General features: G+C 46.8%; 1 protein-coding gene and 1 pseudogene across 2 annotated transcripts; one reads left to right on the forward strand and one right to left on the reverse strand.

Annotated features, from left to right (window-relative positions):
• The first annotated feature begins 728 nt into the window (after nucleotides 1–728).
• PDIA5 (protein disulfide isomerase family A member 5) lies at nucleotides 729–94,229 on the forward strand. Of its 2 annotated transcripts, none has more exons than XM_042955602.1 (17): nucleotides 729–897; nucleotides 22,527–22,653; nucleotides 25,543–25,630; nucleotides 35,755–35,838; nucleotides 36,089–36,134; nucleotides 40,148–40,240; nucleotides 44,376–44,436; nucleotides 51,228–51,295; nucleotides 58,195–58,286; nucleotides 58,380–58,451; nucleotides 64,862–64,998; nucleotides 77,506–77,576; nucleotides 78,123–78,283; nucleotides 82,394–82,524; nucleotides 87,130–87,200; nucleotides 93,494–93,628; nucleotides 94,001–94,229. In XM_042955602.1, exons 1-17 carry the CDS (start codon nucleotides 847–849, stop codon nucleotides 94,079–94,081), a joined length of 1,569 nt encoding a protein of 522 aa, XP_042811536.1. In that variant the 5' UTR covers nucleotides 729–846; the 3' UTR covers nucleotides 94,082–94,229. The 2 variants fall into 2 exon arrangements, with proteins under 2 accessions (XP_042811536.1, XP_042811537.1); XM_042955603.1 differs by lacking the exon at nucleotides 729–897 and adding an exon at nucleotides 3,756–3,856.
• Nucleotides 81,629–81,690, reverse strand: LOC122199019 (annotated as a pseudogene).
• Nucleotides 94,230–116,844: the final 22,615 nt, after the last annotated feature.

Below are 116,844 nucleotides of genomic sequence, written 5' to 3' on the forward strand. Positions count from 1 at the left end.
GCGCTAGGACCATTTGTATACAAACATGTTTCAGTACTTATTTTCAACTCTTTTAGGTATATGCTAGAAGTGGAATTGCTAGATTGTATGGTAATCCATATTTAACTTTTTTTTTTTAAGTTTATTTATTTTGGGAAAGAGAGAGAGTGCAGGAGGGGCAGAGAGAGAGGGAGACAGAGAATCCCAAGCAGGATCTATGCTGTCAGCATAGAGCCCAATGTGGGGCTCTATTCCACAAACCTTGAGATCATGACCTGAGCGGGAAACAAGAGTCAGTTGTAACTGTTTCCCATTAGCTAAATAAAGTTTTTCTGAATGAACAAAAGACGAGGTAAGTGGGAGCCTGGGAGGAAGGGAATGAGGGCTTTTCCTACCCTTCACAAACAGTGCTGGACTCTGCCTTTTGCAAACCGTGGTCTGGGTCAAATTACTTGAATTCTCTGGTTGCCTCTCCATCCTCAAAGTAGGGAAAAGAAAACTTACCTCTGTAAGCTGAATGAGATCTTGATCTGAAACTCCAGGCACAGAGTAAGCCCCGCAAATTAACTGCCTTCCCTTACTGGCTGACCTCGCCGTTTAGCACTCCACTCATGCGCCTCTGTGCCTCTGGGGCCAAGTCCACGCCGGGAGGCCCCCAGCCCAGCCTTGCCGCAAACTACGACTCCCAGCAAGCACCTCTTCCAGGCCGCCTCTTTCAGCCTCGTGCGCATGCTTTGGCAGACGTGGCACCGGGAACTCGGAGGCGGGGAGCGGCTGGGAAGTGGCCGTGGCTGTTGGACCCGGCGGAGGCGCGGGCGCGGGAGCCTGAGTGGAGAACGGAGCCAGCCGTAGGCAGCGGCGGCGGGGATGGCGCGGATCGGGCCGGCATGGCTGCTGCTGCTGCTGCTGGCAGTCTGGGTGAGGCTGTGGCGCTGGGGTCCGGGAGGGGGCGGCACGTGCGCCCCACGCTGGGGTCCGCGCTCCCTGCTCCCGGCCCTCGCGGGACGTGCGTGGAGCTGCCTCCAAACCCCGGGGTGGGGGCATGCGTGCCGGGCAGGCGTGGACCCGGTGGCCGCCGGGGAGGCAGTGGGGCAGTCCCCGTGCCCTCCCCGCGGAGCCCTCCCAAGGGCGCAGGGTCCGAGGGAGCCACGCAGTGGGCTTGCGCCGCGGGCACAACTTTGCGGGGGTGCAAGTCGGGGGGGCAGCCGGCGGCTAGGGCGGGACACAGGCGGGATGGAGGGTGCGCCGCGCCCATACTCTGGGCCCTGCACCTGTGTGAGTGCGGGGTGGGTAAAGGGTGTTTTATATCTGTACTGCTGGAAACCTTGCTTTAGGGCCACCTTGTTCTTGGTTTCCACCCTGAGCAGCAGAGAAAGTGCCAGTCTCCACCTGGTACTCTGCCTGCAGGCAGGGCTGGGGTGGGGTCCGCGGAGGAGTTCTTGCTTCTACACCCAAGTGCCCTGGCCCGAACCTCAGCCACTTTCTAGTTTGTGACACTTGCGACTTAGTCTCCTCATCCATGAAGTGGGGACGGTAACCCCCCCCCCCCCCAAAGCCGTCGGGTGGGGGTCGGATGGAGGAAGTTCTGTGAACTGCAAAATCATACAGGAGTGGAGTAGGGGTGAGCCAGCGTGCTGGGAGTGGTGGGCTCACTGAGAGGAGTTTGCTACAATTGAAAGGGGCAGGGGCGGGCAGGGGTGGCTCCAGGAAATCCCTAGAAGAGGCCAAAAAGTATGTATTTGTCCACAGTGCCCAGGGCTCTCCAGGTTTGGCTTTGGTGTTACTGTGGGTGTGTGATGGGATAATGTGGCCTCTTTCCACATCACTCCATAACTTCTGGTCGGTCTCCCTTCTTTTAGGACGATCTTGGCTCCTTTTTTCCCCATGAAGTTCCCAGAAACTTTCTGCTGTGGATACCCTCTCCAACCCAGATTTTTCGTTTTTTTTTTTTCTTTTGGGTGTGACAAGAATGCTGGGCAACAGGAGGAGAAACTGGAATGTGGATTTAGTTGCTTTAAACAATTTCATCTTTTGATATCCTGCCTTTGGGGCATCACCAAGGAGGAGTGGCCCTGTATTTTCTGGTTGTCTGGAAGTCGGTGGGAAAGGCTGCTTCCTGTTCCCTAGATCTGACCGTTCTCCCTCTGGGATAGAACTAGTCTGGAATGGGACAGTGTCCCTTTACCTGTGTCTACCTGTGGATGATCTGTTTGCATTCTGTTTTCTGGAGCCAGCTGGCTTGGGCAGGTCTCTGGGCCAGGAGATACCGCAGGACTGTGCAGAGGGGGCCAGCTCCAGCGGGAGCCCCTATCAGGTCTTTGCATTAGGGCTGTTTTAGGGGGTCCTGCTTTCCTCTATTCTTTTTTCGTCTCCCTTCTATAAAAATAGAGGGCTTGGGAATCTGACTGGAAACAAGTTTCTTTCGGCAGTCATTTATTTATCAACGATGTTGTTTGGCGCTGGATTGGATTTTGGATGGAGAGCAAAGCACAGATTATCCCTGACCTCTGGTGCCGCCCTGGCTTGGGCAACGGAGTCAGTCCTGTGAGCAAATAAAGACAGGGCAGTGAGCACTAATACCCGAGGTGCTGGCAGCCTCCTCATTAATTTGGTGGGAAGGTCAGAGGTCAGCCGTGGCTTTTCTGAGGCAGTGGGTTGTGCAGTCTGGAGGAATTGGGGGTGGGGGGAATCAGTGAGGCAGTTAAGGTCTGCTGGTGCTCTCCACCTCCAGGTGTGGAAGGATGGGTAGGTTTGCTGAGAGCACTAGAACCTGGGAGTCTGCAGCATGAAATTGACCTTCTCCTTTCCCCATGCCCTAGCTTGATTCAGCAGGTGTCAATGGTGCAGGGCCAGTGCTGAGTGGCTGGTGGACACCAGGGTGGGCCTCTGTAAATTTAAACTCTATGTATGTCCAATATGGGCTCCCAAGGTCCTAGGAGTGTATTGGGTTTCCTCGTTTGCTCAATATTTACTGAGAGCTGATATGTGCAGAGCACTGGACTGTGACCCAAGGGACATGAAGCAGTATAAAGGGATCTATAGAGATTCACGGACAGCGATATATACCTACCACATTTTTTACAATAGTAAAAATATAGAAATGGCTTAAATGCTCAACAATAACAGCATAGTTAAATGATTTTGGGTCCTGTCCATGCCATAGAAAGTGATGTTTATAAAGAATATTTATATTTACTAGAATGCTACGTTGACTATCAAAATATTTTATATGCTTATGAAGAATATCTAGGGACATGGAAAAGTGCTTCATAATTAGGGGTAAAGCAAGGTACAGAACGAATCCCAGGGTGGCTGAAGATAGCTTCATATGTGATTGAGGAATTAGCAGTGCATCAGAATGTTAACAGCGATTGTTCTAGAAGGCACAGCTCTGGGTGACTTTTGTTTATTTCTTTGTTTATGCTTTTTTCTATTTCCCCTATATGGGATGTGTATTTGTTTTTTGATCAGAAAAGTTAATTAAGGAAAAAGCCTCCTTTGGGGCCTCTCAGCCTTCCAGAAGAATACTGGGATGAAGAGTCACAGTCAGCACTTGGGACAGGTTGGTTCTAGCCCTTCCCTCCTGGCTAGGTATCTCTGCTCTCGGTCTGGGGAGGCTGTGCTGTCCTGGCCCCACCCCTGCAGCTGACTGCCCCTTCCTGCTGTCCTTCTCAGCTCCTCCCTGCGGTGGCCCCTCCCCCAGGCCATCCATGCTGATTGTGATGTAGTTGACATCCAGTCCTCGGAATGGAGACATGTCGGAGCTGGAGGGGACGTGAAGTCATCCGGCTCAAGTGGTTCCAGCATCAGGCCAAGGATTGGAACTGGGCTGTGACAATTTTCACTGGTCCATAGACACACTGGAAAAGTAATAATGGTGAATGGTTTTTCCACGAATCCAGATACTTTCAGTTTAAAAACTTGTCCGTTTTTCTGACATGATGTCCATATTGGAGGGAAGGGGCGGTTTTCGGTGTCCTTTAGAAAAAATTAAGTAGTGATAGTATATCGATTTTTTTTAGAAAGTCTTTTCTAGATAAAATTTATTTTAAAATGTATAATATACATTATATATTTTAAACATGTTATATATTTTTAAATGTTTTAAAAATATATAAAATACATTTTGAAAAATATATTTTGCCAATCCCTGAGATTCAGAGGTCTGAGAACTCCTGATATAACTCAGCTCTTTGATTTTAGAGAAGTGGGGCTTTGAGAGGGAAGGGTCTCAAGGCTGCTGAGTTTGTAAAGACAGAGCTGGGATTGGTGCCAGTCTCCTGAATTATAGATCAGATTTCTTCCTGCTCCATCTCTGCCATCCCAGCCCCCCATCTTCCACCTGCTTCCTTCCTCCCAAGCCACTGCTAGGGCCTCCGCCCTTGACGGTGGCTTGATGCTGGCTTGATGCTCAGAACCTGGTGGGACAGTGGGCGGAGGTGCAGGAAGCAGGAGATGTTTGTCCCTGGTCTCTCCTGCAGAGCTTTTAATGTATACATATTTAGGTTCTACACCATTATATATTTAATAGGCTTTTGTGGGCTGGCCTGGGGACCTAATTGCCATTTATAATGCTGTTTGGAACCTGGAGTGCACTTTTCCCACAGAAACAAACACATTATAGAGGAAATTTTAAAACAGAACTGGCACATCAATGGGAGGAATAGCCGAGCTCCGTGTGGGTGGCAAATGCTGAGTGCTGTGCGTTTGGGCAAGGGTCAGGCCGAGGGCCCCCAGTCACTAGAGAAGGGTCCTAGCTCACGCCTCACGAGGGCCGACTCCAGGCTCTGTGACAATGGGGATCTTCCCTTTTCTGCCTGTTGTGTTCCCAGCACCTAGCCCAGGACCTGGCATGCAGTCCTCCCCAGTCCATGGTTGGCCGGAGGAACTAGTTTTGCAGGCAAAGAAAGGAAACCATCTGGGGTAGAAGTACAGACAATGAGGAGTTATGGGCCGGTCTGGATGGAAGGAGAGATTTGAGTCTCGGGAGGGGGAAATCACATTGGAAAAGTGGATTGTGATGAATGTTAAATGCCTGACAAAGCTTTTGGGACTTGGTTCTGTAGGTGATGGAGAGACGTGATGAAAGCTGCCCTTTTAATAATAATATCAGTCAGTCCACACTGTGGGGTTGGAATGGAAGAGACTGGATTAATTTTCCCAAAACAACACTTTCTTCCTCTCTCTTCTCTTGTATCTATAAGATAAAGTCAAAGTGTGATGTAATGGGTAGAACATGGGTTTTTAGCCAGCTGGGCACTGAAGAGCTGTGTGACCTTGGGCCCTGCCTCAGTTTTCTTGTTTGTCAGTGGTGGTAATAATATCCATTTGCAGAGTTGAAAGCATCAGAAATAATACAGGAAGCACCCAGCACAGTGCTTGGCATATGGGGGCGGGGGGGGGGGCACAATAAATAGGAGCCAGGGCAGTTATCTCAAGTTGGGAAGGAGAGGTGCTGGGGAAGCCGGTTAGGAGGCCAGAGAGGGTGTGAGCAGAGACTGCAGGCTGTGAGTTGGGGGGCTGTGCTGCTGGGATTCTCCCCCATCACAGTTCATCTGAGCTGGGCTCTTGACTCGCTCTTTGCCACTCCCCAGTGGGCCCTTGCAGAGCCTCTGAGGAAGTAGAGGGGGCTGCAGAGGGTCTAAAGATTTATGTTTCTCTCTCCTTTCTTCTGAAAGTGGATACTCTTTTGAGAATGATGATACCAACCACACCGCCTCCCTGATGGGTTTGCTTCAGCTTTGCGGTTTTGCTCAGTGGGGCTCTTGTGTCTCAACTGGTGGTGGTGGCTAAGTGACAGTGAGTCAGAGAGTGATGCATGGGGTGTAAGGAACCTAAGTGCTCATGTTACCAAGACTTCCACGGTTTCTTTGGCCCCACACTCCCATTCCTCCTTCCTTTTTTTTAACATCTAGCATCTTAGATCCCAGTGGGAGAGGGGAGGAGCAGGGATGCCCATCCATTGCTAGGCTGCCTGGCCCATCCTGCAGTACTGGCTGGAGCCTCTGGCTACCCAGGTGATCTGTCGATGAGAATTATAAAACACTTGGCATATCTATAGAGGGCTTTGGAGTTTGCAAAGCATTCCCACATATTTCATTTTGGTGAAACCACTTCTAAATAATTAGCTTTGCAATCATGTGGTGGGGGGTTAAATACTCAGATGGACTGTGGGGCTAGAATAGCCTTTGGTGTCTTTTTATTCTCCAAGGGCATCCTGAGCCCCCAGTTTGATGTGTACTCTGTTCCCAGATGGCCTGATGGTGAGGCTGTGCCTGGCTTTATTGCAGCTGGCTGGGATTGGAGTAGAATGTCCATCTTCTGACCCCCCAGAGAATCCTACTATTCCCCCAACCCTTTGGCATGAGCAGATGTCATTAACTCATGAGCAGATGCTTTAATCCTTGCTTTGGAAGGTATTAACAGAGATCTAGGTTGAGAGCCCTACGCTGGGGCTGAAACAACAGAGGTGGTCTAGTATCTGAGCTGAGAAGTGGGGTTGGCTGGAAAGTTCTGTTGTTGGGCCAAGCAGGGCAGGCTTGTGAAGAATAAGTGGGTTTACTTTTGTCAAAGGGTCTGACTTTGCTAGGTCCTGGGCAGAGTATGGTACCTGCTCCTTATTTCCAAGGAATGTAGACCAGCATCTGCATGCTACCCATGTCCCAGATGTTCATTCATCCCATAGGTCTTTTTTATGTATTTAGTTTTAATTTTAATTGTTTTACTTTAGAGAGAGAGTGCGAGTGGGGGAGAGGGGTAGAGGGAGAGAGAGGGAGAATCTTAAGCAGGCTCCATACTCAGCAGGGAGCCCGATGCAGGGCTCAATCCCATGGCTCTGGGATCATGACCTGAGCCAAAATCAAGAGTCAGATGCTCAACCAACTGAGCCATCCAGGTGCCCTATTTTTTCTTTTTTCTTTAAACAGATACTTCTTGACAGTCTTTTATGAGTCAGACATACCATGATAAGGCATTAGGGACATAATGATAAATAAGATGGCCACCATCCCTTCCTCCTGTTGCTTAGTGGGAGAGCCACTAACTTATTACTTAATTCAGGTGGTAAAGTGCTGGAAAGAGGAAATACAAGGTGATAAGAGAATGTGTAACATGGGTCCCTAACCTAATGCAGCAAGTCAGGAAAGGCTTTTCAGAGGACTTTCTTAGAATCATGTTTTTAAGTGTATAAAACAGTGCATAGTACAGCAAAGGAAACCAATGATACTGAAATATAGTTCCCAAATTCTATAACAAATATGTGATAAAATATTTGTATTTATTAATGTTTCATTTAGGAAGATCTAATGGCAGGTTTGATATTTTCGGTAATATTTAGTGACGAGCATCAACAGTGTTTCAGGATATCTACGCCTATTGTAATATGAAAAGTGTGGTTTCTGGGGGTAAGGGCTAAAAAATATATGATTTCTGTTGGTGGCAAAGTCACAGACACTGCTAGTGCTACTATAATTTGTTGCCTACACTCATGATAAAAGTAAGGCTAAATTTCAGTTAGAGGTTAGTGAAAATAAAGATACTATTTTTCCTCACTCTAGTTCATAGGCCCCAGTGTGAAGAAGAATTATCCAGGGGCGCCGGGGTGGCTCAGTCGATTAAGTGTCTGACTTTTGATTTCGGTTCAGGTCATGATCTTGCAGTTCATGAGGTGGAGCCCTATGCCAGGCTCCTCTGTGCTGACAGCCTGGAGCCTGCTTGGGATTCTCTCCCAATCTCCCCTCCCCCCCACCGCCAACGTGTGCTCTTTCTCACTCTCTCTCAAAATAAATAAGTAAATATTTAAAAAAGAGTTATCCAAAACCATGGAAATAAAAGATGATTTAGTGTCTCTTTAATGTCATATTAGAGCATTGTCTAAGAGGGACACCTAAGGGCCATCCAGTACTCTAGGGAATATAACTGTATTATTCTTTAGGACCCATATTTTATTTATTTATTTATTTATTTAACATTTATTTATTTTTGAGACAGAGAGAGACAGAGCATGAACGGGGGAGGGGCAGAGAGAGAGAGGGAGACACAGAATCGGAAGCAGGCTCCAGGCTCTGAGCCATCAGCCCAGAGCCCGACGCGGGGCTCGAACTCACGGACCTCGAGATCGTGACCTGGGCTGAAGTTGGACGCTTAACCGACTGAGCCACCCAGACGCCTCTAGGACCCATATTTTAAAGGTAGATAAGATGCAAATGATTTCTGTTTGGTAGAGAAGAGAGACCCAGAGGTGATTGCCCTGCAGGACTTTAACCAGTTTGATACCTAATTTAGCAGTCTTACAACAGGATTCTTTTTTTTTTTTTTTTTTTGGTGAACCATATGCATATTAGTTTCTTATAACTTTTTTTTTTTTTGAGATCTTCTTTAAACCTTTTTTCCCTTATATCCTTTTTTGATGTGACTATTTTTAGTGGGTCACTTATTAAGAGGTCAGTAACCCTGGGGCATCTGAGTGGCTCAGTCGGTTGAGTGTCATGATCTCATGGTTCATGAGTTCAAGTCCTGTATAAAGCTCTGTGCTGACAGCATACAGCCTGCTTGGGATTCTGTCTCTCTTCCTCTCTCTCTGTCCCTCTCCTGCTCTCTCTTTCTCTCTCTCAAAATAAACTTAAAACCGAGTTCAGTAACCCTTCGAAATATGCTATTTGTATGAGATTTAGGTTCTTAACATTTGAGAATTCTATGTGACCCCAGTTTAGGAACCAGAGTGAGCAGGATGTGAGGATGTGGCTCTGAAGAGAGAGATCTGGGCTGGACATGTTAATTTAGGGGTGCTGCTCAGGAGGTGGGTGAGATCCCCATGGAGAATGGAGAGAAGGAAGAGAAGGTAGAACAAGTGAGCCCTGAGGAACTTCAGCGTTTGGAGGTTAGGGGACGAGGGATTACAAAGAAGATAGAGTTCAAGAGGTTGAGGCAAAGGAGAACTGGAGGTATCTGTAACGTTATCCATGTTGGAGTCGTTGCGAGTCCTCAGAGAGCCTCTCTATCTGAGAGGGGAGTGGTGTGGGGTCCAAAGATGGGTCAGTGATAGAGGTTTTTCCTACCAGGCTGTGGATCCAAATCACCTTAAGGGTCTATGTATACAGTTGGATTCCTGGCCTCCCCAGATCTGTGAGATGCTATTCTTTAAGGATAAGGCCCAGGAATCTATTTCTAAAAAGCCTAGACTTAGAGCTGGTGTGCGTGCAAACCAGGCAGATTTACAAGTAAACAACATTAATTTTGTGTGGTGGATAGTATTTTGCCAGCCAGGGCTGCTGCTCTGGGCTGGGTGGTGTGGCCCAGGTTCTGCCCAGGTCATGATCCATGTACACCGGGCACAGTGTGAGGTGGCACTTGGCTTGAACACACACTGCTTTGCTTTTCCCTGAAGGCATGTGGAGAACTGCAGGCAAGCAGGGAGCAGGGGAAAGATGGGTCAGACTGTCACTGTGGCTTTTTCCAGTTGGTTGTGCTTAATGGCTGCGTTGGAAGGGGAGGCAGATTTGCCGGCCTCTCTGGTCTTGTATTGGGTGGAGCTCTAGTGAGTGGAGAGGGCTTGAGGGGCACCAGTGGGGAGCGTTCACCTTGACTCACTGTGCTCAGAAGGTCTGGGCTGAGTCCTGGGCTTCACCTGAGGGGCGTTTGTTCACTTCTGTGAGCCTCAGTGGTCGTATCTCTAAAGTGGGGATAGCACCACCTCCCACACAGATTGTGACATTTTTTCAGATATTTTTGCTGCAACTCCTGCAAGGACAACTGTACGTTTTACATTATAGCCAAGTATATGTAACAGATATAAATGTTTTGCTGAATACTTAGTCTTGTTATTTATGATACATACTGATGTTTTCTATTTGATGTCACTTAAAAAATGTTGGTGGTAATCCACTGAATTGATTTGTGACTCAGCTCTTGGATTGAGTCCTGAAGGGTGGAAAACACTGGTTTAAACCCTCAGCTTTAGAGGATTGAGCGAGATAATGTGTGTAAAAGCACGGATGTACACCATGGGTCATGAGCACTTGAATTGTTATTTTCTTATCAATTAACTGAGCTTTGAGCCAGAGTTCGATTTCTGGAGTGGGAATTTACCTGCTCTTCCCCCTTCTCTGCTGCCTAATTCACTGTTCCCTCTACCAGCTCTTGTTAGCAGGCCTGGCACACCAGGCTGGCAGTGACCCAAAGCCCTCTTGGCGTTAGGAGAGGTTTTTCAAAACATTAAAAGCTTTAGGGACTTAAGTCCTGGTTAAATGCACTGCAGTTGCAATTTCAGGATAAGAAAACCTGTGTTTATAAGCTCTTGGATCAGTTGTCCTGCCCCTGAATTGTCCCTTGTTGACAGCCACATGTTGCGGGGGAAGAGAGGGGAGGAAAACTGTACTGTGTAGACCACATGTAAGGTATGGTTTTTAAAGGAAGCAACATATAAGAAATGCAGCTAGCTTTGTATTTGGAAGAACAAACAATGAGATGTGGGTGGCTCCAGGAATCTGTGGTCTTTGTGCTCCAACTGGGGCACCAGCGATGGGGGTCTGAGTCACAGCTCTCTCACCTTCTTGCTGTGTGATGTTGAGCAGGTTTCTTGGCTCTCCTTAGTTTCAGTTTCCTCACCTATAAAATAGATGTACTGCAAGTACCTACTGAAGTCTCTTGCCAAGAGAATTAAATTAGACAGGCATGTGAGCTGCTCAGCTGCTCCTGATCACACAGTAAGCACTCTGTACATGGAGCTATTATCATTATTATGGGCTAATCCCTAGGCCTTGAATTTTGGAATTCTCTCTTGGGTTCTATTCCTTGCCAAGTGCTTTCCCATCTCTCTCTCTTAAAAAGCACATTTAGCTCCTCGCTGCAGCTACTCAGGGGTCCATATCTCAGCCAGGCCCTGTCTGTCTGTCTTACACCCACATACCCACACACCCCATTCAGGGACTCATGGTGCTTGCCTTTATTTCGGAGGCTGTAGGGTAGACATTTGCATGTTGGGAAGTACCAGTGGTGAAATTCCCAAACTTGGTTTGAGGTTAGGTCTTCATTCCTGGTGAAGAGTGCTATTTAGCCATGGTGGTTGGTGACAGATGCTTAAAATTTGCCTTTCTTAAGGGATGTAAATTACCCATATTTAAAAATTAATGTTCTTTTGTATTTCTCTTTCTCTGTCTCTCATCAAAGACATTCTGGGTATGTGTTGCATTGCACAGTGCTTTGAAGATTTCGTATAATAGTTCCTATAAAAAACTACGCGGTGCCAGGTGAGCAGAGGAGCAGACAGGTAGCTGGAAGTGAAGAATGGCAGATGAGCTCTCCTCTTACACGGGAAAGTACCAGTGAGCGCCGGCCGGCCGGCCGGCCGGCCGAGGGTTTCAGGCCTGTGGAAGAGGTGGGGGCAGTATTTGGTTGTTTTCTGGGCATCTTTTTTTTTTTCCCCCCTGTCTTTTTTTAGGTAAAAAAAAAATTTTTTTTTCTAACTAATTTCAGACTTACAGAGGAGTTGCAAGAAGAATACAAAGGATTCCCATCTGCTCTTTACCCAGATTCCACACATATTAACATTTTATCACATTTGTTTTATCACATTCTCCCTCACCGTTTATAAAGTTCACAGACGTGATGCACCTTTGCCCCCTAAATATTTCCTAAAAGGCAAGGATATTCCCTTACGTAACCACAGGACAATGATCAAAATCAGAAATGTAGCATTTGGCTCAGAACCTAGTTCAGAATGGCACGCTGAATTATCATCATCTCTTTAGTCACCTTTAATCCGGACCGGTTTCCCAGGCTTTGTCTTTTGTGACCTTGATAATTTTGAAGAATGTCCTTCAACTGGGTTTTTGATGATGTTTCTGTTCAGTGCGTTATATCCAGAGGCATATGGTGCTAATTTTACCCATTACTGGTGGTGCTAATGCTGGCCCCTTAGTTAAGGAGGTCTCTGCCAGGCTTCTCTGCTGTGAAGTTATATTTGCTTGTGGGGTGATACTTAGAGATTGTTAATTATTTCCTTGATGGTGGCCAAGTGGTGATAATTTTTTTTTTTCTTTAAAGATTTAAATTGGACATGCCTATTATGGTGACTGAGAAAAACAAAGGGGAAGAATGAAATCTATCTAAGGATGAAGTTTTACTTTGGTGCACTTTTTTCTTCCAGTCTTTTTCTGAGCAAAATTTTGTGTGTAGTTATAATCATGCCATGTACATTTGAACTCCATTTTTTGAAACTTAACACTAAAGCAAATATTTCTTCATTGCACAGTCTTCGAAAACATCATCTAAATGGCTGTATTATTCTGTTGAATGGTTTCCTCTAAATGACCATTCCTCTGCTCTTGAATATTTAGGTTGTTTACAATTTTTGACTCTTACGAGTAGGACCGTGTGAGTCATCTGTCAGAACCCCTGCTAATTTCCTCAGGACAGATTCCCAAAAGTGGAATTACCAAGTCAAGAAGCATAAATACTTTTTTTGAGCTACTTGGTGAATTGTGCCAAATAACTTTGAAACGAATTGTACTTTTGCCAGCACTTTGTGACATTTGGGCACCATATTTTAAGAGATTCGTTAATGATGTTTCTCAATTTATTTTTAACTGTGACCCACCAGTCAAGATTTGTGTTGAGACTAATTTCCTCTATTTTGAATTATGAAAGCATCGATATTTATTTCCCCAAATAAATTCTAGTAATATAGCACATTATTCTTTTTAAGCTCTAACACTCTGCTGCCAGCTATTGGGATAGCTCTGAGAATCATGAACATGTCTGTGTCTAAGGTAGATCATTCAGGATGGTGAGGGATTTGAGGGCACATGTGAGGAGCTAGGGTATTTCACCTCTAGGATCCGAAGAAGGAATGTGTTTGCTCTTTTCAGAGTGCAATAGGCTGATAGGCATGGGAGAGGGAGGAATTTGAGCTTTCTGATGATAAGCTATCTAAGATGAAATGGTAGGGTGGAGGACATGGACTTGTAAATATTTCGTTCTCTCAGCCCTGTGGGCCCACTGTGTGGCGCAGCCTCAGGAATTTTGAGTCCTTGGCTCTGGAGGGCTACCTGGAGGCCTGAGATGGCATGTGAGGAATGCTGTGTTGGGGAAACCAGCCAGCCCAGCTCAAGCCTGTGAACTGCAAGGCCTTCTGGTCTCCTGCAGTGGTCCTCTTAGTCATAAAGGGCCTAGGTTGCAGGGAAACTGGAGAGCTACTAGCTGACTTTCCTTTCATTTGTGGGTAGTTGTCACCAAGTGACCAAGACACCTGACGGGAACAGGCATGGTGAAACTTGGGTAATTTAGGAGGAACACAGTGAACCAAATCTTTGATAGTCCCTCTGTCTCCTTCCTTACAACAATTTATCTGAAGTATAATACGTGATTTAGTGCCTTAGACTCTTTGAAATATCCCAACTGGAGCAAATGTTAATATTTCTTTCCAATTTAGGCTTTTGTTCCAGTAGGGACTCAATATCCATTTGTATGCCTGCCAGAAAACCCAGAATAAGTACCTTACAGAGGTCATGTAATTCACTCATGTTGAAGCCTAGGAAGGGGTGTTCTAGGGCCAGTACATACTCCTGTGGGTCAGGGACCCAGGTACCTTTTATCTTACTACTACACCTCTGTAACAAGTCCTTTCTCCTCATTGTCTCAAGGTGGCTGCTTGAGTTCTAGCCATCTTGTCTAAATTCCATCTGGCAGGAGGAGGAGGAGACTAAGAAGACCCAAATGTCTCTTAGGAACAGTTCCAAACACTTCTGCTTATATTTGAGGGGCCAGAGTTTAGTTGCACAGCCAGCCATACTTGCTGCAAGGGACACAGAGGAGTGACTTTTAATGTGGGTGGCCACAGATCCAGAGAAACTCAGCAGTTTTTGTCACAAGGTATAATTTACCTTACAGTACTTCTCTGGTAGTGATCATGAGGATAGATTTATCAAAATGTCACAATTGGCAGGGACTTTGGAAATTATTTTAAGTCCCTTCATTTTACAGAGACTTAGAAAAGAGAGACTTGCCCAAGGTCACACGACCAAAAGGTAAAGCCAGTGCAAAACTTGGGTTTCTGGCTCTTTCCACCAAACCTCCAGCTCTAAATTCTCAGTCAGCTCGAATTCTCTGACCTTGGGTTCAGGTCATCTGTTTTTAACATTTTTCCTGGATCCCTTTACCACCAGCTTCTTTAGAGTCTAGACTTTTAGATTCTGACATTTGAAAACTATTTTAAGCAAAATGTGGGTTACACTAAATTAAAACCGGTTTCTTCACAGCTCCCAACATAGGAAGGGTATCTTTTTTCAGGTGACAGAGCAAAAAAGGTCAAGTTCCACCTCCACCCCTTTTCCTAAATGCTAAAATTTCTGTCTTCAAATCACCCTCCTTTAGCAAGCTGCTTTTACATAATTGAATACCCCTGGCTTCATGATCCACATTGAATAGTGAATCGGTAATGACAGCCAGCCTCCCCGGCTACAGAGAACATGAGGGTGCTGGCACGCACCCCAGAGATCTGGAACTTTTTCCAACAGAGGGTATAGTGTGGCAAGGAGTGTTCTCCCTATTATTTTCCAAGATTGTACCACTCTTTATCTCCTTAGTCTGGTGGGGATGGTGGGTGAGGTTAAGTGAAGAGAGAGCAGTTTAAGTGTGCTGTGTGTTAGAGAGGGAGAGAGTGAGCTGGAAAGGGGCTCAGACTCCTGTACACAACTTCTGATGAACAGCACATCTGGGCTCATTGATCCAGGGCCCTGACAACAGGATACTGCAGAGGGTAATAAATCCCTTCTTGCCATGGGATTTTGGAAGTTTGGGGCTTTTCCTGGCTGCTCTGAAGGGAAGGAGGTGCTCTTTTTCTGCTTGGGTCCAGGGAGCTTGTGGGGTTGAGAATAATAGACCACCTCTGGGCAGGAGCTGGGAGACCTGAGCTCTAGTCCTTGCTCTGCTGCTTACCTATCGTGTGACTTGGTAAGCAATTTAACCTCTCTGAGCCTCAGTTTCCTCATCTGTGAGATGAGGCCAGCACCCACTTGTTAGGTTTTGTGAGGAGCAAACGGGCACAGAATCTGGAAGGAGCATTCTACATGTACCACGTGGCCTCTTGGTCTGGGTTGCCATGCAGATGGGTGATTATTGCAGGTTTCAGGTTATATCCTGAATGTTGTGTACGTGCATGCTCCTTCCTGCCTGGACGTGCTGTTTTGCCTGATTGTAGCCAGGGCCCTGGAGAGGAAGAGGTGGTTCCCATTTCACTGTTGTTCTTGCTCTGTGATTTGTCTCACTAATAGTACTAATAAGATAATTATGATTATTATGTACTTCTGTGTGCCAAGCATTATGTTAGGTTCTCTATGTGCTTTTTCCCCCTTCATTTAATCCTCAGCCATGCCCCCAAAGGAGGTATCAGTATTATCCTTTCCACTTTACAGGTGGGGAAATGATGCTCTGAGAGGTCATGTTGCTCTAAATGACGGTGCCCGGGTTTGACCCCAGGTCTGTTTGGCTCCCGAAGCAGTGCTCTCTCTGTGCTGTCTGAGGGGTGGGGATCCCTCAAAGGGAGAAGATGAGAGTGGGCCTGTAGGCTGGCCCTGATATGGGCAGGAGAGCACTCAGGGCGTCTGGAAGATGAGAAGGCTCGTGCCTCCAGCTGTGGTGGAGGTGGAGTGAGGGCTTCTGCGCCCAGCAGCCGGGGTGCTGCTGGGCCCTGAAGGGGACCCGTGCTCTGAGTGGGGGTGGAGGCTGCTGTTACTGTGATGGAGGGGCATGGTGTTCTAAGAGCGGGTATATACTTTGACAGGGGACGCTGGTGTGTGGGGCTCCAGGATTCCCCAGCAGCAGGAACAGAGGCAGCTGGCCTTCCCAGCAGTGTTCTGCCCTGCACTGGGGGAACGTTTTATGGGTCTGAGCCCAGGCCCTAGTGTAAATACTGTTAAAGCTGAGGGTTGGTGAGCAGAACGATCCGAAACCAGTGACTTAGAATGTAAAGAGCTGCCATACCCGGGAACAGTTCTATGGCTGGCTGGGAAGGTGGCTGGCTGCTGAAGCACTTCTCAGACGCTGCCCTCTCCCCCCTGAGGGCTTGACAAAGCAGAGAGTTTGTGCATCATTAATGTTGTTATTATTGTTGTTATCAGGGTTTGTGGGTTGTGACTTATGAAGTCTGCAGGAAGGCTCTTGGCAAGGCGATTCAAGGCTCACTGGAGCTGCATCTTCAGGAAAGGAAGGAGCGTGCACACTGCAAAGGTTAAAATAGACGGAAGCGGAGGAGAAAGGAGAATGTTAAGTGGCTGGAGGAGAGACCTCTTGGGGAGGGAGGCAAGGGCAGTCCTCCTGACTGCTCCGTGGTTGTGAGCTGAGGTGATGGTCCGTCTGAGGCCAGGCACCCAGGGGCCTTTCATCTCCCCCCCCCCCCCCCCCCAAAGATACTAAGCATGGCATCTTAGCTCTTAGTAACCAAGTCTTCTGGTTCTCTCGGATCTGGGTATCCTGACTCTTTTTCCTCTCTTGCCCCCAAATCTCCAAATCCTGCCTCTCTAGGCCAGTTCTTTTCTCCTGTGCCCACACTTGTCCACAGTGGAGACAGCCCATCCTTCTCCTGACCCACTGGACTACCTGCCTGGCTTCCCCTCGTCACCCCGGCTCCCACACTGGGGTGTGCTTTCCCTTCTCAGCAGCCTGACTTCCGGCTGCCTTCCCCCCGCCTTTCTGCTGTTAAGGTTTGCTTGTTATGTCCCTGGGGACTTTGCCACGGTCTTTGCCTGCAGATTGATCACCCCCTTTCCTGTGTGTCTCTTCCCTGGTCTGTGTTGACGCGGCACTTCCACTTTATCCTTCCTGATCTTCCTCCTGGTCCTTCCTCCTCTCCTCAACTGAGGATTTCCCTTGTCATCTCCCTCTGAACCTGACCCTGGAGCCTTCACCGGCCTCAGGGCTCGCTCTCTAGCCTGAAGAAAGCCTGTGTGTCCACATGTCCATGCCTGAGCATATTATCTATCACCTCCCTCAACAGAAGACCAGAGCCTCTTCTGCCACTGCTCCCGTCTTCCATCTTGGCTGTTGTTCCACACTCCTAGCCCAGATCCTTGGAGTCACTTTAGCCTCTTCTCTGTACCCTCCTTGCTTACATAGGAATAGTCACTGAGTTCTGTTGTTTTCCCCCGAGGCTCTTGTATAGACCCGTTTCTCTCCTCTTGGGCAGCCACCTCGTTGGTTCCACCTTCCACCTCCAGCCTCCCTGATGGCTTCCCAGTCTAAGGTCATGGCCAGATGAGGCTCTTGAGCCAGGCTTTCTTGAGGTGGGGCATGGTCCTACCCACTCTCTCCCAGACCCTCACTGTGCTGTGGTTTGTCTGCTTTGGGTGGCCCCTTCCATGTCTCCCAAGAGCTATTATGCCTTCACTTTATAACATCTTCCTAGTGTGTGATCTCTGTAGAGGTCAGGAGTGTGGTAACCAGTGTGATTTGTCAGGTTTATGTTGCTGGGCAGATATTTCCTGGGGGCTTTCAAGGGGCCAGGCACTCTGCTGGGCCCAGCCCTCCGGAGCTCTTAGTCTAGGGGCAGAATAGGGATTGGAGGAGGTGGAGAGGAGACACCTCCATAGAGAGTTCTAAAGTAGGCTGGCTATGGGCAGTGGCCAGTTTAAGTCCTAGCATCCTACTGGGTTATAGTGTTCAAGCAAAGTCAGTTTGCTCAGTGTATTTCTTATTGAGCTTAAGTTCCCTGCTGTGTGAGAGTGAACGTTAGGTCAGAGCCTTTGGTAGCTGGCTGGAAAGTGGTTTTACTTTGAGGGTGGCTATTGGTTAGATGATCTGAGGGGTTCACTGGGTTTGTTTAGAAAGGAAGCTGTGGGTATGCCATAAGACTTGACTCTTGAGGCTTCTGCTGTACACACTTTGCTGTCACTGTGGCCCAGCAGCATGCCACTGTGCTGCCTGGGCAAGTGGGCACTGGACCCATCCTCCCTCCTTTCCCCTTTCCTTCTCACCAGTTCCAGAAGTGTAGGTGCCTGCCAGTCTCAGGAGTGCTGGTCTACAGGTCAAAGTGCTGAGGCACTGGGCAAGGATAGTTGTTTTTCCTGACTGATAATATTATCTGGGGATTAAACACAGAGCAGCATCAATGTGTTTTTCCAACAGATTGTTTTCTTTTTTTCCTTTAATCATGTGCATTGAGCTATGGACTTTTTAGTCTGAAGTCCATTAGCTCCCTGGGAGCAGTAGAGTAACATGTAATAACATAATGGAATGACCTTTTTGGCGAGCTCTCAAGATGGGCTATGCAAGGGCAATGGGTCCTTAGGCATTATACACAGCTCTGGGAGGGCAGAATGAGGGTGAAATAATTCCTCAACTCTTCCTCCTGGATAGTTTTACCCTAGGGGGAAGGAACCTTTGAATGCCAATGGCAGATTATATTTAGAAACACTAGAATATGGCCACATTTCTATCTTCTATTCTGCTGAGATGGAAATTTGTATTATATATTATGGTAACTGATACTGTTGAAGTGCTTTATGATTTATAAAGGATGTTCAGTAAGTTACCCCATTTCATCCTCACAGCAGTCCCACTAGGGAGGTATCATTATCTCCCTGTCAGATGCAAGGCACTAAGCTGTAGAAGTTTGAGTGATTTTGGCTAGGCATCTTAGGTACTAAGTGGTAGAGCTCAGAGGCAGCTGAAGACTTCTGGCTGCAAAGAGGCAGTGGATTGGCAGGGTAGAGAGACTAGGTTCAGGTTCTGGTCCTGTTACTCATTAACTATGTAACTTTGGTCAGATTATTTAACTGATCAATATAATTAAGCATATCAGATAATCTACAATTGTCTCATTCATCCATAACCTTTTGTCTTTGCTCCATTATGGGCTCATTGCTTTATAGACTACAGGATATTTGTCCTGGACTCCTCTTCACTGTCAACATGGTAATTTTCCTTGCCTCTGTCTGTGGGATCCTTTGTTTCCTAGGTTCCATGTTTTTTCTCATTTTTTATTCACTTGTTGTTTTGGTAGAGCATGAGTTCCAGTACCTTCCTGAGAAAGGGTGTATTGGTGGTAAGTTTTTCACATCTCAGCTCTGAAGTGTAAGTAAGTCTGTACTCACTGTTGACAGTTTGGCTGGGTATAAAATTCCAGTTGGAGATCATGTTGCATGAGAGTCATGAAGGCAAGGCTTCATTATTCTGTGGTGTGCTAATGAGCAGTCTTATGCCAATTCTGACTCCTAATCTTTTGTATATGGTGGGATTTTTTTTTTTCTTTGAAATTTTCAGAATCTCCTCTTTGTCAGCAGTTTTCTGAAAGTTTTCAGTGATGTACTTTGGTGAGAGTTTGTTTTTTTTGTTTCGTTTTGTTTTTTTTTAACTCGTGCAGGGCTCTCTCGACTGGAAACTTATATTCTTCAATTCTGGGATATTTTCTTGAATGATTTTTTTTTTTTTTTATAATTTCTTTTCCTCTGTTTACTTCTTTTCCTGGAGTTACAGTAAAACCTTGGTTTGTGAACATAATTTGTTCCAGAAACATGCTTGTAATCCAGAGCACTTGTATATTAAAGCAAATTTCCCTGTAAGAAATAATGGAGGGGCACCTGGGTGGCTCAGTTGGTTAAGTCTCGGACTTCAGCTCAGGTCATGATCTCACAGTTGGTGGGTTTGAGCCCTGCGGCAGGCTCTGTGCTCACAGCTCAGAGCCTGGAGCCTGCTTCGGATTTTATGTCTCCCTCTCTCTCTCTGCCCCTCCCCCACTCAAGCTCTGTCTCTCTGTGTCTCTCAAAAATAAATAAACATTAAAATTTTAAAAAAAAGAGGGGCTTCTAGGTGGCTCAGTCAGTTAAACATCCGACTTCAGCTCAGGTCATGATCTTACGGCTTGTGGGTTCAGGCCCCGCGTTGGGCTCTGTGCTGACAGCTCAGAACCTGGAGCCTGCTTCAGGGCAGGGAGGGAGGAGAGCCCTCCCTCTCTCTCTGCCCCTCCCCCTTGTGCTTTGTCTCTCTCTCTCTCTCTCTCTCTCTCAAAAATAAAATAAACATTAATTTTTTTTAATGTTTATTTAATTTTTGAGAGAGACAGAGACAGAATGCGAGTGGGTTAGGGGCAGAGAGAGAGGGAGACACAGAATCTGAAGCAGGCTCCAGGCTCTGAGCTGTCAGCACAGAGCCCGATGTGGGGCTCGAACTCGCTAGCCGTGAGATCATGACCTGAGCTGAAGTCGGATGCTCAACCGACTGAGCCACCCAGGCTCACACACCCCCAAAAAATTTTTTTAATTAAAAAAAGAAATAATGGAAACTCACATGATTCATTCCGCAACCCAAAAATATTCATATAAAAATTATTATGATACTGTAATATAATACAAAATAATAAAGAAAATACAAAATATAAAGAAAAATAAACAACCTGCAGTTAAACTTTTAAAGCCTTCGTTACTGGTGTGAGGGAGATGAAAGAAGAGGGTTATTGTGTAGGATGACTTTCACTATCACTAATGGAATCACTGCTATCTGTTGGCTCCATGGAATCTTTTTTTGCATGGGGGCCATTGTATACACTCACATAGATGTTGGCTATAGTACAGTTTTAATAAACTCATGTCATATACTATATTTAATGTAACTGGCAGTAAGGCAACAGAGGAAAGGGATCTATATCTGTAGGCAGCCTGACCCAGAATGAAGCAAAGTATTCATTAGCTTACTCTTGTATGGAAAAGCAAAAGACTGTCCATAGGTGCTTTGAAGTGACAAAAAATACACTAGTTCCAGTTGTGGGTACCTTCCAGTGTTCTGAAAAATCACTGATTTCTGTCAAATGCCACAGCCTGAGGCCAAGCATCTGAGCGTGGGAGCTGGTCACCCATAATCCTAAAGCGAGAGAGAGAGAGAGAGAGAGAGAGAGAGAGAAACCATTAGCTCAGTTGTGATCATGTGATGTTTGGCATCATGTACTACTCATATTGCAAGACATTGCTCATTTATCAAGTTAAAATTTATTAGAAATATTTGCTAGCCTTGCGGAGCACTTGCAGAACAAGTACTCACAATCCAAGGTTTTACTGTAGTTTAATTTGGTATTTGCACTTAATGGATCCATCTTATTTTTCTTATCTTTTCTTCTATTTTTTATCTTTTATTTTTGTGTTTTATTTTCTAGGAGTTTTTTTTTTAATTCTACTTTCAACTCTTTTGAAATTTTTTATTTCTGTGAGAGTTTTTTTGTAAGAGTTTTTCCTGATTCTCTTTGACTATTCCTTTCTCATAGCATTCAATTCTTGTTTTATGGATGCAGTATTTTGTTTCTCTGAGAATAATAATTATAGTTTTGCTGTTTTCTTCTGTTGTTTTTCTTTTCTTCTAAGTATCATCTTTCTTTTAGTTTGTTTTCATCTCTATCTTTTGTGTTAAGGGCTTTCCTCAAATATCTGGTGAACTTGAGTTATCTGTATTGAATAGCAAGGCACTGGCATGGGCGTTGGAGACTCTGTGAGTGTGAGGAGGAGGTGAAGGGCATTTGTTTACTGAGAGGGCCTCACAGTGGGTATTTCAGTGGGAAGTTAGTTGTTTCATTGGAGGATCTCCAAATCACCATCTTTAGGTTATTTTTCTTGTGCTTCTCAGTTTCCTTAGAGAAACATTCTCTAATGTCCTGCCTAGGGGAATAAGACTGACAACATTCTGGAAAAGGGAAGGGAGATGTGGGGGGAGTTGGGGCTTGAGGATCAGTGATCTCAAGGTTCCGTGTATAGACTTTCCCTTAAATCCCCTCGATTTCTCTCAGGGCCATACTTCTACTCCCTGCCTGGTATCTCCCAGGAGAGCTTTTCTTAGTCTCTCCATATAGTAGCCCCGTGTTTTCTGACAGCTAGGCAAGGAGCCAGCTATGTAGGCTGGGTGAGGGGATCTGCTGTATGACTGTTCCTTATTTGGACTTTTAACACACCTCCTCCCCCAGCCTCTGCTTCTGGCCACCCCTCCTTGTGCCTGCAGAGGTGCCTGGTGCCTCCAGTGCTCAGAGTTCTCAGGGTTCTCTGGGAAGAATTGGCTCGTTTCTTGTTGGCTGGCCTCCTGAGATCATTGGCTGAGTGGGAAAAGCTGAAAACCTTCCATTCCCATCCTGAATATGAGAAGTGATGTTACTTCTCTGTGGATTTGTGCATCCGTGCTTCTAGGTGGGTGGCATTTTCACGTTGCTCTGGTGTGTGGTGTTGGAGTACCGTGCGGAGTACAGATGTCCACCTCCCAGACAGGTCTTGATTGAGTGGGTGGCAAGTGTGTCCATGTAGCATTCTTGTGTAGTATGCAGCCCCTACAGCTTGACAAACGTGCCTGAAGATGAGGGGGGAGTTGGAGACTGGGAATGGTCTGGGAAGTGTCTTGGGGGAGAGGTGTTGGTAATTTGGAAAAGGGATGATGTGGAAAGGTTGATGTAGTGTCCTGAGAAGGGTCGGTGTGCCCTTATCCTTCTGAAGTAAAATGTGTTCTAGGCAGCACTTCTGCGGGCACCCATTCTTCCTTGGGCTCAGCGGGAAGCTGGGGCTCATGGTCCTTGGCTCCTTGATCCCCAGGTCGTCCTGCCAACGTGGCTGTCCTGCACAAAGGTCTCCTCACTCATCGAGAGAATTTCTGACCCCAAGGACTTGAAAAAACTTCTCAGGACCCGGAATAATGTGCTGGTGCTTTACTCCAAATCTGGTGAGTGCCCAACCTGGCCTTGGGGGTCATCCATCAGCGATGGGATGGTTTGGGTTCGGGGCACCAGTGGGAGGCAGAGACCTCAGGACCAGGAGCCACTCAGGGAGGGTCCGAGGGTCATCGGGCTTGTCCACTTTCCCCAGGAGATGAGGCAGAAGCACAGAGGGGTGTTAGTTCTGTTTCTTTTGCATCCTGAGAGGTTGTTTCAGTTCCCTATAATCAGTCTTTCTTGGGAAGAGCCTCTGGAGTCCTCACTACCTCAGGAGGGAGAGGATGTGTGTGAAGGGAGACGGAGGATGGTGGTCAGTGGGGTGGATGTTCTGGCTTCCTGGACAGGCACGGACTGGCCATCACAGGACATGCTTTGCCAGAGCTGTTGATTAGCTGGCTGGGTCGGCCTGTCACCAGCTGAATTGGTCCCAGGCTTGGGAGCACGCACCCAGGTTCGCAGCCCTGGCCCTGCCTGGCCCCCATCTGTCCTGCTTTGGGGTCAGAACATGAGACTGAGTTTGCAGTGGGCTCCAACAGAGCAGTTTCAGTGGAGGGTGGGACTGTGGCTTGCTTGCCTCTTCTGACCTTGAGGCTGGCAAGGGCATAGTGGATGGAGAGAGGTTTGCTCAGCTCTTGGCTGCGACTTTGAACATCTGACTGTTGATGTTGTTCCAGCAGAGTTAAGTGTTTTCACTGCTCCTAAGGATGCCAAGTTTTCTGTGCCCTGGAGAAGCAACAGCCAGTGGCTGGGCCAGTTCCTGGGCACAGTTCTCCCTGGCAGCTCATCCTTGACACTCATTGGCACTAGGGGCTGATGGATGTTTTGGACGTGTGTCTCTCCTGAACCCTGCATCCTCTAAGCACCCTGGCACATGCTACTTCTTGCCCTTTTGAGGGCCTGGCACACACTTCCTGAGGTTGTTGTTGGGAGCCCAGAATGTGTCTAGTATCTCTGTTGTCAGGAGTAGGGGGGAAATTGAGGCAAGGGAGGAGCAGAATTGCTCCTGAGGCCTGGGGCATAGGGCCCTGAGTAAGCATGGCTCATCCCCTTGGATGCTCTTGGAGCTGGGCAGTTGCCAGTGCAGGACCATGCTCAGTTCCTTCTCTGGGTAGGTCCCGTCACATAAGCTCATCATCTGACAAGGACTGCAAGGACCTTCTGCGACGTGCTCCTGTTTGCTCCTTTGCCTCCTTGAGGGAGACGGTGCAGGTTGTCAGATAATGTCCAGTGTACAAGTGAGGAAGTTGAAGCGGAGGGAGAATAGCCAACTCATCTGAGGTCTAGCAGCCGGTAGATGGTGGAGCTGTTCTCTGTGCTTCCTCTGCTGGAGGGTCGGAAGAAATAATATTAATCCTGCTGGGACGGAAGGGCTCTGAGATCACTAAATGGTTATGGTAAGTTAGAGAGTGGGAATGTGGGGTCTCTTGATAGGGGCTTGTGGGGCAGGAGGCAGGGCGTGGACCTCACTTCTTTTCTCTTCTGCCCTCAGCCAACCCTTGTTGGCACTGGGGCTTCTGGTGCTTCCTGCTTACTAGGCCCCTCTCTGCCTCCTACTGCTGGGGTAGCAGGACCCAGGTGACTACCTTCCTGCCTCCTTGCCCAGGCCTGCTGCGACACATGTGACCCTCAGTGGGTTTTTGGAGCAGTGCAATAACTGGATTTTCTCCACTTCCACTCTCTCAAGCAGTGTATCCCTTTCCCCTGCCTCACCAAGCCCAGGCTGAGCCCAGAGGAGTGGTGGGGCCATGGCCTTTCCTGCCTCTGCCACACTCCCTCCTCCACCTGTCCTTGTGGGGGTTCTTGGGAGTGCCTCCCTCGGGTGGCTCCCTGTGCGTCTCTAGAAAGATGCTTTTTGTTCACTTGTGTGAAAGGCTCAGCATGCTTTGTATTCACAAACAGCTACCATTATCCACACTAGAAAAGGGGATCCGTGGAGGTGAATAATTCAGACATCAGTTTTGCTCGGCTTTGGAATGTATCTTAGGGTTTTTGGTGAGGGAGGCAGCAGACCTGCTCTTGCTACCAGTGTCTGTGTGGCGGGCCCTTCAAGTGAGCTCACAGATGTGATGGGGGAAGGGACACACTGGCCATAGCCACTCTGCGGCAGACCCTTGCAAGTTGTCAATGTTGAAATCCTGGCCACAGAGGCTTCATCCCCAAGTACCTGCCCTCCTACAGTAGTTCCCATGCTTCGCCCAGGTACCTGGACAAATGAAAAACTTCCTCTCTTGTGTTCACCCTACCTTGCCTCAAGGTATAGTCCATGTTTTTATAGCTAACCCCTGAGGTACTGCCAGGGCTGGCCCTTCTGTCGCTTCTGGGGAAATGGGCTGTGAAATGTGACTTGGGTACACTTGACATTGGTCCATCTGGGACCAGTGTCCCATATAAACCTCATTTAGCCACCAGGTTGCTGAGCCCCTGCCAAGATGAAGATGTGATGCACAAGTAAAGGAAGTATCTGGTCCCTGTTCTTGTCAGCTCACGGTTTGAGCTCCAGGGCAGATGAGTGTGGAATCGGCAACCTTGTTCCTTATATTAGTTATAGAACTGTAATTGTTTGGTTATAGAATTTTCACAGTTTGTCCCAGAAAAGTAATGAGTCAGAGTGGAGGATCTGGCTGTGAGATCCTTGGGAGAGTGAGGCATGAGATATGGCGTAACAGAGGTGTGAGTTGGGGTCTCGGTGTCTGTGGGGAGGAGTCCAGAGCCTGGCAGGAGCAGGGGTTTCTGAGAAGAGTTCTCCCCGAACTACTGATCACAGGGTCAGTGTTTTAGTGGCGCTCAGGATCTCACCTCAAGGATGACTCCCCATTCTTCCTTGCCCCTAAAGGAAGATGGCAGGGGTGACCCTCATGCACTTGGGCACAGATGTTTAATTTTTAATTTTTTTACAGAGGCTGCAGCGGAAAGTCATCTCAGGTTATTGTCCACTGTGGCCCAGGCAGTGAAAGGACAAGGCACCATCTGCTGGGTAGACTGTGGGTATGTCCTGGGGACATGGGGCGTGGTGGCTGGAGGGCTGGGCGTCCTTGGGGGATCTGGAGGGTGGGGTAGGGAGTTGTCCCTGATTAACTCTTTGGGAGAGAGACTGTGATAGGAGAAATTGCTGCAGAAAAGCTTCCCTAACCCTACTTGAGGGTCACCTGTGGACTGGAGAAGGGGCAGTTCTGGCTCTCCCACTTGTTCTTTCCAGCCCCAGCACTCTTCCTCCCTTTTTACTCTGTTGTCCTGTGTGCCTTGACTTTTCTCTTCCCAGCAGGTGAGAGAGGGGGCCTTGATGGCCAGAGAGACAAGGTTCTTTTCAGAGGCACCCAGTAGGCTTGCTCGTGAGGGGGGTCTGCAGCAAGAATCATGGGCTTCATCTCCAGCCCAGGGCATTAATAGAGGTCTCCACTGCCCTCGGTGCAAAGGTGGTGGAATCAGCCACCTTGCCTTCCGAGGTGGCTCCATTAGATGTGTCAGTCCTGGACAGGTGGCTTTGTCCTTCTAGCGCTCTCTTCTGACCTTTGTCTCCCTGCCTGCCACTGCCTGTCCTAGTGCTGGTGCTCCCAGCTCCTTCTCCTTCTCTTTCTCCTCCTTCCTGACCTCCCTCCTCCCAGAGACTTTCTTGTCTGTGTTAAGGCAGCGGGATCAAACACCAGCCCACAGGAGGGAGTCTGTAGGAAGGGGGGCTACCTCTTAGTATGGGGAACGGGGCTCTTGATGGAATTCCTCTGATTCTTCCTAGTGTGGGAGTTTGAGTCCAGGGTGTACTCAGCTTCCCTTTCTTTTCAATCATTAGGAATAATTTCCACATCTCTCTGTGGTCAGTGCATTGTGCATGCAATGCACACACACCCACACCCCCTCTTGTTATATAATTAGCTCCCAATTTGGCCTAGATTGGCATAAATGCATAAAAGGCACTTAGATAGTGAAGGAACTTAGGAGGAGAGGTAACTAAGAGCAGGTTTGTCCTTTGCATGTTTGAACACCTATTGTATGCAAAGGTCTATGTTGCACTTGACCGGGATACCAGCGTTATACGCCTTTGTGACTTCGGACAGGAAGAGTTTCCGGAGTCACTGTGTCCAGCCACTTCTCACCTGGACTTAGGGTTTATCGGGAGTATGAGCCTGGGAAGAGGAGGGGAAAGGAGAATATTGCACTCTTGCAAGTATGGGAAAGAGGTGGGTCTCTGCTGGGAAAAGGGCTTTTTAACCTTCACTTTTATTGTGGCTGTTCTTGCCTGAGCTACAGCCTGGCTACCACATTTAACCCTGCGGGTGAAATGAGCTTTAGGGCTGTACTGCAGTATAGCCTTCTTCCTCTTCAATCTGAGTTCTAAATTTCTGGTTTTTTGGGGGCGCTTGGGTGGCTCAGTCCGTTGAGCATCTGACGTCAGCTCAGGTCATGATCTCGCAGTTTGTGAGTTCAAGCCCCGTGCTGGGCTCTGTGCTGACAGCTCAGAGCCTGGAGCCTGCTTTGGATTTTGTGTCTGTTCCTCTCTCTGCCCCTCCCCTGCTCATGCTCTGTCTCTATCTCTCAAAAATAAATAAACATTAAAAAAATTTTTTTTAAATAAAAATAAATTTCTGGGTTTTTAAAAATTTGTTTTTTAAAGTTTATTTTTATTTAGAGAGAGAGAGTGTGTGAGAGAGAATCTCAAGCAGACCCTGTGCTGTCAGCACAGAGCCCCATGTGGGGCTTGATCTCACAAACCATGAGCCAAAACCAAGAGTTGGACACTGCCTGAGCCCACCAGGTGCCCCTAAACAGCTGTTTTGTGAATGAACTTCTGGCACACAACTGATTTATAAGTTGATGGCCTCAAGTTTGTCTTGCCCATGATTGAGGAGAATTGAAGGAGATTTATATTTTGACAAAGCACTGAATGAGACCAGGAGAAGGAGTCTTAGCTGAGTGGTGTTTGCTGTAGGGGTGTATGTGCGTGGGTTCATGCTCCTGTCTGGCCTCACACCTCCTGATTTATTCAGACATCAATTTACTGGAAGAGACTGCTCCCCAGACATTTGATAAGATCTTGGCCATTGGTTAATTCTAGTGCATAGTTGGTCTAAAAGTGTTCTTGTCTTGTAGGTATGTCTCAGTCTCCCACATTTTACCAAGAGTGTGCTACGTGACTGGTACATAGCCTTTGTCAGTATTAGAGGGGACAGGACAATTTGGAATCTCCATATCTGAGGATGACACCGGTTCTGCCACGCTAGCCTTATCACAGGAAGTTCTTAGGCTTGCAGGTGGCAGAAATGGGCAGAAGAGCTTTGATTTAGTTGCTGCATTCCCCTGCAACATTCCCAAGCATTTACTATGTGCCTTGAGGTACACAGATGGACAGTAGTGCCCTCAGGAGCTCAGTGTGCAAGGAGGAAGCAGACATCGAACCAGGTGATTATAATCCATGTGAGAAGTGCACTGAGTGGAGGCTATATATGAGAGGGGTTTCGCTTTATTCTGCCTGTAAAATTCTGCCTGAGAAAGCTTCACAGAGTAGGTGGAGTTCCAGTTGATGCAAAGACCTTTGAGTACCAGGACTTTAAAGTGCCCTGGCTTTCCCTGCAGGCAGCTCCATGTGGTATGGGCCCCGAGGACTGCCTGGGCCATTTGCTGATGGGTGTAGAGGTGGCAGTCCTGCTCTGCTCCATGCAGAGGCAGGACTAAATGGGGCCAGGGTTAATGTGTGAAGACAGACTAAGAACATTAGAATTCAGGACTCGTTTGGAGACATGATGTCTGGAGTCAATAAAAGTGCCAATGGGAGAAATAATCCTATGACTTTTGATGTGCTAAAATGGAAATCTAGGGAGGCATCTTAGAGCCTAAAGAGGTAACCTTAAGACAAAAGGATAGATTGTTCTGTGTAGTTGCCACTCAATTCATTCCTCTAAGAAGTATAAACTGAAATGTTAAATAGCTTTTAAAATAGTTTAGATAAGTAGATGGATTATGGAGCTCTAATGGATTGTGTTAGAAGAGGGAGGTATCTGGGTCCAAATTTGAAATCATAGGTAGGGTGTACTGAAATCTTCCCAGGGCAGCCCAAGGGACAAAACTTGGGGCTCTAGTCCACAGAGGCCACGGGTGGGGGTGGGGGGGTGGGTGGCAGTTCTCACGGATCACCATTACATAAGGAGTTCCCCAAGGGTGATGGGTCTGCCCTCCTGCTTGGCCACACCTGCTCCTGGCCTTCAGAACGTGTCCCGTAAACCATTAGGGGAGCCTACCACATTAACCCCGTGGCCCAGTGATGAAAGCTCTCACCGTGTCCTAAGTGCATTCAGTCTGTGTTTATGAGTCTGAGTGAGACGCTCCAGGGATGGGCAGAAGCGCTCTCGAGAACGCTTACTCTTGCTGTCTGCAGTGGAGTGAGCATGTGGAACGGAGCCAATGTCTGCTCGCTTTTTATCCTAGCGGCTACTAAATAGCAGGTGGTCAGCCAGAGTGTGCCTCCCCTCATGTAGGGGAGGCTCAGTCAGTTAAGCATCAGACTTCGGCTCAGGTCATGATCTCATGGTTCATGGGTTCAAGTCCCGCATCAGGCTCTGCACTGCCTGGGATTCTCTCTCTCTCCCTCTCTCTGCCCCTCCTCTGCCTCTCAAAATAAATAAAACTTAAAAAAAAAAAAAAAAAGGACAGGTGAAGGGAACAGGGGACATTCTAGGGCAAGAGAAAATAGTGCTCTGGTGTGAAGTGTCTTTGAAGATGTGCCTAATAAGGGCAGAGGCCTGGGTTGAAGGTTCTGTTCTGCTACTTACTAGCCCTATGACCTTGGACAGGTCTGTTTACTCATCTGTAAAATGGGACAATAGTGCATATTCTGCCTTCTTTCCAGGTCCCAGTAAATGAGCTTTTTCTAGAATATAAATGTGAGATCCCATTTTACTGTTATTTTTCATCTGGGCAGGATTGTTTCAGAGCATTCCCAGAAGTTGAGGGGGAGAAGTGGTGCATGCATTGTTCAATGGCTCTTTCTTGGGTGAGGATCGCTTGGTTGTTGAGAGAATGCCCCTGAACAAAGTCCTGGGCATCACAGTCAGCCCCAGTGTTCAGGATGATTTGCTGTAACCCTTAAGAAGTCTGGAGTGCATTGGGACTTACAGGACTGCGGGTCCTGGGGCTTGGTTTTAAGTCCAGACTCTGGCAGCTAATAGCTGTGGGATCTTTGGCAAGTCGCTGCCCCCTCTGGGCTTCAGTTTATACTTGCGTGAACCATGGAGTTGAATCTTCCAGTTTGCTCTCATCCCTAAATAGCCTGGTTCAGAAAATCCTGGAAGCTGCTAGGCTTTGTGTGTAGTGTGTATGTACCTAAGTGTCCTCCAGTCTTTTGGGGGGTCTTTCTGTGTCTCCCCCCATTCTGGGCATCTGCTTCTTAGGTCTCTCCTGTTTTTTCCTTAGAGCCTCTGTCCTCTCTCCTGCTTTGTTCCCTCTTCTTTGCTGGTTTCTGTCGCCTCTTCCCACCTCTGGGTCCCTGCCTCCCCCATTTGTTTGGTCTTTTTCCTCTGCTCTTCTTTATATGGGTATTTCTTTTCCGCTTATTCTCAATTTCCTGGCTCTCCACTCCCTACCCTTGCCTGTATGGCTGAAGGCACCCCCCACCCCCACCCCCACCTATGCTGGTTTTCTCCCAGGTCCCAGGCCTGGTAGCCTGTGGCTGTGAGGTGTCTGTAGGGTGTCTGGATTCTATCCAGGGGTTTGTTAGCTGTCCCTTCCCCTCCCTCCACCTCCTGGCTCAGACCTCAGCAGCCACGCTCGGGTTGGCTGGTGGTGGTTGTCCAGCTGTTAAGCGGGTTGTGTGCTAGGGAGTTGGTATTCCCCTCGTGCCCTGCAGCCTGGCATTGGGCTCGGCCTTGGCACGGAGTGCTGCTGTCAGGGCAGCTGAGCCGGAGCCAGCCGGGAGCTGTGCCTGGTATGCTAATTCCTGGGGCCGATTCTCACTGGGCTGAGGCTGCATATCGGGAGCTCACTGCTTTCTTTTCCTGAAGGTTTAAGGTCATTACCTATAGCCACATTTTCCTTCTTCTCCCTTCTCTTTCTCCCATCTGCTTTAGTTTCCCCAGAGCAGTGCTGGCTTCCAGATCAAGACTTGGGGCCTTCCAGGGCAGGCATAACATATTTTGAAGTCTTATGTTTTCTTCTAAAAATTATTTGAATTTAGCATTTGCTTCTTCATGTGTAAGCATGTTTAACATCACTTACCAGGAGATAAAGTAGACTCCCAGGAGAAGTGCTGTGTTTATGTTGTGGCTTCAGATGCTTCCTGACACATTGCCCTTTGCTCATCCGGGTGCCATGTCCCTACTGAGGAGCACAGCCTGAGAATCTCCGGGCTGGGGGCACAGGAGGAGGAGGAAAGGGCATGCCCCTCTTTCTTATTCCCATCCCTTTTATTAGTTGTGCTGTGTAAGTCTTCCTTCATTCTGTGCCTTCTGGAGGGAAGGACCAGAGGGAACAGCCAAACCTGGGAGGATCCCTGTTTTTCCAAGTCCTCATTAGAGGATGTTACGTGACCACCAAGGCCGGTCCAGGTCTAAGGCCTAGCTGTGCCGGGCTGTTCTGTCTCCTGCCTTGTGCTCTCCAGCTGTGTTCATTCAGGTTGTCCTGAGTATGTGGCACCTACCAGTCACTCTGACAGTATTTCTTGCTTACTTGCTCCTAGTCCTCCCATTTTTTTTATGTCTCCAGAGTGAGGCCCTTCCTACACTTTCTGTCCTGCCCACCCTTGGGGATTCCACCTGCTCAGAATCCCACCATATTAGACCCAGCACATGGGAGAAAGAGATTTCTGCTGCTTTGATGGGGCAAAGGGATCCAGAAAGGCTGGGTTAGCCAAAGGGGCACACCATGGCCAAGACAATGTGGTCTGCTTTCTGCCCTGCAGCAGGAGGCTGCCCACAGCTTGTGTGGATAGAAGGATGCCAGCTAGCTGAGTGAGGAGCTGGTTGGGGGTGCTGGAGAGAATGCTGGAGGTTCAGCTCCTTCTGAGTCACCATCTTCTATCCTGGTTCTGGCTCCTAGTTCATCCATCAGGATATAGGCAGCCCGCTTTATGTTTTACTAATACAGGGCCCTGTAGACGAATTGAAAGCTCCATTTACCTTGTGTGGATAACTCTTGCATTTTTCAGCTCAGGAAACCAAGGGCCCCGCCAGAGGTCACAGGCTGGCTGATGGCAGAGTCAGATCTAGAAGCTGTCAGTCATGCCAGCTGGCAGCTGGGTCTTCCTCCAGGGAGAATCTGGTACCTAGGCTGCAACTTGTGAAAGTCACAGCTCCCTTCCCTGAGCCTCCAGCACCTCGTTTCTTCTCTTCCTTCCTGCTCTCGCCCCCAACCTTTCATCCCTGGGTCTGACTCCCTGGAGTGGGGGTTGCCAGCCTCTTGGATGACCATGACTGCACATGAAGAGCTAGTAAACACAGTACCATGCACCTGCAGCAGCCACCCCACAACAAATATAAATGAAAACATGCATGTGCATTTGTCTCCTTGGCCTGGGGGTGGGGAGGGAAGTGGGTACAGGTCTCTTTAATCTTTCTTCCACATTCTGTGTAGAGGAGGGCCAAGGGGGGTGGGGTGGGATAGGATGTAGCAGGTGCAGATGAGTAAACAGGCAGGGGAGGGCAGGGTTCCAGCCTACCTAGTAGATGGAGTGGCTGGTTCTTGCAGGACAGTCTGGTTGTGCAGGTGGGGGCCTTTGCACGACAGCCCAGTCTCTGTGATCCATGGTGGTTTTTTCCTTCCCTTTGCATTCCAACAAAGCCTCTCATTTCCCTGATCACTGTCTTTGTCTCCCTGCCTTTTTCCCCCTACAGCCTCAGTCACTGGCTGGGGAAAGGAGGTAGAGAGGGAGGTAACCAGTAACTCAATTAATTGTGATTAATCTATCAACCCAGATCCTTTTAAGGTCCTGAGTTTGGGTAATTTCTCTTCCCTTTTTAAACTCTTAAGACTTTTATTGTCTGTACAGAACAATTAGCACACGTGTGCATGCATGTTCGTGCACACACATTGCACACTCACACACACTTTCATACTCTGAGAAACAGGAGGAGGGGGAACCAATCTGAGAAAATACTATCAGAGAAAATACTATCTGAGAAAACCTGGCAGGATTCCTGGAGCTCAGTAGACAGAGCCCAGAGAGCCAGAAGTGCAGGGCCTCATCCTGACAGTGAAAAGACAGCATCATTCATTCATTCACTCCTTCGCTCAGGCTATTTAGAGAGTGTCTGCTAGGTGCCAGCTGCTGTTGTAACCCTGGGGAATCAGCTATGAATAAAACAAAGCCCTCACCTTCATGGAGCAAACATTTATGATGGGGGTGACAGTGGACACGGTCAGATGTGGAGCTGTGCTCTGTGGAGAGAAAGACCGCGGGGAAGGGAGTGTGGGAATGTGGGAGGTGCTTGGCTGAGGCTCTGAGATCTGTGACAGAGGTGCTCAAATAGGCCAGGAAGCGACCTCCCCAGTGACCCCCCTGAGAACTGTGCATGTTGTGCGCATTTCTGTGTGTGTGTGTGTGTGTGTGTGTGTGTGTGTGTGTGTCTGTCTGTAGGGAGCAGGGGAGAAGAGAGAATCCTGGGGGGAGTGTCATAACCCAAAGAGGGAAGTGGGTTGCACCACGTCTGCAACAAGGAATCCTGTGGCAGGGACAGCTGTGACTCACTTAACTGGAGTGGGGGGGCCACAGGCCGAAGGCAGGGCCGGACCCGCAGCCAGGGGTCCACTCTGAGGAACAGGCGGGAGAACCTCTGTGCCCCCCCTCCCCAGCTCCACTCAGCCTTGTTGGTTCCCCTAAGCCTGGTCTGAGCTCCCCGGGGACCCTACTGCTGCAGCAGCAAGACTTTTCCTTGGCGTGGGTTCTGGCAGAGCAGGCAGGGATTGGGGTTAGAATGATTCTGAGCCCTGTCCCTCCTCTCTCTACTTTATGAAAGTCACGGGAAGAGGCTGCCAGCCAGGCTTGAGGGAAGAGAGCCAGCGTGGGGTGGTGCTTCTCCCCTCCGGTTGGCTGCCTTGCAAAGTCTGAGCGGCCACCTCAGGTGTAGCAGAGTGGGCAGGCCCTTTGGGTGCCCCTGCTGGATGCCAGGATGGGGCTGAGGGAGGCCTGAGGTGCTTGAGATTGTTGTTGCAGTTGGGTGAATGGCAGGTTGTCACCCAGAAACAGTTGAGATCGGCAGAACAAAGCTGGACAAGGCAAGTGCCAAGCGAACGGTTGTAAACATCCCAAGTGGAGTCCTCTCCTGGGGAATTAACTCAGGCAGGGAAAGGGCACCTTAGATGCAGCTGTTTGCAAACAAATCTACCACCTGTAATAGAAGGGCTTCACCACAGAGCCCCTGTGGGCAGGGCAAACCCAAACTGTAATAGCCCTTGTCACTTGGAGGCGTGTATGGCATCTCCACGGGGCTTTAGGGGACGAGTTTCTAGCAACTGGATTCCGTGGGCTGCCCTTCCAGGAGCTTTCTGATGTATACCCTCAGCCCATCTGGATCTCCTCCCCATCTCTGCTTATCCACCTTCTCTCTGGATTCCCTGTCTCTAAATGCCCCTGCCACCTTGGGGGAGCAGCCACTGTATTGTCATTAGCCTTTCCTTTTGGAATTTATCATGCATTTCTTTTGAGTCCCCAGTGTTAGCCAGGTCAGTGGCTGTGGTGTTGACTACCACAGGCAAGACTAAATAGGGAGGGAAAAGCCTGGGCCTGGGTTGGGGTGGGGGCAGGAGGGTGGCCCCCTCTCTGACCTACACACATCTCTCTAGTAAGACATGCTTCTTGAATCGCAAAGTGTGTTCTACACTTAAAATGAGGTCCCACAATTTTGCTTGTCCATTGATGAATGTTGCTTTTAGAATTGAGCTGAATGGTTGAATTAGCTCTCTGTATTGGGGCTGGTGCACAGCTGTGTGAAGCTGATGGCTGTAGAAGGTAGTGAGGTATGTAAACAGGTGAGAGATGAAGGGACTTCCCTCAGGTGGCTGTCATAACTGGCAGAACAAAGTTTCTCATGCAGTGTGGTCAGTGGGAACCAGTGGACTTGGGTAGCCAAGATACCCTCACTAAGTCCATGTGGCTCTGGAGAGAGGGCCCTGCATGGGTGGGGTAGCTTTGGCTGGCCATTGGGCAGACTTGGCTGAATATGGTGAGGTTATGGGGAAAGCTATGAGACAGATGGGGTCTCTGAGGGGCTGGTGGGAGTCATAGGGGAGGCCAAACTTTGGAAAGATGAGGGAAAGGAGGAAGAGCCAGAAGAGGACAGTGGTGTGCATCAGGATCACCTGGAAGGCTCCTTAAGACATAGTTGCTCAAGTACCCGCAGAGTTTTGATTCAGCAGATTTGGGATGGGGCCGAGAATTTGCATTTCTAACAGGTTCCTGGGTGGTGCTGATGCCGCTGGTCCAAGGACCTGTGAGGTCTGTTGATCTTACAGGAAGGAAACCTGAGATGAGATCGGGCATGAGCACTCTGTAAATGCTGAGTGGCACCAGACAGACGTTTCTTATCAGAAGAAGTGTGAGAGTGTGATATTGCAGGAGCTGCACCTCACTGAAGCGTTCTCCTCTCTCCCTGTGGCTTCTGTCAGTACCTGCTCAGATTTCGTAACTTCTTCAGCCTTGTAGGACATTCTCCTCTTATCCTGGTCAGATGGTATATAGTAGGTGGGATATGGTACACATTTGAGCTTAAAAACAAAAACTTGCTTGGGCCTTAGGCAGAGAGTCTGAAGTAATGGTCTGGGAAGGGCCAGGTTAATCTGTATTCTTTTAAATTTCCCAGGTGGTGCTGATGAGCAGCCAGGACTGGGAGCCACAGATCTATACTGTAGTTGGTTTTTCTTCTTAGAATGGGCTGTACTCCTGGGGACTTGCTTTGTCCAGAGCTGTCCATGTTGACCCTCTGCTTATCTCTGTCTTTCTTGATCAGCCCATATCCTTTTGGTTACTCTGCTTCCTCCAGTTCTCTGAGAGCCCACCTATAGTCAGGGCCTTCCCTGCTATTGAGAATTTCAAGGTACCAGGCTTTTTTTAGGCCACGAGCAGATTTTACTCTGTCAACACCTTTGTGAGGACCTCAGGTAACAAATGGTTTTGGACATTTGTGTCTTTTCAGTGATGCTGAGAGTAGAAAATTGTGCAAGAAGATGAAAGTTGACCTGAGCCCAAAGGACAAAAAGGTTGAATTATTCCATTACCAGTAAGTACACGTGGGCATTTCCAATTTCCAAGTAAGTGCTAGAAAGCTTTCATTGGTATTCCCAGTGAACGGTTTTGAGTTAGGTTAATTTTATTTCAGTGTTTTTCTTCTGTGTTTATAGTTCTTTTTTTAAAAAAAAATCTTGAACTGTGTTCAATAGCTGAATGTTATTAAGATGCTGCAGGAAACCAAAGGTATGTATCTTCATAACCATTCTTAAAGTTAACACCTTTTTCTCCTCATTCGACAGGGATGGTGCATTTCATACTGAATATAACCGAGCTGTGACATTTAAGGTAAATTTACCTCCCTCATTCTCAGCAGAGGTAGAGTCTGAACAGATGCCAAAAGCCTGGCAGGTTTTCTCTGAGAGAAGGAAGGACAGATTGCACAGATAGCTCTTTCAAATGACCTGAGGGATTCTTATCTCTAGAGCACATGTCAGCAGAATATCTGGAAAAGTTTGTAACTGTTAGCACAATGGGGATGGCCAGCCTTGTAGATAAGTGTGTGAATCTATGAGCAGAGGCATGTGGGTGAGACGTGTGACGTTACGCCTCTCTCCTCCAGAGGCCTGGGTTTCCTTTTGCTGTGACTTGAAGCCCTCCTTCATCTCCATGGTAGTGTCCATACTGGCTATCCAGAGTCTGGGGGGCACTTAGCACAGGGTGCAGGACACGGGCAGGTTGACACCTGTTGGCTGATGCACTTCATTTCAGATGACACGCCGATGTCACTGAGTCATTCCCCTGCTACAAGTCCGATTTAGCAGTGGATGGAAAAGCATCAGTGAAAATAGGTGTGGAAGGTCTTTGACCCGCCGCCCTGAGTCCTTCGAATGCCTTTGGATTCTCCTCCTTCAGCTACCCATTCTCTTCCTCAGACAAGTCTTCTCCTATCTCTGGTCCAGGCGGCATGCCTCTGCCCTGTCTGGGGCCATGTATTTCTTCTGTTCTCAACATAGACTGAACTTATTTTTTCAGACTCTCCTGCTTTGCGCTCCTCTCTCTGTCTCTCTTTCTCCATCTCCTTCCATTCTTTCCTGTTCATCCATCCGCGCAGCTGTCAGTGCCCCACTCCTCTGCCGCTCTTCCTTGGCTCCCTGGTCATTTCTTGCTTATCTACCAGCACTCGTTCTTTTTTAAGTTGCTACAGCTTTACCTTATACAGATTCAGCCTGATTACTCATCTTAACACCCACTTAGACACTTAGAGAAAATTCTACCACCTAGAGTTGCTTAACCTCTTATTCTGTGTTAAGATGTCAGCCGAAGCCCTCAGAGAGAACACGCACTCCCCAGGAGCAACGCGTAGCCGGGCAGGGCAGGGGAAGTGCTATGCAGTGATGGAAGGGGGTGCCGGGGGCTTTTTGTTTTGTCTTTGGAGGCTGTGTTCAGTTTACATTTAGCGGCTCCCTCTGAGCAGTCTGTCCTAGGATCATGGAGCAGGAAATAGCAGCTGCTCAGAACTGTAGTAACTAGGAAGGAGCAAGGAGCCCAAGTGGTCTGAGCTTGCCTAGGTCGGGGAGGCTGAGTCCTGGCCTCTGTCCACCCCTTACAAAGACCAGGTGTGTGGCATTTGCTCACTCGTCATCCTTCCTAGGATTTCTGCATCAATAAGTTGGAGAAGCGGGCTGAGCATTGGACAGGGTCAGAATTCTTTAGTGGAAAGAGGGCATCCTTAGTTCAAGGGTTCCCCAAAGCCCACAGGGTCATCAGGGACTGGGGTAGGGTCCCTGGAGTTCTCAGGGCAAGGGTAAGCAGCATATTGTTTCCCATAACTGCCTGATGGCTTCTGCTCGTCATTGAGCAGGAGCAGCTGAGACCAGTGCCCTCCTTGGTCACAGGTTGGTTTTCTTCTCAAGTTTCCTCCTGGGCCTCCATCTCCAGAGAGACAGAGGAGTCCCTGCCAGGGTTAGGTGCCCAGTTGCAGGTTCATGCTCTGGCTGTTGTTGCTGTCATCCTGTGTGGTTCTGGGGGAGCCCAGTCACAGGCACCACGCTGTGGCCCCTAAAGAAGCCAGAGACCAGACAAGTGAGGGTAAAGAGCAGGAAGCTCAAAGAGGGGAACTTCCTGTATAAGTGGCCTTTTGCTGGTCAGCAGTCTGTCCTGCAAAATCCTTATTATGTGTCAGTGGTGAGGACTGGAGATGCCTGGAAGCCAGGATTCATATGACCCTCTGATGACCTTCTCCCAAGACCATGTAGCTATGAGTGTGGTTTCCCAGACGTGAAGATGTCCTGAAAACCAAGGTGTGGGTGTGGGGCCATTTCCCTGGCATTCAGAGCACCCAGGACAGGATGGCTGAGGGAGTGGGGTGTTCCCCATGCGGCTCCCTGCAGATTTTTCCACCCAAGATCTCATCGGTTACAGTGCTTTGGAGAGAACCTATGGATGGAATCACTCAACTTCAGTTAAACAAGAATAATCTCCACCTGAAAAGCAAAAGATTGCTAGTATGATTATTTCAGTTCTTACGTTAGAAGAGGTGGCTCCTTTCCTCTTTGCATCCACTTTTGTCTTTTCTCCTTGATGCTGAGGCAGGGGTGGGAGTCGGGGAATGGGAGACGGTGCTAACCCTTTAACTCTGCTTGTGCTGGTGTGTGGACAGGAGGCCCCTGAGAGCAGTAGTTCCTAACCGATTTTGGGTTCCTTGTCCCACTGAGAATCGACTGAAAGGCATGGATCTTCTCCCTAGAAACAGTGTGTTTGCATGAAGTAAATGTAAAATGTTGTCGTGTGAGTAAATGTAAATGTCAAGTAAAGTAACATAAAGAGTAATGCTTTCATGTGAGGCTGGGGTTTCACAGATCCCTGAAGGCTGCCTGTGTACCCTAGATTGAGAACCCCTGCACCAGGTATTTTCTGAAACAGGTGGGCAGCTGTAAGCATCTTTCTCACATGGCCCAGGTGGGCAGGTGCCTGTGCAGCTCTGGGTGAATATGGGTTTCAGGAGGCCCTGCCAGTTCCATTCTGGCTTATACTGTCACAGGGAAGCTTTGACAGAGACAGAGGAGGCAGACCTGCCTTTGCCACGTGGAAATGGCCCTCTCTTCTTGCCAGAAGGCGTTTCACAGCCCCATTTGGAACAGCAAGGGAGCATTACCTGAATGAAATTCTACGAAATCTTAGCTGTCTCCCATTTTTCCATAGTAGCTCTTCCAAAATAATAAGCTCACGGAGGTCCTGTGTGCATGACCAGTGGATGGCTGAATGTACAGCCTCCCTAAGAATGTGTTTCCTTTTCTCACCTCAGCCCTCCTCCCTCCCACCACACTTGTGGACACATTCAGGTTGTCATCTGCTCTTTGGGACTTGATCGAAGTGGACAGAAGTGACAAAATCTTGCATCAAATTGGGGATGCTGAAGGCTCTGTCTTTTGGCATGGAAGCCAGCAACTCCCCTCCAGGGTTGAAGGGGTGGAGGTTGGCTGGTTTCTGGTACTCGTTCCTGGCTCTCATAGACTTTGAGCACCATTTCCCAGAGTGGCTGTCTGAGGAAGGCTGCTTCTGTCCTGGACCAGTGAAGTGTGGCAGGGATAGAGGGCAGTAGAGGGACAGCGGCCTCCACATGGGAAGATTGTGTCTTTCCCAGAGGGAATGAGATTTGAGTCAGTTGTCCACATGACAAAGGCTAGGTAAGTACTTTATCCTGAAGGTCCTTGTCAGATCTTCATCCTGGGCATGTAGAGGGAGGGTATTCAGGCAAGTAGGCAGTCACAAAGATGAGCACCCTGCCCCTGGGGGCTTCCTGGCTTGAGCTCCTCAGAGGATGATCAAGATTTAACGCACTCTCAAACCAGTTTAGATCACAAAATATTGAGCAGGTGGCAATTAGATGTGCTTACCTGCTTGTGCGATCGGCAGTTTTGGAGGCTGCACGAATGTGGAATCCTTGGACAGGATTGGAGACCTTTATTCAAATTGATCAGAAAGGCTTCCTGGAGGAGATGAGACTTAGAAGCATGAGCCTGTCTCTGGTTTGAATAAGCCAATGAATTGTCTCAAATCTCCTCTTTGATGTCCATGAAGAAGCACAGTAGGTATGGATCAGCTGACCAGATTAAGGTGTCACGTGGCTGAAAAATTTTGGTGGAGGCAGTGGGGGTGCATTTTTAGGGCCTTCAGCAGTGAAGTCAGTGGGCAATGGAATGGCACCCCTGCCCCCCACGGGGTTGCCCACGTGCGACATGCAGACCCTCTCCAGGCACGTGGGTCTCTGGGCAGAGAGATGGGGCAGGTTCCTGATTTCCCCACCTCCCTCTTTTCCTGGCTAAAACGACTTTTCCCTTCTTTGTTCTTTTCCTCAGTCTATAGTGGCCTTTCTGAAGGATCCAAAAGGGCCTCCACTGTGGGAGGAAGATCCTGGAGCCAAAGACGTTGTCCACATTGACAGTGAAAAGGTAACTTATTTTGCATCGATTCTGGTGGACACTGGAAGCTTCCCCCAACCAGGGTCTCCCTAGAAGAGATGCCCAAAGAAATGAGGAATGGGACTTTTCAGAGACCAGTTGTACTTTTCTCCAAGGGAGCCGGGCCACTAGGCCCCTAATATTTGTTCTCCTTCCCAGCTCCATGACGGAACCTACAGGAGATCACAGACTGGCTGCCTGAGACCTTGCCTGAGACCTCCCATTCTTCACTGCCTTATTTAATGTATTTTAATGTGTTTAGATTTTTCTCAGAGAAATATCCATTTAAAAAGCCTTTCCTTATTATGTAATCCAGTCATTGCTGGGATTGGCTGTGTGTGTGTGTGTGTGTGTGTGTGTGTGTGTGTGTGTGTGTGTTTAAAAGTAAGTTTTGTTTTTTTGTTTTCTTTAAGAATAATCTCAGAGATTTGGGTTGGAGTTCCAGAGACTTGGGTCAGATCTCTATAATTCTAAGTCATGTAAATTTGAGCAAATTATTTACCCTCTTAAGTTTTAATTTCTGGATTTGGCTGGGCTAGGAAGTTAGGGGGTAGAACAGTGGTTCTGATTTATAGTCTCCATACAACCTGACCCTCCTTTCTAAGACTGCCCCACATGACCTGAATGTGCATCTTTATCCATGTATTGTGACACGTGCGTACCTCGTTTGTTTGGCTGTGTCTTCACCTAGGGGTGGGCAAGAACGTCTTTGTTATATTCCAGATGGTCTGTGAGGCAGGCAGTGCTATTTTGTAGATGGAAGGAGAATGTCCTTTTTTTAAAAATCTATGAAATACTGTTGACATACAGTGCTATATTAGTTTCAGATATATAACATAGTGATTCGACAGTTCTACATATTACAGAGTGCTCACCATGAGAAGTGTGGTTACCATCTGTCATGATACAAAGTTATGGCAGTATTACTGACTCTGTTCCCTTTGTTGTACTTTTCATGTCTGTGACTTATTTCTTTTATAATTAGACATTTATACCTCTTTTTAAAAAAATTTTTTTTAATGTTTATTTATTTTTGAGAGAGAGAGAGAGAGAGACAATGCAAGCAAGGGAGGGGCAGAGAAAGAGGGAGACACGGAATCCAAAGCAGGCTCCATGCTCTGAGGTGTCAGCACAGAGCTCAATGTGGGGCTGGAACCCACAGACCGTGAGATCCTGACCTGAGATGAAGTCGGACACTAAACTGACTGAGCCACCCAGGCGCTTCTGGACGTTTATACCTCTTAATCCCCTTCACCTATTTCACTTATGCCCCCACTCCCTTCTCTCTGGCAACCACCAGTTTTTTCTCTGGTTTTATCAGTCTGTTTTTGTTTGGTTTTGTTCGTTTGTTTTGTTTCTTAGATTCCACATATAAGTGAAATCATATGGTATTTGTCTTTCTCTGAATTATTTCACTTAGCATTACCCTCTAGATCCATCCATGTTGCTGCAGATGGTAAGATCTCATTTTTTTTATGGCTGAGTAATATTCCATTGTTTGTTGTGTGTGTGTGTGTGTATGTATATATGTATGTGTATATACACACACACATATATATACACATACATACATACCACATCTTCTTTATCCATTTATCAGTTGATGAACACTTGGGTTGTTTCTGTATCTTGGCTGTTGTAAGTAATGCTGCAGTAAACATAGGGACATGTATATCTTTTCAAGTTAGTGTTTTTATTCTCCTGGGTAAATACCCGCTAGTGGGAATTACTGGGTCATATGGGATTTCTACTCTCAATTTTTGGGTGAACCTCCATACTCTTTGCATAGTGACCGCACCAGTTTATATTTCCACCAATAGTGCATCCTTGCTAACACTTGTCATTTGTTTTTGTGATAGGAACTGGAGAATGTTTGTTCTTATCTTGATAACATGAAATGTACTTTTTATATTCCTCTGCCTCCCCTCCCTTTTCATTTAAAATTATTGACCCTTAATGCTTATTAATCCAGAAGAAAAGGATGCCATTTATACTTTCTGGAGGAGGGATCATGTGTGATCGTTACGGGCTGGGCAGTTTGAATTAAGGGGCTGGCCATCAGCATTTCTCTGGGATAGAAAATGCCAATATCATCAGAAGGTAAAAAGTATGTTGCTGGCAGGGGAAGAGGGGCAAATGTCAGGAGGTGGTGGCATCTGTGCCCGTAGTTATGAGGAAAACAAGCAGCCTAAACTCACTGTTGCTCGTGGGAAGATTTTGTGATAATGCATGTTTCTAGCCTTTCTGGAAAGTGATTGCCTGCTGTCTCCTTCCCCTGAGATGATCATGTCCTGAAACTCCTAAGATCGTTCTTCTGTAACTAGAAATATTAAGGAGAAAAAAAATGTTTTCACACCTGTAGGCAATCCTCTTGTTACACTTGGTGCTGTTTTCTCTTCTGTAGAAGCTTAAGGTATAGCTGCCTTTCTGCTGATAGAATTTCCACATAAAATAACTAAAAGTTCCCAATTCAAGTTAATTGCCAATTGTATTTGTGAGGTTAGTATTCTGCACTGTTGAAGGTAATTAAGCATCTTTGAATGTACTGTAATGATTGTTACTACCCAGGGTATGAAACAAAATGGCTACAGGCTCAGAAAACCCTTTTCTTCTCAGATCTCAGGTTTTTTCTCCAGGGATTTCAGAAGATCATTTTCAAAGCGTTTGCATTTTCTACCCATAGTCAGGGTCAAAGATCTTAGTTGCTAATTCTGTTTTGTAAAATTATATAATTCTAGTTATGTAAACAAGGGTGAACATTTTCAGAATTTATTATAAAATGTTTTAAATTCCTACAAAATATTTGTAATATTTTTTATCTAACTGAAAAATTATAAGCAATGCGTATTCATTGTTGAAAATTTAGAAAATACAGCTTGAGTTTAAAAAGAAAAACAAGTTACTTTATCCCTTCCCATTGAGAAGTACCCACTGCTGGTATTTTCTGTAGCCTTCCAGGCTTTCAACATAATGCATACATATTTTTACTTACAAAAGTGTCATTACATTTTATATGCTGCTTTCTAACTTGCTTTGTTCCCCCCACTTAACGTAACAGGCATATCTTATTGTGACATTAAATATTCCTCTTCATCGTTTTTAATGATGCAGTAGTATTCCATAGAGCGGGATGTACCCTCATCTATTTACCTAATGCCTTGTTGCTGCCAGAAAGCTGCATTTCACAATCTCCTTTTACTTTCCTTATTATTCAAAAGAGAAAAACCTCTAATTTTCTTCTATGGAAACTGGTTAGAGAAGCAAATTATTTTAATCAAAACATGCTTTGTCATTGCGTTTCTCTGCAGTCCTTGATAGATTTGCTTTTTCCGGAGCATCGTTGACTTTCGTTGGAAGAAAGGTCTTTGACCCTGCTTTACACTGAAGTCTCTCCATTAGCACTGTTGTGAAATATAAAAAATGTCTTTTTTTTGCATTTATTGTATTTATTTAACAAATAATTATGTATTGCATAATAATGTGCCAGGCACTGTTTGGAGGGTTTTACAAATACAGATGATCTATATCTCATGGGGGCAGGAGGGCATGCCTCATCTGTGTGTTCCTGTGCACACGATGGGCTCCTGGGCACATGGACGGTGGCGGTAGGGCTGGGGAAAGAGACAGTGGGTTTGGGTTAGCCCTGTGTGACCTTAACCAGCAGATCTCTGTCTAGCCAAGTTGGCCACGTGAAAACAACCACCCCCCTACAACACAACCACTCCATAAATCACATGAGAGGGCAGCCTGGTTGAGCCTCACGGGACATAAATAGTTCCTTGCAGGTTTTTAATCGTTCAGGTGGAGCTGCAGGTAAAGCTGGTAGCCTGGTCCTGACTACTTCATCATACCAGGTGGCCTTGGGAAAGCCATGTGCCCCCTCGGGGCCTCAGTTTCCTCATTTGTAATATGCAGGGGTAGTACAGATTGTCTCGATCGTCCAGCTCCTGACAGGCTGAAACTCTTGCTGCATGCCCCAAATCCCACGTCAGACCATGGGACATCTGAAGTGCTGGACAGCTCCTTCCACCGTGGTGGTGCCCCCACCCCCCAGAGCCAGGGGCATGTCGCCTCCCTGTTATGTTATTGTGTGTGTGACCTGCCGTGTTCTCTCTTTGTGCCTCAGGACTTCAGACGGCTCCTGAAGAAGGAAGAGAAGCCCCTCCTGATGATGTTTTATGCCCCCTGTGAGTGACCTTTCTCCTTTGGGCCAGAGTTCATTGTTCAGCCTCTTGGAGGGGCAGCTGGGGGTTGGGAGGCGGGGGACTGGGAACTAGCCCCAACTCTCTTAGAATGTGAAGTGCGTCCCTCACCCCATCTCTCCGTCTCTGCCTCTTTGCCTTTTCATTTGGCTCCTCCCCTCCTACTGTCCACATCAGTTTTTCTCTCACTAGAATCTGCATCCTTCTGCCCTCCTTGCCCCGAGCTCTACCTAGCAACAACATGGATCTCTCCAGGTATTCCTTTCCCACCAGCTGTGTGCCTGGTGGAGCTATGTGCCGATGGAGCCACGCCTCACCCTCTAGGTCCACTGCTGCTCACCAGCCAGAGCCTGGCCAGCCCCCCAAGGCAGCCATTTGCCCAGCTCTGGCTCCTGCACACCTCTGCTGGTGTCACCTGGGAAGTGTGGGGGAATCAGGACCAGGGAGAAAAGGGCCTCATATTTTGGTTCATTCTCTAGATGAGGCACAAAGCCATAGGAACAGCAGAAAGATCATTGAGATGACAACCAGAAGACCCAGGTTCTAATTCCAGCTATGCCAACAATCGAGCTGGGTGACCTTGGTCAAATCCTTCGCCTTCAAATCCTTCACCTCTCTGCCCCTCAGTTTCCATTGCTTTTTAAAAAAATTTTTTTGATATTTACTTATTTTTGAGGAGGAGAGAGAGCATGAGCAGGGAAGAGGCAGAGAGAGAGAGACACAGAATCTGAAGCAGATACCAGGCTCCAAGCTGTCAGCACAGAGCCCGACATGGGGCTCGAACTCAGGAGCCATGAGATCCTGACCTGAGCCAAAATCGGATGCTTAACCAACTGAGCTACTCAGGTGCCCCCATCCCCCTCAGTTTCCATTTCTATACGAAAAGGGAGTGTATCAGAGCAGTGGCTTTCAGACTTTTTGACTGTATTTCCTAGTATTAATTTAAAAATATTTTCCATGGCAACCTGGTGCTATAAGTATACATGTAACTTATATATACTTATAGTAAATAAGTTGACTAAGTAAATAAGCTGAAACAACAGTTTTACAAAACCATACTTTACCCTTACTACTTGCCATCTACTCTGCCAGATGTAGTATGCACTATTTCGTTTTTCTATTTTGTTTTATGTATGTATCTTTGTTTGTTTATATTTGAGAGAGAGACAGAGCACAAGCCGGGGAGGGGCAGAGAGAGAGGGAAACAGAACCTGAAGCAGGCTCCAGACTCCTAGCTGTCAGCACAGAGACCGATGCGGGGCCTAAACTCATAAGCCATGAGATCATGACCTGAGCTGAAGTCGGATGCTTTAACCAACTGAGCTACCCATGCACCCCAGCCTATTTTGTTTTATTCAGAAGTTACTGGTTTTTCCTCTAACCCTCTAATAGAGGGTCTGCAAACTATGGCCCGTGGGCTGTCCATCTTTTTTGGTAAGTTAATTTTTGTTGGAATAGACATATTCATTTGTTTATAGATTGTGGCTGCTTTCAAAAGCTAAGCAGAGTTAATTAGTTGATAGTATGTTCTACAAAGCCTCACATACTCTGCCTGGGCCACCCTGTAGTCTAACAGGTCCTGACCCACAGATTGAAAAACCCTGGAATAGAGCCTATGTAAGGCCCCTAGAGCTGTAGCTCTGTGATCTGCATAATGCCCTTCAGAAAACTAAAGACTGGAGAGAGAGGGGCCATGTGTGGTGGGATGTGGGTGTGCCCTGGCCTGTCCGTGGCTTGGAGGAGTATCAGTGGCTATCATCCATCACCCCACAATGGACTTCCTTCACACACCCCAGGCCCCTTTCCCCTCTGGTAACCACTGAACTATGAGTTTGTTTTTGTTTAGTTTAGTTTGGTTTTTAGATTCCACATGGAAGTAAAATGATAAGGTTTTTGTCTTTCTCCTTCTGACTTATTTCACTTAGCATAATGCCCTCAGCGTCCATCCATGTTGTTGCAGGGGGCAAGAGTTCATTATTTTTTATGGGTGAGTAGTAATTCTGTTGTGTATATATGTGTGTGTGTGTGTGTGTGTGTGTGTGTGTGTATACATACATACACGTATATATACCATACATACCACAGCTCTTTATCCATTCATCCACTGATGGACATATAGGTTGTTTCCATATATTGGTTATTGTAAATAATCCTGCAATAAACATAGGAGTGCATATATATTTTCAAATTAATGTTTTTATATTCTTCAGATAAATACTGTTCCAGTAGTGGAAGAGCTGGATCATATGGGAGTTGTATTCTTAATTTTTTGAGGAATCTCCATACTGTTTTTCATAGTAGTTGTACCAACGTACGTTCCTACCAACAGTGTACAAGAGTTCCTATTTCTCCACATCTTTGCCAACACTTGCTATTTCTTTTTGATAAAATCCCTTCTGACAGGCGTGGCACACAATGATATATCATTGTGGTTTTGATTTGCATTTCCCTGATGAGTGATGTTGAACATCTTTTCATGTGTCTGTTGGCTCACTTGATTGTGTTGAATGATCCTTTTAATGTATTGTTGAATTTGGTTTGCTAATATTTTGATGAGGATTTTCACGTCTATGTTCATCAAGGATATTGGCCTATAATTTTCTCTTTTTGTGGTGTTCTTGTCTGGTTTTGGTATCAGAGTAACTGGCCTCATAAAATATATTTGGAGGTATTCCCCTCCTTTTCAGTGTTTTGAAAGAGTTAGAGGAGAATAGATATTGAATCTTTGAATGTTTGAAAGAATTTATCAGTGAAGCTATCTGGTCCTGGACTTTTGTTTTTGGCAGGTTTTTGATTACTGATTCAATCTCATTGCTAGTAATTGGTCTATTCAGGTTTTCTGTTTCTTACTGATTTAGTCCTAGAAGATTATATGTTTCTAGGAATTTGCATATTTCTTCTAAATTATCCAATTTTTTTTGGTGACTAATTGTCCATACTAGTCTCTTAGGATCCTTTGTATTTCTATGATGTGAGTTGTAACTTCTCATTTCAGTTCTATTTACTCTTGTAAGCCTGCCTTGAATCCCTTTTCTTGAGTTCTTTGGACAAAGACCCCTCCCATTTCCACCTGAATGATCATGCCTCCCAAGATGGCTGCCCTTTTATGAGGTTCTGGTGGTTCTGTGGTTTGTTCACCATAACAATAGCCTGTCCCCAGCCCCTGTTGATTGCTGGGTATCCCCCTAACCCAGCCTCCTCTCAGACACCTTGCTGGCCTTAAGGGTGTGCCTGCCTATAGAAAGGAGGCCCTGGTGTCCTACTTCTAGTTAGATCAGGCTTTGCTCAGAATGGTCATGCACCTTAACCTTGGGTCATTCTCTTCTTTAATGTTCACTGGTTGGTTTCACGCCTTTTTGTTTCTCCTTGGAGGGATCTTATTAACTGCTTAGCTGTGAGTTGCTTCAGGAATTGTCCTGCCTACCCAGCCCCTTGAGGAGAGGGCACCCTTTGGTTTATCTCAGAACCTTTCAGGATTCAATGTATGGGCTAGATGAGATTAAAACCGAGTATATGTCTGTATATAGTTCGTGTCACAGGCAGGATCATGGTATAGTCGTGTGGGTTTCATTAAAACGACACTAGTCCATCACTTACAAAGGTGGTTCCCTAGCAGTTTGCGCTGGAATGTGTGTGCCATCTCCCCCACCCCTTTCCCAGGCTGTCTGGGAGGGTGCCCATCCTCCTCCCCATAGCAGGCAGAGAGGCATGCATAGCTATTACCTTTATATAATAGAAAGTGGGATAGAAGTTAGGTCCCTTGTTGGTGTCACAGAGCAGTTAATAGTCGAGAAGGGAGGATGAAAACTTGGAGCCGTTAAGTTCAAATTTGTGAAGGGGTCAGACTGGATGGCCTCCTGGGTCCCAGGTAACCTCAGGACTCTTTTGTTGTTGTTTTTATTGAAACAGACGTGTGCGGGGCGCCTGGGTGGCGCAGTCGGTTAAGCGTCCGACTTCAGCCAGGTCACGATCTCGCGGTCCGTGAGTTCGAGCCCCGCGTCAGGCTCTGGGCTGATGGCTCGGAGCCTGGAGCCTGTTTCCGATTCTGTGTCTCCCTCTCTCTCTGCCCCTCCCCCGTTCATGCTCTGTCTCTCTCTCTCTGTCCCAAAAATAAAAAAAAAAAAAAAATTAAAAAAAAAAAAAAAAGAAACAGACGTGTGCTTTTTATTATACTAGTCCACTCAAGCCTTCATGGCCTCATAATTCAGCTTATTCCTGGAAACGTACTAGTTCTCTAACTGGGAAGTCTTTTAGGACTCTGATCCTTTGATCATGTTCGGGGTGAATGAACCCAAAGGCAGTGGGAGGCTTTACTTGTGACAAGGAATCTGGGTCCCTGGGACCTCTTGTTTATTCAGTAAATGTTGACAGAATTAGTGAGAAAATAAATGGGTGACCACTCTAACTTTCAGGGTTTGAGAGTGACAATTAGTCTTATCTCTTCCTGTGCCTCCCGGTTGACAAATCCATTGAAAGAGAGATTCAGATAGGGATCATGGTACCAGCTCTATTTTTGGCCAAGTTAAATTGGAAACTGGCTTGGCCTGTAGCTTCCTATTACTCTTCCATCACCTCTTCACCTCACTAACTTCTTCTCCCAGAGCTGCTGGGCTCCACCCATGGGGATTTGTGGGGGACATGAGGGTAATGTTGCTGCAGCCTGCAGACGGGCAGAGCTGGAAAAGAGACGCCACCCCTGTGGGAGTAGTTCATAAATTAAGCCCCTGACTGATGAATGTGGCCCAGTGGGTGTCAGACTCCCACCATCTCATCAAGCCACTGAATAAAGAGTAGATGAACTCCAAGTTCACTCCCCCCTGCCCCCGACTTATTTTCCCTCCTGGGAGTGACATCCTCTGTCCCCTGTGGAGTGTTCCCCCACTGCAGACCTAGCAGGTGCAGACACTCAGGTCTTGTATTGACAGTGCCTTCCTTGCTGAGCGTCCGGCTCTGTCCTCCCAAGTGTTGGCTCTGCCCCTCAGCCTCCAGGGGAGACTCTGTGTCCACTCCATAGATGGGAAAGCTGAGGCTCAGACTACTCGCTCAGTCTTAGCACAGGCAGCAGATAGTCAAGGGGAGACCTGGGTCTCATACTCCCCAGAGCTGAGCATCTTGTTTGCTGTGCGCCCCCCGTTATCCCTGCTGTGTGTCATCCACCATGGAGCATGGGCACCTGGCCGGGTCGGCCTTGTTGTCCCTGTTTCCCTCCTCTGTGAGTGTCCCACCATGGGAACAGTGTCCCCTGACAAATGTCACATTCTTTTCTTCATGACACTTGTGGGGATGGGGCTGTGTGTGGCAGCTGATGGAGAGAGGTGCATCTTGTCTTCTGAGGACAGATGCTGCGGGCTGTCCTTGCAACCACTCCCACACTCCTGAGTCTCCCTGAGTCTGAGCCTGAACTAATGGCATGAACCTAAGCCCAGGCTGGTGTGTGTACAGTGTGTGTCCGTCTGTCTGCTGGGCAGGAATGTCACAGGAGGATCATGGGCATTTGGGGAGTTCCATGTCAAAACCCCCTGCATCACATTTGGTCCAGCAGACTTGTTCTGGGGAGGTTCCCGTGGAACCTTGGACCTGCTCACAGTTCTCCAGTGTCTGTATCTGGCCCCGTGGGTGAGAGCACCTCTCCGATCTGTATTACTCTGCCCACAGTCTGCCAAGGTGTTAGCTAAACACGGATTAGAGCTTGTCCGCCTACTGCTGCTCGGCCCTGTCCCCACTGTCATGTTGAGATGAGATCCAGCCTGACACAGGGGTCTGGTCAGCTTTGGTGTCTACAGCCTTCAAGTGCATCTCAAAGCCTTTTTGCAGCAGAGCGGCTGTCAGAAAGACTAACAGCCTGACATGTCTGAATTCCTTATGTCTGAAGAAACTGGTACATGTGTCCTGTGGGATCACTATGGAAATGTGGCCTGCTCTGATCGATGCAGGGGCGGGGTGAGCGGAGAGGTTTTAAAGCAAGGTCGCTCTGAAGTGGTAGTGGATGTTTGGGGCCTGGCTATCTTGGCCCTGTGTCCCCCAAGGCTTGGGAGGCCTTCATCATCCCAGGAGAAGAGTGACCACAGAACCCCACAGAGGGTTGAGCCAGAGACATCACAGAATCCTCGATGTCAGAGCTGGAAGGGGCCTGAGGTTGTCTGCTCCAACCCTCCTCATTTGCCAGAAGGAGCCATCACCCAGAGAGCCATGTCCAGGGCCACCACGCAGTGCATCCAGGGAAGACAGGCCCTCAGGTGTGCCAATCCTGGCCTGGTGCGCCTCCTGCAAGGCCAGAGTCAGTATTTCACACCCAGCCCATCTCCACTCACTGCCCAGTTATTCTTGTTAAGAAAAGGGGCATGGAAATCCCAAGAGTCATTGTACCCATGGTTGCACATTTTTCTTCCTAATGGCATCTGATTCAGGTTCATTTACAGTCCCTGACTGTGCTTTCCTGTCACATGTTCGGGTTCCCTGTATTCCTGTTGAACTCATGATCAGCCCTAAACTATTCCACGCTTTGACCTTCTCCAGCTGTGTCACATTTGCTTAGTCAGTCCCACATTTATCGAGGGACTGCCGGGCTGTGTCGTGGTCTACACTATCAAGATTGTAAGCTCTTTGGAGGGCAGGGCCTCTATTCCTTCTGTGTCCTCAGGGTCAGCAGCAGTCCTGCCCTTCTGCAGGCTGAGTAAATGTTTGCTGGCAGAGGTTAGCCTGAGGGGAGAGAAGCCAGGGCATAGGGGTCCAGCACCCACCGTAACCAAGTTTGTTTCTCTTCTATCTGTGACCAGGGTGCAGCGTGTGCAAGAGGATAATGCCACATTTCCAGAAGGCCGCGACCCAGCTGCGAGGCCACGTTGTGAGTGAGGCCCATGGGCCTGACAGAGCTGGCCAACTCCCAGACTTCTCCCTCTCACCTGGAGAGGCGGTGGGAGGAAGGGGCCTAGGGTGCAGGGAGAGGGCAGGTCTGAAAATCTCAAGGAGTCACCCTCCCGCTGCCCTGGGCATGTGACTCAGACCTGTTCTTGGTGGATGGCAAGAACTCCCCAGAGTTGCTGGGACCAGGAGAGTTCAGTGCTTGTCCAAGCAAGGCCAGTGACGAAATAGCCAGGAAACCAGCAAGAAGCCCAGGTGGTATTGCTGGGTGGCCAGGGGCCATCAGCAGAGCATCATGGCTCCAGAATTACTGGGGCTGGGCTCCAAAGCAGGCCAAGGCTCCCAGTGCTGGGCAGCCCAGTGGCGGCAAAAGGGGCATGGTGACCAGTGGTGGGCCCAAAGCACAAGCAGATTCACGGGAAAGTGTCCTGCCAGGCTTACCAGGGATCTGTTTATGTGGGGCTGGAGGAGCCGTGGAAACGACAGCAGAAAGAGGCAGTCCAGGTGGGGAGCCGGACACCCGAACTCGCAGGCGCTCTCTGAAGGAGAGTGTGCAGTGTGTGTGTGTGTGTGGGGGGGGGGGGGGTGAAGCAGACAGGAGGCAGGGTTGTGTCAGGAGTGCCCATCTTTCAGGGACAAGAGGGGGAAGAGGAGCCCCTGAGGAAACGAGCCTCAGGAAGGAAGAACAACCAGGATGGTGCAGCAAGGGCAGGGGAGACTGGACAGTCAGACCTCACCAGGCTGAGGACCACTCACTGATGGTCCCAGTCATCTCTGGGCAGCCTCCACCTGCCAGCCTTGTCTCTTCTGTGCCACGTGTCTATCTAGTTTTGCGCATTCCCTGAGCCACACAAATACCGAGGGTTTTTTGTTTTGTTTTTGTTGGTGGTAACAGAAAAATAACTGTTGGCCCCTCTAGGGAGCATGGAAAAATCCATATGCTTTTCATGAAAGGTTGTGGGGAGGAGAGCCATCACCATGGTGGGGCTGGCCAAAGTCCCACTAAGGGAGTTCTGATTTCTTAAAACTGAATCATGATCTTTACAGATCAAATGAAGTTGGTGATTAGTTCAGAGTCAATTTAAAAAGTGTACATGGGCATGGTGACACAGCCCTGCTAGCCTAGCCCGCTACAAGCCTGGGTTGCAAAGAACCAGTGCTTTCTCTTTTGACCTCATTCTCGGGCAACACCAAGGTCCTGCTTGTTTATCACTAATGAATTTTTAGCAACTCACCTGGAGATGTTTGGCCTCGGGGCACACATACATCACTTGGGGGAAGTTTCACTTCGCATTTTGGGGCCTTAATAGATAGCATATATGACGATTATTTCGCCTGGAGAAAAGACTTAATTATCCAGTGTTCTCCCTACTCATAACTCGCATACTCTTAGAAAACTTCTCCACTCAACTTCCTAACTCTGTGGTGCGGTGGAAGTTAAATAGCTCCAGCCCCAGTCACATCACAAATACCTGGCCAGCCCCACCAAAGCAGGTAAGGTCTTGGTGCTATTCTTGTGCACCTTCTGGAAGGTTCCCAGCCAATGCTGCATCTACCTGCCAAACTCAGTGTTCCAGTCCCTTCCATGCTCCCATAGAGTTTGTCCTTGCCGTGCATGGCCAGGTCTGCTCATCTTTGCTTGTATTCCAGATCACTTTCTTCACCAGTTGACACTAATTATAGTATGATTTTCTCACTGTAGTGTGAGCTTCTTGAGTACTGGGACACTGTTTGGTTCACATCTGTTTCTTCAACACAGAGCACAGGGCCAAGCTTGTGGTACCCCATACATACGGATAAGTGAATGAATGAATGTGTGGCTTATCACTCTTGAGCACGTTTTATTTTAAGCTCAGTATTTACATTAAAAATATTTCTCTTTTTGAAGGAATTCAGAGCATTAGTTATTAAGGACAGAGACAAAGTGGGAAGGATGTTTGTGAGCTGAGGGCTTGCCCCTTGGCCCTGGGCTCATACTATGCTCTTTCTCAAGATTATCCGTGAAGATTATTTGTGTTAAGGGTACTTGGTTCCAAAAAAGGAGACAACAACAACAGCAGTGCCTGCCTTTCCTGCCTGCACCCAGGTCAAGAAACATAAAAAGTGACCCTCCCAGTGCCCTAGACAACGTTACAGAAAACTCAGTGGGATCGTCTGAGTACCTGGACAGCCTGGCTGGTCAAGCCCAGCTTTGGCCAGGTGTTAGTTACCTTGGCCTAAGGCATCTGTGTTGTATGAACACATTCATTTCCTTCTGTATTTTCTTGCTTGGGGTATGTTTTGTTCTGTTTCTCAAGAAAGCACCTTTTGAAAGTTCTCACCCTTTCCCCACTCCATAAATAGGGAAAGGTCTGGCCACATAGACACCACCTTCTATGAGAGGCCTCTGGAGGCCAGGGCTCATGGTGCAGCTACAGCTCCCCAGAGAGGGTGACTAGAAGCATGATTCCTTTCCGTCCTCACACTCAGGGCAGAGGTGGGCTGCCCCCGGAAATCTAAAGCCTACCCCTCACCACTGCTGAGACCTAGCTGGACTGGCACCTCGTCTCCTCTTCATCTCTGTCGTCCACGAACCCTTTCTGGCTAGCCCATGTCTGTGGCAAGGGTCAGAAACCTTCCTCCTCTACAGATTTCTTGGGAGGTGTCCAACTTGGTGATGTCATGAAGATGTAAGCCAGGCCAGATCAGGGATGCTCAGCCTTTGCCATTTTCCAAACTCAGTTCTGCCTCTCTTTTGCTGTCATTAATGTCTGGTGAATCATCAGTGTCTGTCCCACCTATCCCTGCTAATTGCCATCCTCGTCAGCAGCCGTTGCTGCTCCCTGTCTCAGAGCGGCTGTCAGAGCGAGCCTGTCCCCATCTGCTTCCTCTTCCCAGCTTTGCTAGTTACTGAGGTCCACACTGAGTCTTTTGTTTCTCTTGGCCATGATGGGCCATCTAGATGTAAACACCATGACATGGGGTGGTCCTGGTGATAGACCTGTGCACATCAGACTCTGGATCTGGCTCTTACTAACCGGTGAGGAGATCTTGGGCAAATAGGCTCGGAGTCTCTCTTTCCCTATCTGTAAAATGAGATGATAATGCAAACCCTGCCCACCTCACTAGGTTGTTGTGAAGAGCAAGCGGCTGGTGTGTGGAAACAGCTCTGTGAGCTACAGACACTTCATAGACACACTTCCTATTTGTACTTCCTATTCCTCCCACTCACTAAATGAGGGTGCTCCCAAGATTCTGCTTTTTCAGCTTCTTTTCTTATTAGGGCCAAGGGCTTGGCACCATGCTTTCCTTGTTGTGATGGCCTCTCCCTCAGTGATTTTATCTACATCCATAATTTCAACAAAATGTAGCTCCATGGAGCCTGAGTCCCTGACCTCCAGTATCATGTGTCAGATTCCCTGCTTGACATCTTGGTCTGGATTTTTCTCCCTGTGTCCCAAATGCAGAATGTCTAAAATAAAATTCAGTACCTTTCCATCCAGCAGACTGGCAGCTTTCTTTCATGACTCTTCCCAAGTACCCCAGGCTCCACTGACAACGTGCCTTTCTGCCAGGGCATCCTCACACATCTCTCTTCCTCACACCCTGTCCTCTCCCTGCCTACCATCCTGGGTCAGGCCCTGGTTAGCCCACACAGAGTGGTTGCCAAAGGCTGCTGATTTCTCTCCCTGACCCACGACTCGCCCCTTACAGCTTGACCTGTTTATATTTTTTTTAAAAAAGAAAAGAATGCAGCTGGAAAACCCTCCAGCACCTCTTAAACAAAGTCCTGGTTTCTTAGGCACTAAAGCCTTTTCCAGAGTGAGTTCACTGAACCTGTCCAGCCTTCTCTTCCTGCCCCCTTCTGTGTCCTACAGTCCAGTTAAACCAGCATATATTCCTTACCTCTTGGGCTGCATCTTGTTTTGTCTTGCTTCCATGTTCTCTTTCTGGAATGTCTGTGGAAATCTGACTCTCCCTTGAGCACCAGCTCATGTGTTGTCTGCTCTGTGAAGCATCCATGATTGTTCCTGTCAGAACACGGGCTGAACATGAGGCAGAACGGGTCACGCCAACCGAACGGCACCAGCACATGTGGCTCAGGGTCAGGTGTTGTGGCCGTAACTCTTAAGCCGAGGCCAGTTTTGCCTCAGTTGGCTTTCCAGATTCCAAAAAGTGTACGTAGTTGTTCAAAAAATATTTATCTCATTAATAAATGCCCCCAAGTGGTACAAGAGTGCTACAAAAACCCAGAGAGTTGAAAGTTCATCACAAGCAAAGGTGGTTTGGAAAGGCTGTCCGGGAAGGTGGGATTGGACTTGCCTTACAGGATGAATAAGTCTTCGGTAGTAACTGGGAGATGGGACGTGGGCATCCTAAGCAGAGGGACGGGAAGACAAAATGTCAGGGCCAGGGGAGCACAGCATGTGCAGAGTTCAGAGCTGCTTCGTAGTATTGATGAAAACAGCTAGCATGTTCTGAGTGCTGTAGTTACTCTACTTGTACTGTCTCATTCAGTCTTCACAGCAGTCATAAGAGGTGGTTACAGATGAGGAAACAGGCACAGAGGCATCTGACTTAATTCAAAGAAATGTGTCTACTAAGTGAGGAGTTAGGGCTCAGACCCAACATCATGATGCCTGAGCCTAGGCTCCTGGCTACTGTGGTATATTACCCATCTGCAAGGTGCCTTAGATGGAGATCGGTCCAACTTCCTCCCTGTGCAGAGATCTCAGACTTTCCAATTCCTGGGAGAATCATAAACCTAGACTCTAGCAGGTGTACAATTAAGGGTTTTGTAAGAAAGAAGAATTCAGAAATGAGATAGGGACTGTATGATCTTTGAGCGTGGAGTTAGATTCTAGCTCATATTTAGTGGAATTGAAAGGTTTTGTGCAGGGAAGTGATGTAATGAAAGAGGAGGATGTGGAAGATTAATCTCATGGTGGATGTGCACTGACACTAGGGAGATCAATTAGAATAAAAAAAGAACTTTAAAGTAGACAATTATTACTGGAACAGGCTGCTGAATCAGTCTGGGGAAATGAACAGAAAGGCTTTTAGAGGGTTCCAGGTCTTCTAGTAAGTTCTATTTCAGACTAATTCTCCCTGTATTCCTTGCAACATCCCACAAATGAGCTGGGGGGGGGGGGTGTGGAAATTGGTGATTTAGTAAACATTGTGTGCCTACTGTATGCCAGGCATTGTGCTAGGTACCTAAAACAGTTGGAAAGACATGGTTAATGTTTTTTATTTATTGAGAGAGAGAGAGAGCGAGCGACCATGCAAGCACACATATATGCATGTGCAGAGGGAGAGGGAGGGAGAGAATCCCAAGCAGGCTCCACGCTCAGTGCAGAGCCCGAGTCAGGGCTTGATCCCACAACCGTGAGATCATGTCCTGAGCCGAAATCAAGAGCTGGACGCTCAGCAGACTGAATCACCCAGGCGCCTCAGAAAGACTTGTTTAGATGCCTCTGGGGATGGTGCTGCCAGAGGCTTTCATCACCAGGAGGATTTGGTAGGAAGTCAAGAACTTGACGATTGTTCAACATCAGTCCTGTGCTGAACCTCTGACCTGGGTCACCTGGTTCAGTTCTCTTAAGAGCCCTGTGATATTCCCATCGCCCATGTCTTCCACACAAGGAGCCTCAGTGAGGGTAAGTGACTTGCCCAAGGCCACATGATTCCTAAGTGGACACAGTCTTCTGAATCAAGTTTCTTGTCCACTGAGACTATTGTCCTTTTTCTTGTCCTATGCTTCCTTCTTTGTTTTTTTAATTTTATTTTTTTAATTTACATCCAAGTTAGTTAGCATCTAGTGCAACAATGATTTCAGGAGTAGATTCCTTAGTGCCCCTTACCCATTTAGCCCATCCCCCTCCCACCCTATGTTTCCTTCTATATTGTTCAGCAAAATGAGCTTCCCGTGTTTCTTCTCTCTGCCTCTATAACTGCTCCTGGCTTTTTGAAGTCCCTTTCCCTTTTCTTCCATGCTGCCCTGCTTTGTGGAACAGCCTTCCTGTATCTGGCCACTCTATCTTCATTCTCCTATAAGAACAGATTCAAAGTCCTTTCCGGGCACCTGATCCTGCCCTAGAAAAGATTACTGCTTCAGGGAAGGAGTTTTAGAGGACTCTGGGTTGTTCTTAGTATTTAGCCCTGTTGTCAGTAACACAGCTACTGAAATTCTCCTTTCCCAGTTAGAAGTGTTGGATATGGGGACCCCTGCAACCAAAAAATGTTCAAACTTTGGAGATGGTACAATCAGGCTGTAGGCGATGCTTACACACAGGAGGAGAGAGGTGGGGAATCTGGGAGTCTGGAGGGAGGAGAGTCAGGCAGATGGATTGTCACAAGAGCCACACTCTCTCCCTGGCCACGTACAAGCTGTGAGGCCCAAGAACATTGAACACAAAGCCTGGGTGGACAGACTGAGGACAGGCCATGAGGATGTTGTGGGGTGGCTGAGCAGTGACTGTAACTTAAGAGATAAGTGAAACCTTAGTTGACAGGGGCAGGGAGGAGGCATAATGTGTTTTTGGATGGCAGCAGCCCCACTCTAGGACCTGCTTGAACTTGGTGGCAAAGCCACCTGTCTTCCTCAGCCCTCAGAACTTGGGTTTCACTCTGGGATAGCCATCCCGCAGGCAAGTAAAGGGAATGCCTGTACAGAGGGTGCCACCTGACCCAGGCCCCATGTCTTCCACAGCTCTCAGCCCTCATTCCCAGCTGCATTAGCTTGCCATGCTCCCCCCGCTGCCCAGGGCTGCATGTCAGTTTGTGAGGCTTTGTCCCCTTCATCTGTTTCTGGTGGGATAGACAGATAAGCTGTGCTTGGCAAGGTGGGGATGTTGTCTGCGGGGCAGAGGGCCAATAAGCCTGTTCTCCCTTTGCTCCTAGGTGCTGGCTGGGATGAACGTCTACCCCTCAGAATTTGAAAACGTCAAGGAGGAGTATAATGTGCGAGGCTACCCCACCATCTGCTATTTCGAGTAAGTCTCCTGCCTCCCTTCTGACGCTCGCTCCCCTCCATGGTGGCATTTGCATCCCTGGCTGAGCCGACATTGTCTGTCCACATTTCACAGGAAAGGACGGTTTCTGTTCCAGTATGACAACTATGGGTCCACAGCTGAGGACATTGTGGAATGGCTGAAAAAGTAAGTGGGGCGGTTGGCTCAGGGGTGTGTGCCTGGAGGGAGGGTACCCCTTCCCCAGGGCGGTCCCTGGTCACAGGGCTGTGGCTGGAGCTGGGAAAGAGAAGCAGGAAGGCAAAGGGCCCTTTGTGCTGCCACACTGTGGTTTCTGGATTGCTTCTAGGTGAAGATGGGGTCTTTGTGGGGTTAGGATATGGGAGCCAGGAGGACTTGGTGTGACTGTGGCCATGGTGACAGCATTTTAAATAGCGTTTCCCCCTTACTGTCTATCTGCTGGCTAAGGGTATATCTTGCCTTGGATGTCAGTTTTGAGAGAGGCCCCACTGCAGGTCTCTCTGAAAATTGAATTGTCAACTGAACACTTATTTCAAACATAATTCTGTGTTCGGTGCTGTGAAGCTGCTAGGAAATACTCTCATAGCTTAGATTTGCAGAGTGCTTTGCCATTCATGTGCACTCCCCACAGATGCTGCTTCTTGGCGACCTTGTGTGCCTATTTGTAACGTGATAGATCCTTATAACCCAAAGTATCCCTCACCTGGACCCCCATCGTACTAGGCTTGTGGCTTGGGCATGACCTTGACTGGTGTGTTGAATGGGGAGTCTGTCCCCCCCACCCCTTCCTGTCACGGGAGCAGGGGAGGGGGTCGCCTCTCCTGGCAGCCTCCTTGGGCCATCCCCAGCTGAGCACTTACCCTGCTTGCTCTGGCTTTACCTGTTATCAGTCTGGCACTTACCAGTCACTGCCGATGTATGGCTCTTTGTGCATAATTCTTGGAATAATAACCAGCTAACATTTTTTGGGCTCTACTTTGTGACTGACCCTGTTCTAAAGACTTCCTATGGATTCTCATGTAATCCTCAGAACAGCCTTGTAAGGACATTATTGTTAGCCTTATTTAATGAAAAAGGTAGCAGTGCAAAGGCATAAAGAGCTTGTCCAGGCTCCTGCAGGTGACAGGTAGCAGGGCCAGGCTTGCCCCTGGGCAACAGCAGCTCCCCTGAGTTTTGGCTGGAGCCCTCTACCCCTTCCCCAGTTGCCAGCATGGTGGGTCTTCATTGACATCATTCCCTGAGGGGCAAAAGGTTAAATAGTTATCCGAAGATAGGGAGGTTGAAAATGTGTATTTTCAGAATGGGAAAGGAGGATGAATTTTGTACCCTCCCCCGCCAAAAAACAACAAACTGTCAGATTCTAACGGTTGAATCTCTGTCTTCTGTTGTCAGTCCCCAGGAGAAAAAACACAGCGGAAGCACCGTGTTTGCATAGCATCTTTTGTTTCTTGGAAGCATTTCCACATGTCTGTCCCCATCTATCACTCATTTCCAGCCCCTGCCCGGGAAGGTGGCCCCCCATTCTTGTGTATTCATTGTCTTAACCTGGGCCTTCACTCCCCTGGTTTCTTTTCTCATTTGATAATAAGCATGTCCTCTCTTCCAGCCAGACACATCTCACTCTGCTTTGGGAGAAGGTTTCAACAAATAGCCATCTTTTTTGTCACCAGAGCATAAAATCTGTCTGCTTCCCTCCCCCTTCTCTAACCTTTTCTGGTTTCAAAATATACTCCTATCTTTTTGGAAGGATAAGGTTTAGTTTTCTTTTAAATAGTGTTCAGACTTGCTTGCTAACCCTGCACAAGGGGAGCACGTCAGTGGAATTTCTGAGACAGGTGATTAGCTCCCCACTGGAGCCTGGCAGTTTGTTCCCCACCCCACCCCCCTCTGCCCACCACCATCCCACCTCCTCCACCACACTCTGCTCTGGACAGAGACCTGGAGGCAGTCCTGGGCTGGTGCCTCCCCACTTCCCACCTCCTCCTTCCTCCCTCTCCTCACCCCACATGGGAACTTGGGAAGGAAATCTTGTTAGCAGCCCCTGGTCCAGCCCTGGTCTCCAGGCTCTTTGAGAAGGTTAGTAGGGTGACTCCAGGGAGGGGGGGTGCAGCATCGGGGTCTCCCTGAGCAGCCCTGCCCAGCTGCCCAACCCCCCATGATCACTTTGTCAGGGACACTCATGGGGGCAGCTCCTCCGAAGGCATGGCTGTAGCCCACCCCACCCCAGCATAGCAAGGGTAGGTCCTAAAGGACTCCGCAGTGAGCTGCCTCCTCTCACACCCCGGCACAAGCTAGCGATATCACGGTTTTTTAATTTTTTAAAATGTTTCCTGATTTTAGGACTCTCCAAGTGAGACACGTTATTATAGAAAAACTTACAAATATATTTAAACAAAAGGAAAGGAAAGCCTTTCCGTCACCCCCACTGTAAGATTATGTGTTGTGATGTTTTTGTGAATTTCCTTCCAGATTTCCCCCTACAGGTACCCAGCTCTGTGTGTGATTTTTCCCTGTGCCAGATGTTATTTTTCTTAATTTTTTTTAATGTTTTATTTATTTTTGAGAGAGAGACAGAGAGACAGAGTGTGAGTGGGAGAAGGGCAGAGAGAGAGGGAGACACAGAATCCGAAGCAGGCTCCAGGCTCTGAGCTGTCAGCATGGAGCCTGACATGGGACTTGAAGTCACAGACTACAAGATCATGACCTGGGCTGAAGTGGGACACTTAACCGACTGAGCCACCCAAGTGTGCCCCCCTCCCCCTGCTATGCCAGGTGTTTTATGTCTTTACCGGTTTTGTCCTACATTTTGGTGGATAGCAGTGTTCTCACATTTCCTGCTTCCTTGCACCTCTTCCCTGGGCCTCCCTGTTGGTTGCTCAGGGCTTATGTGTGGCCAAGTGTAGAAGAATGAGAGTGGATCTGGCCTTGTTAATTCTCTGGATGACTTTCAGAAGACCAGGAGAGAGGAATCCAGATCTCCTTCCTACTGCCCCCAACGAGTGGCTAGCCACTGGGCACTGAGTGAGGCCAGGTGAAGACCTTGGGGTCTGAGTGTGCAAGGGCCCCAGCGTGGGTGTGTTTATCATGGCAGGTGGGACCCCTTTGGGCTTCCACTGGCTATGTTTCTCATTCTCTCTGTAGGTTTCATGCTGCTGAGTGGGCTTGGCACGTAGAGGGTATATACGTGGCAGTCCATTTTGACTTAGCCACCTGTTTCTGCCTGTGTATTTTTATTCCAACCAGCAGTGAACTGAAAGTAATCACGAAGTTTTCTTGACTTCTGATGCTTATTGCATCTTCTCACCTGTGGCATGGGCACCTACCTCAGATAAGGATCTGATTTGTGTGAATTTCCTAGTCTGGAGAGCCCAGGAAATCAGAGTCGCAAGACTGGAAGAGAATAGAAACATCAGTGAATCTGCCCCTAGAGTTTCCCTTGTAATGTTTGTATTACCTCTAGAACAGATATGGTTACCTACCTCAGTCCCACTCGAACACCTCAAGAGAGCAGGGCCTTGCCTCATGTTGAGGTCGCCCACTCATGTTTGAATGATTTCTATGATTTCAGTTATGAAGGATATGTAGGAACATTTGGGTAGTACTTTATAAATTTATAAAATATCTTACTCTAGACATTATCTGTCTAGATGTACCTGAGAGGTAAGGAAAGGCCTCCAAATACTTTGTCTTGTAGGTGTCTGAGGTCAGGTTGGTGGCTTAAGCCGCAGAGCTGGTAAATGGAGGAAATAGGACTCAAACGCAGCTCTTCTGGCTCCCAGCATGGCTCTCTTTCCCTTTCCCTCCCATCTCTTGTAGGTAGAAGGTTCTTCTGTTGACTGAAGGTTCTTTCTCTGGAGCTTCTACTTGTTGGTTCTCCCCTTCGGAGCCATAGAAAATAAATGTTACTTTCTCTTTCTGATGCAGTGTGAAATATTTGAAGATAGCTATTGTGTTCCCCATGTCCTCTCCATATTAAACACACAGTTCCTTCAACCATTCTTCTCTCATTCCATCATTTATTCAAAACGCATCTCCTGGGTGTGTGCATCATTAGGTGTGGGAGGTACAGTGGTAAGTGGGAGCCCCAGTCTTCAAGGAGAGAGATGTAAAAGGCATAATTCAGCAATTGTGTTTGGCCTCAGACTTCTGCTCGATACTTCTCTGTCTAGTGAGTATGCTTGCCACTGTGCCCAGCTCTGGCAATCCTCTCCAGAGAGTCAGCTGTTGTCTACTGGCGGGGAGAGGGGCGTTCACCTGGCTGCTAGCCTGAGGGCCAGGATCTGAGGGCCTGGCTTTCAGGCTTTCCGTGTGCCCTTGTTTCTAGCCCCGGCCACAGCCCTGCTTCGAGCGGTGGTGCCTCGGGGTCCTTAAGCGCCTTTGCTATGGGTGTGGTTGTCCCCCCACCCCCTGACCGCACCCAGCACCTCAGGTCTCTGCCTTCTGTTTTGCTAGGTCCGTTTCCTAGCTTCTAAAATTGCACTGACCTCTTTTTTCTATCTTCGCCGTTGTATTCTTTCCTGTTCTTTTCGCTTCTGTGGGTTCTTACTTTCTTCTTTTTAAGTCTTGTACTATTACTGTGGTGGTTTTAGAGTGTGTTCTCTGTGCTTAACTAGAAGTTTCTCAGGCACTTTCATACATTCATACAGCAGCTAAGCCATGTCTTCTCCATTCTGTGCTGTCACAAGATGTTTAAAAGTTATTTTCATTTTTGAATAGATTCCATTCACGTAATAAAAATGATTCTTTAAAAAGATACTTAAAAATCCTACATTGACAGGTCTTGCTTCCATGTGTTTCCTTCATCCTGTTCCCCACCCCCCAACCCCCTAGAGGCAACGACTTTGATTAGTTTCTTTATGCAGATACAAGCAAATGCAGATTACTAATTTTTTTTATCTCTCCCTATTTTATGCAAAAATTAGTATGTTATGGCCTGTTCAGTACGTCCCCGTGGTCTATCCACATCCATGCATAGAGAGGTTTTTGTTCTTCATCATGCTGAACCCCCATAGTGTGGACGGACTGCAATTAACCATTTCCTACCAACTAACACAGGTTGTTTCTAGTCTTTGCCATGATAGATCATCCTACAACCAATACCTCAAACATACATAGTTTTGCATGTGTGCAGGTGTACTGGAAAGATAAATTCCCTAAAGTGGAATTAGTGGTATTTGGAGTCCAAGTATGGGAGCCTAGGTCTCCTGGTGTCAGTCTAGGACCGTCGTCTGGCTAGTGACCCATTCTAAAGCTTGATTTTGCCACCAGCTGCATCTGACACTGGCCGTGCGTGGGCTGGAAGTGGTTTGCCCTCTTACTGCTATTTCCCATTGCTTGGGTTCAGGGTGGCTGAGGCCAGAAGGGAGGGCTTCTGAAGGTGACATCAAACCCAGGCCCTCTGCGGGTTGGGAGTGGCAGGTTCCCCTCTGCTAGTCACACGGCGGGGTTGGCAGATCCCATTGTGTCAGCCACATTTTCTCTCATTATCTCTAGTTCTGGCTGCTGGAACCGTACACCTTTTCTCTACTGTAGGCCCTCAAAGGCAGGAAACGATGGTTGTCTTTTCACATTTGTCATCCTAAAGGGTTTTTTCAAGTGGCAATTAAGGTGCTCTGGCAAAGGTGCGTGTGGCAGCAAAGCAGCTGGAGCTCTGTGTCACCAGCAGTCTTGTCCTCAACTCTGGAACAGAGTTCCAGAGGGCTCCTGCAGCCTCTCCCCAGAACATCTGGTGATGCAGATACCAGCATGCGGTCATCCCAGGTGGAAGCAGGCTCCTGGGAGGTTAGACAGCTTCCCCAGGTTTTCAGCTAGCAGGTGGGGAGGAGGGATCTGGACTGACCTCCAAGCCTGACTTCCTGCTCCAGCGCTCTGCCTCTGAGAGAACTAGATAACTTCCTTCCAGTTATCCAGTTGTCTCTAGGAAGGATTAGTGATATAGTGTAGATGCCGTCAAGGTTAGGGTGTCCCTGATCTTGTTCCCCTTGGCCTCACTCTTCCTCATCACAACCTTCCTCCCATGCTGGTCAGTGAACACCTCGCACCACCCATGTGGCAGCCTCCCTTTCCCAGCCCCTTCCCCAGCCCAAATTTGGTCTTTCTCATACACTTGGCCTCTCTCTTTCCTCCATACCACTGCACATACCCTGCCCCCCCATTCTTTCCTCTCCCCACTCTCTGCCCTTCCTGTGGGGAGCTACCAAGCACAACAGAGAGCTTTTCCAAAAGTCACTTTTTTGTTGCTATTCTTGCCAGTTTGCTGAAAGTTTGAAAGAGCTTGAGATGCTATCAAACCCCCAGATTCTTGGGAGGAAGTGGGGTTTCTTGAATTGCCTAGGGAGCTCTAGCTGAAAGCCACTATTTATAAGAAGACATCAGCTCTGCACTTCTGGGGCTCTGAGGGGAAGGCAGGGTGGGCAGGGCCAGATTGCTCACCCCTGGCTTCTCCACTGAGGGGTTTCTGGTGAGCCCTTGCAGCAGGCCATATGAGCCAGTGGGAGCTTTCACCAGGGGGCTGGATTTCGTAAGGGCTGCTCAGGCCCCGGGCTTGCTCTGAGCTCTGCCTGTTTTTGGTCTTCCAGTCCGCAGCCGCCACAGCCCCAGGTCCCCGAGACTCCCTGGGCAGATGAGGGCGGCTCCGTTTATCACCTGACCGACGAAGACTTTGACCAGTTTGTGAAGGAACACTCCTCTGTTCTCGTCATGTTCCACGCCCCATGTGAGTGGAACCTTGCTCCTGCCACAGCCTTTCCTCTCTCAGCGTAGGACAGGCACTGCTCTGGGACACGAGTCCAGTGAGCACTGGCCTGTTGGATGCCTCCTCTATGCCAGGATGCACTGGTGCCAGGCAAGGTTCCCCGCCCCCACGGCACACACAGCCCACCCTGCATCACCATTGGAACAGTACCCATGTCCTCATCGGGCCCCGGTGTTCCTCACCTCAACCTAGTGGGCCTGAGCACGTTCCCCTAAGTCAGCATAAGTCGGGAAATGCAAATAAATTTCCCAGAATTGGAGGAATTAGGACTGGAGGGGTCCTGAGATACTACCTAGAATAGTAATCACCTCTAATCTAGGTGGGGGAAATTGAGGCCCCAACAGAGCCTGTATCTTGCCCAGCAGCTGAGACGGCCCAGCAAGGCCAGGTCTGGAGCCTCAGATCCCCCAGCATGTAAAATGCCTTCCTTCTGCTTCACCTGAAAGTTTCATGCCCTGAAGTGGCCACAGTGGATCAAGGAAGGGAAATGTGTGTAAAAGGGTCTGCAATAATGGCTGGGAGGCCTCAGGAGTTTTCTAGGCGAGTGTCCTCCCCATCCTCTTGGAGAATGGAGAAATTGATTATAATTTGTTTCCAAGAGGGTGAAGGTTGCTCCTGGAGGGGTGAGCAAGGGGATGACAGCCCTGGGACACAGAGTTCCTAGGAAAGTCAGGCCCACTGCCATGGGTGCCCAGGGTCCTCGGCACCCTGGGACAGATGGGAGGCGGGGCATGCTCTTCTCTTAGAGCTTCTTGCCAGCTCTTTGGTCCAGTGATGGCAGGAAAGAGATTGTGAAGAAAAACAAGCAAGAAATAACTACTTTGGGTTTATTTTATTTTAGTTTTTAAAGTTTATTTGTTTATTTTGAGAGAGACAGCACGAGCAGGGGAGGGGCAGAGAGAGAGTGAGACAGAGAATCCCAAGCAGGTTCCGCACTATCAGCACGGAGCCTGACATTGGGCTCGAACCCACGAAACCATGAGATCATGACGTGAGCCAAAACCAAGGGTTGGATGCTTCACCGACTGAGCCACCCAGGCACCCCTATAAATAACTACTTTGTAGATCAGTGCCATAAACCGTCCTGTCCATAGAGGCATATTCAGTGAGGAGAATGCAGTATTAATCGTCGCAAGTGTAGGGATCTTTATGCTAACAGCTGTGTATCACCCTGTGGTGATAAAGTGGCTCCCCCTAGGGTCACCTTTCACCTTACCCACAGTGCCAAAAGGCAAGTATGATTAGCCCCATTTTACAGACAAGGAGACTGTCTCACAGAGAAATGGCACAAATTGTACATTGCTCTGTAAGTCCTATACTGCTGAGCCCTGGTCTCCCCACCCTCCCCTTTCTCTGCTGTATCGCATGGGTTTGGTTAGTTGGGAGCTGTTCACAAGCAGATCACCATTGGGGATTTCCTCAGCTCCTTTCTTTCTAATAAGTGCCAGATTTTTAAGAGAATCCAAAGGAAAGTATTCCTATACCCTTTTTTCTGAATTTCAAGAAAACTGACAAAACACGCAAACAACTAAGTTTCAAAGAGCTTCCTGCTTAAGGGTGATGATGGGGCCTTGGGAGCACTTCACCCCCAGCCCTGCCAGGGCCTTAGTAAGCGTGTCCCTGCGGTTGGCAGGAACTGAAAAGCTGCCTGCCAGTGAGCCCTGCAGTGTCTTCCTGGCTGAGATGTGCTCTCCCCACCCATGTCAGAGCTGCTGATGGAAGCCAGTCTGGCAGCAAGTTACATTGCGTCTAGAATTGGGATCACCCTGCCTGCATCCCTGTCCCAGCAGTACTGGCTGACTGTGATCAGTTCCTCCCTGGGAATGTCACCCCTGCGTGTCGGTCCTTGCAGCCTGCATCAAGAGAGCCTACCCAGCTCCTGACACAGTACAGAATGGTGTGAGCAGTGATTTGTGGTTTATGCATCTCAGCGTGAAGAGTATGGACCCCTTTGATGAATCCTGTATATTATTCCAAAACAATATGTACCAGATACATTGGAATTGCTTTGTTTTGTTTTTTGAGAAGGGAGGGTACAAGTGAGTGAGGGGCAGAGAGAGAGGGAGAGAGAAAGAAGCGGGGCTCACCTGAAGCAGGGCTCGAGCTCACGAACCACGAGATCATGACCTGAGCCGAAGTCAGGTGCTTAACCCACTGAGGCTCACAGGCGCCCCATATTGGAATTGTTTAATAATTGTTTATTAAGCCCTTTCTTTTTAAGAACCTGGGTTGCACACTGGGTAATTTTTGTCTGTGTTCTTTCTTGTAGTCTTTGGTTGTGAGCAGTCTATTGTAGTAGCTGATGCTTACAGGGTCTGGGGCCTGGAACCTGTCTGTCCCTTACCCTCTTCCCTCCCTGAACCAGAAGGATCTTATTCATTACTTCACCCCTCCCCCACCCAAGGTCATCTGTGGGCATGGAATAAGGGCTTAAAGAATGAGAAAACAAACTAATAAAGTTGTTTAGAGCTAAATTAGAGAAAGAGAGCTAGAAACCAGATGGCTCTTGTTTTCCCCATTAGTCATTGTTATTAATAAATATTTTGAAAGCCACCCTGCTCTGTGTAAAGCCCTGTTGAGGGGGCTCTGATTTCAAACTTAGCAAACGGGAGACGTCTGCGGCTTCTGCTGGTGGGTGTCTGCCTGCGAGGGCCCCTGCGTTCCCAGATGAAGTACCTGCTATCCCCCTGGCTGTGCATGTGTGTGCGTGTGTGGGTTTATTTCTGCTGGACCAGCAGTGATAGGGATCAGGGCAATAGCATGAGGGGAAACTTCCTGATGAGCTGCCTGTTACTGTTCCCATCAGAGGGGAATGGCTTCCCATTGGATAATCTCTCTGCACAGTACTTCCGTATCCAGGAGCATGGTCTGTCACCTGAGAAGGGAGGGAATGCACGCAGTTTTGAGAGAATTCGGAACCCAAGAGAGGAGAGCCGCAAGCACTGAGCTTTTGGCTGCCTAGCTGTACGTCTGATGCTGGAGTGCTCCCCAGAACCTGCAGTGCTTGGGAAACCACTTTTGTGGCATTTGACCTGGGAAAAAGGACAAACGGCAGGAGGCCAGAGACTGGCAGTGCTGTCCTAGTTTTCCCAAGTGCATAAAAGGTGAATGCTGGAAATCAGTAGTATTACAGGCTTCCATCCCAGAGCAAACAGGAAGTGGTTTAGAAGCAGATCGTTTTGGAGGCTTAGAAGAACAAGTTGGGATCTTTCAACACAGGAGACCAGAGTTTCTACTAAGGACTGCTGGATGTGCTTGATTTGTTTCTTAGGACATGATTACTGAGTTCGTGAATTAGCACGTCTTTCTTTTATCAAAAGCAAATCTCTGTTTTCCTGACTGTATGGATAAGAGGGGCGGGATGGGGTCGCCTTGACAGGAGCACCTCCTTGGTGCTGAATGAATGTGAGTCAGGCCTGGCTCTGTCTAGAGGGTGGTACTTGTTTTTTATTCAACAGTTTTGTTAACACTCTAAAAAACAAGGCATACTTCTAAATCTGCAAGGGTTAGAGCTGGAAAAAGGATAGCTAGCTAAAATATTGAACAATTGCATTTAAGATTTTTAAAGATGCCAATAGTCTGAAATAGGGCTCAAACTAAAAAGCTGAATTTATTTTTCTGACTTTCTGGTAATTAAAAAGGGATGTATGTACATTTTATAAAGGGATAATATAGGAAAATATAGAGAAGAAAATTAACATTCCTGACACTGACTCCCAGAAAGAGTCATGGTCCCTCTTTGCAGTGTTATTTCTATGCACAGAGTATGTGCTTGCTCAATGTCAGATGCTTCCCAGTTCCACTCTGAAAGGCCAGGAAGAGAAAGGATCTTCAGCTTTCCATCTGACTGATGCCTGCCCCAGGCGGGTGCTCCCTGGCATCTGTACGTTCCAGAAGCAAATCACTTGGTTCTGTGCTTGAACTTTCACAGGGTACCTATGGAGCTGACCCCCTGGATTCTTGGCAGGAAAAGCCCCTGTTGTTGCCTGTTATCAAACCTCCAGTGGCCTCCTGCTTCTTTACTGTCTTTTCCAGCTTTCTTGCCACTTACTTTCCACCTCAGCCTCTCCTCTTGCCTTATTACCTTCTTTCCCTCACCCTTGCCTTCTAGCTGGAGTGGGTTAGCAACCTCACACAGATCCTTCTGCAGCCTCTACATCTGATGCCTGAGTCATCACTGAGCAAATAAGCACAGGCTCAGCACAGTGCAGGGCCCTCCACCTATGTTAGCTCCAGTCTTGGCCCAGATCACACCGAGGGAACGACAGGGGCTGAGATTTACAAGCAGGTTTGCTCCGTGGACCTCGCCTTCCGGAATTGGGATGAGCCTCCTGGGGAGGACAGTCTGAGTGTGAGCAGTGGGCTCTGAGAGGAGGGTGTGTGCTGTGCAGTGTAGGGATAGAGTGGGGGCCTCACTCATAGCCCTGGGGCAACCCTCCATGGCTCAGCGCTTCCCCCTTTGCATCCATCTGGCCTTCAGTGTGGGGCCTGGCATGGACGAGGGAGGCTGCAGCACCAGGCCCAGCTCTCTGACCCCACAGAGGACAGTGTCCAAAAAGGGTGTGGTGGCCGAACACGGACTACTGCTGCTCCTGGAGCCTTTTGTTTCTTTCTGCAACTTCCTGAAGGAGAAAAGTCAGAATGCATTGTCCTCATCTTCTTGTCACTGTGTGTTTGGCTGCAGGAACACCCACCTGCTCCCCCCTGTCTGTGTGCCTGCAGCCCTGCATTGGGCCACGGAAGGACACTACCTGAGGGAGCGTCACCTACGTGGGGCTGGTAGAAGGAACAAAGGGGGGCTCACAGGGAGGGTGTCCCCGAGAAGCAGCTTGTCCCCCCCGTGCACCCCTGCCGCATCCACCTGCGTTCCTGGGCAACAGGTCCAGGGGTTTTCTTGGAAACGTGTGCTGGAGGCTGCTGGGCCTGGCCTGCCTTCCAGGAGCTGGGCTGTCTCCCTCGGCTCGGTAGCAGAGCCCTGTCAGACTCCAGATTTTCTGCTTCTTACTTTCTGTCTTATTCTCAATTAATATGATCTTCATAGAAAATCTAGAAGGTACAGAGAAGTATAAATGATCAAGGCAGAAAAAAACCACCTACAATCCCGTTATCCAGAAGCAACCACTTGTCACTTTTTGGCGTCATTCTTTCTAGTTTATTCCCCCCCCCCTTTTTTTTTTAATTTTTTTAATCAACATATAGGTAAATAGAGTTTTTTTCTGACATGTGTGGACTTGTGTAACTATCATGCTATAAAAGTCCTTCATGCTATCACTTTTATTTTTAATTGCACAAACAACGTAAGGATAATATTAACGTTTTTATTATTGGCAACGCAAGGTTCAAGGGATATAGAAGAATCTAGTATGAACAGTGAAGTCCCCACTCCCTCCCCTGAGCCCCTACCGGGGTTGACCATTGCTACCAGTTGGAACATCTTTCTCCTCCTTTTGTGCTTCTACCTAAATATCAGTGTTTTGAGTTTAGGTTTTTTATGTTAATAGTATCATTTCCTGTCTTCTTCTGTGGCTTGCTTTTTTTCACTTACCAGTGGGTCTTGAAGATGTTTTTGTGTACATGTAGATGTTGGCATATAAATCTACCTCGATCTTTCCAACCATTGAATAGTATTTAATAATTGAGATATAGATTTTAAACCATTTCCTATTGATAGACATTGGCCACCAGTCTTTGATTAAACAGTGCAGTGAACATTTGTAAGCATATGTATTCGGGAACATGTCTAAATATTCGTGACTCACTCCTGAAACTGAAGTTCTGGACCACAGGATGAGTGTGCTTGAGCTTTGATAGATACTGCCAGCTTCCCTCCAGAAAGTCTTTGCCACACCTGGCAGTGTGTGACAGCCTGCATCCTTGCCAGCCACGGATACTGTCCGCCTTTTCAATTCCTGCCAAACTGGGCAAAAGGGCAACTTGCCCACAGCTCCTTGGCCTCTGGAGAAATTGAGCATCCTTTCATGTGCTAGTCAGCCTTCTGTAGTTCTTCTGTGAACCACTTATTCGTATCCTTTGTCCATTTTTCTGCTGGGTTTTTTTCTTCTCGAGCTGGAACTCTATACTTATCGATAGTAATCTTGATATGTTTTCTCACGCGAGCCACGTGTTCTCTTTGTAGTCTGTTACTAGCTCTAACTTTATGGTGCCTTTCATTGTACAAAAGCTTCCTTTTTTGTAGTCAAATAGTTAAGTAGAATATTTATGGAGCACTTACCATGGATCAGGCATTTGTTCTAAGCAGTTTGTATCTACTAACTCATCTGATATTCACAACAGATCTTAAGAGGTAGATATCATGATTATCCCTAATTTATAGGTTGGGACAGAAAAGCACCAGAAGGTTGAGAAACTGGCCAAAGGTCACTTAGCCAAAAAGATAGAGCCAGGATTAAAACCTGCACCCCTGAGCCTTCTGCAAGCCTGTCTTTCCCCATCTTGACCTCTGGGATTCATGGCTTGCCTGGGAAATCCATCCCTAGGTTATAAAACCAGTGCCCTGCATTTTGTTCTAATATTTTTGTTTTTTTCATCTTGTTCTTTAATTCCTCTGTATTCTTCATCTTGTTGTACCAGATGGGAAGAAAGGATCTAATTTTATTTAAGTCCTTTTTTCCATGCATGTTTTTCCTTTACATCTTTCTTAAAATTATCTTGTGTTTTCTTATGTTATTAAAAATTCTTTTTTGTACATGCTTTTTGTGGTCACATAATATTCCATTGTATAATGGCACCATAAATTACTTAGCCAGCACCATAATGTTGCAGGTTCGAGTTGTTTACCATATTTCCCCATGATAAATCACACTGCAGAGAACAGTTTCATGCATAAATATTTGTCCACATGTCAGATTATTTCCTTAGGATAGAAGCCTGGAAGAAAAAATTTAAAAGCTTGTTATCTACATTTTCCACTAATGTAAAGGAAGAGAAAAAAAAAAATACTCTCTTTTTGCACAAGAAGAGGGCTGTGTGATGGATGGAGTCATCCGTCAGTGTATGAGCCTGCCCCCAGAGTGTCTGTGAGTATCTATGAGTCAGCTTTGTTGTGTATACAGCTAGAAGCTTTGAAAGAGCCCTGCGGTCCCTGGAGGAACTCATCACAGTGTTAAAATGTGAGTGTGTCTGCTAGCATCTGTAGGAGCCCCACTTCCCTGACATGCTCTCAGCCAAGTTCCAGGCAAGGCAGCAGGAATGTGGATAGGAAAATCCAGGCTCCCTATAGGGTCCCAGTTACATGGGAGCTTTCCAGATTAATCTGGTCCCCTGGAAAATCCTGGTTCCAGGATCCAGGGAAGTCTCCATAGCTGGTCTGTAATAAAATCATAGGTATAATTAAAGTTGGTGTAATCCAGAGGAATTGGAAAGCTTGGGGTTGACGGGAGGCTAACATTCCCACAGCCAGAAAAGAATGTGCTCGAGGAGTTGACACGCAGCCCCTGTGCCAGGTCATGAAAATCAGCATAAGTGCACTTACACAGATGATAAAAACCCAACAAGGAAGTTTGGCAGTAAAACTTAATGGCCTATCAAATCACAATCAGGACACTAAAACTCAGTGGGCTGGAGTCCTGCTTCTGCTCTGTAACCTCCTCCTCTGGCTCTCACGCAGCCCCCATGGCCAGGACATCCTGAAGGCCAGGCCCAAAAGGCTGGGACTGGGGTCAAGGCAGGCACTGCCCAGGACCCACAGAGCTCCAGAACAGGTGGGTGCCAACAAGGGAGATGTTCGTCTGGCCAGACCTTTCTCTTCTTTGGGGCCTGGTCATTCTCCTTGTCATAACTCTCTTTACAGAGGTTTATTGCCTAGCCTTCGTATCTTGTTCAGGAAGCAGAGGGAACTGGTGCTGTAAGCAAGGGGACGAGTACTCTAGGGTATGAAGGAGAAGCTGTAGAACAAAATCCATAGATGTTGGAGATTTCCAGAGATGTTTTACAGACCTTGTAAGGAGCAGAAGTGAATAAATGGTGGGCAGGGGGTGGGTGTGTACCCAGTAACTGGCTTGGCTGCCAGTTATACTAAATAGTCAAACTAGCAACTATTCGGATACAAGAATGACTCTTGCCCCAAAAGAATTTAGTCCAGTTAAACCTTGTGCGCACAGGTGTAAACCTGAACAGTATAGGCATGAAGTTAACTCATCCAAAATGTGTGTTGACTGCCATCCTCAGTACCAGGGATATGGTGGTGAGCTAGACACACAGCCAAGTCTGTACAGAGCTTGCATTCCAGTTGGAATGGACAGGTTCAAGTAAGAAGATGACTCCAGTTGTTGTTTTTTTAAAGTTTATTTATTTATTTTGAGAGAGAGCACAAGCTGGGGAGACACAGAGAGAGGGAGAGAGAGAATCCCAAGCAGGCTTCACTCTGTCAGCACAAAGCATGAAGCGGGGCTTGAACTCACAAACTACAAGATTGTGACCCAAGCCGAAATCAAGATTCAGATGCTTAACTGACTGAGCCACCATAGGCACCTCCTGATTACTCCAGTTGTTTTGAGTACAGTTAAGGAAATAAATAGGATATTGGAAGAGAACATGATGGTGTGAGGCTCCTCTGGATTAGATGGTCAGGGAATTTCTCCATGGAAGTGACATTTGAGCTAACACCTGAATGATGTGAAAGTGGTCAGCTGTGCACAGACATGGGGAAAAGACATGTTCCAGGTAAGAGTAACATGAAGACCCGTGAAGTAGAAGTGAGCTTGGTCTGACAGAACAGAAAGAAGGCCTCAGATTGCAGAGCAGAGGACAGGAGGGAGGTGACAGGAGCTGAGGTCGGTGGGTGGGAGAGTCAGATGGCGTGCAGTTTATGGCGATGGTAGAGTTTGGATTTTGATGTACCTGTAATGGACAGCCATTGCAAAGTTATAACCAAGAGAGTTTGATCTGATTTATGTCTTGAAAAGATGTCCTGGCTGCTCCTAAATATCAGAAGACAGCAATATAACAGTCACAAGGCAGTATGAAATTAAATGCCATGGAAATATATGAATAAGTACTTTGTGAGTAGAAGAGAAATGGTTGGTTTGGTGGGGATGGAATGAACCAAAGACTCAGGGTAGGGGCCGGAGCCTGGTAGGCACTGTGTGGAGATGCCTGGTCCATCAGGGCAAGGGCTGTGATGATGAGGAGTGGGTGCTGATGGACAGAAGAATTTGGGGGGAATTTTGTGTCATGTGGACACAGTGATGGGAACTCCAGCCAGAAGATCCACCTCAATCCCATGTCAGGGCCCATCTCTGGCTCTAATGAGCTTGTCCCGTCTGTCTCATTGGGCTGGCAAAGCCCAGTACAGTGAGCAAGTACTTTTATTATTTTAAGGAGAGTCCTGGGAGACCGGGCCGGAAGTCCAGGAGAGAGGCATGAGTGCAAACTAAAGAGGCTGGACATTTCCTGGCATATCTTCCACTTGTCCCTCCCATGTCTGTGATAGACCCTTCCTCCCAGTGAGCCAATTCTCAGGCTCAGAGTCCATCTCTGGCCCACCACGGATAGAAGCTAGCAGGTGATATGGAAGTCTATTTGCTACCCCAGTAGGACAGTGGCATCAAAGGGCCAGAACTTGATAAAGGTATGAAGGTGAATTCTCTTATCTTCAGGGGTCCTGTCACATTGACTGGGACATTTTGGAAAGAAATAGTGGTTTTCTGTCAGTGGCAATGGCTGGCTTTTCTTTGTCTTCCCTCCCCTAGTCCCCAGTCCATCGCACTGCCCACCTTGACCATGGGCCCTGCTGGCACTGGCCTGACGATACCATTCATATCTTGTTTATGGGAGAGGGTAGTCAGGGGCGAGTCTCCCTGCCACTCCTGCCTTTTTTAGAGGCCAGTTGGAGCCTTGAGCCCAGGTCTCCACTGGACTGAGTGGGTGACCCCGGTCACTCACTTCCTCTTCTCCAGGGCAGGCTGAATTCTTGGGTGACAGATCAGCATTAGGAGTTCCTCTGAGCTTCCTTTTCCTGACTTCTCTTCATGCAAGGTGAGCCTCCACCGCCACAGTCAGGAAGGGCCAGTCTGGGAACGGGAGAATGGGTGATCCCTTGGGGCAGGCTGCCAGGAGCTCTCAGCCTGGAGGCAGGCCGAAGGAGTGGGGGTCCACTTTAAGAATTCTAGAACCCCTTCATCCTGACCATAAGCTCCAGAGAATGACTTACTCCTTTGCTCTTAGTGAGAACCAGGAAAAAAAAAGTTCATTTTAGCATATTCCACGTCAAGTCAGTAGACTCTTCCGTAGAATATTCCATTACTCCTGACACATGGATTGGTGTGAATGGACACTTGAGCCTGGACACCTGTAGGGACAGCTCTGTGCTCTTTTGCCCCACCTCCCATGGGAAAGAATGCCTTGGAGTTGGGCCTTGTGTGCCTTGGCTTTTAACTGGGGTCTGTGAGCCAGATAGGGGATCGGATCCCTATGAAGTTATACGTAAATTTGGACTTCATACGCATCCGTCTGGGAGAAGGGAAGGAGAAGCTTTTATTAAATTCTTAAGAGTGTCAGTGACCCAAGAAGGCCCAGAGTCCCACCCTGAGCTGAGGAAGATGCTCTCTCTTGCTGTTGTGGGTAGCTGCTCGCCGCAGGCAGAGGCCTGTGTGGTGTCCGGAGCTGGATCGTGTGTTTTCCATCTGGGGGACAGTTCAGTGAAGTAGAAATAGCACTGCATGCTATATATGCTTCAGGCACATTCTGTTAAATGGGTTTTTATAGTCCTTCCTGAGAACCGTCCTAGAATCTGTGTATGAAATTGTTTCTTTGGGGAAAACGTGTTTTCAGTTCTAGATAAACTTAACCAAAACAAAACAAAACAATCCTATGTAACCTGATTGCTTAGAAAGTGACTAATGGCTTGTGATAGCACTAAATGTTCATTTCTGGCAAATGATGTTCTTATGTTTCAGTGTCATGGTGATCTATGGTTCATGGCATCCTGAGTGGGCTGTAGTCAGACCATGAACCCACAGGTTTCCCTTATCCTTGGGCCCATTTGAGAAGGACCAAAATGCTGGTGCCACTGAGAATTGTAGTTGCTCCCTGGACTGAATTCCATCAGGGACAGTTCTATCCACTGAGTCATCTCATGGCTCCCCAGAGTGCTCTGTCCAAAGAGGGGCTTGACGGCTCTGGCCTGGATGCTGCATGGTCACTTAAAGTTTCTACTATCAGTGTGTGGGTGGGGGAGGGGGGGATGCAGCATAGCCACTGTGGAACCCCTTGTCCCTGGGAGGAACGGGTAAGCGTGGACTGAGGAAGCTGAGAACAGGCAGGGGTGGAGGGGACATGTTTGTGTTCTGGTACCCCCTGGGGCTGAGCTCTGCAGGAGTGACCTTGGAGAAGACAGGAACTTTTGCCCCAGCCAGGTGCTCAGATGGAAGCAGAAAAGCCCTTCCCATGGCTTGGTGGCTTCTGGAGGCTGTGGGAGGTCTCCTCTGCTAATACTGGTATGTCTGTCTGCCTCCCTTTCTCCCAAGTTAGCTACAGAATTGCAGTGCTGTTGGCTTCCACACAGCCGTACCCCCACGAGAAGGCCTTCTGCTTAGCCTGCTTCACGCGTGGCCCCCACACAGCCAGGTTCACCTTTCAGCTGTCCCGAGCCTGAGCCAGTCTGGACCTCCTTGCTTCACAGCCCCTGCAGTGTTAGAAGCCAGAAAGTACTCTCTACTAAAGTGAAAGCCATGTACAAATGTCCTGACATCACCTATCAAAGTGTTTGTTTACTTTTTAATGTATCAAATTTTATTATTCATGATGTTACTGCATGTGTGTGGTTGGAGGAGAGGGCAGAGCAATCTTTATATGAAGAAATAGGCATTTGGAAATGACAGGCCTGATCCCTGTGCCTGTCATATCATACATCCTCCCCTGTGGGGACAATTGGAATGTATTCTTGCTTCTGTGAATGCTTATTCCCGGTTCAAGCCTCGGGCTCCCTTTGCCCCTGGGGAAGGGGATGGCAGTGGTAGTGGTGCTGGGAAGCACACACTGCCTGTGACTGTGGCCTCCAGCCACACTGCTTGGGTTCGCACCCTGGCTCTGTGACCTGTGGCTGTGTAAGTAGCCTTGGCCAGTCCCCTACCTTCTTGGTGCCTTAGTTTTCTCATCTATAAAATGGAGATAATCAGGTTATACCTTGCAGGGCTGTTGTGAGGATATAAAGCTCTTATAGCAGTGCCTGGCACACAGGACCTATATATGTATATATCCAGTATAGGACCTATAGATACATATAGCCAGTCTTTTTCATGTAGTGACTTCATTTTTTTGCCTCTTGCACACCTTCCCCTCTCTACCAAGTGGATTAGGGAAAAGATTTCTTGCCTCTGAGCTGGTGCTGCTTCTTTTCTCTCAGGTCCCCCTGGTGTCTGTGAATAGGGCCCAGCTGTTGCACAGAGGCAGGGGCATCACTGGAGCCTCCATGCCATGGGGATGTTTTCTCTTGATTTCTTCCCACAGGGTGTGGTCACTGTAAGAAAATGAAGCCAGAGTTTGAGAATGCAGCAGAAGTCCTCCATGGAGAAGCAGACGTAAGCTTCCTTTTCTTAACCTCCCCACCACCATTTTCTTCTGAAGAATCAGTGACCTGAATCATCACAGTGACTTTCCCGCGCAGGCTCCGCAGCCACTTCCCTGATCCCTGAGGTCTGCGGGACTTCACTGTCCCTGAGTACACATGTTGTAGACAGTGGGGCCTGTAGCAGGGATGGAGCGGTGCAGAGAGACGACGGGGTCGTGTTCCCACACTGTCCATGCGGCCTCCGCCAGGTCATGGCTCTGGGGTGAAGCCTCAAAGTTCTCTCTCTTTGCTCTGGGACCCTGGCTATTGGGAATGGCCACAGTCTACACAGCCTAATTGGCAGGGAAGATTTAAAAGTCCATTTCAGCCCACAAATGGGAAATAATGCACTTTCTAGTGTGCAGTCATTCCCTGGAATATATGAGCCCAGGGAGCCAGCCACTCCCAGTGAAACACTGGCAGGCCCTGGGCGGGTGGGGGGCTGGCATCTGGGCTCCTCTTCTTCCAGCACGGTGTCTGAGGCTGTCATGCATGGTTGGCCTCTCCCCCATCCCAGAGCTCTGGTGTCCTTGCAGCTGTCGATGCCACTGTCAACAAGGCCCTGGCAGAAAGATTCCACATCTCCGAGTTTCCTACATTGAAGTATTTTAAGAACGGAGAGAAATATGCAGTGCCTGCGCTCAGAACAAAGAAGAACTTTATTGAGTGGATGCGAAAGTAAGTGTGGTGGTCTCAGTAGCACAACCTGACTCCTGGCTGGTGGCCACTGGAACAGGCCTGGAGGAGACAGAGTAAACCTTAGAGGCTGCTAACCCTGGCTCAGGGCCACAAGAGCCAAGGCGGACTGGATTTCTCCAATTCTAAAGCCACCTCTGGGGTGCTGGCCACATGTTCTCACGCAGCACGTCACTGGTAGCCTTCCTGGATGCAGTTTCACCAGCACCAGTGCAGCGGGTGGCATGTCTGTCTTCTTAGACCACCCCCTCTCCCTGTGACCTAGCCCCAGGCTTCCTCATGGCATTTTATTCCATTTGCTTTGATGGCTGGAGGACACACACAGCTCTTCACACTCCGAGCTGAACTCGTTCAGGACCAGGTCTGCTGGTGGTTGACCAGGCCTCCGGTAATGTGTCCACGAGGCAGCCTGTGGTGGTCTGGGGCTGACAATACAGATTGTGAAGAGCTCCCTCAGTGTATGTATTAGTTTGCTGATTTATCACAACAGGTAACACAGACTTGGGAGCTTAACAGCAGAAGTTTATTTTCTCGCAGTTCCACAGACCAGAAGTCCAAGATGAGACGTCAGCAGAGCTGGTTTCTTCCGAGGCCTCTCTCCTTGACTGTCTTCTTCCTCTCCACGTCTTCACACAGTCTTCCCTCTGTGTCTGTGTCCTAATCTCCTCTTCTTGGAAGGGCACCAGTAAGATTAGGGTAGGGCTCATCTCAGTGAATTCATTTTAACTTAACTGTCTCTCTAAAGACCCTGTCTCCAAGTACAGTCACATTCTGAGGTGCTTGGAGGCTGGGACTTCAACATATAAATGGGGGCTGGGGGGTGGGTATGGTCACAACTCAGCCCATAACAGCCTGCAAGTCCAGAGAACCTGAGTAGCCTCATAATTACTAGCCCAAGGACCTCCTCCTCACCCAAGGTCTTTGGAACCTGCAGTTCTTAGCATTTCCCTGTCCTATGAGGAAGAAGAACCATTACACAGGTACCCTGGGAAATGGAGGAAGTCCCAGGCCTTGCTTGAGAGGCAGAAATTGTTAGGACGTAGTTAAGGAGACTTTCTCCTATCTACACCCTTCCCCCAAGATGCGCGCGCGCGCACACACACACACACACACCCCTTGAATATTTGGGAATATTTCCTCATTTCAGCACTGGGTAGGCAGGGGAGATAAAGTAAAAGAAGACATATTCCAGCCTTTGCTGAGGTCCCTGGTACAAAGCATAGTGTATTCTCATATGAAAACCAAGACTTTAGAGTCAAATGTGACATGAGAACCAAGCAAAATAGCAGCATCTAGATTGAGTTACTTTGTTAGGACATTTGTGCTCAAACTTAGGAGTATATATGTGTCACATTGTATTGAGGTGCTTGTTTGAAGTACAGATCCTGGGGCTGCTGTCCCTGAAGCTTTGATTCAGGAAGTGGGAATGGAACCCACAGCCATAGTGTTTTGAGAAATACCCACTTACAGAATGGGAACGAAGGTTCCACTAGGTTCAGGAGAGACCCCTGGGAAGAGGTGGGTGCACTAGCGAGGTCCTAGTCTCAGCTTCTCCCACTTTGTCCTGCTCATCACTGGGGGCAGGTTCTCAGAATAGCCTGGCCTCCCTCTTAGGGATCAGAGGCGAGTGGTGGCTCACTTCCAGAAGGGACAAGGTACTCCCTCTTCTGGGTTTTCTGGCGTCAGAAGCAGGTTGCCATTCACACCTGCCTCTCCAGCCTCCCTCTGGTGCCAGAGCTGGTACCCTGGGAGGATTGAACAGGGTGGGGTTCAGGCAGTTTCTTGGTGCTTGCACTTGTGGTGGGAGAGTTGAGGGAATCAGGAGAGGCCTGGCTGCAGGTAGTGAGCACAGAGGAGCTGTGTCTGTTCTTTGCAGTCTCTCTGCTGCTGAGCACCTGAAAAGCACTGAGGGTAAAACATGGACTTTGAAGTCTAAGAGACCTGTGCTTAGATTGTGACCCTGGGCCATTTACTTGACCTCACTAAGCCTGTTCCCATCTGTAAAATGGAGACAACACTTTCCCAAAGACTCATCTAGAGAATTAAATTAGACTATTGTGCTTAGCACGGTGTGTGGTGTGGCAATACTCAGAGAAAGGAAGCTGTTTTTATTATTGATGCCAGCTGTTATTTGGATCTATAACTGACAGTATTGCCACATAAGTGGCAATACCTTCCCAGGCTTTACCAATTGCTTTTGTATCTGTTGCCCATTTCATCCTCAGATCCTATGAGGTCAAGAGTTTTTATTCCTATTTCTTTGATGAAGGAACTTAGGTTCAGAGAGGTTGGCGGCCTTGCCCAGAGACAAATAGTAGTTCCTTTAGGAACTCGGAAAGAATTCTCAGGCAGAGCATGAACAGCAGATAGCTCTGAGATGGAGGACCGAGGCCTGTCACGCAGGAGCAGGGTGAGGAATTTGGGTGAGGCCGATGGTGTTTCCAGGCTTGTACACAAGTGTGCTGTGAGTGACTGAGACAGGCCCACCAGCAGGCCAGCCCGGGGAGGCAGGATTCAGGGATAAGGTAGAGCAGGGAGGTCAGGTGTCGGCCATGAGCCAGGGTTAGGGCAGGGGACCTAGAGAAAGAAAAGGGAGGAAGACAGGGTGGCTGGGAGGGGCCAGTCTTGGTCACAGGAACAGCAGTGCCATTGACCAAAATGGAGAGGTAGCTGAGGAACGCTGGTTTGGGAGGTGTGGAGGAGGGGGAAGAGTGATCTGTTCTGTTTTGTTAGGATTGGGGTGACCTCCAAGTGGGGCCTTCCAGCAGAAGTATCTGAAAAACACCTGGAATTAGGGAGCCTTGTTGAGAGGTCTGGGCTCAGGTCCTCCTCAGGCACAGGAATTATGGAAGCCATGTGGATGAATGGGATCTTTTGAGAATTGCAGGGCCTCAGATAGAACCTGAAGAGGAGGGAGACCCTGTGAACACTCGATAGAGGGGACTTTTGAAAGAGGAATGGTCCTGGGCTGGCTCAGGGCTGCACTCAGCTGGGTTTGGGGCTGGGGCCAGGGCTGAGGCCAGGGGTGGAAACCAGTGGTGCATGGGTGAAGGAGAGAGTGCAGGGGATGATGTGGCAGCACTGGGTGCAGACCACTCCCCAGAGACCCTTCTCAGAGAAGGAGCAGAGCAGTGTGGTTGTAGAGAGGGGGACAAGGCAACAAAGGCTTTTAAAAGACCCCGAGATCTGTCTTTTTTGTTTCTGGGTTTTTTTTTTTTTTCAAGTTTTTATTTAAATTCTAGTTGGTTAACATACAGTATAATATTGGCTTTAGGAGTAGAACTTAGTGATTCATCACTTATATATAACACCCAGTGCTCATCACGAAAAAATACGGAACGTTTCATGAATTTGTGTGTCATCCTTGCACAGGGGCCATGCTGAGATCTGTCCTTTTGTGAGGCACAATGGAGGGAACTAGTGGACAGAAAAAGACTGAAAAATTAGAAACACACAATGAATGCCTAGTATTTCTTAGAGCACATGGGCTCTTAGCAACTGTTAGTTGCTGGCCTGACTAGGTGCCCTAGGTACACTGTCTCTGCTCTTCATAGGGATCCCAGGAAATAGGTATTATCGTACTCACTTAACAGAAAAGAAAATGAAGCTCAGAGGGGTTTGGTAATTTACCTAAGTTCACACAGGTGATAAGCAATCTGGATCCAGACCCATCTCACTCCTTGGTCCATGCTCTCTCCACCAGTGCAAAGCATAATGGAGGGTCCTTCAGGATCCAAGAAGAGGCAGTAGGAAGAGGGAGGGAGAGAGAGGGAGGGGAACCCAGGTGAAGGAGTTTCTGTACCCGTGGCAAGATGATGGCTGACACCTGGAGAGACTGCTCTGCCCTAAAAGGAGCTCAGGTCTTCCACACCATCACAAAATGGCTTTTTAATAAGCTCCTCAGAGGAAATCAGAATATCTTTGTTGATGGTACAGATTTATTCACATTGGAACACAGGTTTTAAATTAAATTTTAGAAAGGATGCAAAGTGATTTCTTCTTGGGTGCTCCTCTGAGCAGGTGGGGGTGGAAGTGTATGCCCTTACACAGGCCTTCCTTTATGACCGTCTCCCCTCCCTGCCATTCCTGCAGCCCTGAGGCCCCTCCACCCCCAGAGCCCACGTGGGAAGAGCAGCAGACCAGCGTGTTGCATCTGGTAGGGGACAACTTCCGGGAGACCCTGAAGAAGAAGAAGCACACCCTGGTCATGTTCTATGCCCCTTGTAAGTAGCTGGGGGGTGCTCGCCAAGGTGCAAGGTGGAGGGGTAGGCCAGACTGAACCAAGAAGATCCCTCTACCAGGGAACAGTGCAGCCACAGGCGGACCCTGGGCTCATCCCTGCTGTGTCAGGGCTCCTCAGTTTCATCCCAGGCTGAGGTCCTTCCAAATCCAAGGCCTCTTCCTGTTAGCTCTGTCAGGGTCTCTCTCCCTGTTTCTGGGGAGCCTTGCTCACATCAGTCGTAAAGCCCTCTGCTTCTGTTTGTGGCAGGGCCTGCCATAAAATTATTCAGTCTCCCCATGTCCCTGGAATCTTCTAGGCTGCTTGCCTCCCACCTGCCAATTCCACCTACCCCTTGGCTCCTTCTGTCCCACCGAGCACTGACTTCACCTTCAAACCCTGGAATTTAGCCGACCTCTTTTGGCCTCTGCTTTCCTGGTCTTCCTGAGTACCCCAGCCCAGTCCTCCTCCCTGACCTCCTCCACGTGGCTTTGATGCCATTGGGTTTGAATCTGTGGGAAAAGCACACCACATTTTTCTGAGCTAGCTTCCCCCTCTATCCCCCTTTTAATCAAAGTTTAAGTTGAGGAAGTGACACGTGTGATTGTGACCTTTGGATTTTGTGTTGTTCCATCTTGAAGTTAATTGATATTTAAAAGGGAAGGCTCTTGAATTTCCCACTGTTCTGTTGCCCTTGTCTCTCTCCCCCCGGTTACAGCTCAGCTTAATGGAGTGGGGATAATAAAGCTTCGCTCTACAGAGAAGCCAGGCAACTCAATCTAGTCATAAACCTGCTTGCTTGTAGCCAGCCCTCCTGTTGCCTCCCCTCCTGCCCCACTTTTCAAGTGTCAGTAATCCGTAAAGTCACTCCTCCCTCTCACTTTCTGAGAGGGCTTGCCTCCTGCCCACCTTTCCCAGCCTCAGACCCCTGCCCTCAGGCAGCAAAGTGTCCCTCTGTTTTTGCCTTTTCTTCTCCAGGTCAGAGCAGGACTTGGGCTCTCTCCATTCCTTGCAGAGCCTCTCACTGTCTTTGTCTGTCCTCATCTGTCCTTAGCATATGCCTAGAAGGCTGAGTGGGTTTTAAGAAGTTGTCTTCCTTCTGGGCAGAATGCCAGGCACAGGACTAAGACCCAGAAGATGTGTGACCTACCCAAGGCTTCGGAGCACTGAAGCGACAGAGCCCTCCCTGCAGCCTGGGCTAGTGCTCTTTCTGCTATAGACATAATTCAGAGAGTATGAGCTTTCTCAGCAGCAGTGAAACCCTGGCCACAGAAGCAGAGGTCCTTGACCAACCCCTGGGTGGACTTTAGAAAGTCCAGACTACATACTTTCCCCTGGGATTGCTCCCCTCTTTCCCCCAGACCTCTGGAGTCAGAACTCCTACCCCACTGGGGTGCTAACGACCTCCCTCACAGAACCACTGTGTGCTGGGTGGTATCTGGGGCCCAGGATACAAGAGAAGGAGGCATGGTCCCTGCCACAGCTCAAGGGCTTCACAGTCTATGTACTCTGGCAAGAAACAACTCGAAACAGCCCGTTCAGGGCTGCTCCGCTGGACGACTCGGCTTCCATCAAAGGGCCTGGCACCTAGAGTTTCCCTTCTCTACTGCATGTTCCTGTGCCTGAACCCTGTTCCAGAGATGCTCATCAGGGAGGTGGATCTATCCAAAGGCAAATCTTTAAAAATTTTTCAGTTATGAAAATAATATATACTTATTTATATATAGTATATGACACATCCTTATGCTTATTTACGTATAAAGAACCTAATAACTAAGAAAGATCACACACCTGATAAAGGTAAGTATAAAGTAGAAGCAAAAGCCAATCCCCATATCCTTCCCCAATCTCTACTCCTTCTCACCTCCCCCCATGTCCCCCACCTCCCATCTACCTCCCACCTCCTGTCTCCCACCCACTTCCCACCTCCCTGACATGTCCCATACTTCCCAGCTCCCCCCATGTCCTCAAGCTCCTGCCCCCTCCCACCTCCCACTTCTTCCCTGTGTTCCCCACCTCCCACCTCCTCCTCCCACCTCCTCCTCCCACCTCCTCCTCCCACCTCCTCCTCCCACCTCCTCCTCCCACCTCCTCCTCCCACCTCCTCCTCCCACCTCCTCCTCCCACCTCCTCCTCCCACCTCCTCCTCCCACCTCCTCCTCCCACCTCCTCCTCCCACCTCCTCCTCCCACCTCCTCCCGGTTTATACAGAGATCTTCCTCTGGCTATTTCATTGTTTTCTCCTGTTCCAAGCCCCCTCTTTGCTCTCAGTGGTCTGGTCATGGTGACTGCCCTTCTTAGGCCAGCATGCTGAGTCTTTAGCATTGGAATTTTCTGTCCTGTCCTTGGTCTTTCTTTCTGTCTCCCCACTCTGGGAAGTTTCTTTCCTTGCTACACATAGGTGGTGCCTTTTTAAAGAGCCCAGATTAAAAGATCATGCCTCGGGGCGCCTGGGTGGCTCAGTCGGTTAAGCGCCTGACTTGGGCTCAGGTCATGATCTCACGGTCCGTGAGTTCGAGCCCCGCATCGGGCTCTGTGCTGACAGCTCAGAGCCTGGAGCCCGTTTCAGATTCTATGTCTCCCTCTCTTTCTGCCCCTTCCTGTTCATGCTCTGTCTCTCTCTGTCTCAAAAATAAATAAACGTTAAAAAAAAAAAAATTAAAAAAAAAAAAAAAGATCATGCCTCTTCTGGTCTACCTGACACCTCTTGGGAACATCTTCATGCCCTTCCTAAAACAGTCTCCCCTCCAGTTATTCATCTGCCATGCTCTTTCTTTTGTATAATGATAAAATTAGATGCGCCAGAAGGTGATTAATCTGAGATCTAGATACTTTAAATTGATGGTAATAGGAATTTGCACTAGGCTGACAATTACCTTTATACATTCAGTAAGCAAAGAGCTTAGAAAGGAAAAATTAATAGTGATACCAGGTTTGGGGGAGAGGATAACTTCTTTCCAGCCAGCCTAATGCTATTAGTGGGCATCCGTGTGCCGCTCACAGGGGACCGCTAGGTGCTGCGAAGATGCTGCTCTGGTGAGCCTTGTCGACCAGCACATTGTGCCCTCTAGATGTTTTGGAATCTATAACCATCATTCCTCTATAGTGTGAAATTTTCATGAATTTGAGCTATTCTTCCCTCCATTGGGTCAGATTAGTAAAGAGTTCTTGTAATTGCCATTGAGGCCGTTAAAAAATCATGTTAGTATCTGCCACAAGTTAGGCACTCTGTGGCATTCAGTTCTGATAGAACTCACATCCAGCCCAGCTCTCTTCTGTACACCTGCAGTGGATGTTGGGAAAATCCTTTTCCTGCCCCTCCCCATCATTGTCCACACTGTTCTGGGGCCAGCTGGCAGCTCCACCAGCCAGGACATATGGGTGATCCTGCCCATCTCAGGAACTGGCTCCAACGCTAAATTCACATTAAAATTGTAGCTCAGCTTTAATTTGGTTTCACAAAACTCTTTGAAATGCCAGTCGTTATTATCTTATTTTAAAAAGAGAGAAAGCAGATGGGCAAAGCCATTTCTGTTCCTCGCCTTGGCCGGCCCGACTTTTCACCAACTCTCCCCATAGGACATTTGGCCTTTCCCACCTGTGCTTTGATCAGAATTAATTACCAGAGTCAAGGAAATCTTCCCTCAAAGCAGTTCCGTTCTCATGGCAGTTGTGTTCAGTGTCTGGGGAATGGTAGAAAGAGGTGGGCTTGGGTTTGGATCTGCTCATGCTGAGGGAAGGGCCAAGAAAGGGGGTCTGTCACCCCAGCTGACACTAGCACTGTTGTCACACCCTGGGCCTCCGGAGTTATGGGTCCTCATCCATTGTGATAGGCCTCTCTCCATAGTCGGGAACCCAGGCCCTGATAACCCAGTGGCTTATTCTCCTCTTAACCTGACCTTGGGTCTCCTCTCCCTGGATCCAGGGCTCAGGTTGATTGTAGAGCAGAGGATAGAAGGATAGCGTGAGGCCCTGGGGCCTGGTCTGGCTGCTTGGTCTGGGGTGGGGATTTGCTGGGAATGTAGACGTTAGCAGCAAAACATGAGCAGTGGGGGCTCAGACAGTTGCTCCTGCCACCACCTTTCTCCGTCCCGTTTTCTCAGTCGTGACATGGACAGATTTATCATTGTCCATAAGGCAAGAGCCGGGGGCTTTGTAACAGACTCAGAGAGTCCTGAGCACACATTCTCCTTTTCCAGGCCCAAAGCTCCCTCTGTGCCATAGCTCCCAGGCAGCCCTCCTTGGAAGGAGCTTGCAGAGCAAGACTGCAGTGACCATCTCCTCCACCCTCAGCCTCTTAGACTCAGTGTATGGCAGGAGGATGTGGGGTGGGAGGTCCCGGGCAGGAGTGGACCTGACATTTGCACACAGACTCCTACAAAGCCCTCATGCTGACAGCAGAAACACAGGGCAGTGTTTGAGGGGCAGAGTTGACACAGGACCCTGACAGTGTGGTGTGCAAGGGGTAGGAGTCAGACGAACCCCCCCCCCCCCATGGTCTGTTGGGTGGAGGGAAGCTCCTGGAAAGGTTTCTCTATCAGTTCCAGGAGGAGCACCTGGCTCTGCAGCCTCCCCTGCACGTGCAACATTCTGTCCTCCTTTCCTGCAGGGTGCCCACACTGTAAGAAGGTCATCCCGCACTTTACGGCCACCGCCAACGTCTTTAAAGATGACCGAAAGGTAAGAGACCCCTCTTTGTCTCTTGCCCTGCCTCTGACTTTGCTCTGCCGCCATTTCCTACACCTTCCTCCCTTCCCGTTCAGGTCCCCTTCCTGAATAGACTCTGCTGAGATCAGAGAATTCCTGGGAACCAGGACATTCTTTTCATAAAGGCAGCATAGAGCAGGCTGAATGTTTGCTGTAAAGTCAGCTAAAAGGGATACACTGAACCGTTACAGCCCTTCATTGGAAGAGGGGGGTGGTAAAGGGGTCATCTGTTTATATTTTCTTAGTGCTTCAATCTTTTTACAGTAGGATTTGTAGTCATGCATCACTTATATAATTGAAACTACAAATAAAAAAATTCAACAAAAGTCAACTGGAGGCAGCCAAGGTGGAGGAGAGCAAGGCTGTGTGCAGAGCCTCATCCTGCCTAAGGGAAAGGCTACTGTAGCTGCCAACCGATGAAGCATAAAATTAACAAGCTAGAGCTGCGGGATTGGATTAGAGGGGAGGAGAGGGGACCCCCCCCCAGGCACGTCCCCCAGGCAGCTCCAGCAGTGAGGGCAGTGTGGGTCCCTCCCAGGTGAGAGCAAAGTGTGACTTTGGGGCCAAAGGGTGTGTGGCAGGAGAAGACTCTGGAACTCAGGCTGGTGCAGCTTTTGGCTGCTGCTAAACTGTGTGACTCGGAGAAGTCACATCAGCTCTTCAGGCCTTGAATTCTCCTCTCTCTAAGATCGGGGTGCTTCTCTAGACGATCATGAAGACTCTTCCCAGCCTGGGACTCTCTTCACCCAAGAGGCCCCAGAAGCGTGCTCACACACACCCAGACTCAAAGTCACACGCATCTCTGCTGTGGTGCCTTACATTTTTTTGAGTGAGTTCCTCAGGTGCAGCCAGGGCAGGCTGGATTTCCTGGGGTTGGCCCTGTGATGACATGTGAGAGCTATACAGGGCCAGCAGGTCAGAGACAGCCAGGCTGGGGCACGTGTGTGGGGAGGGGGCAGACTCAGGACTCAGACCCCAGGACCCTTCCCTGGACTCACGATGTCCTGTCATCACCCACAAGGTCTGGCTGTGCCCCTGTGGCTCACTTCTCCTTTTCTCCTTTGCCTGCCACTTGGCCTGCATTGAGAGGGGCGTGGCAAGAAGGGGCTTCCCGTCTTCATCTCTGTCCCCACCTGCCCCCTTCTGCCACCCAGGGCCAGTGCATACACAGGAGCTCCTCCTGGGGGCCTGGGGAGGTCCATCCCTGCAGGACTCCCTTACAATCTGGGTGTTGGTTGGTTGGTGTGGGGATGCCTTTACTCCCTGGAGCCAGCCCAGGACTGTCAGTCACTCCACACTGACTCCCTTTACCCCTCACCCGAAGAACTCTGGGTAGACAAGAGAGTGGCTGAAGTGTGGGGTCTCCCTGCCCCCCGACCTCCGGCTGCTCGGGTCTCCATGGCTCCAGGATCTGTGAAGGGATCACATCAGTCCAAGCAGGGCCAGGCTGGCTATGCCCATAGTGAGTAGCCGAGGGCCAGCCCTCCTCTTCCTCATTCCCATCTGCTGATGCACAGGGACGCCATTTCCATGGAGACCCCCTCCTTCTCTGAGACACTGATATGCCCTTGCTTAATTGTCTTAACTTGAGCCAGTAATGTCACTGGCCTTTTCTGGGGGTCATTTCCTCTGTGTCATTCCTTCTGTTCTCTCCTTCCAGCTTCCCTTATTCTAAGCCAGAGATTACCCTCGCTCATTTCCAGGAACATGTTTACTCTCTCTGTCCCTCTCTGCCAGGCAGTTGGCAGGCCTGGGGTTCCTGGAGGTGGCTCTCAGTAACCCCAGGGAAGTGTTCGCTCTCGGCCTGGGGGACTAAAGTTACTGGTGCCACGATTGCTGGGTGCATCCTAGAACTATCACATCAGAGGTCTAGAGACAGTTCCAGGAATTTATAATTTTTAAGAGCTCTTGTACTGGCTACTGGCTGGTATTTGGGGAGTGGTGGCCCATCCAGCCCTCTCCTGCTCATGAGGGATCAAGGCCCAGAGAGGACCATGTCTCTTGCCCAGGGACACCTGGCTGGTCACTGACAGCCAGAACAGAGTTTCTTGACTCCTAGTTCTTCCGGACACCCATGCTGCCACCTCTTAGCTGGAATTGTATTTTTTTCTACCCAGAAGCCAGTCTCTGTTCCTTCCCCAATCAATATGCAGTTGGTTGTTCACTTCCATTTTCATAGCCAAAGTCAATATTAGCTCCTGCAGAGATTTATTTTACTGAATCAATAAATCCGCATGAGGCAGCTCATAGTTTAGCTGGGGAGCCTCCACCCCTCCCAGGAGCTTACTGGGGAGCTTTAGCAGTTGATACACTGGGTGGAGAAAAGGCTGCATACTGCTAATGTTGGAACAGATGACTGTAGGGAGGGGGCCGTGGAAGACAAGGACCTGAGGTGGAAGGCTGGTGGATTGCAGGCAGGGGTCAGGCGACCACTGGGCTGGCAAGGTGTGGGGCTGGGGGTGGGGCTGGCCTTGAAGGCAGCTGTTGGGGAGGTGTGAAGGTCATCCTAGGACAGGTGCCCGTAGGCAGCAGGAGCTGATGGAACCCTGGCCCTGGTGTGTTTAGTCCCTTGTGTTTACAGGGCTCTCTGTCCTTCAGAAAGGAAGGCTCCCTGAGGGCAGGGACTTCATTTGCCCTTGAATTCCCTCCAGTCTTGATGCCGGAAGCCTGTGTAAATGTTGACTGAATGAAGAAGCAATAATATATTTGATATTTTCTGAAAACTCTTCCACTGATACTTGAGAGCATTATGTCATGTTGTCCTCATCATAGCATAACCAAGTAAATATTATTAATCTCCCATTTTACAGAAGAGGAGATTGGATCTTACAGAGGTTAAAAAACTCTGTCAAACTTGTCCAGCTGGAAAGGGGCATCTCAGAACCAGATAAACAGGCATTGTCAGATGTTTCCCCAAAGCAAACTCAGGTTCTGGCCCTTGTGTGTAGGGGGTTTATTTGGGAGATGGTGTTAGGCTACAGCCTCAAGGATGGAGGAACGGGGAGCAGGCGGGGAAGGAGCCAGAGCAGGGGGGTTGATGAGCAGATTAGTGCATGGGTGATTAGGTTCAGTCCCTGGAGACCTCACGGGGGACCACGTTCTCAAGCCCCGTCCATCACTGGCCTTACGCAGTGGTTCCCTGCAGCCAAGCGTTATGGGTGCCAGTTAGCAAGTATTTGGCCAAGGGGCCACAGCAGGATACCAAGTACCGTGGAGCAGATCTCAAAGTGATAGTGTACATTCAGTGCTGTAGTTCAGTCAGTGCAAATCTGGAGTGGGTGTAAGGGGTGCAGGCATTTAGACAGGAGAAATGGGGATAGATGAGAAGCGGAATATTTGCTGTCTTTTTTCCAGAGTCTAAGCCCCTTCCTTTAATTTTTTTTTTTAATGTCTGTTTATTTTTGACAGAGAGAGAGGAGGGACAGAGCATGAGAGGGGGAGGGGCAGAGAGAGAGAGGGAGACACAGAATCTGAAGCAGGCTCCAGGCTCTGAGCTGTCAGCACAGAGCCCGATGCGGGGCTCGAACTCACAGCTGTGAGATCATGACCTGAGCCGAAGTCGACCCTTAACAGACTGAGCCACCCAGGCTCCCCCTAAGCCACTTCCTTTAGAAGGAGCCGCACTTCACTCCTCTCTTCCTGTAGAAATGGAGGGTAGAGGAGCCTTTGCAGCCAGAAGTAGCACTCTATGTACGTGGCTGGCAGCTAGTTGAGGGGATTCAAAATAAGTACACATTTTTAATTTAGTCAATTTATAAAACCATACACTATATTTCCCACAGCTCCAGGGCATGTATACAAATTAAATTCATAATTTAAAGCAGATGCGGGGAGAGCAGCAGCCTGGAGCAACACTCATCAAACACTCTGTCAGCGTAGCAGAGGGGCATCGGCCGCTCACTGAGGGCCGGACGCAGAGGGCTGCCCGGTGTGTGAGGGCTCCCCTGGGCCGGGCCCCAAGAAGTGGAATGCCGAGGACAGTCAGAGGAGCACCTGCCTCGTGTTTCTAAATAATTCAGGAAGTGTTTTACAGGGTGAGCTGAGGTTCTCAGGAGACTGCAGGGGCCCACCTGCTAGCCCGGCGAGTCAGGCTCCGTGTAGACTTCAGCAAACGGCTGGGGGAACCCACCTGAAGGAGACCGCTGCCCTCTGCTCCAGCCACGTGTTGCCTGTGGGAATGCAGGGCAAATGCCATCAAATCTGGCTTTTAAAGAGAAGCTGGAGAGCCAAACTTTTATATAAAATCTTCTGGCTCTTTTTCTAGGTTGGCAGCTAATTCAGGTTTATTTTTTTTTAATTCTGTGTGGGCCAAATAGAACAGGACTGAAAGCCAGATATGGATTGTGCGCAGCAAGTTTGCAAACTCTGCTCTGAGAAGTCTTATTATACAGACGTTATGTAGCTGAAGTGGGAGGGAAGCGTGAAGGCGGGGGAGGGGCAAGTGTGGCACACTGGTCACCAGAGAGGGAGCAGGCCACACTTCACTCTGTCAATCCCGCTGCCTGCAGAGCAGTGGCCCTGCTCACTCGGGCACAAGGTCAGTGACCAGTAAATGTGACTGTTGGTGGCCTGCAGGGCTCTTCTGCCTGGAAAGGGGGCCCCCATCCCAATGTGAATAACCCGTAGCCATAGAACCATGTGAATTGTGGCTATTGAATGATTTTAACTTTCTTTCAAGTACAGTAAGAGTTCAGTCTGAATGCCTTAATGGGCTCTGGTTCTCCGAGGCAGCACACTTATTTTTCTCCCTGGTCCCGGCATGGGCTGGTTTCTGGGTGGGTGCTCTCTGCTCAGGCCTTCGTGCACCTGCTGCCTCCTCCTGACTCAGGTCTCCGATCAAATGCTATCTCCTCGGAAAGGCCTTCTTGGCCAGAAAGCAGCCCCTCCGGCTATCATTTTCTTGAATCACCCTCTTTTAATTTCTTGAGAGCATTCCCTGGGCTCTAAAATGATCTCCCTTGTTATGTGTCTGTTAACTGCTTTCCTGCAGTAAGGATGGCAGTCACTTGATGACTAGATTTTTTCAAGGTCATCACTGTACCCCTGGCATCTAGGACAGGCTTGGCACATGGCAGCACTTGGGTAAGATGCTGCCTTTCCTCAGAATCTGCCCTCCCTTCTTCTGTAATGCTTGTGTATGGTGTATTCCCATTAAGCGACCCTCTCCCCCCTTCTCTGCGTTGTGACCCTCAACAGAAAAAAGGTTCTCCCGTGCCTGCTTGATACCCTCTTATTTTGAAAGAGCAATAATTAGGAAAAACTACCCAGCATGTGGAATTTGTTAGAAGGGCAGGAAGAGGCCAGTGGCCAATTTGGGAACCTCCTTCTGACCAAAAACCCTGTTTGCTGTAGTCCTGCTGAACTAACTCTTCCAGTTCCTGGAATGTGCTCCCCTGGCCGAAACTTCTTTCTCCTCCTCCTTCAGGACGCCGCTCAGATGGCAAACTAGGGCAGAGCACCTTTGTGCCAGTTCCCTTGGCACCCTGGACCACCTCCGTCACATCACACCCCCTATCATGCCTCGGAGTTGTCCCTTTATCTGACTCCCCTGACCGGACGCTGAGCTCCTACTGGAGACAGGGCTTGTGTCTGGAGCCGGTAGGCGCGACTATAACAGCAGCTAACATTACTGACCACTAACCATGTGTCAGGTCCTGTGGCCGATTCACCTCCCCTGAATTCTCTTACTCAGTCTTCATAATTTCCTGATAACCTATGTGTTGTTATTACCCCCATTTTACAGATGAGGAAATTGAGGCTAGAGGCTAGGTAATTTTCCTTAAGTCTGAATATGCAACCAAGCCAAGATTTGCACTTGGGAAACTTCACTTCAAAGCTTTTGTTCTTAACCTTGGTACTATCCTCCCTCCGCAAACAGATGTTCAGGAAGTGTTAGTTGATAAATGAATGAGTCCTACCATGCCTCATAGAAATGAGCCTCACAAAACCTGTGGTGTTTACAGATGCTTTCAAGTCATCATTTCCTTTATGGCCATTATACTCTTGATTTTAAAGGGTAGTCTGAGGGTGCTGCAAGCTGAGTCCCCTAACCTTACCCAGCTGCCTTGAGAATTGGAAACAGGCATCACCAGTCTCAGTGGAGCTCTGGGCTGAGGCTGTTTGGTTCAGCTCATCCCTGCTATTGAGGAGAAAAAAAGAAAGCACATGACGTAGGCCCGAAGTGCTGTCTGTGTGCAGAGGGTCCAGGCCCCAGGTCTCACGTGGGAGGCCTCCTGTGCTGACCCACCCTTTCTTTTGGCCTGTAGATTGCCTGTGCTGCTGTTGACTGCGTCAGAGACAAAAACCAGGACCTGTGTCAGCAAGAGGCCATCAAGGCCTATCCCACATTCCACTACTACCACTACGGGAAATTTGCAGAAAAGTATGACAGCGATCGCACGGTGAGCTGGGGAGAGGCATCTGCCCTGGGCAGGGAAACAGCCACCGAGGGGGGCAGCAAAGGGAGGCTTCCAGGGCAGGGCAGAGGTCAGCGCTAGCACCTGCTGGGAAGCAAGGGCTGTGAGCCTGGCTGGAAGAGTGCCCCAAGAGGTTGTCCCAGAGTCCAGCTCCCGGAGCAGGGACAGGTTCCGGGGTGTCGGAAAGGGCTCCCCAGTAGCCAAGCAGACCGTCCCCGCATTGCCAGCTGCTTCCACTGGCCTCTCCTCTGTCCAGAGAAGTGAGCACGTGGGGCATCAGGGAAGGGGGAGAGAGGGTGCACATCCGCATCAGGGGTTAAAGTTTCCTTTTTCTCTTTCTCTTCCCATTCCCTATAGGAATTGGGGTTTACCAATTTTATTCGAACGCTCCGGGAAGGAGACCACGAGAGACTAGGGAAGAAGAAGGAAGAGTTGTAATTTCTGCCTCAGAGGAAGCTTTTCCATTACACTGTGAATAATACCTGTTTTGTTGTTCTTTCTGAATTTCCACGTGTTCTGAAGACAAAATTTTTTATAGCCGCTTATGGCCATTTTGTACAATTTTGAAATAAAATTAAACCAATTGTTTGGTGGTGTGGGTTGTTTCCACGGAGCCTGTAGTAACAGGTGGGTACTCGTGAAGTCCTCTTCTGGGAGGCGGGGCAGAGACTCTTGAGGGCGGGGACAGGGCACGAGGAGGGTGGCGCAGGGCACTGCCTCTATCAGCCATTGGAGAACAGAACAGGGAGATCAGACCACAGAATATCCTGTTGGAAATGACTGCTTCGGACAGGAAACGCATTAAGATAATCAGGGAAAACGGGATGCTGAAGCTGATGGTAACCAAGTACTAGCCTCTTCTGGATCATTGTGGTTTCAGTGTGTGTGCGTTTCCCTGGAACTCATTGACATGTTTCCCTTTCTTCAGCTATTTCTGTCTTCTCTGTTCCTCTCTGCAGTCCCTCCCTGCTCCCCCTTTACAGAAAAGCTCAGTCTCCGGGGACGAGCACAGTGGTGAAGCCCGGGCTCAAAGGGCCATCTAGAATGGAGTGGGGAAGGGGCTTTTGTGCTGCTGCTTGCTCTGCACACTGGCTAGGAAGGGGCGGGGAAGGGGACGTGGGTGGCATATTCTCTGTAGGCATGCAGATGCTGGGTCAGCATCCCCTCACCCGCCACAGTAACCTCCAAACCTTCCCCCGACCGTGTTCTCCATGGATGGGCGCCACCCAGGCCCCTGCTCTACCCTACATCTCAGTCTGCCTCCTGCCTCCGTACGTCTCTCTCCTGACTGGCTTTCCCATGCTGGTCGTGCTTTCTGCATCGCTGGGTGACTAACACCAGCTGTTTGCCCAGCGGTGCTGTCAGAGCCAAAGCACCCTGTGACGTGTCTTGTCCATCCAGTGGTACTTTTCCACGGGGAGAACAGCCCTGCTCCCTCTGCCTTGCAGCCATCCTAGCCTTGGATTTGGGTAGTTCAAAAGCGGGGTTGCCTAAGCACTTAGCTACTTACTAGGGTGGTTTTGTTGGTGGCTTGGCCTTCAGGAACACTCTTGTCTCCTAGACCAGCCCCCTGCCCTGTGGCCTCAGTCCTTCTTGCTGACGAGTCTGCTGAGAGGAGGACCAGAGCAGCACAGAGCCACAGAGCTCCTCATGGCTGTGCTGACGGGTGCCACTGCTCTGCTGGGGGAAATTGGGGGTTCCCAGCTTCCCAATCCACCTCCTGCTGCTTCAGCCTTCCTTTTTTAATCCCAAGCAGGCACTTTCTCAGCAGTGGCCTGTGGTCTTGCCCCAGGTGAATGGGCATGAAAGAAGCATGCATTTAAACACATGTACTGAGCTCCTGCTGGGTTCTGTACACAGGCATACAGGAGCCACGTAATCCTGACATTGTGCAGTATACTCATTCCTACAAGGGGATTTGGGGAGGACGTGTGCACATGGACATGCTTTTCCTTAATGGTGGTGTGGAGCCTTTGTGGGAGGAACTGATTTGCTCGTGTCTTCAAAAAAAGTTGTTGAGGCACCTGAGTGGTTCAGTTGGTTAAGCATCTGACTCTTGATCTCAGCTCAGGTTTTGATATCAGGGTTCTGAGTTCAAGGCCCGCATTGGGCTCCGTGCTGAATGTAAAGCCTACTTAAAAAAAAAAAAAGTTGTTTTTAACTTCATCTTTAGAACAATACCTGACAAGAGCCACTTCCTGCCTGAGGACCACTGGCACCCACTTTCAAGGCATGGAGCTTGCTTTCTTTTTGTCCATTTCATAGCCTCAAGGTCAGATTTGCCTGGTCTGGCTTCTTGGTGAAGGCTTGAAAGCACCAAGGAATGGCATCCTCTTCACTTCTCTATTTGCAGGATTTTGTCATTAAGAGGCTTTGTTGGAATGTCTAGTGTTTACCATGACTTTGGGCATGACCTGAGCAAGTTCACCCCAGCTCTGGGCAACGGTCTCTGTGGATAGAGCTCCTTTCCTCCACTCCCCACCCCCACCCTCTGCTTGTACACTGTCTCCTGCACCCTTCACCCTCATTCTTCAATTCTGGAGCTCTGTGCAGATGGAGCCTGTACCATGGCATCTGGTTAGTTCCATTCCTCATGCCCACACTTGTTTCATTTGGAGTTCCTTGGTCCTCCGTGCAGACCCCTCTCTACCCCTTGAGGACCTGCTGTCTGTCACCTCACCGCCTCTATTCCTCTGGATCCTGCATTTGCAGACTGAGGTCTCTACAGAAGTATATGTGATAGGAGAGAACTGATTCCCAGTCTTCTTTCTGAGGCTTTGACATAGCCTTCACCTCAGCTTCTCTCCTTTGGGTTACTGTTTCTGTTTACCCCTCCCACTGGTTTGCCTTAGTTTCCCACCTTACTCTGCACCACCCCCCCCATGCCTCTCACACACCAGTGATTCCCCATCACTGCCTAACTGGAGCTTTCAGAGCTAGCCCCCCAACCCATCTCATCTTCCCCATGCTGCTGCCTCCCTTTCTAGAGGTGCTTGGCTTCCAGAAAGCTCCGTGCCAGGCACAGGAAGATGATGCTCTAGGTTTAAGAAGTGAGTGTGTGTGTGGGGGAGGGGGGTATCTCATTGTGGTTTTGATTTGCATCTCCTTAGTGATTAGTGCTGTTGAGCATCTTTTCACTGCTTTTTGGACATTTTTATATCTTCTTTGGAAAAATGCCTATTCAGGTCCTTTGCCCATTTGCCAAATGGGTTGTTTGTTTTTTGTTGTTGTTGCTGTCTTATAGGAGTTCTATATATTTCTAGATATCAATCCCTTAGCTATGATATGCAAATATTTTCTGCCATTCTGTGGGTTGTCTTTTTCACTTTCTTAATAATGTGCTTTGATACACAAAAGTTTTTAATTTTGATAAAGTCTAGTTTATGTATTTTTTCTTTTGTTGCCTGTGCTTTTGGTGTGATATCCAAGAAATCATTACCAAACCCAACATCCAAAGCTTTTGTCCTATGTTTCCATCTAAGAGTTTTATAGTTTTAGGTCTTTTATTTTTTATTTTAGAGAAAGAGAGAGCACACGAGCGAGGGAGAGGAGCAGATGGAGAGGGGGGAGAGAGAGGAGAGAGAATCCCAAGCAGGCTCCATGCTCAGCACAGAGACCAACACGGGGCTTGATCCCATATCCCTGGGATCGTGACCTGAGCCAAAATCAAGAGTCGATGCTTAACCAACGGAGCCACCTAGATGTCCCTAGCTTTAGGTCTTATGTTAGGACTTTGATCCATTTTGAGTTAAATGTAAAGAGTCCAGCTTTATTGTTTTATACATGGCTATCCAGTTTCCCCACCACCATTTGTGGAAAAGACTGTTCTTTCCTCAATGAACAGTCAAAAATCATTTGACCATAAATGTGAGGAGTTATTTCTGGGTTCTCTATGCTATGGCATTGGTCTATCTGTCTTTATGACAGTGCCACACTGTTTGGATTACTGTAGATTTGTAGTAAATTTTGAAATCAAGAAGGGAGATTCTTCCAACTCTATTCTTTTTAATTTATTTTTAACGTTTATTTACTTTTTTGAGACCGAGAGAGACAGAGCATGAACGCGGGAGGGTCAGAGAGAGAGGGAGACACAGAATCCGAAACAGGCTCCAGGCTCTGAGCTGTCGGCACAGAACCCGACGCGGGGCTCAAACTCACAGACTGTGAGATCACGACCTGAGCCGAAGTCGGACACTCAACCGACTGAGCCACCCAGGCACCCCAACTCTATTCTTTTTAAAGATCATTTAGGCTATTCAGGGTTCCTTAAAATTCCACACATCTGTGCCATTAATCACGTGTGTAATTTGCAAAATCCACACTGCAATCAAAATGTAGAACTGCTCCATCACTCTAAAGGTTTCTGCTGTGTTCCTTTATGTTCACACGTATTCTCCCCTCCCTCTGATCACAAACACTGGCAACCACTAACTTGTTTTCCATCTCTATCCTTTTTTTATTTGGGGAATGTTATATAAATGGAATCATACAATAAGTTATCTATTAATATGGGCTTTTCTTATTCTACATAATGTCCTTGAGATCCATCCGAATTTATGTTCAATTTTTTGTTTCTTTTTATTGCTGAGCAGTATTCCATGGTACAGATGGAAGTACCACAGTTTAACTATTTACCTATTAGGAAACATTTTTGTTGTTTCCAGTTTGGGGCCATTACAAATAAAGTGGCCTTTTATCTAGATGTAAATTTTCATTTCTCTGGGTTAAATACCCAGGAATATAAATGCTGGATCATATGTTAAGGGTGTATTTCGCTTTTAAGGAAACTGCCAAACTTTTCCAGAGTGACTTCATCATTTACTTTCTCACCAACAATGTATGAGAAATCCAGTTTCTCCATATCCTTCCTGACATTTGGTATTGTCATTATTATTATTTTTTAAAATTTAGCTGTTCTAATAGGTATATAGTAAGATATCATCATGGTCTTACCGTATGTTTCCCCAGCAATTAGTGATGTTGGATATTTTTTCATGTGTTTATTTGCCATCTCTTTATCCTCTTCAGTGAAATGCCTATTCATGTCTTTTGCCCATTTTCTAATTTTTCAGATTTTATTGTTGATTTTTAAAAGTTCTTTATTCTAGATACTAGTCCTTTGTCAGATATATGGCTTGTAAATATTTTCTCCCATCTGTAGGGTGTTTTACAGAGCAAAAATTTTTAATTTTGACATAGTCCAGTATATCGACTTTTTTTTTTTTCATGGATCATGCTTTTGGTGTCATATCTAAGAACTCATGACCAAGCCTTCGGTCTTAAAGATTTTCTTCTGTTTTTTTTTTCTAAAGTTTTACATTTAAACGTAAGATACATTTTGAGTTAATTTTTGTACAAGGTGTGAAACTTTGATCAGGCCCGTGGATGTCCAATTATTCCAGCAACATTTGTTGTAGACTCTTTCCTCCACTGCATTGTTTTTGTGCCTTTGCAGAAAATCAGTTGGCTGTACTTTCAGAGGTCTATTTCTGGGTTCTCTGTCCTGTTGATTATATATATGATACATAATACATAATATATACGATTATATAAGATTATACTTATATAATGTACTTGTTATAAGTCTTGAAATCAAGTAGACTGATTTCTCTCATTACCTTTTCTTTTCAAAATTGTTTTTAGCTCTTATAGTTCCTTTTCCACATAAATTTTAGAATAATCTTGTCTATATCAAAATTTTTTCTGGGATTTCATCATTTCAGATGATTCAGGAAAAGAATATATATGTACACATACATAAATGATATTTCTGTATATATATATATACATTTATATTGTATTTCTGGAGAAATATTTCTGTATATATATATAAATATGTGTATATATATACATATATATACACATGCATACACACAGAGAGAAAGATAAAGCCAAATACACAAAATGTAAATGCTGAATTTTAGGCAAAGGGTATATATGACTTTTTATAAGTTTGAAAATTACATCAAAATAAAAAGTGCTTTCCTTCCTCCAATCTCCCACAAAAACATTTTTATATATGGGGGAGAAAAAGCCTGCCCTCAATGTATAAACTCAGCGACCCAGTTTAGCAGGAAGGGCCTGAGTTTAACTCTCTCTCTAGACAGCCGTGCTTCCGTTGTGGCCAGGAACCGGAGTTTTCCTGTGCCCTCGCCCAGAAGGGTAGGGAAGTTGACGAATCTGGGTTTGCTGGGTTTGCTAGGGGGTATCACGGCGGCGAGATCACAGCCAACCTCAGGGGTCCGCGGTACCGGCAGGGATGAGGTGGTGCCCAGCCAGCACTAAAGGAGGAAGGAAGCCCCTGGTTTCAGTGGCAGACAGGCACTGAAGACCCCAGAGCAGGCCCAGTTGGCCCTTAGCAGCCACCACTTCACGTGCAGTGTTGACCAGCAGGGGGTGCAAGGATCTGCAGGACCTGGTGTACATCTAAGTCCCTCCCTGGCTATGCATCTAAATCCTCTCCCTTGTAGAGGAAGGGAGTTCTGAAAGACTGGGCATTTATCTAGGGAGTCATCCTATAGTTGCCTAAAGAGAATTTTCAGTTTATTGGGTCAGACTGAGATCACTGCTTCTACTAAATCAATTAATGGGAAGACACACTCACATGCATCTTTCTCTGGATAAATAGGCACTGTGTAAATACACAGCTCCTACATTTCTGATAAAATGTAGTGCCCAGTACTGAACACAAGAGTCCAGGTGAGACCTGGACAGCACAGGAGGAGAGGACCATGAATCCCTCATTCCAGATCTTTTAAGATAGATCTTGGCTAATCTAGTCCAAGACTACAGGCTAAAGGTCAACCAAAGCCATCAAAACTTTTTCACACTGTTTACAGAAAAGACCAACCCTTGATAGTTCATCTTCATTGAATTTTTTCTTCACTGATCTTCAAGGTGTGATAAGAAACTTTGCAGAAAACCATGCAGAAGAAAATTTAAATCACTCGTAGACTTGCTACTCATCAGTTATTATCCAGTATGTTGGTGTATTGTCTTTCAATTTTTTATCACACACAAATGAAATCTTTTAGTATTTTATAACTTTGAAAAAATTTTATAAAATGTTTAAATATTTTTTGGTATCATCCGGTATTCTTCCTCAACATAATTTTTAAAGATCATATAGCAGAGTTTCTCAACACTATTTGTTGGCACTATTGACATTTTGGGACAGATCGTTCTTTGTTGCCGTTTTCCTGTACATCGGAGAAGTTTTAGCAATATCTCTGGCCTGTACCCCCTTAATGTCAGTACCACCTCCCCTCCCCAACAGGCTGTGACAACCAGAAGACTCCAGACTTTGCCAAAATCGCCTGGGGGGCAAAATCACCCCTCAGTTGAGAACTGCTGCTATATAGTACTGCATCCTATGTGAATACCATCCTTTACTTACAAATCTATATCATTAGATATGTATGTTATTTATAGTTATTCTTGGTCATAAGTAATGCTGGGATGGATATCTTTGGTTTTGCTATTTTACACATTTTCAGAAGCGGCTTTCTGGGTCAAAAAATAAGCTTTTGTTGTGAGAGAGTGAGAGCGTGTGTGCCACGTGCTGGGTCTGGGAAGGGGCAAAGGGAGAGAGAGAGAATCTTAAGCAGACTGCACGCCCAGCATGGAGCCCAATGAGGGACTCGCTCTCACCACCGTGAGATCATGACCTGAGAGGAAATCAAGAGTCAACACTTAACCAACTGAACCACACAGGAGCCCTAGAATATGCTTACTTTTAAGGCATGTGATATGTACTGTCAATTTTCCTTCTGTGCTGTACCTATTTATACTCTTACCAAGAGTATATGAGATTACCTGTTTTTTTTTAACTCTGGGAATTATAATTTTTAAAGATCTTTGCAAATTATATTTTTGATATAATTATGAGACAAAATCATTTTAGTTACATTTTATCTTGAAAAATCCATCTTTGTTTTAGCCTGACAGGGTGTTTTAGATTCTGTTTTTGTCTCTGACAAGCTTTCTATCTTTAACTTCATGTCGCTTGCAAGTTTGATAAGAATTAAAATGTGAAAGATAGAGTATAGCCTAGAACGTTGTGACAGGCCAACAGAAATTTCCTGTCAGTCAATTAGTTCAGCATCCAGAGGCACGGTCATTCAGCAAGTTCCTAACCCACTCGGTTGCCCCAGCCTCCAACTCATATTTTCCAGCCTCGCCTGAAGAATACAATGAAAAATGTTATCAGATGTTTTGTTATGGTCTGGCTATCCTGTATCTAATCATGTTCCTCTGCTGAATCAATCTAATAACCCTGTGAAAGAATACTAAAGCTTCACCTCACCTGTGCACAGCCCCTTACAGTGTGGAAGCATCTTTAGCTGCTCCATTTCAGCCAGTGCTCACACCCAGCTGTGGTGTGATGGGGAGGCCAAGGCTCTAGGAGGTTAGGTGAGGTTAGGCAGGTTGGCCAAGTTCACAGAGCTGGGGAGTAGCTGAGCTCAGATGCAACACAGGGTCCCTTTGTCTCCTCCATGACCAACAGAACTTTTAGTTGCTGATGCTTCTTTGTAGTGGTCATTGCCTCCTCCCCAGCCCCATGAGTCACGACTGAACTAACCAGCATAATGCCTGCTCAGTACATCTTCACTTCCTGGGCTGTGACACAGCCACATCTCACATTCTTTCAGGACCCTGGGGGGAGATTTTTCTGAGCTAAAAATTTTGAAATTATTTAGAGCAAGCAAGTGCTTTTCTTCAAACTCTAAACCAATGTTGTTTTTCTACAAATTTGTCTTTATTTTATATATCTTCTCTGTAATACTAAATCAACTAATACCTAGCTAATAAATAAATATATAATATATATTTATATTATATATAAGATAATGTATTTAGTTATTAACTTAGTATGCATATATTTTATGTATGCATATACATATATGTTTTATGTCTGTATATGTATATTTATATATAGAAATACATATATACACTAAGTTAATAACCAAATTATATATATATATATATATATAGAGAGAGAGAGAGAGAGAGAGAGAGAGAAACTATCTTTATTGTCCTCTAGTTTCATGTCCCAGAAATAACTGCTGTCAAGTTTGATGTGCATCCTGCCAAGAATTTGTTTTTTCTTCTTTTAGTTTATGAACAAACATGTAGTATGCTTTTTGTGTGTGTATGTATGTTTGTGTGTATATGTATGTATACATGTATATATGCATGTGTATTTAGATACACAGATTTAGAAAAGATATTTGCAAATGACATATTGGACAAAGGGCTAGTATCCAAAATCTATAAAGAGCTCACCAAACTCCACACCCGAAAAACAAATAACCCAGTGAAGAAATGGGCAGAAAACATGAATAGACACTTCTCTAAAGAAGACATCCGGATGGCCAACAGGCACATGAAAAGATGCTCAACGTCGCTCCTTATCAGGGGAATACAAATCAAAACCACACTCAGATATCACCTCACGCCAGTCAGAGTGGCCAAAATGAACAAATCAGGAGACTATAGATGCTGGTGAGGATGTGGAGAAACGGGAACCCTCTTGCACTGTTGGTGGGAATGCAAACTGGTGCAGCCACTCTGGAAAACAGTGTGGAGGTTCCTCAGAAAATTAAAAATAGACCTACCCTATGACACAGCAATAGCACTGCTAGGAATTTACCCAAGGGATATAGGAGTACTGATGCATAGGGGCACTTGTACCCTAATGTTTATAGCAGCACTCTCAACAATGGCCAAATTATGGAAAGAGCCTAAATGTCCATCAACTGATGAATGGATAAAGAAATTGTGGTTTATATACACAATGGAGTACTACGTGGCAATGAGAAAGAACGAAATATGGCCCTTTGTAGCAACGTGGATGGAACCGGAGAGTGTGATGCTAAGTGAAATAAGCCATACAGAGAAAGACAGATACCATATGGTTTCACTCTTATGTGGATCCTGAGAAACTTAACAGAAACCCATGGGGGAGGGGAAGGAAAAAAAAAAAAAAAAGAGGTTAGAGTGGGAGAGAGCCAAAGCATAAGAGACTGTTAAAAACTGAGAACAAACTGAGGGTTGATGGGGGGTGGGAGGGAGGGGAGGGTGGGGGATGGGTATTGAGGAGGGCACCTTTTGGGATGAGCACTGGGTATTGAATGGAAACCAATTTGACAATAAATTTCATATATTGAAAAAAAAATTCTTTTCCACCATATAATTGACCCTTGGACAACATGGGGATGAGGGGCACCAACCTCCCTCTCCCAGGCAATCAAAACTCTACATATCACTTTGACTCCCCAAAAACTTAACTGCTAATAGCCTACTGTTGACCAAAAGCATTACTAAAAATGCAATCAACAAACAAATATTTTGTATGTTATATGTATTATATGCTGTATTCTTATAAAAAAGCTAGAAAAGATGTCATTTTCAAAATCATAAAGAAGAGAAAACACATTCACAGCACTGTATTTATTGAAAAAGTCCACATTAAATGGATTTGCACAGTTCAAACCCACGTTGTTCAGGGATCAACTGTATACATTCCTTTGTGTTTTTCTTGGCATTTTAAAATACCTCTCAAATTTGTTTCAATTTGAGGAATCAATATCCAGATTTTTTTTTAAGATGGCTTGCCACTTGCCCCAACAACATTTTGAATAATTTATCTTCTTTTCCTCACTGAAATGCCACTATTACTGCATAGCAAATTTCAAAATCTATTTGGGTGCTGTACATCCTGCCCTGTTCCACTGCTTTACCCATTTTCATTTCGTTTTATTTTTAAACATCCCATTCTAACTACTTTTTTTATTTTTAGAATTTTCCTGGCTGTTTTTGCATATTTTTTTTTAGTTAAACTTTCTGTCTTGGATCTCCGTTCCTCATAATCAATGATCATTCTATCCTTTTCAGTACAGTGATCATTCTCCTTGACAGAGTAAACAGAACATAGGGGAAGGAAAGGGGAAAAAATAGTTACAAACTGAGGGAGGGAGGCAAACCATAAGAGACTCTTAAATACAGAGAACAAACTGAGGGTTGATGGGGGTGGGAGAGAGGGGAAAATGGGTGATGGGCATTGAGGAGGGCACTTCTTGGGAGGAGCACTGGGTGTTGTAAGTGATGAATCACAGGAATCTACCCTCAAAACCAAGAGCACACTGTATACACCGTATGTTAGCTAACTTGACAATAGATTATATTAAAAAAAAAGATTTGGTAAGCAGTGATTGAACGAATTAAATATAATGTAGAGATGGTAAAAAAAAAAAGGATTAACAGTTATGGCATTTCACTTTCTTTTATCATCCATCAACATTAAGTAGTTGGCTTTAAGCAGTGAGCCCATGTCTCCTTCCGAGAACCTCTTCTCATTTCATTATAGCGGCCCTTTCCCTCATCCATAGCTTTTCGTTGCAAGCCTCAGTCAATTGGGCTTCCCAGGAACGCCCTCCAGATCTCTTTATATGTCCTCCTTGTTCCCTGTTGCTTTCCCATCTGAGCTGGCCTCCACTGGATATTTTTTTCTGTGTGTCCTCCTTTTCTTTTCACCGAGATCACTTCCAAGTGTAAAGTCAGAAAATACATTTTCAAGAACCTCTTCATCCTCTTGGATCACATCTCCTACTCCAAGTATTTTAGCTTAGAGGGAAGGCGTTCTTTCTACAACAGTACCTTATAGCCTGAGAGCAGAGTTATGCCCCATGGGGCCCAGATGTCCTCCTCTCTCAAGCTCTAAGTCCCTCACAATGAGAAAAAGGAAGGAAGAGATGCCACCAGCATTTTGTCATTGGAAATTGTTAGCCCTAAGGGCTGAATTCAGTACACTTGCCAGGATTTTCTGCTCTTTCATTCCTTGGGAAAGGGATAGATTGACATTCTTCGCCGTTTTCCCCCAGATACAATGGTTCTCAATCTTGGCTGCCTGATTAACCACCTGGGGATCTTGGAAAACAATCAGAGCCAGGGGCCCACCCCAAACCACCAAACCAGAATCTCTGAGAATGAATCCCTGGCATCGATATGTATTACAAGATCCCAGGTTGTTCTGATGTGCCGCTGAAGTTCAGAACCAGCAGGTTGAGTCCTGCAGGCTTCACCAGTGTGCAATACTGAGCTCACTTATACAGATGGAAACAAGGCAAGAGGAATTTGAAAAAAATTAAGGGAAATATGTTTTCCCAATATTATTCTCCAAAGGTGGAAATTTTTCATTATGATTAAGTGACTAAGTTGCTGTGATCTATTGCTACCTTTAACTCTTCTGAAAATTGTTTCAGAAACATTCAATAGGAAGCTACATATATAAATCTGTCCACATTATCAATGCAATGCAGGATCCATGCAGCTAAAATATCTTGGCTCCAGGACTCAAAAGCAGCCAAGTAAGTGATGGTAACAAAACCACTATATTTGTGCAGAGCATAGAGTGAGCAGGACACGCAGAACATGACATTTCAAATGCTGCCACATCACTGGGTGATCAGCCTGGCATCTAGGCTGGGAGTCTGCCAGGCAAATGTCTCTTCTAACAGGATGTTAAAGCCTCAGCAGACTAAGACTTTAATTCCTGTCATCATCTGACTGCTTTCAAACCTTCCACTTTCTGTAGCATGGAAAGAAATTGGTCTGGGTTTCAAAATTCTTCTATCAAGAAATAAACTAACATGTGAAGCATAGAGGGGCTTATCTGAATGCAAGCAGACACTGGGTTTCAGAAGTCTTTGACATGTTGAAAATAAAAGAGGTGTCTGAAGCAGGTAAATTGCTGATAGCAAGAACTCAGAGAATGAATTGGAATAAACCAAGCTCCATTGGCCAGGGTGGGGAGGGAGGTTGGCAGTAGAATCTGGGAGTGTATCTTTTGCCCTGCGTGTATTATACCTGTCCTCTTTTTTTCAGCCTCACTTTTGGGTGTACTTGGGACCCCCAAATCCTAAGCCTGCCCAGAATTCTGTAACATGAATCTGCTTCTGGGCTTTTCCACTGCCAGTCTGGGCTTCTGATCTGCTGAGCCAGTGACCACCCACCCCTGACAGAGATGAGGGACTGATGCCCAAAATCATTGTTAAGAGGTCCATCTCCCAGCCTCCCTTACAGAGTGCTGCCAGCCATGGATCCATCATGAGTGAGGACTGATGCTTACACAATTTAGGGGCCCTCTTTCATAAAGGGAATACAAAATTAGGGACAAAGGCAAATATTTATTCAGAATGAAAAGGAGAAATCACAAATAAAACACTTAAAAAATGCACTATACCAGAAATACCACAAAATCCAGGAAAATAATACTGTTTGTTTGCTAGTTTGGAATCTGCTCAAATACCATCTCTCCAGGGAGCCCTCCTTCTCTCACCTCCCCATGCAAAGGCAGCTCCCTTTCCATTAGTCTTTAACCTTTACCTTGCTTTCTTTTATTCCATAGCACATGTCTCTTTGGATGTCCTATCTATTATTATTTGTTTGCTTATTGTCTTTCTTCCTCACTAGACTATAAGGTCTAGGACAGCAAAGAAATTTTCTGTCTACTTTTCCATATTGCCCCAACACTAAGAACATGGTAAGTGCTTGATGAATGTGTGTTGAGTAAATGTTGGAAATTTTCACAAAGACTTGAATATTTTACAAAATATAGAGAGAGTATGATCCAATTTTTGCAATAATGTGCATAGGAATATACATAGGAAAAAAGACCAGAAATATATAGGTCAGAATATTAAAAGTGATTATCTCTGGATGATAAAATTATGGTTGATTTTCATTTTCTTTATCTTGCTTTCTAGATATTCTGACTTCTTTTCAATGACATATTACAAATTTTAGATAAATTAGAAGCAAAAGTGAGAAAAGCTAGTTACAAAATGTATCTAATAAGATCCTGATCCTGATTTGTTCAGGTTTACTATTAGTATTAGTATTAGTATTAGTATTAGTGTTAGTATACAAAAAAAAAAAAAAGACTTGGGACATCTGGGTGGCTCAGTCAGTTAAGTGTCCGACTCTTGACTGCGACTTAGGTCATGAGCTCATGGTTTGTGGGTTTGAACATGGAGCTTGCCTGGGATTCTCTCCCTCTCTCTCTGCCCTTCCCCTGCTTGCACGCTCTGTCTCTCTCTTTCTCTCAAAATAAGTAAGTAAACTTAAAAAAAAAAAGACTTGAAGGAAATACAGCAATCAGTTAAAAGTGATTACCTCTGGAAGTTGGAATAACAGGAAGTTTTCATTCCTTCTTACTTTGTTGTACTTTTGCAGTTTTTATAATGGGCATGAATTACTTTGATTACCTATGAAAATTAAGACAAATATTAATATGAAAAAACAGAAATTATAAAAAATGAGGTCTCCTTAACTAGAGATGCCACCAGATATTTGGTGGTATTCAAAGAAAGAACAGGAGAAGATAAAAAGAAGGGCACCCAGAAGGAGGGAATAATATGAGAATGGGGCCCTTGATGAGACTAAAATAAAATAGTGATAGGGAAAGAAGAAACCAACCACATGGAGTGATGAATATAATAATGGAGAAGGAGAAGTGGAACAACGGCCTTAAAACTAAGTAAGTTGGACTTTCCTTCATTTGATTCAGATAAATGCCTGCCCTCAGAACATCCTAAATTTTGGAAAAGTCCAAAGTTAAGTGGGAAGTAAATAGATATTATTTTGTAAACTTCTGGTGGGCTCTTTTAAAAAGCAGTGAAGAAAAAAATACATTGTGAAATGACCCCCCAAAGTCTTCACTCCAGTTTTTCAAGAGAGGCACCTGAGTCTACGTATTCATGACTTGACTTAATTGTGCATTAATTCCAATGGTGATGACTGACCATAACTGCAAATAACAGGACACATTCTTGTGGTCTCCAAAGACTACTTGGGTGATGGAATAATAATGATAATTAAGATAAGGTGAATCCACCTTCTCACTATGAAGTAAAATACCAAATAGAAGTAGTTGGTATTCATGGAAAGCCGCATGTTAATAATCAGATAAAAGGAAAGTACTTAGTGAAGGCACAAAAACACTTAGTGAAAAATCCTGTAACATTATTTTTGTAGCGCAATAAAATAAAAATGTGGGTTAGTTTTAAAATTCATAGCTCCTCTAAAGGGGCTCCCTGGGACTTACTGCCTACATATAAAATTACTTTGAAGAGAGAAATAGGGGACTGTATTATAAAATGGGAAGAATTCAAAGTTCCTTTTTACTGGAATACACATTGATCTGTGAAAGTGCTTTTAATTAGAGATAATTAAAATAATAGGCTATATTTAAAATAATTACATACTAAAAGATGTCTACAAAATGATGGGAACTTGGCTATAAAATGTTAACCTGAGCAATATCAAGACATAATAATACCTTACCTAAATGAGTATGTTTTTTTTATTAATATATCTGTTCACCTCACTTGCCCTTCTGCCTAGGAAAAAAAAAAAACCCAAATCTACTTATATACAGACCCTGGTTCAGCAGGTATAGGAGAAATTTACTGGAGTTGTATCTCTGTGACAAGGTTATAAACATAAATTTACTATTGAAATAACATTTGAAAGTAATAGATCCCCAGACCTATATCTTCAAATTCATATATCTATAGCTATAGATAGCCACATATATAATACATGACAGATCGGACCATGTTCCTCACAATAATTAATTTAGAAGAAATAAAACTGGAATGTCCTACCTACAAAGGATGTTGAATTTAAGTAGTCATAAAATGAAATGCCAGTTTGGGGCACCTGAGTGGCTCAGTCAGTTAAGCATTCTACTCTTGATCTAAGCTCAGGTCTTGATCTCAGGATTGTGAGTTCAAGCCCTGCGTTGGTCTCTGTGCTGGGTGTGAAGCCTACTTAAAAAAAAAAAAAAAAAATGAAATGAAACTTAAAACAAGGAAATTTTTTTTCTCACTTAAATTAATGCAGTATTTTTTTAAATGACCATGCCCAAAATATCATCATCAATCATCACCAGCAGCAATTTGAAGCAAATCAAACCTTTTGGAAAGTATTCTGGCAATCTCTCTTGAGAGGCACACACACAAAATTATAACTTTCAGTTTAACAATTCTAGGTATGTATCCCAAGGAAGTAATCCCAAGGGTGGAAACAGCCACTATAAGCAAGAAAATGTTCATCTATGCATTACTCATAGTAGGAAACAAAACAAAAGGTGAGAGTTTCTGGAAAAAATGCCAAATATTGAATAAAAGAACAGTTATGTAAACTATAGTACATTCATTTGATATATCCTGCAGCTGGTAAAAGTGCTAGTTATGAAAACTAGGGAGAAACATGTCAAGAATCTTATGGTGGGTTAAACTTAACAGCAGAATGCAAATTTATATATACTGTACGATTGTAATTCTGCAAAGATAAGCTAAAAAAACATACCGGAAGTAAGTACATGAAGATGATAATGATGGGACTACCAGGGTGATCCGAGTGTGGGCACTTTTACGCCTTTTTTCTACTTTCTGCATTTTTGTGATGTGATTACATTACTTTAAAAATAAATGGACGATGCTTGAGTGGCTCCATTGGTTGAGGGTATGACTTGGCTCAGGTCATGATCTTGCAGTTTGTGAGTTCGAACCCTGCATTGGGCTTACTGCTGTCAGCACAGAGCCCACTTCAGATCCTCCATACACCCCCTTCTCTCTGCCCTTCCCCTGTTTGTACTTCTTCTCAAAAATAAATATATGTTTAAAGAATAAATAAATAGAAATGAATGGGTTATTAAATTCTTGTTGGGAACTTGCTAGTTTCGGACTTTTTTTTTTTTTTTTTTTTTTTGCAATGTTTTCCCAGAATCTTCTCCAATTCTACTATTTCTTTGAAGGCTTGATAAAACCAGATAGTATAACCTTAAAGTAAAATTTTGGGAGAAAATTTTTGGTAAATTACAGGTAAAAATGCTCATGATGAAATATGTGAAAAAATATATGGGAACAAAATGTTTTATCTAATATGATTCTTATTTTTAAATATTTTTTATTAAAAATAAGACTTGACCTTCTTATATATGATATGAAAATAACGAGCAACAAAAGAAAAAATAGATAAGTTGGATTTCATCAAAATTAAAAACTTTTGTGATTCAAAGGACACCAGTGGAGAGTGAAAAGACGATCTGTAGAGTGGGAGAAAATATTTGCAAATCAGGTATCTTATAAGGGACTTATATCCAAAATATGTAAGGAATTCATAACAATAAAAAAGACAAGTAACCCAATTTTTCAAATGGACAAAATATTTAAATAGACATTTCTCCAAAGATATACAAATGGCCAAGAAGCACATGAAAGATGGGCAACATCACTAGTCATCAGGGAAATGCAAATTAAAAGCAGAATGAGATACAACTTCACCCTCACTAGGATGGCTATAATCAAAAAGATGACCAGTGTTGGCGGGATGTGGAGCAAGAGAAACTCTCATTCACTGTGATGGGAACCTGTAGTGGGGCACCTACTTTGAAGAACAGTTTGGAAAAAAATTAAAACATCAGGTTGCCATGTGAGCCAACAATTCCACTCCTAGGAAAAATGAAAATGTGTGTCCATATAAAAACTCATATGTGAATCTTTAAAACAATACTATATATAATAGCCCAAAAGTAGAAATAACCCAAATGTCCATCAACAGATGAATAAAGAAATGTGGCATATACATACCATGGAATGTTATCAAACGGAAGGAAGTTCTGATAAGTGCTACAGCATGAATCAACTTTGAAAGCTTCATGCCAAGTGAAAGAAGCCAGTCATCACAAAAGACCACGTGTTGTATGTTGCATAATTCTACTTATATGAAGTGTCCAGAGTAGGCACACCTATAGGGACCGAAAATACATTAGTGGTTACCCAGAGTTGGAGGTAAGAGTGTGGGGGTGTGTATATGGAGCTTCTTTTTGGAGTGATGAAAATAATCTAAAATTAGATGGTAGTGATGTTGGCACAACTTTTTCCAGGTACTAGAAGCCATGAATCCATACACTGTACTTTAAGTGGTCATTATGTGGTATGTGAGTTATATTTCAACAAAGCAGTTAAAAAAGAAATAATGGGCTCAGCCGGTTGAGCATCTGACTCTTAATTTTGGCTCAGGTCATGAGCCCAGGGTCATAGGATTGAGTCCCCTGTTGGGCTCCATGCTGGGCATGGAGCCTGCTTAAGATTCTCTCTCTGTCCCTCTCTACCCCTCTCCCTTGCTCTCTATTTCTAAAATAAATAAATAAATAATAATAATAATAATAATAATAATAACATCATCTCTATTTTGACCCAAGGGTGAAAAAAAAGTGTTAAAGGAAATACAGCGATAAATTAATAGTTGTTACCTCTTAATGTAGCCTCTAGAATGGCAGGTGACTCCCCCCCGCCATTTTTTGTGTTAGTCAGTATTAATATCAATAATTACTGTTAAATATTATCAGAGGGCCAGTGAGGCAAAGGTGCTAAATGCTTCAGTTAGGGCTTAGGTCACAGTCCTTGCTCCAGGCTGCTATCATCTACTTGTGCGACCTTGGATAACATTACCTGATGTCTCCGTGCCTTAATTTCTTCTGCACAAAAGACATCATGATTATTTCTCCATACTGGGTTGTTTCAAGCAATAACGGAAAGTTGCAAAACAGCAGAGCCCAGTGCATGGCCTATGACAAACTCACGAACTGCAGGTTAGTGATAGGAGTGACCACAGGATAACAGTAGTGGTAGGAGTACTGGTGGTAGTAGTGATAAGAGACCCAGAATTGCCAGAAAAGACGAGATAAGTACAGGCACCTCCAGTGGTAAGGCCCTCTCTCTGCAGGTTGGTCAGTTGTTATAAGAGAGGAGGGCAAGGAAGGCAACTCACAGGGTTTCTGCAGAAAATGTTGAGAGAAGCCTTCTTTTGCTTTTCTGGGCATGTGAATTCTTACTACTGTTTTGTTTTTGTTTTGTGTTTTTGTTTTGTTTTGTTTCTGAGCTTTGTTTTGTTTTGTTTGTTTCTGGCAGCCCAGAGGGAAGCCAGGCAGAGGCAGAGTATATATTTATATTTATATTTTTATTTTTATTTTTATTTTTATTTTATTTATTTATTTTTGCTGCTCTGTACAATTAATTTGTTCCCTTTCATTTTTCTTTTTGAAATTCACATCCAAATAAATGGTTGAATTTTAATTTCTTTTTCAACTAGGATTCAAAAAACTACACTTTGAGAGACATAAAGGAATGGACCTTAGTGGGATGGAAGGTTTATTTATCACTATCAGACCTGTCTTGTCAGCATAAATTCTACAATTTTACTGAGCTTTTGCACAACTAGGGAGAGAGTAGGATGGATTATTTTGCTTTTTTATGCTTAGATTTGCTGCTGAGATCAGTGTGAAAAGTCAGGATTGGTTGTTTCTATAAATAAGTGGCCACATACTATTGTCACATGCATCAAAAATTAGCAGTTTTTTATTTCCTCAATAATTTTCCTTAAGCCAGTCCTCTGGCAGAGGGAGCACAATGCATTTCTCATCCTGTTTGCTTTTCTTGGGCCCTCAGAAATTCTGTTTCCTTGCAGGTACAGGAGTCTATGGCTTTGCTTTTATCCATGAAATGTAGGGGAGTGAAGTAAGCCACCTTGAGTTTGGCTCTTTTTGTTTTTTTAATTTTTTTTCATTTAATTTTTTTTTTTACTGTTTACTTATTTTTGAGAGAGAGATAGAGCGTGAGTAGGGGAGAGGCAGAAGGAGAGGAGACACAGAATCTGAAGCAGGCTCCAGGCTCTGAGCTGTCAGCACAGAGCCTGACGCGGGGCTTGAACTCACAAACCTTGAGACCATGACCTGAGCTGAAGTCGGATGCTTAACCGACTGAGCCACACAGGTGCCCCCAGTTTGGTCTTAAAACGACCTGTGTGATCCTCCAACTCTCTCATCCCTACTTTCCATGTGTTTGAGATGAAGGAACCAAGATTCCTGACTTCCTCTTTGGAGAGGAGCTGCCAAGGGAGCCACGCTACCCCAGACGGTGATGTGAGCGGTAAATAAAAAACCTTTACTGTATTTTTAAAAAATTTTTTAATGTTTTATTTATTTTTGAGACAGAGAGAGGCAGAGCATGAGCAGGGGAGGGGCAGAGAGAGAAGGAGACACAGAATCTGAAGCAGGCTCCAGGCTCTGAGCTGTCAGCACAGAGCCTGACTTGGGGCTTGAACTCACAAACCGCAAGATCATGACCTGAGCCGAAGTCGGACACTTAACCGACTGAGCCACCCAGTCGCCCCTAAAACCTTTACTGTATTAAGCCTATATCCTGTCTTATCAAAACAAGTTGCTTTTTAATACCCAAAACCCCGAATTCTCCCATCACAGGGGTGGTGTCACATCATACTAACTGTGAGTAGTTTTGGTATATATTTGGTTCTGCTTTTACTAATAGAAGTAGGATCAGATGTTCACGAAGCCTGTATCCTTACATGTTACACGTGGCATCCCTTGGATATTTGCCTTTATGTTCTTTTCACTTCAACATAAGAGAAGGCTTGTGTTTACCCATGCCAGGGGATGCGACACCCTTCAGCAGAGCTCTCTTTTCTCTTTATGGGCTTCTCTTGGTTCTTCACTTGTAGCCACGTGCAATAGTTCAAGAGAACTAAGAGCATGACAAAGGGTGTATCTATGAAATGCCTTCCTTTCCACTCAAGATGATAGCTCTTTCCCCTCTTGGGAAAAAAAAAATTGGTAACCAAATTACTAATTCATTAGAGAGATTATCATACTGTCTCTTTTGCTAAGAATCCAGAAGTTCTTAGCATTTTACAAGCCATCACATTCATATTACAAATTTGCTTTTCCCCTCTAATTTATAAGCACCATAAGGTCAGGGGACCAGGTTTGTATTTTTGTTTGTTTGGTTTGTTTTTTTGCTTTTAATCTCAAGTGCTGAGAGTTGAGTTAAGCTTACTCCTTGATTCATGGCAAATTATCATCAGTCCATGCACCCTGATAGTCGTCTCCCAATGTATCTGATGTTGTTAAATATGTACATATCCTTATAAAATATGGGTTGGGTGTGAGTGTGTGTGCGTTTGTGTGTGTGTGTGTATGTTTATGTGTAAAATCTTTGTTTATTCTCCATAAATGTTAAATAACATTGTTATAAAGTCTGATGGAAGTATAGGCTGGTTTCTAGAATATAAGTAAGTAAGTAAGTAAGGTATCTTCCTCCACAGACTTTCAGGTAACAAGCTGATGATTAGACTATGCAACTTTATTACGTTTATACGGTTTTCAATGCCCTTTGAAATGTGAGTAGTTCTTTTAAGGATCATGGACCCTTATGACACTTAGCTTATAAATAATTAAATCCTATTAATACTCCAGACTGAACCAAACTTAATTTATTTCAAGTTCTGGTTCTCAGTAGAGAAGGCCTTGGCTCACTACTTTCATAGTAATATCACTACCTCATTCCATCTTCCCGTCAGTTCATTTGAGTGGTAAAATACAGGTGACAGGAGAGGGGGAGTTATTCATGTAGAGTATATATTAAAATACGGTATCTTATTGATTTGAAAAACCCTTCAAATTCCAGAAAAGTAGAGAGAATAATAAACCACGTGCCTCCAAATTTCTTCTTTAAAAATTAATTTATTTCAGATACTTAAAAAGACACTAAAAGAATATAGAGCATCACTGTATCCATTCCTCAGCTTTAGAGCTTACACAGTTGAAAGTACCTTCCTGATCCAATTCCCCTCTATCCTTCCACCTCTAAAATCACCATTATCTTGAATTCTGTGTTTGTGATTCCCATGTAAGTCTACGCGTTTAACTACTCCTATGTGCATCCAAAACGGTAGTACTATTTGGTAGAGTTGAAATCTTATATAAATGATATTGTACTCTTAGTATCCTTTTGTAACTTACTTTTTTATTGAACTTCTTTGGAGATTTTTGTTTTCTTAATATGTGCGGTTCTAATTCATTCCAATCCCATTGCCTCCTGTTTTCTTGCATGACTAAACTTTATTTTTGCTATGACAAGTGATGCTGATGTGAACATTGTTGAGCATGTCCTCTTGTGTACACGAAGGAACTTCTCCAAGAGTGGATTCTTGGAATTGAGGGGGTTACAGCTTCTGGTGCACCAGACAAGCCTGCCTGGCCCTCCTTGCTCATCTGGCTTCTGACGCAGCTCCCTCCTCTGTGTCTTGCAGCCACCTGGGCAAGTGTTCTGATGAGGATAGCCACGTGTCAGTGGCGGCTGAGTGTGGGGAAGGGATGCTCCCTCTGGTCCTCCTTAGCTTCCATAATGACTGTGGCTGTACCCTCTCTAACTCTGGCATCCAGGCTCTCACCATACCCTCTGGGAGAGCAGTTAGCAGCCCTCTGCGGGAGTCCTTCGGAATGCTGGCCTATCAGCAGCTTCCGGCAAGGTACCGACCTTGGCTCTGACCTCTTAACGCTCCCTGTCTCTCCCCGTCTCTCACCTCATCTGGACTTCACACTCCATTCACTCCCTTCACCTGGAACTGTCCTCCCTGCCACCACTTTGCCATAGGTCCCTATCCGCTAACCTTTGCTCCCCTCCTACCAATGTCTTATTTCCTCTGCCTCAAAGCCCTCTTTGCCACCAGGCTCATTTTATTTTTCACTTACCCTTTTTTCACCCCTGTCCTAGCTTTCTCATCTTTGCCACCAGGATCTTCTCTACTGCCAGACCCACCTCCCTCTAGCTTTCTCCTCTCTGTCGCCAGTGCCCCTTTTGCCACCAGCCCCAATCACCCTCTCTCTTTCCTTTTGTTCACCCTCACCACTGGGCACCTCTCTACCACCAAATCACTTAATTCCATGAAACCACACACTTTGTTTTTTAATTGAAGTATAGTCGACATACAATGTTATGTTAGTTTCAGGTGTATGATGTAGTGATTGGACAAGTCTGTATGTTCTGCTCTGCTCACCATAGTGCAGTTACCATCTGTCACCATACGATGCTATCATAACACCAGTGACTATATATCTCAGTCTGTGCTTTTTATTCCTGTGACTTGTTTGTTCCATAACTGGAAGCCTGTATTCCCGTTCCCCTACACCCATTTTACCCAACCCACCCCCACTTCTCCCCTCGGGCACCCTTTTGTTCTCTGTATTTATGGATCTGTTTCTGCATTTTTTGTTTATTCACTTGTGTTTTAGATTCTACACATAAGTGAAATGATACAGTATTTGTCTTTCTCTG

Source organism: Panthera leo, chromosome C2 (genome assembly GCF_018350215.1).
Source record: "Panthera leo isolate Ple1 chromosome C2, P.leo_Ple1_pat1.1, whole genome shotgun sequence".
Classification (NCBI taxonomy): Eukaryota; Metazoa; Chordata; class Mammalia; order Carnivora; family Felidae; genus Panthera; species Panthera leo.

Bases quoted from the DNA above. Each gene is read 5' to 3' on its own strand.
- PDIA5 (XM_042955602.1), top strand. From the start codon at position 847: ATGGCGCGGATCGGGCCGGCATGGCTGCTGCTGCTGCTGCTGGCAGTC. The intron at 35,839-36,088 runs GTAAGTACACGT...CTCATTCGACAG, and splicing joins GTTGAATTATTCCATTACCA to GGATGGTGCATTTCATACTG. The intron at 44,437-51,227 runs GTGAGTGACCTT...ATCTGTGACCAG, and splicing joins GATGATGTTTTATGCCCCCT to GGTGCAGCGTGTGCAAGAGG.